This window comes from Carettochelys insculpta, chromosome 2 (genome assembly GCF_033958435.1).
Source record: "Carettochelys insculpta isolate YL-2023 chromosome 2, ASM3395843v1, whole genome shotgun sequence".
NCBI classification, from domain to species: domain Eukaryota; kingdom Metazoa; phylum Chordata; order Testudines; family Carettochelyidae; genus Carettochelys; species Carettochelys insculpta.
In genome coordinates this window covers 57,744,804-57,886,263 of record NC_134138.1, presented here as the reverse complement: position 1 = coordinate 57,886,263, position 141,460 = coordinate 57,744,804, and the positions used below count along the sequence as shown (strand labels likewise).

At 44.3% G+C, this 141,460-nt stretch overlaps 2 protein-coding genes across 6 annotated transcripts; one reads left to right on the top strand and one right to left on the bottom strand.

Moving 5' to 3' along the window:
- Positions 1-43,811: 43,811 nt before the first annotated feature.
- On the top strand, positions 43,812-110,524 carry ZBTB10 (zinc finger and BTB domain containing 10). 5 transcript variants are annotated; one of them, XR_012644402.1, is made up of 6 exons: positions 43,817-45,101; positions 54,875-55,772; positions 91,414-91,551; positions 95,148-95,323; positions 96,554-98,512; positions 110,014-110,524. XR_012644402.1 is itself a non-coding variant. In XM_074987048.1 (5 exons), exons 1-5 carry the CDS (start codon positions 44,112-44,114, stop codon positions 96,857-96,859), a joined length of 2,442 nt encoding a protein of 813 aa, XP_074843149.1. In that variant the 5' UTR covers positions 43,812-44,111; the 3' UTR covers positions 96,860-100,192. The 5 variants fall into 5 exon arrangements, 3 of the variants coding, with proteins under 3 accessions (XP_074843149.1, XP_074843147.1, XP_074843150.1); XR_012644401.1 differs by lacking the exon at positions 110,014-110,524 and adding an exon at positions 100,248-100,508; XM_074987048.1 differs by lacking the exon at positions 110,014-110,524 and having other exon boundaries at positions 43,812-45,101; positions 91,414-91,485; positions 96,554-100,192.
- A 3,697-nt stretch (positions 110,525-114,221) lies between these two features.
- LOC142008254 (uncharacterized) lies at positions 114,222-140,179 on the bottom strand. Its single transcript, XM_074985443.1, has 8 exons — positions 139,886-140,179; positions 138,160-138,274; positions 136,659-136,843; positions 128,855-129,009; positions 127,536-127,698; positions 124,004-124,162; positions 121,190-121,357; positions 114,222-114,852 (listed from the first exon to the last, which is right to left on the bottom strand). The coding sequence occupies exons 1-8, from the start codon at positions 140,177-140,179 to the stop codon at positions 114,685-114,687; spliced, it is 1,407 nt and encodes a 468-aa protein (XP_074841544.1). The 3' UTR covers positions 114,222-114,684.
- Between the last annotated feature and the right edge of the window lie 1,281 nt (positions 140,180-141,460).

The following is a 141,460-nucleotide window of genomic DNA, read 5'->3' as shown; positions in this document are numbered from 1 at the left end:
CACTATTTCAGTCGGGAAAGAGTCAAAGGCTCTGAGTCACACAGACTTGTATTTCAGAGTGTTCTATGGAATTCTGAGCACTCATGTCAGGAGGAAAGCACGAAAACGAAATCAGAAAGCTAGGGGTGCAACTGGATTGAAGAATGACAAGGAGAAATAGCCAGTCAGTCTGCAAAGTTCAACATGCACAGTGGACAACTGAATGAGACACTGAAAATCGTGCATAGGTTCTTCCTTTTCTCTCTTTCACAGAAAAAATGTTTAATTAAAAACTGACCTTGAAGGCTTCTTAAATGATGGTGTGTCTAGCTAATAAAATGTAGACACTGCACAACTTTATTCAGCTCTGGCCAAGAAGTTATTTGGCTAATCTACATATAAATCTTTAAACATAATACTCTGTAATGTAATGCATTTTTAAATTTCTGCTGTGAGCGGCTATTTTCTTTGCTGAATGGGTGAATATGGAACAGCTGTGTGTGCAAATACTGAAGAACAGAACACTGGCAAAGTCGTAGATTTAGTGCTGTAGCATTTCAGCTGTATCCTTATATTGTATGGTATCATTTTCTTTCTCCTTTGACCAGTACAACAGGCCTGTTTTCTTGTACTTACTTGTGGCCTCGTCTTACAGCATATCATGGGGAAAGGTGGATCTTTTTGGTCAGTGGGTTGTTCTGATTAAAAGTTGATTAGTGCTCCATTTCCACATCTACTCTCATCTGAGTATTCCTATAGTGCTTCTGAAAATTGTATCTGAGGTCTATGTCCCCAACAATATTTAGGTACCTAATTTCCATTTGGAACAATGGGATTTAAGCACCTAAATACTTCTGTGGATCATGGTCTGAATGCCTAGTGTCTATGGTTTTCAATGGTAAATTTTTTCAGATGTTTGTTGGATTTGCCGTATTCAGGGCAGCTTTGTCTATGTTTAATAAATTATAGCTCTCTTTAGAACGTTCTACATTATGGAAACTCGTTCACTTGATGCAGTGAATTTCTACATGATATTTATGTTCTCTTGGGAACTTGGATTTTACCTTTTAGAACTCAGCACTCTGGGCCTGACTCCGGCAAAGCACGTCCTTAACGTTAATGCCATGTGTGGGTTTTAGTGCTTGGAGGTTCAGGGCCAGAGTGGTCTGCACCTTGCAGAATCAAATCCAAGGAAAGAGGCGCTGGGTAAGAATAGCCCATTTTCACTTTGTCTGTAGTTCCTAATTGAAATAGGAATTCTAAGTCTATAGGCCTTTGAATTAAGTGAAAGAGGACTGTTCCATTCTATGACAAATCCTGTAGGGCTGGGGTGGAAGGGTTAGTCAGTGGTATAGTGTTTGAAGTCACCGAGTCTAGGAAGAAAGCGCTTGAACACAGGGAACCGCTTTCCCATTTGTTCCATCTCACACTACCAGCTAGAACTGACCAAAACAAGTTGGGCGAACCCCCCCCCCAGTGATCTAACTCAGTTACTATGACAACAATCAGATCCATCGCTACAACAATCCAGTACATAACAGTCAGAACAAGCAATCTTTTGAGTTATCCTAAATGAGGAACTGAAGTTTGCCAAACATGTGCCCACACTCTCTCCCCCATCAGGATGTTGCCCCTTCCCACCTTCAAAAGCACCAATCTCCTGAAATCTGCAGGAGACTAGAGATCTCAGTGCACAGACCTACCCCATGTCACTCTGGCTGTGCGGTGTGTGTCGCTGGTGCTCTGCTTCCAGAACTTGCTGGCCTTCTGCTACTCCTGAGAATCCCATGAGCTGCACTGGCTGCCTATTAGATACTGGAAGGAATGCAAAGAGTTGATTCTCACCTATTTTAAACACACAGGAAAATCTAAATTAAACAAACGAACAAACATTATTTAGATTGCCATGTGAAGCATGCAAAAGTTAGAAAATGTCCGATTTACGGTTGCTCGTGCAACTTTAATTCTGCCCACTTGTGTGGTCATCCTGTGCTCTGAATGAGGCATTGGACCGGTGGAAAAATAGCATGTGATCACGTACTTAAAAATGATCTCATAATGCACGTGCCCAAGGAGCCTGAATTAAGGCAGCTAGTTGTGGCTCTGGAATTTCTTATGTTTTGAGGGCTTGACTGCAATAAAAATCGCACTATTTAAATGTATATTTTTGTAGAGATAATTTGCTAGTTATTGTTTTAGGGAAAAGCTAAAACCATCCCCTTCTTGGTTAAAGGTAAGGACACAGTACTTCACATGTGAAGCTCAGTCTGGATTCTAGTGGTGAGGTATAGCTGTGGCCATAACCAAATAGGAATAAGGGGATTTCACAGCGTGCAGGGTCCTTTCAAAGAGAACACCGTGTAGACGAGCTGAGTGCGATCGAAAGGGGCACTTTCAAAGTGCCGTGGTCACTACTATGCTAATGAGGCACTGCGTATTCAATGCAGCACCTCATTAGCATATCTCAAAGTGTCTCATTACCATCTCCCTTTCGCCGGGGGGGTGCTAGCGTAGACATAATCTTAGAGTTACTGATGATAATGCTGATACTATGCTCACAAGCACTTATTCCTTGAATCAAAATTTATTAACCTGTTCATAAGGGAGTTGTTCATTCCAAGAGCTGTAAATCCCAAGCATGCTGTGGGTTTCATTCTGCTGTCAAATATGCTGGGGGTGAGTCAGGATCAGCTCCACTGAAGTCAAAGGACTTAGAGCAAGTGTAAAACTACTCTGAGGGTATGTCTACACTACGAAATAAAGTCCAAATTAACAAAATTGAATATGTAACGCTGGATTTTATAAAGTCACAGCTGAGCATCTGCACCTGCCCACAAAGTCGACTTAGTGCATCCCCACTAATCGCCAAAGTTCGACTGTTGCAGCAGTGCATTATGGGAACCTATCCCACAATTTCAAGAGCCTCATTGCATTATGCATTGTTTTGTTGCTGCATTATGGGAAAAAAATCCCTGTAAGTGGTCATGGGAGTGCAATGTCATCTTCCCACATTGCTTTGCCAATCAAAACCCACAGCTACTTTTCAGAAGTCTCTTTCCCCAATGAGATATTGTTGAGTCATCTACATCACAGAACTTTTAACCTAATGTGTCCCCATAGCACCCACTGTCATCTTCCCAGACTGCATTGCTCTCATTCCCCTCCCTTGGAATCCAAACAGCCAATTTTCAGAAGGAAATTAGGAAAAGTGAGGAATCCAAGCGGGCTTCGGTGTCCAGTGATTATCATCACTCAGAAGAACAAGAGAAGAATGACAGAGTGCCTCACTATCAGTAGTTAGGCTCTATTCCCCTGTTGAAAATCATGTGAACAGGCACCCAAATGACATGCAGCACTGTAGGGAGGGAGGGCCAGAGAGGTTAGGTGTGCAGTAAAGTAACTGCCTGCGTGCGAGAGGGAAGGAAGAGAGAGAGAGCGCACAAGCTCCATCCACAGGGCTGCAAGCCAGGGAGCTGCCAGTCGTATGTATTTGGGTGTCTGGTTTCCAGGTGTCTGTGCCAGGCTAACAGGAACCTCACTGGTCCCCTCTGGTGAAAGAACACCTGTGAATTTGCTGCATTCAGTATGGCTGTGCACCTGTGTTCCCCCCTCAAGGAATATTTCACCTGCGAATAGCAATGGTGCCTGTCCCTGTTCTGTGCTGGGCTAACGGGAACCTCACTGGTCCCCTGGGGAAGGAACAATGTGTTGTGATGTGTTGAATAGCCGCAGCACTCAAGCAAGTCAGCCCCCAAGGTCAGGTTGGCAAAGGTGCTCAGGCTACAGTTATCTATGAGCATTTCATGAGACCTGTAAGTGTGCTTGCATTCAGTGGGGCTGGGCACTTGCTTTCCCCACTCAGGAATTATTCTGCCTGCAGATAACAAGGATGCCTTTCCCTGTTCTGACTGTGCCATGCTAACAGGTACCTTAGTTCTCCCTTGCTGAAAGAGCACATGTCATGGGGCAAGGCAGCAGGGCAGGGAGCTGTTTTCCCTGTGTGAAAATGCAGCAAACAGGACACTGCAAAGACGGTGCGGCTCCCCTGAGCCACGTGCTTTGGGAAGTGGGGGTGGGGGTTGCAGCCCACAATACAGCAATGGCCAGGGCTGGCTCCCCAGTCCCGTGGAGCCAGGCTGCTGTTAGCATGGTGCAGGCACTGGGATGTAGGGGGGCCAGCCCACAATGCAGCCATGGCCAGGTGCAGGTCTGTGGAGACGGGGGAGATCCGGAGGACTGTGAGGCTCCATTTAGCATGGAGAAGACGCCAGGCTCAAGGGTGGCCAGCCCACAATTCTGCATTGGCCAGGGCTCCGCACTGAGAGCCAGCTAGCCCCCAAATATCTTTGCTGCAGGAGGAGACTGCCCCCAGCAATGGCCAGCCCCCAAATCTTTCCCGCCTTTGAACCCTTCACCACGCACAAGTCACGACATGCTGCTGTCTGGAAGCATCGACCACATACTGCAGCAGGCACCTGTTTTTATTGAGTGGAGGGCTAGCCAGGTGGGGTGGTCGTGGCAGGGGGGATAGACCCCGGACTGCATGACACCAGTAAGGGAGCGGGGTGGCCCCCCTACACATGTAACCCGCAGAAAAGAAATTTCTCGGGCTCCCATCTGAGCATGACACCCATAGCCAGCCGCCACGTGCTGTGTTGGAGCAGGGGCCTAGCCTGCAAGATAAAATGAGTCCCTGGCTCTACTGATGGCTCCATGCTGGAGTTCTGCAAAATAGCTACGTGAGAGCGCCCCACTGATCATAAACAAATGAATTCTAAAGGCCGGGCTTCCCGTTTCCTACTCCTGCTCACCTGGACCGATGACATGAAATGACGCCTTGAGGGGCATTCTGGGACAGTTTCTGGGGCTAAAATCGATTTTAACCCAAGACTGCAGAGTTGGGCCACTGGAGCATGTTCCTGAGAGAGGCAGTGTCGTAGGCACATTAGAATGGAAGATGGAAATTTTCTGTTAATCCCTAACACCACTGTAATCCACTGTGACAAAAATATCTCTGCTTCAAGTGTCTTCACTTCCTCAACAACCACCCCCACACCTGACAATTATTAATCTGATCTTGTTTTCCAGGTCACTAGTTTGTTTTTGAGCTCCTTATATTCTTGGCTAGAATACCAGTGAAATCATCACTCATTACCCTGTTCTTCATTTTTCTCTTCTCAGTCTCTGGCTGTTTGACAACATAAAGCTTTAAGGTTCTTATCCAGATGAGGCTGAATTGTATCAATTCTCTTGTCCATGCAGTATCTGCTCCTCAGAACATTTATTTGTTGAATAGCATGAAATTTGTCAAAAGAGCTGTTGGGTGATTGTGGTTGACTTTGGAGCACTCTCTGTGGGGTCTTTCCCCTCCACATAGCCCTTCTGTGTTGATTCAAAATACAGTTTTGCTGCACATTTATGTCTCCAATGAGTGGAGGAGAGTATGACCTTCAGATTCTGATCCTGTGCCCAATGAAGTTAATTATCAGGCCCTCAGTGTCTAAAGAACCACAGTGTACCAGAGCTACATTAACTTTGCTTCAGGACATCGGAGCGTATCAGTTAAAAACTGAGTGAGTATCATGTACTGTGTATTTCATGCCAACCTCACTCAAGACCACGAGCACAGCACTTAGACCCAGAACAGCTTAGTACTTATACTAAAAATATATTCCAAATATAGAAGAAATATTTCTACTGGAATTCGACCCTATTGTAAGAAGACATTTTCATTATCTGGCACCTTTATTGGCTTCCAATCAGATTCGGAGTCCAATTAAAAATGTCCCTGTGTTGGAGGATAGCCATGGAATGATCAATAATTTAAGTATCGGAGGGGTAGCCGTGTTAGTCTGGATCTGTAACAGCAACAAAGGGTCCTGTGGCACCTTATAGACTAACAGAAAAGTTTTGAGCATGAGCTTTTGTGAGCACAGACTCACTTCATCAGATGCTGGTCTTGGAAATCTGATTTCCAAGACCAGCATCTGATGAAGTGAGTCTGTGCTCACGAAAGCTCATGCTCAAAACTTTTCTGTTAGTCTATAAGGTGCCACAGGACCCTTCGTTGCTGTTACAATAATTTGTTGAAATCATTAGTATTAATATGGAAAATCAAACACAAATTTAAGCATAAATTCCTTTATTAAATCCAAAGGCCAAAGGGTGCCTTACACAGTTATTCTAAACATGTCTAATAAGCAATCCTGTAGCACCTTAAAGACTAACATTTTCATTTATTAGGTAGCAACCTTTCGTGGGTTAGACCCACTTCATTAGATCTGAACCCAAAAATAAGCAATCATTGCATCCAATATGACAGCAAAGTGTTCATAAACTCAAGGTGGATTGATTTTTTTAAAAAATCAAGGAAAAATAAAATTTCTCACTGATACTACTTCATATACTTCTTAAACAATGGTGCAAATCTGATCACTAAAACATGTTAATTTACAACAGTACAGCATTTCACAACATTTGAGAGAGTATACGCTGTGGTTTTTATAGATCATTTGATTTTTATTAATTTAGGAAATGGTACATAATAATCAAACCCTGGTATTTGGCATAATGAACAGCTCAAATAGGAGCGGCAGACCCCACAGAGAATGGGTAGATGATACAGTAGATTGGTGAGGAGCTAGTCTACAGAAACTAAGCCACGCTGTACTGAACAGGGAAAGATGGAAGGAAATAGGGAGGGAGGCACTGAACGCCAATGGGCGCTGAGCCCATCGTTGTTGATGATGATAATGAAATAATAGTCATTACCTGTGTCAAGCTGAAGACGCAACAGTGGTACATTAGGAATAGTAAGAACCAGATCAAAGACAAACATAACACCACTTTTATTAAACTAAATCTTTAATGTTACGTAATGGTTCGCATTTGCAATTGCAGCAGTGTCCTGAGTTGCCAGCTGTCCTTAAACTTTAAAAAAATTCAAATGTTATTATCTCCAACAACCAAGTCCTCAGAACATTAAAGCTGCGTCTACACGTGCACGCTACTTCGAAGTAGCGGCACCAACTTCGATGTTAGGCGGCGAGACGTCGAAGTCGCTAACCTCATGAGGAGATAGGAATAGCGCCCTACTTCGACGTTCAACGTCGAAGTAGGGACCGTGTAGACGATCCGTGTCCCTCAACGTCGAAATTGCTGGGTCCTCCATGGCGGCCATCAGCTGAGGGGTTGAGAGATGCTCTCTCTCCAGCCCCTGCGGGGCTCTATGGTCACCGTGGGCAGCAGCCCTTAGCCCAGGGCTTCTGGCTGCTTCTGCGGCAGCTGGGGATCTATGCTGCAGGCACAGGGTCTGCAACCAGTTGTCGGCTCTGTGTATCTTGTGTTGTTTAGTGCAACTGTGTCTGGGAGGGGCCCTTTAAGGGAGCGGCTTGCTGTTGAGTCCGCCCTGTGACCCTGTCTGCAGCTGTGCCTGGCATCCTTATTTCGATGTGTGCTACTTTGACGTGTAGACGTTCCCTCGCTGCGCCTATTTCGATGTTGGGCTGAGGAACGTCGAAGTTGAACATCGACGTTGCCGGCCCTGGAGGACGTGTAGACGTTATTCATCGAAATAGACTATTTCGATGTCGCAACATCGAAATAAGCTATTTCGATGTTGGCTGCACGTGTAGACGTAGCCTAAATGTGCAGCGTCCTTGGAACTTCCGCAACAAGTTCTCTTATGATGTGTCACTCTTGCAACTAGGCCCTGCATCTTCTTTTGCACTGCTTACATTTGACACATTTTCCTTTTTTACCCAAGCAACAAATTTCTTCAAAGTATTCCCAGAGAGGGTCTCTGTTATGCCCAGAACGAAAGCACAGTTTCTTCTGCGGCAAAAGTGTGATGGAATTTAGGAAGCTGTGTGTTGAATAAGATCTTCCTTTTTTCTTTCTAATCCACTCTACTGTTTCTTTCTATGCTGCCTCTGTCCTTTCCTATATAGTGGCTACATCTACACTAGAGAGTTTTGTCCACAAAACCCGTGGAGCATCTACGCACAAAATGCATTTTTTTCGACAGACCTTGCTGACAAAAGAGCCATGCAGATGCTCTAGGAGGCCCATTTGTCACCAGACCGGGTCAAAAGATGGATCCACTTTGATGTGTAGATGTGATCTGTTGACAGAAGCATCCGCACTAAAAATGCGTTCTGTTGACGGAATGCTTTTGTCGACAGATTCTGTTGACAAAAAATCAAGTGTAGATGCCCCGGGAGTGCCCTTTTGTTGACAGAACAGGCCACCATCATGCCAGCCAGCTGGGCTGGGGAAGGGGGGAAGTGCTCTGTCCACAGCAATCACAGCTCTATGCTCTCCACCTCTGGTTGCCCTTAAAGCTGCAGGGAACCCCAGAAGCCCCATGGCAGGAAGCTGAGTGCATACTAGCAGCAGTGTGCTAAGTGGCTGTTCAAAACACCTCAGATCCACCAATGCAGACCCATGGCCGAAAGGCAGGCACCCCGAGGCCTCCCAGGGCCATCAAGAAAACAGCTGAGGGGACCTCCCAGGACCCACTCCAGGGCAGCAAACACCAAGCCTCATCATGGACCAGCCCAGAGCCGCAGGACCTGGTGAGCCTGTGAGCCATCCTTCTGGACCCCACTGCTAACAGGCCTGCCTTGCCACAGCTCTGGCCAACAGAGCACACCCCGCCCGCACCCTGGAGCAGGTGCAGGCAGAGGTCAGGGAGCTCAGGCAGGGGTACATGCAGGCCCAGGACACACAGCACAGCACAGGTCAGGGGCAGGGATGGCCACCTGCCCCTACTATACAGATCTGCACCAGCTCCTGGGCGGCAAAGACATTACCTCCAGCACAGCAGCCATTGTCACAGAGGAGGAGGCCCCTCCCACTGCCACCGGAGCTAGAGCAAGAGTACCCAGGGACCCCGCCTGGGGCACAGCTGGAGCCTGACATGGACCTTGCGTCCAGCCAGAGGACGCTTGCCATTGCCCTGGACTCAGGCTCCTCCAGCTAGATGACATCTAGGGCATCTCTGGACCTCTTTGAGGGACCCTCTGGTGAGTACACAAGGGGTTACACACCTTGGGGCATGGGGGGGGCACAGACGGGGCATGCCATGAACCTCGCCAGGCGAGCTTGGGCAGGACCCCATGGTATGGTCCCAGCATGTGCAACTATGTGCAAGTCAGTGTGTGCCACCCGGACCCAGCAGGCAGCCCCTGAGCACGGGCGCCAGCTCTCTGCCAGGCCCTCAGGGGGGCCACACAAGCCCCAGGGCCCAGAAAGTAGGGCCACCTGCCCTTACCACAGCTCGGAATGGGCCAGCCACACAGGCGATAGCCTGACCTCAGATACGCCACCAAGAAGTGTGGCTCTCGGCTTGCAGGCATGCCTGCAGGCCACAGGCAGCACCCACCCCAGGGACAGAGCCGCAAGCTGCACCTGTGTGTGGGGGGGGTCCTGGGGAGGGCCAAGCTGCACCCACCACCCATGAGGGGACCCGTCTGTGGTTGACTCCCGCATTAGGCAGGGGACGCAGCAATCAGCCTGGTCACTGAGGCACCACGGGGTCCCTGTGCAGCAGGGCCAGCCAGGCAGGGCACACATAGCTGTGCTCGCAGGACATCCCCCTCCCTCAGCCCAGGGGTCAGGGCTGCTGCTTATGGTGGGTGGGAGGCAGGGCCTTAGGGGCCATGTGGTGGGCATGACTCACTATCTCACCTCCTTCTGCCTTACAGCTGCACTGTCGGAGGGCCAGGCCAGCCCCACCTTATGGCTGAGGCCAGCCACCCTCATCCAGGGACCACAGCTGGCCAGCCCGGAAGTGGAGCCAGAGCGGTCCAGCACCGCACCACTGCCAAGGCAGGCCCACAGCCAGAGGAGGCAGTGATGCTCTGTGGGCCTACGCGGCTGCCCTGAGGAGGCAGACAGACCTCCTGGAGCAGCAGCTGTGGGAGAACGGGGAGTGGCAGGCATGGGAAAGGGAGTGGCAGATGTGGGCCTGGAACCAACTGATGTCCCACCTGGATGCCATCATCAGTGCCCAATGGGACCAGTTAACCCAGCTACCCACACCTGCTGCCCCTGCTCTCCATGGCACCTCCCACTCTCCCCTGCTGCTGTCACTCCCCCTGTCCCTGCCCCACACCCAATGTCCTACTCCCACTGGACATCCCACCAGCTGTCCCACAAGTGGCACAGTGGCTGCTGGTCCCCCTGCCCTGCCAGCCCACCCTATCATCAGGCTTCCTCTGTTCCCCCCTGTCAAACCTGACCACAACAAACCCCTCCCACTCCCTTACATCCCCATGCTCCCAACCCTGACAGGGACCACAAAACCATGGCAGAAGGGGATCCTGCAGCCACTTCCATTCGGTGTCCCACTCCCCTGCAGGGTTGTGGCCCCCCAACCCTCCCTAGACTGAGCCCCCCCACCCTCTGTCCCAAACCACCCCTCCAAGTTCATATGCCCCCCACCCCCTGTCCCAAGCCCTCCCAAGGTATATAATTATGCATAATTGATGTAGTTATCTGCACAACTTTTATTTTGCACAAGTTTTTCTATTTTAAAATAAAGAGTTTATTTTTTCACCTCTTGTTATTGGGGAGGGGTCAGGAAGGAGTGAATGGGCAAAGTGAGGAGTTGTGGTGGGGACAGGGTAGGGCTGTGGGCCCAAGGCGCCTGCCAGGGGTACCTTGTGCAGTGTCACTGGGTGGGGTCACAGGCGAAGTGAAAAACCCTAAGGGAAAGGTAAGGCCTCCCGGAGCTGCAGCCCATCTCTGTGGGCTTGGCAGATTGGAGCCACACGTGGCTTTTTTAGCCATGACCAGTGTCCACCACTCACCCTGAGAGGAAGGTGTCCCCTTTCCCCTCCACAATGTGCTCCCCCATGTCCAGCTGGATCAGGAGACACCTGAACCCTGCCTTCAGATAGCTTAAGGCACACTCCGTCTGGTTCCATCCCTGCTTGATGTGGGTGTTGAAGAGATCCTGGGTGAGGACCAGGTGGCTGGTGTACTGCTTCATGAGCCAGGGCATAAGGGGGTAGATGGCAATGCAGAGTGGCATCCACATGTCCCTGTCTGTCAGCTCCCAGCAGGTGCACAGGTGCCCACTTCCATCCTCTGGCACAGTCCAGAGTTGCAGAACAGTCATGTGTTGTGCACCTGCCCTGATCATCCAACGTAAATGTCGAGGGACTGTCCCCAGTGGTCGAACATGTCCTGCAGCATGATGGAGTAGTACCCCTTGCAGGTTATGTACTGGGCTGTGCTGTGGTCCAGGGCACAGATGGGGATGTGGGTCCTGTCAATTGTTCTGAAGCAGTTGGGGAACCCCAGGGCCGTGAAGGACTGTGACGTGGGTGACCCTCCAGAGAAGGAGTGTGCTGGTGGCTGTCACCACCTGCAAGGAGAGAAGACCAAACACACACGTAAGGAAGTGAGGGAGGGTGTCCCTGGGCCCAGTGGGCTCCCATGCCCCTGCCTGCCCCCTTTTCCCCTCCCGGGCTCTCTAGGTGCCTTCCCACATAAGGCCACATACCCCCACACCCTGCCAGCAGGTCTGTGTGAGAGTGGAATGGCATGGTTCCTTGGGGAAGGGGATTCCCCCCTCCCCAACCCCACACCTTGCACCCCGACCCCGCTCCCTGAGAGTCCCGCTCTGGCGGAACTCTTTCTCCCCCTCACCCCCCGTAGGGCCTGCAGCATGAGAGTATCATACCTGCACGAGGACAGCCCTGATAGCGGACTTCCCCATGCCAGACTTGCTCCTGATGGAGTGGTAGCTGTCGGGGGGCTGGTGGATGGGCTTCCACAGGGCAATGGTGACCCACTTCTCCAGGGAGATGGCAGGCCACAGCCAGGTGTCCTCTCTCTGGAGGGTAGAGGCAAGCCAGGCGCAGAGCTCCAAGAAGGTGCCTTTCCTCATGCAGAAATTCTGGAGCCACTGCTGGTCATCCCACTGCCCCATGACAAGCTGGCCCCACCAGTCAGCACTGGTGGTGTACTGCCAGACCCACCTGCTCATCTGATGGGGTGGGCACAGGTGGGGGTCTGAGGCACTGAGGCCATTCTCCTTGATCCTGGTGGCAGGCGTCTCCCTCTAGAGGAGGTGGAGGATGGCTGTGATCACGGTGCTCAGCAGCTTGAGCAATTCGGAGTGAGTCTGGTGGCTGCTCTGGCACAAGCCTGGTGGCTGCTCTGGCACCATGGCTAACTGGAAAGGTCAAACTCTCACAGGAAGCATGTGAGCCATGCAGTAGCTGTGCTGTCCTTCAATGAGGTAGGCAAGCCTCAGTATGGGCAGGGAACTTGGGTGGGGTGTGTTCCTTTAAGGGCATGCCTGGTTGGGGCTCCTGGAAGGGCTTAGTGTCCATAAGACCCTGTCTGAGAAGGTCCCAGCATCTGTTCTGTCAAGAGAGCAGGCAGGCTGCGTGGCCACTCTCTGTTGACAGAGTGGATCGCTTTTTTAATCCGCTTTTGTGTGTGGGCATGACCTGTTGCCAGAGGTTTTGTCAGAAGATCTCTTCCGACAGCAACTTCTGTTGGCAGATCAACGTAGTGTAGACATAGCCCTTGTGTCTGTCTTTGCACTGCTGAGAAGCGGAAATTGAAAGCCCAGAATTTTCAAGAAGCAAGAGTGGGTATTTAGGTAGGACAGACTAGAGCTATTAATTCATTTTGATGAGGCTGCCAGGGTAGGTGTAGCATGTCTGTAATGAGATTTAATCAGAACTGTTATTTTTAAAAGACAATTTTAGCATTTTATTGCTGTTTTAAAATAAAATAAAAAATCTGATTTAAGTTAAAAAAAATCTGATGTTTTTGATATTTTAATTTTTTTTTTATTTTTATCCACCCTGTCATAAACATGTTACCAGTATACTTACAAAGGTGAGTCCTAGGGATGACCATCACATTTTAGCATCTTCCAGCATGATTAGGCAGGGTCTGACAGAGAATTCTTCAAATTTATAACCCTTTACACTCTTAAATCACAAAGTACTATCATTACTCACATCAACTAAAAGCGACTTGTGTCAATTTAGCCTTATTTGAAGCCCTCATATTTCTTCCCAGTGCTTTTCCTCTCTTCCTTCTTACTTATCAATAGTTTTTGCCCCTGAGTTCTCATAGGCCCTACATTTTGAGATAATACCAGTGTGTAGGTTGAGAAGGGCCAGGCTGACCCATTTTAAGATAGATTTCTTTTGTCTTATTTTACCATCTTATCTTATCTACCATCCGCGGCAGTCATCCCTATTGGTCAGAGGACTTTTTAGAAGCTTCTCCTTATCAAATTAGTTATTCTTTGTACCAGATGTCCTCCCTACTTTGTTTCTTCTGACCTTAAATCTTTTTATGTTCAAAGCCTTCATTCTAGTTGCTAGTCAGGGCTTATTTTTTTATTAACACAACACATTTATAGTTCCTTAACCAAACTTAGGATAGCTTTAATACTTTTAATTTTATATTTCTCCTATGGACAGGGTGCAAATGTGTAGGTTTTTAAATAAGCTTTTCTTTATTTTGAATGCCCTGAATCAGCTTTTGACCCCTGGTCTTGTATGACTTTTGGGAGCTATAGAGAGCCTATAAAAGGTCTGCAGCAGCCTTGGAAAAATAGAAAGGAGTAACCATGGCACTGCACATCCCCCCTTTGCATGCCTCCATAGAGGGGCCATGCGATGGAGGGGAGGCAGTGGATCATGGGCAAGAAAGAAGTGTCCATATTGAATGGGTATTTGGGCTTGCAGTGCAGCCTAGAAACAGCTATGTGGAAGCTGCCATAATTTGATCACTATTTCATTTGCCTCCTCCCCTGCCCCAGCAATTCAGAATCTGGGCTTAAAGGCACATTGGCCTCTTCATCCCTGAGCTCTGCCCTCTGTCTTATATCTCTCAGGATGTTAATTTGCCAAGTCCTGAACTCCAGCCTATCTCAGGGGCCAGACCTTGTTCCTAGATGTACATGTGGTCTCCCATTAAAGTAAACAGAAGCCAACCCCTCCTTCCCCTCTCCAGGGTACTTAGTTACAGGAAGTAAATGAAGAGCTCGCATCTTTGAGTCTGAAGAATTAAATAGAAATTGTGATTATACCTGCCTAAGAAAATATCAACCAATGCTGATTATTATAATTCTACTGCTCATTCTGATACAGATCTGTAAGGAATGTCAGAAGCCATTGGCCATCAGATAACTGACTTTCTTGCAGCATTTTTCAGAGGTTGGTGGGCTTGGCATTCCTCACTGGAGATCTCACAGGGCAGCGCTGTGGAGCGGGGGACTTGCCATCTTTCTATAAGATGCTCCCATGCTGGATCCCTGCTCTGTAAAGTTCATTTTGTCTCACACATCCATACATGTGTTAGGCCACTAGGGCTACGTCTACACGTGCACCCAACTTCGAAATAGCTTATTTCGATGTTGCGACATCGAAATAGTCTATTTCGATGAATAACGTCTACACGTCCTCCAGGGCTGGCAACGTCGATGTTCAACTTCGACGTTGCTCAGCCCAACATCGAAATAGGCACAGCGAGGGAACGTCTACACGGCAAAGTAGCACACATCGAAATAAGGGAGCCAGGCACAGCTGCAGACAGGGTCACGGGGCGGACTCAACAGCAAGTCGCTCCCTTAAAGGGCCCCTCCCAGACACACTTTCATTAAACAGTGCAAGATACACAGAGCCAACAACTAGTTGCAGACCCTGTATATGCAGCACGGACCCCCAGCTGCAGCAGCAGCAGCCAGAAGCCCTGGGCTAAGGGCTGCTGCCCACGGTGACCACAGAGCCCCGCAAGGGCTGGAGAGAGAGTATCTCTCAACCCCCCAGCTGATGGCCGCCATGGAGGACCCCGCTATTTCGATGTTGCGGGACGCGGATCGTCTACACGTCCCTACTTCGATGTTGAACGTCGAAGTAGGGCGCTATTCCCATCCGCTCATGGGGTTAGCGACTTCGACGTCTCGCCGCCTAACGTCGATTTCAACTTCGAAATAGCGCCCAACACGTGTAGACGTGACGGGCGCTATTTCGAAGTTACTGCCGCTACTTCGAAGTAGCGTGCACGTGTAGACGCAGCCTAGGAGAGCCTGGGAAATGTTCCAGGTTCAATTGTCACCACATGAAGACTCCGATACTGCTAACTTCTACATTATCTTTTCATCAAACTCAAAAATCTATAGAGTTTCCCTTCTTATTTGGTGCTTGGCTTAGACAGGAGCCTGGATGGGAGCAAACTGCAATACCAGGCCTAACAAAACAGAAGTGATACTTGTCTGAATAGGAAAATATACAGGGAAATGGATGGGTTAGTCTCTGAGCCAGTGATGACGTTGTAGGTACCTATCTTTGCCAGAAGACTTGTGGGCTTCATGTCATTTTAAATCCGGCATTGCCCCTGAATTCTTGGATAGCAGTCATAGGATATATTGCCTTTAATAAACACTGACCCGAAGACTGTAACCCCTCCTGTTTCATACAGCCATTGTAATGGTCATCCATGCCATTGTCACCTACGTAATGACAACTGTAATGCACTCTGCATAGGGGAGCTATGCTTGAAGTTTCAGCTGGTGTGGGCGGCAGCTACCTACTTCATGAACATAGAGCAGGATGCGGTGACTACAGAACGTGTGCTTGAATCTCTGTGCTGGCACTTGGTTTCCTACTAAGAATCACAGAATGCCAGGACTGGAAAGGACTTTCAGAGGTCATCAAGCCCAGCCCCCTGCCCTCATGGCAGGACCAAGTACTGCCTCTAGACCATCTCTGATAGATACTTATCTAACCTGTTCTTAAATCTCTCTAGCGATGGAGATTCCACAACCTCCCTAGGCAATTTATTCCACTGTTTGACCACCCTGACAGTTAAGAACTTTTTCCTAATGTCCAACCTAAACCTCCCTTGCTGCAGTTTAAGCTCATTGCTTCTTGTTCTATCCTCAGACGCCAAGAAGAACAAGTTTTCTCCCTCCTCCCTATGACACCCTTTTAGATACCTGAAAACCGCTATCATGTCCCTCCTCAATTTTCTTTTTTCCAAACTAAACAATCCCAGTTATTTCAGCCTTTCTTCATAGGTCATGTTCTCTAGACCTTTGACCATTCTTGTTGCTCTTTTCTGGACTCTTTCCAATTACTCCACATCTTTCTTGAAATGCAGTACCCAGAACTGGGCACAATACTCCAACTGAGGCCTAACCACCACTGAGTAGAGAGGAAGAATGATTCCTCGTGTCTTGGTTACAACACACCTGTTAATACATCCCAGAATCATGTTTGCCTTTTTTGCAACAGCATTAGACTGTTGACTCATATTTAACTTGTGGTCCACTATAACGCCTAAGATTGAAAGAGGACAACTCAACACAGAGGCCATGTCAGGAACTACAATGTGGATGGTCAGTTCAGTGGTTAGAGCTGGAGGTGGTCAGACCTAAGGGGGTTTAGCCAGAATTTATAGTCAGGGTTCAGAGCCAAGAGCCCCACCAAGGGTCAAAACCTAAGGTTGTGTTAAAGTTAGTAGGAATCAGAGGAAAGGGTCAGGCCAAACTCCATAGCCAAAACTAGACAACAGGGCAGGGCCTAGCCTCTCTCTGTAGCTATGTGGGAATCTGCCTTGTCACAAAGGTAACTTCCTATTATTCTCTTCAGGCTTAAATAATTGGTCTGGGCCTACCCAAAATTATAGGAGGAACTGCTAGTCATCTCTGTCATGGATGGCACTTTTCATTGTGATTAATCTCCCAGAGATGCTTGGTGCATAGCCCAGGGCTCTGCCAGAGCTGGCTGATGGCAGTGTGGGAGCACCATGTGCCTGCAGACTTCAATTTCAGTCTGACAAATCCTCATGGGAAGGAATGGGATGTGAGATACCATCTCTTAGATTCCAACTCACTGAAGCAGCTAAGAAGCTATTGCCCTCAATGAATTTACAGCTGGAATGATTTTGGCCTGCTCTCTGTAGTAGGTAGCATCCTCCCCAGCTTTCTCTGGAATTCTAAGGCCCATAGTATTATACCTGAAAATAATGGGCCTGAGTCTCCTTCCATCTACACATGAGTAAATCAGGGATAACTTCACTGAGTAGCCTGGTATAAGAAGAGTATCAAATCCAACGGACTTTTAATATGATGTCTGCATTAAACCTTTCCAATCTCTGTTTAATGAATGTCAGAAAAAAAATCTGTATTTCTGCCCTTGTTATTTACAGCAATGCTAGGAGCTATGCCTCCTGCACCTCCCAACATTGTCTCATCGTCATAATCAACAACCATGAGCTCAGCACCCGTTGGTGTCCAATGCCTCTCCCACTATTTTCTTCCATCTTTCCCTGTCCAGTGCAGAGTGGCTTAGTTTCTGCTGTCTGGTTTTGGCTATTTCTGATTTTCAAATTCCCTGTTGTATTTATCTTCATTCGTTCAGTCATGAAAATCCAGTTAGCTTCCGTAACTTTAGTTTTGCCCTTGTGAATAGAGATTTAGTCTAAATATGTATTAGTTTCCTGACACATTGCTTTGCCTATGTCAACAGATATTCTCTCCTTAGCTCTGATGTAAAAGCAGGGTCCTCCATTCTATTCACTGAAGAAGTAGGTAGCTAAGGCAGGTGTTTCTTCTGCTTTTATGACCAAGTTTTAAATCTCTTTCTGGCTCAAGTTATGCCAAAAGCCTCAAATTAGTTAGATTAATCTGTTTTAACTGGTTCCTATCAAGCCAGTCTCTCTCAGACCAGTAAAATAATACAGTATGTTCTGATAATTAACTATTCCAATGAAATACAGCTGTAACATAACTGTTAGCCAACAAGAAAGAGATCAAGAGAATAGGCCTTTCCATTGCTCTTGGCGACATGGCTCTTCTGAGTGAATATTAATCTTAAAATTAGACTGGGAGGAGATTAAATTTAAAAAAACAGAAATAAAGAAAAAGGTGCAGCTGCCTCCACGCTCTCCCTCCGCACCACTGCATAATTGTTAACCTGCTCATCTTACCTCTTCCTGTGGTTTCATTGGCCACAGGAATTTGTAACGTCCCACTCAACAGTGATTTCACCTGCCTGTGTGCACTTTGTTTTTGCTGAGAATGTAGACTGTAAGCTCTGTGAGACAGGGAACTGGACATATAAGGTGTCTTTACTATGCCGTGTACGCCTATCCAGCTTTATAAATAATAATGCAGAGCTAACTTTTTTAGGTAACAGACTTGGGGTAGGGGGTGGGGTCCAGATTCCTAGATCCTGTGAGCCCCCACCAGACTTCAATGAAGTTATGCCAATGCAACGGAGCTACGTCAGCTTACATCAGCGAGGGGTCTGCCCCTGAGTACTTTTGCTTTCTACGTTGCCATTAGTTTTTGGTTTCTCTTCACCCTGTTTCTCTCCTTTCATGATCCCCCCTGCTTGGTAAGGGAGGACAGATTTCAGGCCAGATTATGAAAGACTGTGCATAGAGTATATTTTATACCACTGAGCACCAACTAATCTCCTAGCTGAGAAATATGCAAGCACCCCAGGATAGGGCAGATGATGTTTCTGCTGTACCATCTCCTGGGGCCCTACTGAGGGGAAAAAACCATTTTAACTTCCATCAGAACTCCATGGCAGGGTCTACACTTACTCCCAACTTTGAAGGGGGCATGTTAATTGGGGGATGGGAGATTACTAATGTGACAGGGTAAGGCCGCTGGAGTGAGTGCAAGAGGGAAAAGTAGGGCTGTGCTGAACTGGCAAACAAACAGAGTGGGAGCAGCTGGGGAGAAGGCTGCGCTAGGTCAGTTGGAGCCAGCTGGTCCCACTTAAGACTGCTTCAAAAAAACCTTTTGCCCAGTGGGAAGGGTGGTTGATTGAGGAGAACACAGGAGGTGAGTGAAGAGAAGCAAGGTCAGTTTTCCAGGAACAGCAGAGCAGGGGAGGGGAGGGGTTCTCAGCAGCAAGGAGCTAGGGCCCCTATCCAGGTGGTCCTGAGGCTCAGCATGAGGCTGGAAAGGACTGATTGCATGGGGGAGCTGATCCAGGAGCGAGAATGTGCTGCTGCTGCTGCTGCTGCCTGAAGGAGGCATGTGGGGTGGGGATTGTCTGGGGAAGTGGCCCAGGAAGAAGAGCTGTGGTGTCTAGGAGAGAGGGAGCCCTTCCCCACTGGTAGCAGCCACACAGGGTCCCTGGGCTGGAACCCAGAATGAGTGGGTAGGGCCTGGGTTCCCCCAGACCTCCATCCCCAACGTCTCAAGAAGGGCAATGGTATCCTGGCCATCGGGCCAGTGGGCCGAACAGAGACCCAGAGCCCAGGAACCAGGTTAGCCATAGCACACTAATGAAGTGCTGGGCGTAAAGGCACTTTGAAGTAGTGGAGGCAATTCAAAGTGCCTGTGGCTACCTGCACGCCGGCACTTTGAAGTTACGATGGGGGAAAATTCGCCTAGTGTAGTGCAGCGCTTCATTAGTAATCTCCCGTTGCCCTGATTAACACGCCCCTTTGAAGCTGGGGGCAAGTGTAGACAAGCCCCACATGAGCAGGCCTGATGCTCCCAGGGGAAGGAAGAGGGGAGAGTGATCTTCAAGAGTTCTTAAATTATGGACAGAAAGGCCACAATACGCGCAGCTTCATCTTTTATATAAATCACACCAAAGTCCTGACAATAGCCACATTGAACTTTTCAAGCTCTTAAAATAGAAGATTTTCCAAGGATATAACTAGCCTCTGGACTCCCTGAAGGCTTTTTTTTAAAGAGTGACATCCACAGTCCCCAAAACGTCCATCTCCCCACACCCTGTGCCAATAACAGGACCCTAGAACTAGGTCTGCTTCTGAGCTTTGCCACCAGGAGCTGATGGGAGGAAACAATCAGCACACTTCCCATTTACAATAGCACTTATAATCCTCCCAGCCACCCCGCCTCCCGCGACGTTAGCTTTGCTATCATGAGTGGCAACATGCATATTGCTATGTCAGCAGAAGAGCTTCTCCAGGTGACACTGTCCCTCATTATGGGTGGTTTACTTATGTCAACAGCAGAGCGCTCTCCCATCAGCACAGAACAACTACAAGAGAGACCTTATGGCATGGCAGTTGCATTGGTACAGCTGTGCCACTGTAAGGTCTGTAGGAGAGACATAGCTTATACCACTCAGAAAGAGATTAGAAAAATAAGACTGGAATTGAAAAATCAGACCCCTATTTGACACAAGAAGCCAGTGGCAGTATGAAAGGTGCAAAATATTTAGAAGAATACAGAAACACGAAAAGAAGTAGGTTGAACAGAGAGAACCATATCCAGCCAGAACAGCTACTTCGATGAAATGTTAGGGGTCAAAGCTAGACTGAAGGGAATACCAAGGAGGAAATGATGTGAAAGGAAAACTGAAAGGTGCAAATGAACAGCAAGCTCCAAAATAGGAGAGAAAAGGAAATGAGATTAGGCAACAGTTGTTCATGCCCAGGGAGTCAATGGGTGGGGTCTTTTTCAGAATGTGAGAAACCAGAGCTTGACTAAACCAATGAGGAAGGTAAGAGACACCAGCAAAGGAATGAATGCAAGGTTGCTGATGAAGGGGGCAATTGCCAGGGCCCAGCAATTCAAAAGGGTCTGGGACTCCAGGCCCTGTAAATCCCCACTGTAGCCCCGCACAGCACTGTCTGGGTGGCACTGAGAGTCGGCTGGAGGAGGCACTCTGCAATGTGGGTGGGGCTGGTTGTCCTTAGCCCTGCCCCTTCTGTCTGAGGCCCCAACCTTTCTATGGGCCCACCAATCCTGAAGGAATGCACGTGTAATGAGACACGTTTTAGAAAGTGCAAGCACATGAAAGGAGGAAGAAAAGTAAATGTGTTTGTTATTGTGTGGGGGTGGAAAACTGACAAAGGACTGAAGGACTTATTCATCCCTACAAATGAAATCAGCTTGACACACAGACCCAGAAGGTAGCTGGGGAACCCTATGGGGTGGTGAGGCTGGAAATAGCTGGACCACAAGAATCCCTTCCTGATGTGTCCATGTGCCAAGGTCTGCCAGGACGACAGTATGGCATACAGGCGCTTATCCCCACTGCACCTGTTTGGACTTTCCTCCTGCCAGAAACTTTCTGGTCGGGAGAATTCCATGTGGAGCTGCAACTGATTAATATCTACCTTACTCAAACTCTGCAGCCCTGATGAATTAGGTACGAAGCAAGCAGAGTGAAAGCAAAGAACGGAGCAGCTGGAAGAGGCCATAGGAAGACAGGAGGTGAGAAAGTAAGGGTATGTCTACGCTTCGGAATAAAGTCAAATTTATTGAAGTCAACTTTTTAAAGCTAGATTTTATAAAGTCAAAGTTGAGTGTCTGAACCAGCTCACAAAGTTGACTTAGTGTGTCTCTGTTAGATTGCCTAAGATCGACTGTGGCAGCAGTGCATTGTGGGCACCTATCCCACAGTGCCTGCAGCCTGTGGCGGGGCTGCTAGCCCCACACTACTTCTGAGGACTTTCCCACTGCCCTCAGGCCCCAGTGGCCTAGTCCTTATCTGTTCAGTTGTGCCCAGCCACCTCATCAGGCCTCAACAGCCTAGTCAGTGTTCTCAGACCTCCCACTTCCTTGGTGGTCATAGGGGAGCTCAGGCCTTCCCTCTCCACCAAGCTCCAGCCCGGGGCCCTGTTGGTGGTGGGTGTGTCTACCCAGCCACCAGCTCACGGTGATTCCCACCACTACACGCTGAGCTAGCAGAACACCCCCCAGCTTCCCACCCCATTTCTGATGAGGTGCCCCATCCCGGCTCTGGCTCCTCCTCAGGCTGCTACAGCTGCTGCTCCCCAGGTGGCTGATGCCACAGTTGTAGCTGTCACTGCTGCTGCTCCCCGGGTGGTAGTGGCTGCAGCTGCTGCTACACCTTGCATGGCTGCTGCTCCCAAGCTCTATCAGGACCTCCGTCTCCCCTCATGGCCAGCCCCGACTGACTGGCCTCCCTGGCCTTTGGAGCATACCCAGCATGGCTGGGGGCGGGGGGTAGGGGGCCTTCTCCATCCAGCAAACCTGGCTCCCAGCCCCCTAGCTAGTGCAAGGTTGGTACACCCCATCACACAGCCCTATTGTATTTTGGGATTCTGTGCCAGTGTCATGTTGGGGGGGGAAACGTTCCCACAAGTGGTTCTTTGTTTCTGATGTCATCTTTCCAGACTGCATTTCCCTTGCTTCCTGCTAAAGAAAATGGCCAAGGGAATTTTCATGCCACCTCTACATTGACTGCCACACGCCATTATAAAGGATAACATGGATCCAAAAACATTTTGGTGTTTGGTGCAGCATTTTGTGATGACTTCCCACACTGAGCTGCAGTATCTTCGCTACAGTCCTGGCTCATAAAATGAGACTTCCCATGACAAACTCTGAACATAGTCATGCTTAATAAACTATTACTTAAAATAGTCTAAATGGGCATGCAAAGTTCAATTTGTTAGTGGATTTATATGATAGCTTTCTTCAAACAAATTTCTTATTACTTTACAATTAAAGCTGAACAAAATTTGCAATTTCCATCCCAAAAGAAATTCTGAATGTTCAACATTTGATTTCATACGAGACTGGGATGAAGAGTTGAAAGTTGAACATTTTTCACGGAATGAAAATTCCAGAAAGTATTATTTGGAAATGTTGGAATGTTTTTGTATCAATATTTTTGATCAACAGGAAATATTTTGACATTCCCGAACTGAAATACTGCATTTTGGTTTGTTGTACTTAATCAAAAGGCTTCATTTCAAATCATATCATTTCAACGTTAAACTGCATTTTCCCATTAGGGCATGTGGTCCCTGGAGTTGTAATCTGACTAGAAAGGCTGGCCAGAGAGAACAAAAGGAGAAAGAAGTGCTCAAATGACAACATGCATAATGTCCCGAGACATATGACTCCCATGGTGCATGACATAGTTCAATCAATGGCAAATCGGTAAGTTGCTTTATGGTAGATGTAGTCCTCCAGAGCAGTGTTTCTCAACCTTTTTTTATAAAGTACTTATTTTTTTAAAAATTAATAAATTAAAAATTATAAGTACTCCCAGATGGCTCTTGCATACCCACTGGCTGGGAAACGTGGTCCTAACATAATTTGAAGTATTGAAACAAGTGCCATTGAACCTTCAAGATTACTGTACCCTTTTTAGGAGTCAGATTCGTTTTACATACCACCAAGTTAAACCTCACTTAAAAACGACTTACTTGCAAAAATATCACAGAAGACTACAGCTAAAACCCTGGTGACTTTCTACCACCTTATTATCAAATAAATGAATTGGAATAGAAATATTGTACTTACATTTCAGCATAAGGCATATGAAGAGGTACAAACAGGACATTGAATGAATTTTTAGATTGTACTGACTTTACTGATGTTTTTATGTAGCCTGTTGTAAAACTAGGCAAAGATCTAGATGAGTTGATGTACCCCCTGGAAGACCGCAGTGTAGCCCCTTGGTATGCGTACCCCTGGTTGAAAAACACTGCTCCAGAGAACCTACTGGAGAAAAAACCTGAGAACCAGAACTGTTAATCCCATAAATACATGCACTCTTTTATATCTTGGAATGGTATACCTTGCACACACACCACCCTGTGTTTCCAGCTGTACCTAAAGAAACAATCTAGCTCTGATTAGCTAAGCCACATAAAACTTCTTTGGGTTGGGCACAGTCCGTAGTCCCACTTCATAGACAGGTAAATGGAAATACAGAAAGGTTTGCTCAGAATCCTACAGTAAGTCAGTAACAGCAAGAATTTAACAACAGTAAGAGTGAAGCTGACTTTACACTGTTTCATTTAGTCTGAAGTATTCTATTTGACAAAAGAGGTTTCCACACAGGAAGACAATTTACACTGTATGAAAAGTTTACTTTGCTGTAACTAACTTTAAGTAAGGGAAGGCGCAGAGGTGCAGGGATAATGCGCTAAAATGCATTATCCCTGGACCTCTGCACCCCCCTCAGAAGAGACAGAAATATTTCATGCTGCAGTGGGATCAAGGAGAATGAGAATGGATGTCAGGGGCACCATCACAGATTTTGGTGGAGGGCTCAACCTATGCATGCTGCAACGCAGGGGGGAGGCACAGTGAAGGCATGGGGGAGGGGCAAAGTGAGGCCAGCAGCTTCAACAGTGTTACTAAGCATCCTCAGTACAAGCCATGCAGCAGATCAGAGTTGGGGAGGAAGACCAACCCTCCCCTGCACACACATCACCTCTTTCTGGGGCTATTAAGGCCCTGAGAAACCCTGTTTTTTGGCAGTTAACTTAGGCTGCATCTACACTACGAGCTAAAATCAAATTTATTAAAATTGATTTATTAACTCTAGGTTTTATCCATTCGATTTTGAGCATCCTCACATTTCCACATGCTCCCCACAAAACTGACTTATTGCTGCCACACACAAGTAACTGAAATCAACTCCTGCAGCAGTGTATTGTGGGAACCTATCGCACAGTTCCCTGAGCCCTGTAGTACTCTGGCTATTTTCACTCGTGCGGCATGGGAAAAAATTGCCTTGCAAATGGATGTGGGTATCTGATGAGATCTTCCCATTACAACCACTGCAAAACCCTTGCACCCAATCCATAATCTAGAAATGTACATCTAAGTACCTCCAGGTGTTACAGGCTGTGCTTCTACATGGCGTTTTGGAGTCTGGAAGAACGGTCTTCTGGACTCCAAATCACGTGACATTATGCTAATGAGGCACGGGGAATTTACATCTGCACCTCATTAGCATTTTTTGCTCCCTGTATTAGCATGCCACTTCCGAAGTGGCCTGTGTAGAAACGGCCATGCTGTCAGGACTCTATGCTCTATCTCAGCTGTCAGAGGTGAGTGGGGTCTAGTGGGTTACAGTAGGGAACAGATATATTTCAGTTCTATATAAGAACATCAGAATGCCCAAACTGGGTCAGATCAATGGTCCATCTCACTCAGCATCCTGTCTTCCAATAGTGGCCAATGCCAGGTGCTTTGGAAGGAATGAAAAGAAGAGGCAAACATCAAGTGATCCATTCCCAGCTTCTGGCAAACAGAGCATAGGGACACCATCCTGGCCAGTCCTGGCTAGCAGCCATTGCTGGACCTATCCTTCTTCAACTTATTTTGTTCTTATTAGAACCCCGTTATAGTTTGGACCTTTCCACAGCTCCCCTTGGCAAAGAGTTCCACAGGCTGACCATGAAGAAATCCTTTCTTTTCTTTGCTCTAAAACTGCAACCTCTAAAAGTAAATGGGTGTCCTTCTTGTGTTATGTTAATGAAGGGGTAAATAATGCTTGCTTATTCAATTTTTCCACACCATTCATAATTTTATAGACCTCTAGCGTATCCCCCCATCCTTTAGTCTTTTCTTTTCTAAGAAGAAATGTCCCAGTCTTTCTAATCTCGCCTCATATGAAAACTGTTCCTTATCCCTAATAATTTCTGTTGCCCTCCTTTGTATCTTTTTCAAATCCAATATATCTTTTTTTTAAAAGGGATAAGCAGATCTGCATACCGTAGTCAAGATATGGGCACACCATAACTTTATATAGAGGCAATATGATATTTTCTGTCTTAGTATCTATCCTTTCACAATGATTCCCAATATCTGTTAACTTTAAAGACTGCCACTGAAAATTGAACAGATGTTTTCAGGGAATTATCCAAAATAATTCCAAAATCTCTTTCTTGAATGTTAACAAATAATTTAGCTCTCATCATTGTATGTAGAGTTGGGATTATATTTCTCATGTGCATTACTTTGCACTTATTAATATCGAATTCCATCTGCCCTTGTGCTGCCTAATCACCCACTTTTGTGAGTTCCCTTTGTATCTCTTTGCAGTCAACTTTGGACTAAAGTATTTTGTGTAATTTTGTATCATCTGCAAATTTTGCCACTTCACTTTTTACCCCGTTAGTTCTATCGTTTGTTTCCTGTCTTCTAAGTGAAGTGCTTGGCAATCTTTTCATAATCTTCTCAGGCAGGCGTGTGCAAACTTTTTACGTCAGATCCCACTTTTTGTCCCTGAAATTAGCAGGGTCCCCAACCTGTCTAGCGTACGACAAACTAATGGAAATTTCAGTTATGTTCAGGTGAAAAAAAAAAAAAAAAACCTTTCGGCACATGTAAGAAAATAAGTACACAGAATAACCTCCCTAATTGGTATTTAAACATGAATATACATGCATAAAACAGTAACATATTTCAACATTTTAATGAGATGGATGAGACTGACACCCAGCAGCTGACTGTGCTGTGCCCCGCCTTATGAAATTTCACGCTCCTCCAAGAGGGCGTGCCCCATATTTGTGCACCACATTCTAAGGATCCTTCAATTGCTTGAATGAGAAGTCCTTTGTTATCTTACTCACCCTGCCTCTCTCGGTTTACAAACAAATTCCGTGCCCCACAGGCACAGCTAAGAGCAGCACATGCTCTGTTGCAGTTAAAGCACATGCCCTAGCCCTAGACACACCTCTTAAGCTGACCAGAAGTATTAAAGGGGGAATCACTCCAGCTCCTTGGAAGTGGAGCAGTTAGCCATGCCAGGGCCTGCCTTTGCCAGGCTCCCTCAGGACACACTTGCCTGGAGGGGCCCAGCCAAGCCCCCCCCATAACTGTTCACCCCACACACACCTGACTGGGATTGTGGACCATTCCCAGGCAGCTCAGTTCTGGGGAGACTGACTGGGGCCAAGTGGTGGAAAGCCACAATTGCCTGGACTCTGAGATGCACTAGGAGTCTGCCCCATGGAGACGGTTAAGTGCAGTGCAGTGCAGAGGACAGCTCCATAGCTCTTTCTCTCCCTGCTCCATGGCCAGGCCAGATGCAGGAGCCTGAGCCGTGGGACAGCTGGTTCTCTGGTCTGTGCCGTGGTGCAGGAAGCCAGGGTGTTCCTTCTTCTTCTGCTGGTGCAGGAATTACAGCTGCTCCTCAGTTTCCAGTCCCCTTTGCTCACACAGCCCACTGAGCTGCAGAGGTGGAGGATGCAGCTCCATGGCTGCTAGAGTCCTCAGGGACCAAAGGTCTCCCATATTTGTGATCAGGTCATCATTTTTTCAGCCAATCTCAATTGTCAGGCAAACAAAATTCACGGTTTGAGCATGTGCTGCTGACTGAATTGACGTACTCATTTTTGCGAGTTCTGAGAAGACTGCACTAACAATGTTCTCAAATTTCATTTTTATTTACAAGCAGGAGACTGCTGTACATATAAACTTGAACATATTTTGTTCCTATTTTATTTAATTTCTCTCTCAGCTGTTTGCTTTCAGATGAAACCAATGATGTATTGCCCTAAGGCTACCATTGTTGGCATCCTAGTGGCAGTGAGTTTCATCTGCAACTGAAACATGTAAATACTGTAAATAAAACCTGTGCAGCTGTGTCAACTCCTTTATCAATCTCCTGTCTTGTTCACTAGTTCCTCCTGGAAACTTACAAATATATTTGGTGCCTGGCCCATAAAAAGTTAATTCAGCCCTGAATTTCACAAAATGGTGCTGTTCTGAAACAAAAATAAAGGTGAACATGGGGCAGATAAAAGTATTGTACCACATTTACACAACCAAATCTTACTGTGCTCACAACAACATTATGTTGTGATCAAATTTCTGACAGGTGGAAGTAGCAGCAATTGCTCTGAGGAACCTGAATTAATGCTGGTGTGAAGCATTGCAAGGCTTACAGCCATGTGAAGTTGGATCATTATTCTTGAAATATCACAAAAGCATGTGTGTTCTTTTAGTGATGATCTACACAAACAGTTTAAGCTGTTGCAAAAGGATTCTTCAGTAAGCGACAGTCAGGCTATATGTCAAACATGTGGACCACATTTTTCAATTGCTCATGGTGGCTGTAATGACATTACTCAACATCTTCAAACAAAAAACCACAAGGGCACTGAATGGTGCAACTCCAAGCGTTTCAAGGTTTTTGATTAAGCAAAACAGACGTTGATCGAACACATGCAAATGAGAGACTGTGTGCTTACCGTTCTGTGCACCCTGGACACAGTTTCAGATCTAATGACTGTATCTCGCATTTGATTAAAAAACTTTATCAACCCAAGTTTTCATCTCATGTACAAAATATGAAGCAATAATTTGCAGTGTACTATCTCCATTATCGACAGAAGAAGTAGATTGTGAATGCTAGTGGGAAAGGGGTAGGGTTAGAAGTTGAAATAAAAAAAGAACAAGTTAAAAATCACTTAGAAAAATTAGATGTCTGCAAGTCACCAGGTCCTGATGAAATGCATCCTAGAATACTCCAGGAGCTGATAGAGGAGATATCTGAGCCTTTATCTATCATCTTTGGAAAATCATGGGAGAGAGGAGAGATTCCAAAAGATTGGAAAAGGGCAAATATAGTGCCCATCTATAAAAAGGGGAATAAGAATAACCCAGGAAACTACAGGCCAGTCAGCTTAATTTCTGTGCCAGGAAAGATAATGGAGCAGGTAATTAAAGAAATCATCTGCAAGCACTTGGAAGGTGGTAAGGTGACAGGGAACAGCCAGCATGGATTTGTAAAGAACAAATCATGTCAAACCAATCTGATAGCTTTCTTTGATAGGATAATGAGCCTTGTGGATAGGAGAGAAGCGGTAGATGTGGTATACTTAGACTTTAGTAAAGCATTTGATATGGTCTCACATGATATTGTTATAAAAAAAACTAGGCAAATACAATTTAGATGAGGCTACTATAAGGTGGGGGCATAACTGGCTGGATAACCGTACTCAGAGAGTAGTTCTTAATGGTTCTCAATCCTCCTGGAAAAGTATAACAAGTGTGGTTCTGCAGGGGTCTGTTTTAGGACTGGTTCTGTTCAATATCTTCATCAACGATTTAGATATAAGCATAGAAAGTATGCTTATTATGTTTGCAGATGATACCAAGCTGGGAGGGGTTGCAACTGCTTTGGAGGATAGGGTCATAATTCAAAATGATCTGGATAAATTGGAGAAATGGTCTGAGGTAAACAGGATGAAGTTTAATAAGGACAAATGCAAAGTGTTCCACTTGGGAAGGAACAATCAGTTTCACACATACAGAATGGGGAGAGACTGTCTAGGAATGACTACAGCAGAAAGGGATCAAGAGGTTATAGTGGACCACAAGCTAAATATGACTCAACAGTGTGATGCCGTTGCAAAAAAAGCAAACATGATTCTGGGATGCATTAACGTGTGTTGTGAACAAGACATGAGAAGTCATTCTTCTGCTCTACTCTGTGCTGGTTAGGCCTCAGCTGGAGTATTGTGTCCAGTTCTGGGCACCACAGTTCAAGAAAGATGTGGAGAAGTTAGAAAGGGTCCAGAAACGAGCGACAAGAATGATTAAAGGTCTAGAGAATGTGACCTATGAAGAAAGGCTGAAAGAATTGGGCTTGTTTAGTTTGGAAAAGAGAAGACTGACAGGCGACATGATAGCGGTTTTCAGGTATCTGAAGGGGTGTCATAAAGAGGAAGGAGAAAACTTGTTCTTCTTGGCCTCTGAGGATAGAACAAGAGGCCATGGACTTAAACTGCAGCAAGGGAGGTTTAGGTTGGACATTAGGAAAAAGTTCCTAACTGTCAGAGTGGTCAAACAGTAGAATAAATTGCCAAGGGAGGTTGTGCAATCTCCATCGCTGGAGATATTTAAGAACAGGTTAGATAGATGTCTATCAGGGATGGTTTAGACAGTACTTGATCATGCCATTGGGGTAGGGGGCTGGACTCGATGGCCTCTTGAGGTCCCTTCCAGTCCTAGTATTCTATGATTCTATGTAGAGAAATGCTCATTTATCACACTTTGTGGCTGCATCAAACAAAAACGACCAAAAGCTATTCTCTGTTCCAATTAATGGAATACACACAAAAATTGAATTTTCTTCTCCAGCACGTCAAACTTCTGATATACAGTACAAATTTCTATAGCAATTGACTGAGAAACATTATCTTAGTAAAAGGCTTGTTGGCCTTTGTGCAGATAACATCAATACAAATTTTGGTGTTGGAAAAAAAACAATGTATAGTGAAAAATGCATGATAAATTAGGGAGGGGGGTTTGCTATCAGCTGAGGTGCTCACATTGTTCATAATCTCCTGCAAACAGCAGCTGACTGTCTTCCAGTTGAGTTGGAGTTCTTTACCATTGAAGTTTATAAATACTTTCACAAGACTTCTGCTGATCTGTCAACCTTAAGTATTCAAGATAGCTAGAGCATGGTAACACACAATTCCATTATCTTGGACCAGCATTAGACAGAATTTTGGGTTTTTTGATGGGCTCAAAGCATATTTTCTCTCTCAAGGCAAATGCCCAACACTGTTCAAGGAAGTCATCAGTGTCTCTAGTACAAAACTGTGGCTTGCCTTTACAAGTCAGCTACCAGCCACCTATCAGACGACAGTGGAGGTGATTGAGAAAAATGACTTAGTGACAGAAGTTGCATTGTATATTCATGCTCTTCAAAATAATTTAGTAGAGAGGCTCAGAGAAAGATTTGCCACATTGTACACAAAGACTGTGCTGCATCTTTGATTGAGAGTGGGGAAATTAAGACTTTTTATTCAACATCTCTGACATACTTGGCGCACTGGATATATGAGAATCATCTTTTAGATGAATGGATAAATTCAAAACCAATAATATCCTGTCACGTCTGACTGGAACACTCAGAAAACCCCCAGTTCTGAAAGGCTGCAGAATGTTTTTTCAAGAGATGGACAATAAAGCAGTAGAATACTCAGGTGTAGCAAAAGAGCGGTAGCCATGTTAGTGTGCATCCTAACAAAACAAAAAAGCTGTCATGTAGCACTTTAAAGGCTAACAAAATAATTCATTAGGTGATAAGCTTTCGTGGGGCAGACCCATTTTTTCAGATGACAAAAGCTCATCGCTTAATAAATTAGTCTGTTAGTCTTTAAAGTGCTATGTGACTGCTTTTTTGTTTTCTTAGGTCTAGCAAAGGCAGTTGAGTTTGTTTAGTGTTTGTCAGGTACCACAGCCCCTGTTGAATATCTTTTCAGTAATTAATGCAATTTGGTTACCTGAAGAAATCACGTCTCATTATTTCCATTTTACTATTTTGTTTGTGCAAGTGAATTTTTTGACCTAGACTGTGCTATGTTTTATGAGAAGCTGCCGGAAAACAGTGGGATACTTCGAAAAATTGCTTTGTATGACAAATACAGTCTACAGTGAGCATCATACTCTGGATGACAGGAAGATGAGGACAAGGACAAGCAAGGGCCCTTCTAAAGAGAAATAACCACTTAATTATAAGTATTTTTAATTTTACCTATTTTTACTTACAATAATGCAGTATATGTATTTAATGGGTGCTCAGTCAACTGAATGTTATTTTGAATGCTCATACTGCATAGTTCTGATGGATTGTCATTAAACTTGCTTAAATCCAAGCAATTTTATCAAATTTTGCTGCCCTTTCCCAAAACATCCATGTCTGTCATTATATCAAGCTGTGGAAAGGATTAGTCTTATTATTCTTTGGGATATAACCCAAACTTAAGTAACTCATTTTACAAAAAAAAAAAATTGTGCTTCTGGGTATGTTGAATGGGGAACCTATAGGTTCGACTAGCATCTTGTTGCCACTGTGGAGACCAGTTGTTTTCTTCTTTCAGCCCTGAAGATGTTGGGTTGGGTTTTCAAGGCTGTCTTTGTAAGAAAAACAGCTAATGATGTACTACTGCAAAATACAAGAGCTGAGATTCTTATTTACATTTCTACTTTCCTCAAACTGAACAGGAGAAGCTTTGTGGTGCTCAACAGCTACTTTCTTCCAGTATCCTGCTACTGCCACCAAACTACAACTATAAGGCTATGTCTACACTAGCCAAAAACTTTGAAATGGCCATGCAAATGGCCATTTTGAAGTTTACTAATGAAGCGCTGAAATACATATTCAGCACTTCATTAGCATGCGGGTGGCTGCGGCACTTCGAAATTGACACAGCTCGCCGCCGCGCAGCTCATCCAGATGGGGCTCCTTTTCGAAAGGACCCCGCCTACTTCGAAGTCTCCTTATTCCCATCTGCTCATAGGAATAAGGGGACTTCAAAGTAGGCGGGGTCCTTTCGAAAAGGAGCCCTGTCTGGACGAGCCGCGCAGCGGCGAGCTGCGTCAATTTCGAAGTGCCGCGGCCGCCCGCATGCTAATGAGGCGCTGAATATGTATTTCAGCACTTCATTAGTAAACTTTGAAATGGCTATTAGCATGGCCATTTCAAAGTTTTTGGCTAGTGTAGACATAGCCTAAGGCTATCACGTCATTACGAAAAATAGGTCTGTTCACCTGGACCAGCTATGTCCAAGTTACACTACAACTGCCCTGTCTACATTAGGGTTTTACAAAGTGCCAGCTATCTTGTAAAAAATACAGTACATCCATTTTCCATGAGTAAACATGACCTAAGAACTGCCACTCTGATCGTTCTCAGCTGCCCTCAACTATTAGATTGTCATATTAGAAGAAAGGTGGTTTTTGTGGTCAAGCAATAAAGGACTTATTAGGTCAAGACCAGTTGTGGGCAACCTGCAGCCTGTGGTCTGCCTGTGGTCAACTGGGGCTCCACCTGTGGCCCATGGACCCCCTGGTTGCCCCCCTTACCCATGCGCCTCTCATTCATGGCTGCTCCAGATCAGGAAGGGAAGGGGAGAAGCGGGGATGGAGCTTCAATGTGTCTCTCCAAAAGTGCTGGGAGGCAGGGGAAGCAGCAGGTAAGTGCATGGCTTTGGTGCCCCAGCACACAAGAGGTGCATGGGAGAGGGAGGGCTATGGGGTCACAGGTGGAACCCCAGTGGGCTGCTGTGACCCACTGAGGTGAATGAGGGCCACTAATGATTCATCCTAGCTTGTTGCTGGCCAAGACCAACAAGCTGAAAGGTACCCAAGAACAAATTGCAACACTGTTAAATTCTCAGCGCTGTTAAATGAGACGGAACTCTTCAAGTCTTATTGATACTTTTTCTGCAACTTCTTGAACTGGAAGGGCTAAGATCAGTGACGACATCAGTGATAGTGCAAGTGAAATAGCATTTGTCTAGATTGTGTTCTGCTATTCCAGTTTTAGGCTGGTATAAGTCAACTGATTTCAATATAATTACACCAGCATAAAAAGGAAGGAATGTAGTGATGAAACAGGCCAACTAAATCTGCATAAGTGAATATAAAGTGGTGTAACCTACATTCTGATGAGAGGAAGTTCAAGGTTGTAGCAGGAAAAGGAAACAAGAGAAGATTTTAGACATTTAGAGGAACTACATACCCTCAAGACGGTGTTGCTTTGCCTGACAGCTGTGTTTGAACTCAGCTATGGAGAGGAAAGACATCTATTGGGTAGAAGAATTTGCCATGCTCCCCTAATAAAATGATTGTTTTTATTTATTTATTTCAATTTTGGTACCCCTCCCTCAAGTATCTTATTAAAAAGGACAAAATCAAGGTCTAAGATCTTTTTTGCAGAAATGTTAAATGTAGTAATGCCAAGACACACACACATACTTCACTAATTAAAAAGTTAGTCAACCGTGACTTCAGGACTCTCCTCAGGACTTTCAGAGAACAGACTCAGAAAAGTCTTTTCTAACTGTACTTCTCCAAACATTAGGGACACCATTGCATCTGAAGGCTGGTACATAAGAATGGCCATACTGAGTCAGAACCAAGATCCATCTACACCAATATCCAGAAGATCCAGAAGGGATGAAAGTGAATGGGAAGATTCACCGATGTGCTCGGCATCAGCATCCTTTGCAGGGGTCGAAGCTCTGGGCCCCCAAAGGGACAGGACCTCTGGTGGAAAGGGTGTGACTGAGGACAGACACCTTCAGCCAGCCCTTCATGGCCTCCGCTACCACAGCAGCCAGGAGCCCCAGTGCTACAGCAATGGTAGCCAGGAGACTTGAGGCTCTGGAAACAATTTGAAGAACCGAGTGTTCCCAGCTGCTGCTGTGCTGACCAGGACCCCCAGGTCCTTTTATAGCACCAGCTCCCAAGGCAGTTGCCTCATTTGCTCCCCTCCCTTGGTGGCCTAGCTGGTAGGATCTGACAGTACTGCTGGACCCTATTGACAGGACCACCAATAAGGGGACAGCAAAAGGGGCAGTGCCATTAAAGTGGTTCTTTAAAGTTCTTATCGGGATGCAATATTGGTCTGCACAAATCCACTTTTACCTCTGGTATCCAGTCTCCTAAACAGTGGCCAATTCCAGGTGCCCCAGAAGGAAGGAACATAACAGGTATTCATCAAGTGATCAATCCCATCACCCATTGCCAGCCCCGACAAACTGTTGCTAGGGAGACCATCCCCATCCATCCTGGTTACTATCCACTGGTGGACCTATTCTCCTTGAACTTATCTAGTTCTTCTTGAACCCTGTTAAAATCTTGGCCTTCACAGCATCCTATGGCAGTGAGTTCCACAGGTTGACTGTGCATTCTGTGAAGACATACTTCCTTTTGTTCTAAACTTGCTATTAATTTAATTTGCAGATCCCCAGTTTTTGTGCTATGGGAAGGAGTAAATAGCTTTTTCTTATTTACTTTCTCCACACCAGTCATGATTTTATAGACCTCAGTCATTTCCCCCATGGTCATCTGTTTTCCAAGTTGAAAAATTCCACTGTTATTAATCTTATATTGCAGCTGTTCCATAACTCGAATAATTTTATTGTCCTTTTTTGAATCTTTTCCAATTCCAATATATCTTTTTTGAGATGAGGTGACCGATCATACCTGAACACAGTATTCAAGATGTGGGCATACGATAAATTTACAAAGAGGGAACATGATATTTTCTATCTTATCATCTATCCTGTTCTTAATGATGCCCAGCATTCTGTTAGTTTTTTGTTTGCATCGTGGGCTTGTGTGTCCCATGATCTCACTCTCTGCTCTGGAATCCCATGGGCCCTTGGCCACAGTCAGTTCTGTGGCCTTAATTTCAAGGCAGCAAGGCCTAGTGGCCCTGCAGTCATGGCAATGAGGCCTGGTAGCCCAAATCAGCTTCCCTCCTCCCTGCTGTCAGGGCACTGAGACCTGGCAGCCAGAATCAGTTTCAACTGCTTTTATGGTCAGGGCAGCAAGGCCTAGCAGCAAGTCAGCATCAATTGCCTCTGCAGTCAGGGCATCGAGACCTAGTGGCCAAAATCAAGACAGATCACCCTTGTTGTCATGGTAGTAAGGTATAATGGCCACTGTTGGTTGCAGTGGCATCCATTTCCCCATTTGGGTCCACTCTAGAGCCTTGCTGGCAGAGGGGGAGGCCACCTACTGTTTCAGAATCCAACCACAACGTGCTGAGTCAACTGGGTGGGAAGTACCACTGCTTCTCCTCCTCTGGGCCCCTTCCTAACCTGGGTCCTGGGGTTGGTGTTTGCAGCTTGCTGGGGTTACTGGGTTCGTCCATGAAGTGGACCCTCTGGGCTTCTCTAAGTTCTGGTGGCCAGTTGGTCCTTCTCACTCTGATACCTGCTGTTCTGCAGCAGGAGCCTCCACCTGAGATCCTCCCTCTTCAGCCATTCTCCCTGACTGAGCTGGGTTACTCACTTTTATAGCTGCCCTCCAAGTACAGCATGCCCAGCTGGACCTCTGGCATATGCCTTTCTCAGCCCACAGCATGGGGTTAATCCTCAGTAGCAGTGTGGGGCTGCTATGCCCATCACTGTTTGCCACTGTACATTAAGTAGATGTTTTCAGAGAACCATCCACAATGACTCCCAGATATTTTTCTTGACTGGTCACAGCTAATTTAGACCCCTTAATTTCATATGTGTAGTTGGTATTATGCTTTCCAAGATGCATTACTTTGCATTTATCAACATTAAATTTCATGTAAATTTCATCTGCCATTTTGTTGCCTCATCACCAAGCTTTGTGAGATCCTTTTGAAACTCTTTGAAGTCTACTGTGGACTCATCTTGAACAATTTTGCATTATCTGCAAATTGTGCTACCTCGGATTACCCTTTTCTCCAGAACATTTATGAATCTGTTGAATAGGATTGGAGAATCACTACTAGGTAACTCTCTCCATTCTGAACACTGACTACCTTTTGTTTCCTATCTTTTGAGAGTTATCAACTCATGAGAGGACCTTCTCTCTTATCCCATGACAACTTACTTTGCATAAGAGCATTTGGTGAGGGACCATGCCAAAGGCTTTCTGGATATCTAAGGACACTATATCCCCTGCATCCCTCTTCTCCAGTATTGAATTTTCTTTTTTTAGTTAATGAAATGAAAGCTAAGTCTTTGATCTGGTTATCTTTTCCACTGGGGTACACACAGTTGAGGCTATTCTACACCTGATAGCCCCTATGGGAAGTGTGGCTCTAGTTGGAGCACATGAACAAATTCAGCAAAGACAGTCATTGTGCCTGGGAGACCCAAGCTGGAATTTATGGACCAAATTTGAGTAGCCATCAGTCTGTTTTAGCCAGACTATCTGAGTAAATTTAGTCTATTTATTTAGCTATTTCACTCAGCTGGTCAGCATTTTTCCTGAGGTCAGCCCACTTCACAGCCAACAGTTTCCAAGGTCACAAACATTTTCTACTGAATAGGATCATGGGTTGTTTATTAATTCATGTGAGTATAGTACTACTCTCATGAAGCAAGCGTGGAGCCCTTTAATTTGTGCCTGCGGGCATTCCGTGCTGAGGACCTGGAGAGTTCCATGGCAGTTGGGAAACTGCAGTTGGGGAGAGGAAGTCTAGCAGGGCATGTCTACACTGCAAGTCACCCAGTGACACGGCTCCAGGTATGTCAATATCCCACTGCAGTGTAAACATTTACTACAGTGATGGAAGGAGGCTTTGAGAGCCCTTGAAAGGTTATTGAGAAAATGCTTTCAGTTACTTACCGGCATTCATAATGGGGGTTAGGCCAACTTAACTACATTGCACAGGGCATGAAATTCTTCAAATCATCTAAATTTGCCTAAGTGATAGGTGCAGACCAACCTGGTCCAAGGAACCTGGCTTTGTTGTGGCCCATCTTCCAGCATGCCTTATTTAGGGATTAGGAGGTGGAAAGAAAGTCAAGGGTATGGAGAGATTAGGAGAGGGAGAACTACAGCAGGGAGAAAAAAAGCTATTGAACAAAGTTAATGTAACAGGGAAACAGAATTTGGTTCCCTGCTCGGAGTGGTGGGAAGGGAAGTGAAAGGAACCACTGGAAAAAAGACAGCTTCAGACACAGGAGCCGCAAAGAGCAATATTGTTAGCTCTGGCTACATGAGATATGGGTGGGTGGGATGAGAGAGAGTGGACTTGTTTCCAAACACCACTGATGGATTTTGACAACTGTTTTGAATACAGTTTACCTGTTTGTATGTCAACAACCCAACCAGCTTCCAAACTGAGGCAGGAAAGAGCCATATTTGAAATGTGCTATCCAACACCATAGGTCTTTTGTACCACAAGGATAAGTCCAACTATAGCTGGCAGGGAAGGGGGAATGTGTTGAGAGGCATCACCTGCACAGACTTCTAAGAATAAAAAAGAAAGGAAAAAAGACCTGCCACTGCCACAAGTAGAGCACACAAGGTAGCAGTGACCACAACTATGAGGAGGATATCCTTGTACTACCTATCATATGGGTGAGTACTGACTTCGCTCCTTACTGGCCAGGTGGTATTGGTCTCTCTGGTAACAGACTGCACCCAACAATCAAGGGACTTTGTTAAATCCATTTTGATTTTCTGAGTGATAGTAAAATATATTTTAAAATACAATTATTTTAAGAAATCTTGATGCTTTTTCAAAACAGATATAGCTATAATTAAAACTGTGTTATTGGATTCAGTAGTGACAATAATTGCCCAGAGCAACAGAGATATTTAAGGTTCTAATGTACATTGAAATCAGCAGAGAGGAAGAGCCCAAATACCTCTGTGGATTGGGGCTAGTGTGTTTCTGTTTAGTAACCCACATCCTGTACATTAGAGAGAAATCCTGGCCCTATTGAAGTCAGTAACAAAACTCTAATCAGTGGAATCAGGATTTCACACATCAGTGACCATTTTGCTTTGTGTTTCTCTCGAGCCTCATTTAAGAAAGATATTTCAAACAGTGCTATAGTCAGGACCACATTTAAACTAACAGATTATTTCATGGACTAGCTTCCCTCTAGTCCATTCTTGTGTGGATTTGTTGAGAGCTGCTCAATAATTCTTTCCCAGTAAATTGTGGGTGTACAGCAGTGCAGCGACAAGATCCTCTGTGAGACCCAATGGACTTCATGACTCTATGACCTTAGAACCTATCTTTTTTTTTGACATACCACAGAATTGAGCATTGCTGTTGCAGAATTCATTATTTTGCAGTACTCAGCCAGCCAGCATTTTTTCCGTCTCCCTGGTCTGATGAGACCTGCCTGCAGTTTTCCCACAACCAGAAGCCCAGATTAATTGATTAAAGTGCGTGTTCTCGCTAGTATTCTGTTTTATAGAACCAGGCCAAAGACGAATCAGGAAGCTGGAGTTCAGTTTGCAGGTTCAAGGGGAGCTGGATTTTAACCATAGGCAGCTAGGTTTCCTAATGTAGAAGTAGCATCTGAGGCCTGAAGTGCTGAGAAGATGAACTTCTGAAACTTGAATCCTCCTCCCTTTTCTGGTATGTACAAGATGCAGTAAGGAGACTCTGAGCTGTATCACCCAAATAATGTTTAACTATTGAAGCCCAATTAGCTTTGCTGTCTAGAGGACACACAGAAAAAAAACATCAGAAATAATCTTTGCTGTAAATAATCACTGACAAATTTTACATTAATTAGTATTTTCAACTATGAACCATATTTATCTGTTGTCTGACATGGGAAAGATGAAACTGAAGAGTATTTAATAGAGGCAGTTAATGGAGAAGTAATATATTAACATTATCACAGAATTCCAGAGTTCTGCAAAATTTAGGGATTCTTTCAGAAGAATTTGTTCCCGTTATGCCGTGAAGCATACCGTGTCTTTTTGATAGCTCCTCCATCTTGGCCCAGTTCCCTGGGGATTCTGCAAATTGTTTTGACATTGTAACTTAAGTTCAAACCATTTATTGAATTGTGTTGGAAATTTACCTACATGTTACTAATAGAAGATTTACTTGGTGTTACACTGGTCTTTCGGGACAGGGATCTGGGGGTGTGGGGATGCAGAAGTAAGGGAAGAGGCTTGGAGAGGTAGGTGGCTCAGGCAGGAGGCTGGGGTCACTGCAGATGCAGGAGTCATGGTTGGAGGTGAGGAAGTGCTCAGGGTAGTGGACTAGTGGTATGGGTGTGCAGGAGTCAGAGGTGTGTGGATGGCTCAAGGCAGAGGCTTCTTCACAGGGCCAGCCCAACATACTGGGGGCCACATAGCCCATCTGCTGACTTCTCCTGAGGGGTGGCGTGGGCTGTGCTGCTGTCCAGCAGCCACTGCCTGGGGCTGGAGCTATTGCTGCATTCCAGAGGTCATTCTGAGGTATAACGGTGTCCATGCTTTCTGCCCCATGTGGTCATTCTTGAGTTTAACTTTCTCTACTATCACACCCCTCCCTTTGATGGTCCCTGCTCTGATAGTTTAGGAGGAGTTCTTGAACAAATGGATTAATGAACAGAGAGACACACAAAGTTTCCAAAATATATAGTAGATTAATGCGACACAGGATCAAGAATTTCCATTTCATGAGAAATTCCACAATCTCAAAATTTCTGTTTTGAATCAGAATGAAATACCGGATTATGACATTTCCTGCAAAATTTATTTTTGAATTATTTTTATTTTGCATTGATTAAAATGTTTCATTTCCATACTGACTTTTTATTGCACATTACAATATATTAACTAACATAAAATAAAATTGGAATTAGAATTTATTTCAAAGTTAAAAACTGAGAATTCCATTCTGAAAATGCCATAATAGGGTATTTTCTCAGTATCAAAATGATTCCTGATTTTTTTCAAAACATAATTTTATCAAAATTGACTTGTGCCCGTGGAGTTTTGAATTCAGTTCAACAGTATTTCTGACAGAAGAAAGCATTCTCTTGACGAATTTTCAACCAGCTTCAGTTAGTATACATGGAAGTTATTGTCTTCCTCTCTAAAATATTTTTTCTTTAGGAAGATGTTCTTCTGAACTCAGTTGTTATACTACTTCTCAGGAGAGTGGTAAATTGGTTTTCTACTCATATATGTGAATCCTTTCAGAGTTGGGAAGGGGATTTTTAATTTCAATTACTGATTTTTCTTATGATCTCACCTTGGCATAGAAATATTATTTAGGCATCTATTACTTTTAGAATTTGAGCAGTGCTCTGCTTCCCATTCATTACCTAATTAAAATTCAAAACTCGTTTATTTCGGTTTGCCTATGTTGGGACCTCTCCTGTAGTTTTCAGACTAATGCTACCTTTTTTTAACCCTATAAATTTTTATCATTTGTGAACTGATCCATTTTGTTAGCTGAGAGGTCTGATTTGAGGGCCACTGAATTGTTTTTATACCAGATTCTTTGGTGCTGTTTGGTTTTCCATAATTTAGCCAAGCTGATTCTTTTGAACTGAAGTTTAATTGTTTTGCCTCTCAAATTTTAATTGATTGCCTATTTAAGTATTTTACCTTTTAGTATAAAATGTTTAAAACTAAAATGGCTTGTGATAGTGCCCTATCAAAAGAGACTTAAGGCAAAACTTGTATTCTCTAACACTGTGCCATATGCTGCAGAATTTTGAGTTGAAACAGATCTGTGTTTTAGAAAGTGTTGGAGGGAGGGGGATGAGAACTTCTGGCAACAAAGGAGGAGACAGTTGGGATTTCTGGAACCTGGAAAGATCTGGGAGTCAGTTTGGGACAAGCATATCAGTTGGATGTTTCTTCTAAAATGAAATAGTGTGGCATGTATATAGCATCACAGGTCTTGATACAGATCTGTATCAATATACCTATGTTGCTCACGGATGTGAAAAATCTGTACTTCTTCCACCCCCTCACAGATGCCATATCAGCAGGGGTGCTGCTACTGCCTGTTGGGGAGTTGGATTAACAGTGCCAATAGGAGAGCTCCTCTTTAAAGTGCAGCAGCTGCACTGATGCAGAATATTAAGGGCACATCTACGTCAAAAACACTACAGGAATACAGCTGCACCAATGCAGCTGAGTCACTGTAGCATTCTGGAGTGAGCTCCTTCATCACCATAGTTAATCTACCTCCCCTATAGGCAACAGTTATGTAAGCAGGAGAGGCTCTCCACATGAGAGTGGTATGTTGGTATAGCTAAATCACATGGGGGGGAACAGTTCAGTGGGTTGAGTATGGCCGGGGGGATGTTTAGGGATCTGGGGCAAATTAAAAACAAAAATCCACCAGGGATGATGGTTGGTCCTGCTGTGAGTGCAGAGGACTCGACTCAATGACCTGTCAAGGTCCCTTCCAGCTCTGTAAGAGAGATAGGTATAGCTCCATGTTAGGGGTGCGTATTTTTCACACCCAAGTGATGCAGTGATATCAATTTAGGTCTCTAGTGTAGACCAGGCCTAACTGCAGACTTGCCCAGGACTAAGCAAAGTTAACACCCCATTGATATTAATGGAGCAATTCAGTATCAAGGACTTTTCACGGTATCAGCACACTGTTGCTTTTTGTTTCCAAGGATCCCCCAGAAATACAAGTCCAGAAATGACTTTTCCCTCTGAAAATTTTCTAATACATTGCTAGAAATGGCATATGCTACAAATTTGGTGACTGTGGTGGTGCAGAGCAGACAGGGCAAACTTCGGGGGGCCATTAGGGACCTGAGGCATATAAAAAAGAGAAGGAGGGAGGAAAAGAGGTGGAGGGTACTTGACCCTGCCACGAGAGCAGGACAAGGGGCACCCAGTGGACATAAACATGCGGACAAGGGGCACCCAGTGGACATAATATACCTAGATTTCCAGAAAGCCTTTGACACGGTCCCACACCAAAGGCTTTTATGTAAATTAGGTGGTCATGGGATAGGAGGAAAGATCCTTTCATGGATCGGGAATTGGTTAAAAGACAGAAAACAAAGCGTGGGAATAAATGGTAAATTTTCACAATGGAGGAGGGTAACTAGTGGTGTTCCCCAGGGGTCAGTCCTGGGACCGATCCTGTTCAACTTGTTCATCAATGATCTAGAAAATGGTGTAAGCAGTGAGGTGGCAAAGTTTGCAGATGACACCAAGTTGTTCAGGACAGTCAAAACCAAAAGGGATTGTGAAGAACTACAAAAAGATCTCAGCAAACTGAGTGATTGGGCAGCAAAATGGCAAATGAAATTTAATGTGGGTAAGTGTAAGGTAATGCATGTTGGAAAAAATAACCCAAATTACACGTACTACATGACGGGGTCAAATTTAGCTACGACAGATCAGGAAAGGGATCTTGGAGTTATAGTGGATAGTTCTCTGAAGACATCCACGCAGTGTGCAGCGGCAGTTAATAAGGCAAATAGGATGTTAGGAATTATTAAAAAAGGGATCGATAATAAGACAAAAGATATCATACTTCCCCTATATAAAACTATGGTACGCCCACATCTTGAGTACTGCATGCAGATGTGGTCTCCTCACCTCAAAAAAGATATATTGGCATTAGAAAAGGTTCAGAAAAGGGTGACTAAGATGATTAGGGGCTTGGAACGGGTCCCATATGGGGAGAGGCTAGAGAGACTGGGACTTTTCAGTTTGGAAAAGAGGCGATTGAGGGGCGATATGATAGAGGTATATAAAATCATGAATGGTGTGGAGAAAGTGAATATAGAAAAATGATTTACCTTTTCCCATAATACAAGAACTAGGGGACACCAAATGAAATTGATGGGTAGTAGGTTCAAAACTAATAAAAGGAAATTTTTCTTCACACAGCGCACAGTCAACCTGTGGAACTCCTTGCCCGAGGAGGCTGTGAAGGCCAGGACTCTATTAGGGTTTAAAAAAGAGCTTGATAAATTTTTGCAGGTTAGGTCCATAAATGGCTATTAGCCAGGGATAAAGTATGGTGCCCTAGCCTTCAGAACAAGGGCAGGAGATGGATGGCAGGAGATAAATCACTTGATCATTGTCTTCTGTTCTCCTTCTCTGGGGCACCTGGCATTGGCCACCGTCGGCAGATGGGATGCTGGGCTGGATGGGCCTTTGGTCTGACCCAATATGGCCATTCTTATGTTCTTATGACTAGATTCAATAACCACCCGAGGTCACTTCCAGTTCTATGAGATATTTGTTTGTCCAAGAACACAGCCCTTAAAGGAATGAAGAACCACTAGCCCCAAGCTGGACGAGTTAGAACACAAACGCCGCAGGGAGGCTAGGAAAACTACAAGGCCCTCATTAGGCCCGATACAACCCGTGCGCTCAGGCTTGTTAATGATTACTGCTGCCGAAGCGCGGGCTGAGCTCCCTGACGCTGCATCTCCCACTCCCCGTGGACTGTGGGACGCCAGGTAATCGCTGTCGTCGGAGCGGCTGGCTGCGCACGTATACACAGCCAGGGCAACCAGGCCTGCTCGGCGCAGCACGTGCGCGGCCCGTTTCCCAGGCGCAGCGAGCTCGGCACTCTTGGAGCAGCGCATTTCGCAGCGCTTGCCAGCGTCTGGCACACTGTGCCGCGCAGGCGGGCGGAGTGCCGCCACCCTGGCCCACGGGACGAAGGCAGGCCCTGCAGGCACCCTTTCCGCGGCACAACATGGGGCTCGATGCGCGCCGGCCCCCTGAGGTGGGCGGCCGCTCCCGGCCAGAGAGAGCAGCCTGAGGGCAGGAGAGCCCCCGCGGGGAGGGGCGGGGCGGGGTGCAGTGAGCGCTGCCTAGAACCTGACACTCACCAGCTGTTCGGCCTCCCGCTCGCTTTCCCTCTGCTCCCTCCCCCGCCCGTGGCTGCGCGGTGCATTGTGGGAGCAGTCCGTTGTTCATTTGCCATTCGACCTGGGCCGGGGCCTGTCGGGACGGAAGCGCTGCCGAGCCGGATCCATTGTAGGAGCCTGCGGCGCTACAGGCCAGAGCCGGGGCTGGACTCGCCCCTTTGTCTCTCTTTGTTCCCTGGGCAGGCGGCTCCCGCTTCCCCGTCAGCGGGCAGAGCGAGCGGGCGGGCGGGGAGCGGCGGCGCGAGGCGGCGCGCGAAGCGGGGGGCGCGAGGCGGGCGGGCGGGAGGGGGGCGCGCGCGCGCGCCATGTTCGCGGAGATGAACCGCAGGACTCTGGCTTTCCGGGCCGGCGGCCTGGTCACCGCGGCGGCCGCGGCGGCGGGCGGGGGAGCTGCGGGAGGAGGCTCCTCGAACAATCCCAGCGAGGGTAACTCGGCCGAGGCCTGGGCACGGCAAGACGCCGAGCAGCTGAACGGGCGGGGGGCGGACGAGGAAGTGGAGCTGGAGGGGCTGGACGCCGAGGAGCTGGAGGCCGCCGCCGCCGCGGGGAAGGAGTTGCTGCTGTTGCCACCGCCCCAGGACGCGGTTTCCCCTGCGGCCGCCAGCGGCCCTATTTTCGCCGAGAGGAATCGCAGGACTCTGGCCTTTCGGGGGGGCGGTGGAGGCCTCCTCTCGGGCCCCTCCGCCGCTAACAATGGCTGCGAGGCCCCTGCCTGGCCGCGGAGGCACTTCAATGGGCGGGGGGCGGACGAGGAGCTGGAGCTGGAGGGCGCCGAGGGCCTGGAGCCCGAGGGCCTGCTGGAGGCCAAGGAGCTGGTCCAGGATGGGGGCTCCCTGAGCGATAGCAGTGACGACGAAGAGGACGGCGAGGGGGGCAGCCTTGGCGACGGCAGCGGCGCCGAGGGCGGCAGCTGTAGCAGCAGCAGGCGGTCCGGAGGCGACGGGGGGGACGAGGCGGAGGGCAGCAGCGTGGGCGCGGGGGAGGGCGAAAGCATCAAGCATTTCCCGTTAGCGGCCAGGCCCAAGTCCCTGCTGCAGAAGCTACACGTCTCCTTCCAGGGCTCCTGGCTCAAGGAGTTCCCATGGCTGCACTATTGCCAAGAGACTGGCCTCATGTCCTGCGCCTGGTGCACCGCGGCCGCCTCCGCCCCCACCGACATTAGCATGGCTGGCGGAGGCGGTGCGGCGGGGCACGACGAGCTCTGCAAGGGCACTCGCAACTACAAACGAGCCCTGCTTCTAAGGCACCACCTCTCCGCTGAGCACCGCCTCAACGAACCGGTCACGGCAGAGCAGGTACGGCGCCGTAGGAAATGGTGCGGGGGGCAGGGTTGTGTTGGGAGGGGTGGTGTCAGCTCCCTGGCGGAGATTGTAACCCTTTCACATATCTGCATGCCCACGTGTGGAGTTTAAATGGCTTCCTCTCTCTCCCTCCCTCTGCCCGGGAGAGATTTGGGGTGCATTCGGTTTCAGTTCCCAAACGGCTCCAGTAAGCAGACAACCCTGCCTTCTGTTTTCAGGCTGAATATCTAATAGTTCTGTCCTGGCCGGGGTGCTGGAATTGTTTTTATCGTGGGAGCGCTGAGCACCACCGAATTGAACTGTAAACCTTGTATAGAATGGAATTTGCATCAAGCCAAGGGGGTGCAGCAGTACTCTTAGTCCAGCACCCGTTGTATGGGCCCATTAGTCGGGGGTAAATGTTAGTTTCCATAGCCCCAGGTTAATTGTGATTTTTAACTGGTTAATATAAGTGCTCAGGGATGGGCAATTGCTATTTTCATTTGTTCATTTTGTGAAAATAAATGTGCGGTGTTTTTGGGGGGACGAGGTGCAGACACAAGTGTCACTGCACTGATATAAAAACCTCACTTCTTTCTCTGGGGGCAAATTTTACACATGTCCCAAAAACAGCTATGTGCATAACCAATTCATGTTAATAGCAAGAGTGTGCATAGGGTATACATATGCTTTCCTATGTAATTGTTTTTTTCCCCAATGTAGGTTTCATTTGTTTTGAATAAAGTCTGCAGTTGCATTGACATAAACGTGGTTTACTGAAGGCTGGCTTAGTGTGCCACCTGAATCATAAGGGGTTGAAACTAGTGAGCTGAGTGAATCCCCTACACTCCTGAAAGAATAACCTGTGATACTTACTGGCAAGGCCAACATCAACATTAGTCTCTTAAGATATCTGTCAAGTGTCTAAGGGGTTTATGAAATGTCAACAAACACGTGCTGGACATAAAAGCTGTATTTTTATTGAACCTAGTCTTGAATGGAATTGTCTACAATGAGTACTTATTTCCCATGCCACTATCTTTGCCAGTATCTTGTATGGTGACTGAACTACCCATATAATGGGGTAAATTGATGATCAAATGTAAGTTCTGCTAAGAATTATAGTTTTTTATTATGTAAACATATCTGGTAAAATGGGAAGTCTTCAGCTGTATTGTTTTTCTGACTTTGATCTTGATCAGCTCTCTCAAACCGAAGTCAGAGTTAATTGTGGCCTAGAGAAGGATGAGACACTTTAGGGTATACCTTAACCTGTTGAATCACAAGCTTCTCTGAGGGAATACTTTTCTCCTTGAGCTAGAGCTCAACTGGCTTGATTAGCGTTGAGCTGGTGACTCAGGCTCTTTTGTAAGTCTGTGTTTTAAGTTTGGGTGGGCCCTCAGGGTTTAAAGACAGGTATGACAAGCCAATCTGGATTACCCTGCAGTTTTCAGTTGGCTAGGATACGCAAATTTTGCTTATGTGCAACTTCCCATGCCCTGCTGCTGTATTGCAGTCCACTTCAGAAGTGGGTAAAGTGACTTAAGTTATTTGAGCATTTTTGGATTATACACTATAAATTTCACCCTTAGCTGAAGTGTGTTTGCTTTTCCTAGACAGATAATCTCAAACTTGATGCTTTGAGACTGCAAACCTGGGTTGTCATGTAATTCTCAATCCTGTTTTGTCCATTGTTTTGCAATTTGTGGATTCTCTCCATTATTTTGTCCTAATGTGTTCAGATTAGTTATTAGTTTGATAGTTTTTTTGTTTTTTTTTTTTAGTCATTTTACAACCACTTCTGTCCCCTGTTTATTTCAGAATCATTTTTGAATAAGTGTCTTTCAAGCCTCGTGTAATTTGTGGAAGTTGTATCTGTGTTTAATTCTTAATATGTCACTGGATATTTCTCCTCTTTATTAGGATTTTTAAATTTTTGATACAAAAGAAAATGCTTCTGCTCTCAACTTTACCCAGGTGCATAGGAAACCTATTTTAAGTATTTCTTACCGCTTTCCTTCAGATTTGAACTTTTTTTTATTCTGTAGAAAGACCTTTATGCACTAAGGACAGATTTTCAACTGGTTTTAGGCTATTGTGAGTTTCACTGACATTATTTCAAGCTGTTATCCCAGCCAAAGAACTACACTCTGGGCTGAGGCTTTTCATAATACAAATCAACATTAACTGTTTCTTATGTAAATTTTCAGTCACTGCTTGTCCACAAACTTAAAATGTTTAAGTAGGAGGGATAAAGTAATTCTTCAGTATTCCAAATAGAAGTGTGTGAAAGATCAATTTGCTGTATAAGTACAAGGACAAAGATAAAAGTAGATTAGTAATACATTTGACATCTTCCAAGTTCCTACTTGCTCACTCTAGTATACTCTTGTATTAGGCTGTAACATAAGATATCTCCTTTTTTCCCTCTCTTGTACTATTGAGTAAAGTGAGAACCTCTGTGGGGTAGACACACTTTTGAACTTTCAAATAGAAGGTGGTAATCTCTGTATTCTTGAACCATTGTTTAGCCATTCTTTTTTACGCTTGCAATTTTTATTTACCAGAATGCTCAAAACAATTAAACATGGTTTTACTGGGTAGCTGAAATCACGTGTGCAATTAATCCCAGACCTGATTAACAATGTTTTTCTCTATGTTCCCTTTCCTGTTATCACATTCCTATAGTTTGCATTCCTCTTTTGCTAAATTTAATCTGATAAAATAAAACAAGCTGTTAAGCCTTCCCCGATTTCTAAATATTTAGAACATTGGAATATTAAGTAGATATTTTCTCCTTAGCCTGTTTTTCCTAAGTTAAGGAGAGGGGGTGGTGTGTTGAGTTAGTTAAAATGTTTGAAGAGTTCATTAATGTGCTCTAGAGAGGGTACCACATGTACTCTTGACAAGATTCGACTGCAGGGCATGTTTGACAGCTGCTAATAACAAACATATGGCAAAATGCCACTGAAGTGAAAAAAAGGAAATTGTGGGTATTAGATGCTAAAGCAGTGGAAACTCTATAGATCTATTGGGCAACACTTACAAAAATGAGAGCAGTGATTTTTTTTTTTTTTAGAGCTGTATCTTTCATTTATAATGCCAAAAATACACCAGAACTAGTTGCAGCTGCTATAATTTCAAGGGTGCTGTGATTATGCCTTTTACTGAAGCACCAATTTTGACTGTTTTCCCTAGTAAACCAGTTTTAAATAGATTATAGGTTGAAAATGTGATTTGTCTTATTGATTACAGCAGGATTTCCCAAACTGGGTTCCATGGAACACTGATGTTCTCTGCAGTGTGAGTAGGTGCTCCATGAAAGAAAATTGATGCTAGTGTTTTTCTTAACACACACTTGCATATTTGGCATTAAAAACACTAAGATATTGGAATAGTACTTAGATTGTAGGTATATTCATATTTATAATGCATTCATAATAGTATAACTTAAGTGACTTGTGCCAAAGCAAGCATCCGATTGGGATTGTTTCAGCACAAGTTGTGTTCAGAGAAATCGCATGATGCTTTACCTTATATGACTCTCTGCTGCATCGTTCCTATATTAAGCAGATTTGTGAGCAAGAGATGCAAAAACTCTCTTCCCACTAAAAACAGTCATGTTACTTATTTTTATTTTTCAGCAGTTTTTGTAAAAATTTTATTAAAACACACATTTTAAAAATATTTTCCATACGCAGTTTGTTTTGCGTTTTTCATAAATGTTGTAAACTTGAAGGATAGTCCTTTATTGAACTATATCATCCATTCTATTTTTGTACAAAAGGATGCTAACCATCCTTTCAGCTGTTTATATTGATGTTTTATATTGGGTTTGTACTTAATTTTTAATTTTTATGCTTAATTATGGGGTTGCTAATTGTCCTATCAGGACATTAGTCATTCATTCAAATGACTCTTGTTTTTGTTCTTTGTAAAATAAGACATCTAAAAAAGAGAACTTTTTTAAAAACTCACTTTTCAGCATTACATGTGGCAATTTTTCAATGTGAAACCCTCCACCAGCATGTATGTGTTCCATCAATGTGTTCCATGGCCAAATTAGCTTGGGAAATGCTGGAGTACAGAATGGGGTAGAGCTGGGTGGAAAGATCTACATCAACTCCATTGAAATCACTAAGGAAAGCCTTGAGTTAAATGGATTTTTAATCAGCTTTTCCTTTTTTACTGGAACTTTCTACAAAAGATAGCATTCTTATATCAGCAAGAAAAATGTAGATTTACAACTAAATAGTCTTTCCACTAGATTTGGTGTGTCTTTTTGCTACTTAGAAAAGTAGGATATGCAGTAAACCCCCCAAAATGCACAACTTTGAGTTGCACTTAACTTGCGTTAATGCAAGTTCAGCACAACTGGAAGCCACTCTGTGGCTGTCTGCCCACCTAGCGTGGCTTCCTCCATCTGGGAGAAGCTGTGCTGCTGCAGCTGTGTGCTCAGCGTGGCTTCTCCTGGCTGGGGGATGCTGAGGGAGAGGCTGTGCCTGGCTCCCAGAGTGGTGGGGATGCAGGAAACTGATTAGGGGTATGCTGGTGAGTTTCCTGGCTCCCTACCTCACTGTGGGAGCCAGGCAACTGACCAGCCTTTGTACTGGTCAGTTTCCCAGCTCCCACAAACAGACAGGAGCTGGGAGCCAGGTTGCTGCCTGGTCCCTGGCTCCCTCCATTTGCTGGATCCAGGAAACTGGCCAGGGCTGGTGCCCTCATTGGTTTCCTGGCTCTCATGCGTTACATGGGAAATTTGACACATGTCGGGGGTTTACTGTAAATGAGTGTGTTTAAGCAATTAGGTAGCACAACATATAAATTTTATTATGCCTTCCACTATGTTAAAAATAGCAAATAATTAGTTTTTCATTCAGTCATTGTCAAGCTACATTAGGAGACACACTGAAATCAGAGTTTCATCTATGCTATGTCCGGGATCAGTGCTTGGAGATCAGTGCACTGGCAGTCAATTTAGCAGGTCTAGTGACACTTGCGAAACTGACTGCAGATTTGTTCTCGAATCAGACCCTGTTCTCTGCCTTTTTCCCCCAAAAAGATGATCTAGACCCTGTTATAAGTTGACTGGGTGCATAAACTCCAGCTATGTTGTTCAGGAAGCTGGAGTTGCAGACCTTAAAGTTGACTTACTGAAGCAGTGGATATACAGTCAGTTAAGTACACAAAGGGTGTATAAAATCTATTCACGGAAATAAGGCCCCATGTGTCCGATTTGTGCTGTGTTCATAAAGAACAAAAGTTAGAATTAGGGACAGTTATAGAAAAATCAGTCTTTTTAAATGTACTTTGATATGATCTTATGGAGTTTTAAATTTTTTTAAACATTTGTGTAAAAATTTTAAGTTTAGCCCCAACCATTTTGTATTAAAATGAGATCAATTGAATAGGGTGTTTTAAATACAAAATAAATTATACATTTTTCTTCAAAAATCTGTGATTTAATCACTGTTTAGCCACCATGGGATAATCTGGTTGTTTTTAAAATTTGGAATCTTGTAGTTGGACTGTGGGCTGCTCCTTTTGCTGTTGTCAGTAAATGCTTGTGGTAAGGATACTAGTTCTCTTCTCTCCCCTACCCACTCTTTACCCTCCGTAATTTTAAAAGGTCTTTCCAAGTAACATCACAAAATACATTTTTGGTTCTGAAAGCTGAACAGTTGATTTTTAGCATTACTTTTCCACATGAGTTGTAACTGCTTTGAATAGCATGTGGTCTTGAATAGAAGGTGGTCTTTCATTCATAGATGTCTCAGTATCCCTGTTTTTAAGGATTACCTCTCCACTTTTATTCCTTGATTTTAAAATAAACAGTCACTACTTCAAAGAGGTCATCTTCCATAGCGTTTGCCTCCATGGTGCCCAACTTGATTCTGTTCTGCACAATTGCAATATAAATAGTGTTGCATGGTCTATGATTGATGGTTTCTGTCAACTGTTTAGGCGATGCTTTAATTCTCAGCATTGTCAGGTTTTTCTGGCTAGGAAACTAACTGCTATCTCACTGAGTTCAATACAGGGGTAACTGTTACATTGGTCAGACCTAGATAATTGTCACTTCTGACATTAAAATTATAGTTGGCAATGATAGCATGTTTTTTGCTTCACACTTTGATTACTATTCGAGCCTGTGGCCTCCTACATTATTTATTCAGAGTCCAGCTGGTTCTGAAACATTTGTGACCCTTTCCTAAACAATGAATAGACAGAGTTGCATTGCCCATGTCCTGAAAGATGATTTCTGATTTGCTGATACCTTTTTAATATTCTTCATAGCAATATCCAATCTAAATTATGGCCTGAGTATCTTATACTGCCAACTCTGCCCTTTCCAGTTTTCTCTCCAATTCCTCCTTGTTCAGAGGGTATGTCTTTGCTGCTATATCATCTCTTGACTTTGTCTCATTTTTTAAATTCAGATCGGAACTCTGTCTGCTACTGATTGCCACTGTCTGCATGAACATAGTGTAACAATACTGCCTGATGCCTCTTTGTTCTTTCCCTACAGTAATGTTTACAAGCCACTTTGAGAAAGTTTGATAAGTACAAAGCATGTAGTAATTCCCTTTTAACACCTATTACCTATTTAAAACTTCTGTAATGGCAAATCCTTAGGGAACACTTTTTCAAGTTGCTTTCTGATTCAATAATTCAAATTTTTGTGGTATTTTAACACTTGAGGTAAGCACTTGTTTCAGTGAACTAAAAGTGAAGGCTGCCCCTGTGGAACAATGGATTTATAGGATTGGAAGGGACCTGGAGAGGTCATCTAGTCCAATCCTTTGCACTGGCAGGGCTAAATCTTGTATACATAATTTCTGATGGGTGTTTTTGACCTGATTTTAAAAATTTCTATAGATAGATTCCACAACCTCCCTAGGCAGTTTATTCTGGTGCTTGATCACCCTGACAGTAGAGAAGTTTGTCCGAATAACCAAATCAAACTGCCCTTGGTAAAGTTTAAGCCCGTCACTGCTTGCCCTGTCCTCAGAGTTAGAGAATAATTTTCTTCTTCCCCTCCTTGTAACCTATTATATATTTGAATACTTTGTTACTGCATCCTCCCCTTTCTTCTCTGAGACTAAACCCATTAATTAATTTCACTTATTGCTTTTCTCCAATTTGTCCACATACTTTCTGAAATGTACAGTAAAACCCCGAGTTATGTGGGGGTTGTGTTCCTCGCAACCCATATGTAACTCACATTTCATATTAGTTGGGGCAGGGGGACCCTTCCTCCTCCGAGCCCCTGGGAGCCTGAAGCCAGGTGCAGCAGCACCTGGTCACTTTCTAGGGTTCCGCTCAGCTGCAGGGAGCCAGGTGTAGCATTCCCTGGTCAGTTTCCTGGCTTTCCACTGCTTGCAGCCGCAGGGAAACTGACCAGGAGTTGGCCTGGCTCCCCCTGGCTGAGGGGCTTCCACTGCCTCCCTCCTCCTCCTTCTCCAAGGCTCAGCAGTGCATGGCTCCCTATTCCCGAGGGACTAGAAAGAGGAGGGAGGCTGGTGGAGGGTGGGAGTGCGAAAGCTCCTCAGCCCCAAGGAGCCAGAAGTCAGGCACTGCTGTGTCTGGCACCTGGGGCTCAGTGGCTTCCCCACCCACGAGGGGCTTCCCTTCCCGGCAGTGGTGTGTCCCTGACTTCCCCCAGCTGGAGGAAGACAGGGAGAAGCCATCCCCCATGCTCCAGCTGCCTGCTTCCCCATCTGGGATTTCGACATTCACGTTAATATGTATAAAGTGTGGGTTTATTATATAGAAAACTGGCCTTAAAAGGAGTAGTGTGTTCAAATTAGCATGGATTAGAGCAGGATAATTTCTGCTTGTCTTGCTTACCACACTCCTGCTCGTGGAACCCAGAATGATGAGTGGGGTAGGGTATGTGTGGTCCTTTTGTCTTGGTATCAGTGTACGCTGTTGACTTGTGTTTAGCTTGTCATCTCTTCTATCCCCCAGATCCCTTTCAATAGTACTCCTCCTTAGGCAGATAATTCCCATTCTGTCTGTGTGCAACTGATCCTTCATAAAACTGTAGTACTTCTCATTTGTCCATATTGAATTTCATCCTGTCTGCTTCAACCCCTTAAATTGGCACAGAATTTTTTTAATGTTAATCCTATTCTTCAGAGCACTTGCAACCCCCTCCTAGTTGCATATTGTGTGCAGACTTTGTACTGTGCCATCATCTAAATAAATCCTTCAAATATCAAGAACTGATATCTGCAGAACCTCACCTGTTACGCACTTCAAGCTTGACTGAGAACCAGTGACTCTCTAGAACAGTTTTCCAACCAGTTATGCACCTGCTTTATCTTAGTTGTATTTCCCTAGGTGTTGTGTGTGGGTGTCCTTTTTTTTTTTTTTTTAAAAGGAGGTACTCATGTCAGGCATCAGATGAAGTCAGGATATGCCACAAATATTGCCCAAAGCCCAAATGCTTGAGTCTCAGGGTGGGGGGTGTAACATGAGCCAAATTGCTGTGGGCTGAAGCCCTCTGGCTTCAGATTTGATACCAGGAGGTGGTGCTTGAGCTTCAGCCTTGGACCCCAGGAAGTGTACAAAAGCCCTAGTGTAAAACCAACTCGCAACCCACTTTGGGGTCCTGAATCACAGTTTCAGAATTGCCTTTCTATTCTAATAGTCCAATCGTGTATTGTTCCACCCAAGTCTCAGTGAGGTCAGCTGTGTCATAGTATAAAGTGTTTGTTTATCTTTAAAGATTAATATTTATAAAAGCAGCAACTACTATACACTTTCATTAGAATATAGTGTTTTACTAAAGGTGACTTGCAAAGGAGGCAAGATGGCATTTATATTCATTGTGCTTCTTTTTCTTGTGTGTACAGGACTGAGAGGACTATTTTGGGAATTTCTTATTCTCTATCTCCTCATTTTTATTTGAAGTCTCTGTGGAAGACCACAGAACTGATGTGCACTTCCCATTTAAGCCCTGTGCAAAAAGATTTCTCCCCAAGCCCCAAAGTAGTCAGGGCCAGGTGGTGGGGGAGCTCCTCCTGCCCAGCCCCAAGTTGCCTCAGCTTGTAGAGAGGGGCCTCTTCCAGCTCTCCCCAGCATGCAGTCACCTAGGTAAGCTCAAGCCCCAGCTCCCTGCCCCACCTTGATCTCCCCAGCTCTGAGCCCCTCTTCTGCTCTCCAGACCCCTCAGCAGCCCCACCTTAGAGTCTGCACTTAGCTGGACTTCTCATTCTTGAACCCCAACCCTCTGTCCAGTCCTGAGCCCTTTCCCACACTCTAAATCCCTTCACCTTTTTCTTGCTATGTGAATTTAATGTACACCAATATGAAGGAGATGTTGCACATCACCTGCACATTGGTGGACATAAAATTCATTCTGCTTCCAGGGTAGAAAAAATCAGAGGGAACAGAGTGAGTTTTCATAGCTTGTACCTGAACAGATTTGTGGTTAAGAAATCTATATTAAAAATTTAATGTCTAGTTCTGGCATTTGAGTTAGTAAACATGAATGCTTTAAACCTGTCAACATAAGCTACTGAAGGAAAGATATTCAACTTCTGTGGTACGTAGGCCTCATCTAGCCCATTTTTCCCAGGAGTTTTGGGTAAATAATTAGTAAAACTAGAATGAGTTTCTAATGTATAAGGAAACTTTTTGGAAATTTTGTATTTCATGTTGCCATCATGATTTATACAAAAGTACTTTAAAAACATTTTCCTCTATTACATGTTTAACTCATGTTTATTTTCATGTCATATTGACAGCATTGGGAGAACTAACTTTTTCTGTAATTACAGGAGTCAGAAATACCATCAGAACTGACTAATGAAGCATACTGTGATTACAACAGTAGGCCAAATGAAAACTCGTATTGCTACCAGCTGCTGCAGGAACTAAATGAACAGAGGAAGAAAGGCATTCTTTGTGATGTCAATATTGTGGTGAGTGGGAGGGTTTTCAGAGCTCACAAGAACATCCTGGTTGCAGGCAGCCGTTTCTTTAAGACTTTATACTGCTTTACAAACAAAGAAAGCCGTAACCAAACCACTGTTACCTATTTAGATGTCGTTGCTGTTCAAGGTTTTTCTGTCATATTGGACTTCTTATATTCTGGTAACCTTGTTCTTACGAGCCAAAATGCCATTGAAGTGATGTCAGTGGCCAGCTATCTTCAGATGACAGAGGTTGTCCAGTCCTGCCGCAATTTCATTAAAGATGCCTTAAATATAAGCATTAAATCAGAAGCTCCAGAGGCAGTAGTAGTGGATTACAACAGAAGATCTGTTAGTCGGGATGGCTTGCCTTCGTCAAGGGATCAGAAAGTTGCCAGTTTCTGGGCAACACGGAATCTTACTAACTTGGCAAGTAGTATAAAAACTGAAAATGATGGCTATTCTATTGATGAAGGCCAAATTGAAAATTATCAAATGAATGACTGTAGTTGGGTTCAGGACAGTTCACCTGAAATGGCTGAAAATGAATCTCAAGGTGAAGGTAAAGTGTTTGTGTGGAATGATGTGGCCTCACAGGGACAATCAGTTCAAGAACCAGGAAAAGCAAGAAGGAAAAACCAAACTACAAAGAGATTTATATATAATATACCACCTAATAATGAAGAGAACTTAGAAGATTGCTCAATGATGCAGCCATCAGTCCCATATTCAGAAGATTTGCAGTTCATTAAGGAAGAACCAGGTACATTTTTATTTCATAATATATTTGATTGTCCAAGTGTTAAACTGTTGTATCTGTTCTAGTTAACTTCACTGCTATAAAGTGTATTGAATAAGATCCTGCAGTAAACAATCAGAAGACAATTAATTGCAGATATTGCAAGATATTAGTCTTACAAACATGCTTACTCTGTTTCATTGACGTTGAGAAGGTGGAATGTCTTTCGTGTACTGATGTATGCTGTCAACGTGTAGATAAACTATTAAAATTGTTCCTATTAGGAAGATGGGCGTTCACCAACAAAGCTAGTAGTAAACCATCAAACCAAACAATGTAGCATCAACTTGTGAGAACTCATTTAAAAAAAACAACCTTACATGTATGTTATCTGGGTTAGTACACTTCAGCTATCTGTACCATGTGTAACTTAATCCATACTTTATTTTAAAATCAGCAGTTGCCTTTTAACTTGAAACTAACAGTTTAATTCCTTGGTCAGAAGCCCTCCTGTGAGAGACGGCTGTGGTCTGCTGGTGATTCTTTTGAATAATTATCCCTTTGTTCGATGCAAACAGAAATTGTATTTTGATTTCACGCCAGTGGTGGTGAGCCTGTGGCTGGCCCTTGAAGAGATGTCTCTCTTACTATGAATTGAAAGTGTATACCTTGAGCCACACTTGCAAATGAGGGTTTGTGTGATGCTGTGTGCGCTTTGTCCCGTTGCTATGGGCTGGTGTTTGGATGGGATCGCCTCCAGCTGCATCCCATGTTCATCAGGAGTTGATGTGATGTGAGCCAGGAGTGCTCTAAACAGCTGCTTAATAGCTCCCTAGCTGGTTGTCTGCCTTACTACATGGGGGGTGGGGGGAGTTGTTTTGTCTACTTCCTTTATTGAACTGGGTGCATGATGGTGAACAGGATAGGAACTTGACTGACCTTGCCTACATTTAAGGGATTGATTTGCAGAAAGAGGGTATCTGCTTTCCCACGCAACCAGCTAGGGCAGCCTAAGCAAAGGGGGTTAAAAACTGAAAGAATGGGTGAGTTTTACAGCCTTCTAATTCTGTCCAGCCCATGGCAGCTCTGTATTTTTCAGCTAGTAATGATCCCTAAGCAACCATATGCCAGCTGGGGATAGCTGGAACACAGTACACAAACTACTCTCCTTATTCCAACCTGCCTTCTGATTAGGGGGCTACAATAGGGTGTGTAGTAGGCAATTACGTTTGGTCTGCTGTTATGGGGTAACCACAGCAGGGTATCTGAGGGTAACTTCTATTCACATTGTATTGCCTGAATGAGGGAGAACAGCAGCATTGTTTGATGATAATGTACTTCTGGAATTCCCTGATATTTTAGTGATACTCAGATCCTGCTGAATCTGCTCTTGCAGTGTCACCATCATGTAAACTGTGCTTACTGACTTGACTCAAAATGAAAATGGAGTCTTGTGTCAAAGTTCCTAGCTAGTAACTAGTAGTTCACTAGAAATGATTTTCAAGGAAGAGCAATAAAACCTATGCTGTTGAAGGAAGTAAAAGTGGCTTCTATTTAAAGTAACTTCCTGGCATGAGTTGTTGGTGTCTCCCATAACATTTTTATGTATAAATACAATTTTTTTGGCTTACCTGTTGTGCAGTGAGCAGGCTTGTTTGTTGTTTGAGCTGCCCATCAGGATAGCTGTTCCCTCTCAATGCTCCTTGCCACCTGAATAGTTAGAGATTTCAAATTATGCAAGTGAGGTATCATGCAGTAGGAAAATCTTGAATTTGGTCTGCCAGTGTGCTATTCTCCTTCTGCCCTTCTGAGTCCTTCCTTAAGCCTTTTCTAGTCTTAGCTGTGCTGACCAAAATAGCTTTGTCATCTGAAAAGATTTGTCTTGCTGTTCACCCTGTCTTTTGGTAATCAGTAAATATTTTAAACAATATCTGTCTTAGGATGCCTCAAGGTTGAAAATTGCAGGTAATCTCCTGACACGTTTGAAACAACTCATGTACTTATCCCACTTGTGTTTTTGTCCCAGCCAGTTTCCGTTTAATCACTTTACACGTTACCTGAATGTGTGTAACTTCCTGTAATAGCCTTTTATGAGGAATTTTATCATATACTAGTTTTTAGGAAAGCCCAAAAACTTCAACTGTTTTTCTTTTATCCACTGTTGACCAAGCTCAAATGATGATTTAATCTGGAGCAGACAAACCTGTAGGACAGGCGTGACCATTAAAAGCAGCTGTTAACAAGATTTGTACTTGATTGTGAGATGAAAATGTTTCCTGATCTTCACTCACTTTTCAAAATGGAAGGTGTTTTTTGTTTAGTCCGTGGCTACTGCTTGATAAGAGCTAACAGTGAGTTAAGCAGCCACTAAACTGTCCCTTCTGGGCAGTTTTCCTGGTGGCCATGTTGGCAGTGGAAGGACAGAGTCCCAGCAGTTGCCCCTTTACTTGCTTCGCTGTTCAGGCCTGTGGAAGCCTGGGGAAGTGCCCACAGAGACATTTAGGGAAGCTCAGAGGAGGAAGGGATGTGGCACTGAGAATCATCAGTCTGCCCTAAGCCATCTTAAAACAGCCATGAGAATATAATGGCCATTCTGTGTCAGACCAAATCATAGAACACAAGGACTGGAAGGGACCTCAAGAGGCCATTGAGTCCAGCCCCCTGCCCCAATGGCAGGACCAAGTACTATCTAAACCATCCCTGATAGACATCTATCTAACCTCTTCTTAAATATCTCCAGCGATGGAGATTCCACAACCTCCCTTGGCAGTTTATTCCACTGTTTGACTGCCCTGACAGTTAGGAACTTTTTTCCTAATGTCCAACCTAAGCCTCCCTTGCTGCAGTTTAAGCTTGTTGCCTCTTGTTCTATCCTCAGAGGCCAAGAAGAACAAGTTCTCTCCTTCCTCCTTATGACTCCCTTTTTAGATACCTGAAAACCGCTATCATGTTGCCCCTCAGTCTTCTCTTTTCCAAACTAAACAAGCCCAATTCTTTCAACCTTTTTTCATAGGTCGCATTCTCTAGACCTTTAATCATTCTTGTTGCTCTTTTCTGGACCCTCTCTAGTTGCTCCATCTTTTTTGAGCTGCAGTGCCCAGAACTGGACACAATACTCCAGCTGAGGCCTAACCAGCGCAGAGTAGAGTAGAAGAATGACTTCTTGTGTCTTGTTCACGACACACCTGTTAATGCATCCCAGAATCATGTTTGCTTTTTTTGCAACATCACACTGTTGACTCATATTTAGCTTGTGATCCACTATAACCCCTAGATCCCTTTCTGCTGTAGTTGTTCCTAGACAGTCTCTCTCCCCATTCTGTATGTGTGAAACTGATTGTTCCTTCCCAAAGGTCCATCTAGCCTGGTATCCTGTCTTCTGACTGGCCAATGTCAGATGCCCCAGAGGAAGTGAACTGAACAGGTAGTAAAGCGATCCTTCCCCTGTTGCCCATTTCCAATCTTTTGACAAATGGAGGCTAAGGACACTATTCCCACCCCTCCTGGTTAATAAGTGTTGCTGGATCTATCTTCCATGAATTTATCTAGTTCTTAAAGTCCTGGTCTTCATGTCCTCTGGAAAGGACTTCCACAGTTGACTGTGGCTGAACTTTGACAATAATGCACCAAGTACACGTAATGAGAGCTGATGTTTCAAAGTGTGCTAAACTCATATGCACACTCAACCCTGACATCTCAACCCCAGTTGTGAAAATTGGTATGACTCATTGATGTGCAAAGTGGGATTCATTGGTGCAAACTTTGGAATCATTTGGTGCAAGCCCAGAGAGATCATTCTTGGGGGGGCGGGGGGGGGAAGAGCTGGTGAGCAGACTTGAACTGTTCTAAGTCATGTGCACTTCAGACTTAAACTGACACTCATCTGTACCAAACAAAGATTATCTGCTCGGATAGTGTCCTGTAACTGGGTTCTAGATTGGGAAAGCAATATTTAGAAAGTTGGATTTGACCTTACTCAATAAGCAGGTGCGTAGAGAGTGTGCATCAGAAAAGATACGTGCATGTGAACAACACACGTTACTGCTCACATTTTTCCTGGGGAGAATTAGCAAACATGTTAATCATGCTGCTTAGTGTACTACTGTGCTGATGAGCTTTTGTAAAATAGAGAGGCTCACTAAACTTTTTCCAGGCAGCACTGGGCATGATAGAATTGAGGCTGTGATTGGAGCAAACTAATGCATGCACAGGCTGAGACTGGAACAGACGGTTAAAAACAGCACAGACCTCTCAGATCTGCTGTTGTAGGCTGTTTTCATCTCCATGGGGTATTCTCATTTAACTCCAGAATATTTCATGAAGTTGAATAGGTTCATCCCACTTCTGCGAATCTCTTATGCTGCATAAGGGTATACAGGGCATATTTTCCCATAAACTAGGCCCAGTTTTGGGACAGGGACTCTGAAGCTCCTCTTCTCTCATCCTGTCAATTTTGAAAGAGTAAAAGTGCAGCAGGTGGGAGTGGAAATTTTTTATGTCTTGTGTAGGATAAAATCTGAATTTGTTTGGACTCATCAGTGAGCTAGCTAGACACAGCCTACACTTGGGGGGGGGCATGTTTTTTCTTTTCTTTTTTTTTTTTTTTTTTTTAAGACAAACCATGAAGGATGTGTGGTTCCTTTCCTTATCCTAGGGAGTCACTCTCATTTAATACCCTTAGTTAACCTTAACTGAGCCTTGTGATGCTTGGCAATGTGCATCACTGGATTGAGGGAACTTCCCAGGTAATAGAGAGGTATGGAGGTTAAATGATACCAAATGCCAGTGTAACTTGAGTTGTGGTGGGCACTTAAAATGTACTTGGGTAAGTTATTCCTGTAACGTCCCATGTAAATTATAATTTTTTCTAGACCAGCAGGTGGGAAATCTTGGGTGAGTGAGGTTTGTCTCAGATATTTTCCTAACGCGTCTCTCTCTCTCTCACTGGTATGATTCGGTACCGCTTTTTGCTAAGCAGCAGGATAATTTATGTTCTCGTGGTGCTAATCTTAGGGAGAATGAAGTTCAAAAGAGCTGACACTACTTAGAGGCACAACAGCAAAAACTTTCCTTCATCTTGATGTGAAGAAAAGATAGGAAGACTGGGACATGGCCAGTGTAACTGTGTCAGATGCTCTTCAATGACAGATGTGGAAACCTACAGAAAAGAAATATGGTCAGTTTGCTATGGATGAGTTCAGAAGAATAGCACAAGCATGTAAGAATAAAAACAAAAAAAGGCTAAAGCACAAAACAAGCTGTGCCTATCGATAGTAGTGACCTAAAAGGCAGAAAGTGTGTAAATACACTAGAACAATGAAGGGAACTGATAGCCTACAGGCTGTACGTGGCTCATCAAGGTAAGCTGCTGATGGGCTGCCAGACAGGTTGTTTACTTGGCTTTGGCAGTTATAGCTACCTGTAGCTTCCATTGGCTGGGAACAGCAAACTTCAAGTGGCCATACCTGCAGAAGCAAGGTAAACAGCCTGTCTGGCAGCCCGCCACCAGCTTACTCTGTCAAGCTATGTCCAGCCTGGGGCTGCAAGTAACCCAGCAGTAGGAGCAACAGAGATATTAGGGAAAGTATAAGTCTTTTATTTAGTGATCAAGGAGAGCTAATGATGACTGGCCTCAAGAAGACTGAGGTGTCTAATGGCTCTTTTGCTTCAGTCTTTGCCAAAACAACAAAAAAAAAAAAAAAACCCAAACTTTTAATTAGATGCTTGACCCAGTTAACATTTACATCAATGTGGTAGGAGGGAAACAAGAATAGGAAAAATAGATTAAAAAGGACTTGGATAAATGCAAATATATTGGAGTCAACATGACCTAGGGCATTTGAGTAAGTTTACAATTCAACTAGTTCCTTAGTTATATTTGAGAATTCAGAGAGGACAGGTGAAGTCCTTGAGGACTGGAGAGACGCAAATGTACTATCTTCCTGTGAAAAAGGGGAATAAACAGGAGATGGAGTAAAAAAACAGGTCACCTGCACTTCTGGTATCTGTCTAGATATCACTCAAATTATTGAACACTTAGGCTGGAAGCATCTGTCAACAGGAGTGCCTGTTGGAAGAGAGATTCCAACAAAACTTCTGACAGATCACATCCACACACAAGTGGATTGATTTTTTCGATCCATCCTGTTAACAAAGGGCTGCCGGAATGTCTACACAGTGCTCTTGTCTACAAAGCCTGAGTTTTGTGCACAAAACTCTAGTGTAGATGAAGCCTTAGAATATAATCTGTTGATGACAGTATGCATTTCTTAAATCACACCAAACCAGCCTAATTTCTCTTTGACAAAATTACTCATCCAATAGATGAGAAGCAATGCTGTATCTGTGGTGTTCAACCAGTTCTGAGTGGTGACTGTTATAGCCAACTAACTGCATTATTCTGAAAATATATTTATTGTTTAAAGCCAAAGAGCCACAAGGTTAGTGGCTAGTGCAGGGGTCGGCCACCCCAGGCACAAGTGCCAAAAATAACAAGCGAGCTGTCTTTCATCGGCTCGTGAGGTGGGAGCTCATTCCTGCACCTCCTCTCCTATGCAGCCAGGAGCTTGCTCAAAGTCCTGCTGCCTGCAGATTTAATGCAAGACCAGCTAATGCTAACAATCCATAGCCAAATGGTAAAACTCTGCATCTTTATTTATTGATGAAGCTGTTTTAAGTAGGACTATTAGTGACTTTTTAAAAAAAATCACTGGCACTCAGGCCATACATAGAGGTTGAAAGGTCAAATTTCGGCACTCTGTCTCAGAAAGGTTTCTGACCGGTGGGCTAGTGTGTTTGGTCACCACAGGGCTATCTTTCTGGGGGTTGAGAAGGAGGAGGGCGAGACTGGGTTTTCAATAAGGCTTTTGACTTATTTCTACATGCCATTCTCATAAGCAAACAAGGGAAATGTCATTTAATTTAATGAAATTTACTATATGTGGGAACATAAATGAGTGTCACTGATTGGCTGGCTGTCAACCTGAGAGGTTTTATCAGTGGTATCCAGTAGAGATCAGTTCCTGGTCTGGTACTAGTCAGTCTTCATTAAGACTTCAAGGGAACAGTGCACTTATGAAATTTGCAGCTGGTATCAAGCTGGGTGGGGAGGGAGGTTACCCACCCTGGAAGTAGAGATTTAGGGTTTTAAGAGACCTTGATTAAATTGAATAATTGATCTGAAATCAGCAAGATGAAATTGAGAGAATATAAATGCAAAGTATACAAGGAAAAACTGAAAAGGCAACTATAAAATGGGGATTAATTAACTGACAGTACTCTGATGCTTCAGGTGGTCATACCGCTGAAAAAAGATGTGGGGGTTAAAGTGGATCACAGATGGAGTATGAGCCACAGTATAATGTAGCTGCAAGCATCATTCTGGGGTTGTATGTAAGACATAGGTGGTGGCTTTGTCCCACTGTACTCTGCAGTAGTTAAGCCTCAAAAGGAGAATTGTTCCCAGCTCTGGGTAAGGTGGCTATCAGTGCCCTGTATTGGACAGGACAGCCCTGTATTTTGAGTGTCAGAAAGGCAGCCTGACTTTTTAAAAAAAAAAAAAAAAAAAAAGGGGGGTCGGGGGCTACTTGCCCTGTATTTGACCCCACACTGGCTGATCTTTCCCTCAGCAGCATGTGTGGGCGCAGCTGCTGGCCAGAGAGCATGCAAGGAACTTGGTGTTCTCCAGCCACAGGAAGAGGGGAGCCAGCGGGGGCCCTCCAAACCAAGTTGAGGCTTGGCAAAGCTAGGGGGAGCACTGGCAGCTGCCACCCACTTCATGGCTCCCTGAGGCTCGGCAAAGCTGAGGGGCGCACCGGTGGCTGCCTCCTGCTTCCTGGCTCCCCGCACCTTGGTGGAGCTGGGAGGAAGTGCCTCTCACACATATCTTCCTGTCCTGCATTTTGGACAGGGAGATATGGTCATCTTAGTCCTGGGTGCCACACTTTAAGGATGTAGAGAAATTGGGGAGTACAGGGGAGAGAAACAAGTCAGATTTTCTAAATCTATAAATAAAGCTTTAAGAACAGCTGAGATGTTTAGTCTTAACATATGAAGATTTGAGATCTCCTGCTCAATCGTCATTTTTCTTTCCAAGGGCTGTTACAGAGCGACAATCAATTATTTTCCATGTCTATTCAAGGGAGGCCAAGAAGGATTTGGTTTAATCGGCAGCAAGGGAGTCTTGGATTAAATATTATGGAAAACCTTCTAACAGTTAATAAGAACTGGAATGGGTTAGTAAGGGAGGTTACAGAATCCATGATATTGAAGGTTTTTAAAAATAAATTAGACAAACTGCCGTCAGGATTGGTCAAAAAGTATATATATTTGGTCCTAAGTGTAATAGATTCTGTCTGACCTGTTGAGGTCCTTTTTGATCCTATATTCCTGTGATTCTGTACAAAAAAAAATACAACTTAACATTCTTTAGAAAATGAACAAGGATAGATCTCTAATTTTTATTAATGCTTTTCTTGAGATGCATTAAGATGGAAACTGGAATTCAGTTAATTCAGACAGCATTTAAAATTTATTAATCTAAACTAATTTACATATTAGGTTAAAAAACTCTAAAATATGTTCTGCCTTTAAATCTGGTTAAACCAAGGAAGTATTTTCTGTAGTTAGTGAATTGAATAGATTTTTCTGACCACACTGTCCTACTAATTGCAAAGTCTTGACATTCTCATCCTCGTGCTACTTTTCATTCATAAGTTTGAAGAGGAAAATGAGGGAGCTTTCCTGCTTTTTCTTCATTTCCCAGTTAGTTACTTGACTTGGAGTGAACTAGTTAAACTGAAATGAAGAACAACGAGGAGTCCCGTGGCACTTTATGCACTAGTATATATTTTGGACCGTAAGCTTTTGTGGGCAAAGACCCGTTTCATCAGATGCATGAGTGAGGGTTCCAGAGGAGGGTCTAAATATTTAGACTCTTGGAAAGGAGGGAGTCCCAGTCAAAAGGAGGGCCAGAGTTGACAATGTCAGTTGAAGGATGTGGCCTATTATCAGTAGCTAATGCAAGTTCCTCCTCTCTTGATGTTCACACCTCCACATTAGCACAGTGGGCCACATCCGGCAATTCAAGATAGATAAAATTTAAGTGGAAAGCCAAGACTCTGCTGAAGACTCAAGCTGAAATGATACTAAAGCTTTTTATAGCTGGTTCTATCCTGAATAGTGACTGCAGTTCATTGATGCTTCGAGCTATCTTAGACCATTTATACTGGTGCATAGAATGCTGTTTTCAGTTAGAGGAGCTAGCAGGAAAGAGCAGTCCACTTAATGTTTTCATTCAACCATCCTGAGTCAAGGTTTATGATGATCAAAGCAATATTGCAATGCTATTGGTAGTCCTGAGATTTTTTTTAAACTCGAAGTCAAGTGCTAACTCAAGGCACATCTCAATTGTCGCCCAGTACTTTTCCTTTGTAGTGACCATTGATAGTTTTGACACTTTCTGGTAGCCTTCATGCTCCATAGCCCTAGAGCTGATAAAGTTCCTAAGGGTTTGGTGATTAAAATGTAGCATGGACAACCTCGGGCATCGTCCATTGGTGTGATTTCTATCAAAGGAGTAGATCAAAGTATCTTCTGCTTAGGAAATTCATCAGCTGTAACTTACAGAAGAGAGCCTGGTGATGAGTATTCCAATGACCAGAGGCAATATTAGCCACCCATGTGCTTTTGTCATCAATAAAATACTAACATTTTTGTCATTTAAAAATGTTGCAATTAAATCTCTCCACAGATATCCTAAACCTATATTTACTCACATAAAGAATTAGTTGTTCAAGTTTGTGGAGCCTAATTAGTAGCTCTTGCTTCTTGAAAGTTCTGGGTTTCCAGTTTCTTGGCAGATTAGTCACATGTATGAAGAAAGGCATAGGCTGGATAGATTTGGTGTTCGTTGCTTGTGTGGTGGAGCTGGACCAAGCGAGGCAGAGGATTTGTTAACATGCTGTCTTAAAGACAGACAATAAATAAAAAAAGACAGACAGAATATAAGGCAATAGTGGCGTGTACAGGAAAGAAAAAAGGAAGACATTACAGTCTTCTGTATTCATCCTACACTTTCACCACTGAAAAACTATCAGGATTTCTCACATCCGGAAGCCATGTCTGGAAGCGTTTTAAAGAAATGAAAACGTGTTAAACGTAAGCAATACAAGGAGATGTTGCAGGACCTAGTTGCAAGAAAGAAACATCATAAGGAAACTGCTTATTGGAAGAAAATGATGCAGGTGAAGATGTGGACATGTCAGGGGGTGGGAAATTTGATCATTCATTTTGCAATGTGACATTCTTCAGATCTCTGCTTTCTTAGTATAAATGTTTAAAAAAATCACAACTACATTCCTACTTTGTTTGCTTTATATGATATTGCTGGGGCCAGCGGGAAAGGTTTATCTTGACTAATCCTTATAGCTTGTTTAATTAGGTTTAGAATATGTCCTCTAAGTGCGTGATCTAAAGTTGCCAGTGGCTGGCATTTTCTTATTTTGGAACATCATGGCCACAGAGCATGGGGCATAAGCTGGCTGGCTCATGCTGCTGTTGGGGTGAGGATATGGGGGCACATTGAACCTCACTGTCCTGATGCAGGCAAGCAAGGCCAGATCTGGACTGCAGGCTCTGCCTGGGAAGGTGCTTGGGGGAGAGAGGCTCCTGAGCTGCAGAGGAACACTGCATGCAGGTATGACCCCCCTCCACCCTTGTTGCTCTCGTTGGCTTGAATCTGTCAGTAGGCGAGCCAGGGGCTGGTGCTGGCAGAGCAGTTGAAGTAATGTGCATCATCTCATGCCCTCAAAGCTGTGCTAGATAGGTACCCATGTCCACCATCCCCTGCCCCCTCCCTTTCACATCCTGTGGCCCACCAGCTCTTCTCCCTCCTTTCCAGACCCTGCATCCCAAAACTCTTCCTGCACCTTACCTCCTGCTCAGATCCCACATCCCTTCCCCAGCAGCCGCCTCCTATGCACTTGAAACCCTCATTTTTGGCTTCACCCCAGAGCCAGAGGGGTCCCACGACATCTGCTAGCCTCAGTACCCCTAGGCTCTAGAACAGAAGTGAAGGTAGTACGGTGAATGTCTTTCATTTTTGCTTCTCAATTGGGAGCCATATCTGTGAGGTTTATTTTATTCTTACTTGCATGTAGCCTCCAACTGATTTTTTTCTCTCTGTGGGCCAATGGCTCGCAACCTAAAAAATATTCTGCACTGCTGAAATACAAGTATCTGCTTCAAAGTATGATTTGGATAAATGAATATAGAGGATGTTTGGTATGCTGAAGTCTATATCCACAGTCGTCAGAGCAATTGGTGGAGTGCCTTTCAAATTTTGACAGCACCAGCAATACAAGAGACATTGACAAAAGACCTACCAGAAAGTTAAACTGCAGGCAGTAAAAAAGTAAATGAATCAAGCACTCATTCCATATCATTCTCTTGCAAACATCCTCAACCTATCAATAACACCAATCATAATACATTTCAGGGCTAGAGCAAAATAATTTAGTCCACTTTTACTAATGATTCGAACAAAGTCACTTCTTTTACATGCTGGAAATCATTATCTAGGCACCTTGAAACTGTGTTCCTTCAGTCACTAAGGCTCCATCTACACTAAGAAATGAAGTCTAATTTATTAAAATCAACTTTGTAATACTGGATTTTATAAAGCTGAAGTGTCAGATCCTGCCCACAATGTTGATTTAGTATGTTCCCACTACATTTTCAAAGTTCAACTGTTGCAGCAGTGCATTGTGGACATCTATCACACAGTTCCTTCAGCCCCATGGCATTCTGGGTTTTTGCAGGTGCATTATAGGGGAAAAAAATGCCCCACAAGTGGTGGTGGGTGTAAGATGTCATCTTCCTAGGCTGCATTGCCCTCATTCCCTTCCAGTTGAAAACAGTTTTCAGAAGTTTCTTTTAGCAATTAGAGAAATCATCTGCATTATGGAAACAGGCAGGTTTTTTACGGAGAATCATCTTTATGGAAGGAGGCAGCTTTTACAAAAGTTTTGTCAAGAGACTTCAAATTAACATTACATACAAGTGTAGAGAGAGGCTGAAGCTGAGTTTGAATTAGAGATTTCTGAGCCATTACCCTCCAGAAATGAATAGCCATTTTCAAAAGTCTCTTCCCCCTGTGAAAATATACTAAACGGGATCCACACGAGTAGGGAAAGACACATTATCCTCAAGGAAAGTAGGGAATCCTCAAGGCCCAGGGTGTCTAATGGTTAGCATTACTCAGAAGAAGAAGAAAGGGAAAGGCTGAGTGCATTGGTTTCTATTAGTTTAGTGTCTTTTACCCCAGTGAAAATACACCAGACGGGATCCCTGCAGCTAGCAAGATTTCATGTTGTTCTCAAGTAAAGAATATACATCACTACTTTTTCACTGTATCTGGCTGAAGGAGGCAGGTTTGAAGTAGGGAAAGAGAGATGAGTCTTCACCGGGTAGAAGTGAAGAATGCTACAGGGAGACCATTGTACTGACATCTCCCATTTGAGGCCATTGTAAGTATTAGCTCCAGACTCATTATGAATCCCCAAGACTAAATAGAGAAGGAGAGCATCCCAAATGGTGTTGGTGGCTAGTAGCTGCTGTAAGGTGCCATTACTCCATCAGAAGTAGTACTGGCTTGAGAAGGCATTAGAAAAGTTGAGGAAAGAATGAAGGGATTCTCTTGCCTTTTCTAGTAAAGAAGTCCTTGTCCCAGCAACTGCCTGTACATGAGAAGGAAGTGGGAGAGAGCCCACAAGCTCCATACCATCATAGGAAATCATCCTCCAAGCCATGGGATTGGGAAGGGAGAGCACTGGTGCCTGTGGGGGAATGGGGTAGCCTGATCAAAAAAAAAAAAATTTGTAGCAGGGGCCTAGCCCCCAGGCTCATGGTGCCCTGGGGTGGGCAGCCCTGTAGAATGTGAAGTGGGGAAAATGTTTCTTCTTCGAGTAGTGTCCCCATGAGAGCTCCACTGTGGGAGTTAGTGCATCCTTGTGCCAGCACTTGGACAGTTTTTTCTAGGTGTGGTTTCCCATGCATATGCCATAGTGCCTCCTTGTGCGATGTCGTATGTGCTGCGTGTGCCCTTCAATTCCTTCTCTGCTGTCCTTGGCTGTAGTTGGAGCTTTGATCTCTCTGGAAGATGAGGTAGAGAAAGTTGAGCATTTTATACCCTAAGTTACTTACTGTGTTAAACATTCTAGTAACAAAAAAGCCCAGAGTTTTATAGTATAGGCTCTGCATCATCACCATGCTGGGCTGCCTGGGCTTTAAGTGACGTGCAATGTGCAGGTAAGCCATGCTGGCCTCCAACCGCCATGTTTCCTGCATCAAGTGCTTGGGTGAGGGCCACCAAACCCAGTCTTGCACCAATTGCTCCAGCCTCACAGCTGGGGCCAGGAGGGACCAAGCCAATAGGCTCAAGACTTACCTCTAGGAAAAATTCCTCCTGCTAAGGAACCGGTATGGACTCTCTCTTTCTACTTTGGCGGACACTCCATCCACAAATGTGGACCCTATTTTCCCATGTTCTTGGCCTCCAGCACAGTCTTCGTGGGCCACACTAGTTGGAAAGACTTCAGCGATGTCCCAGGCACTGTCAAAGCTGGCACTGTTGAAGAGGCCACACTTGGAGCCCAGCCGCCAACCCTCAGGGCCGCTGGCTTTAGCCACTTCTACCTCTGGATGGAAGATGTCCTCATAAACTGAGATCCTGTCCTTTTGGTGCCAGACCCAGAGTGCGAGTGGCACCATTCCAGGCTTCTGCTGTGTTTACATGAGGCAGCTGACCTGGCACCATGCAAGTCCATGACTGAGCCACCATCTCATTCTCAAGCAGCATTTCCCAGCTTGCTACACTTTGTCCCTGGTGCCACCTATGTCCACATGTTCATCTTAACATTCAGGATTCTCTCATGGCTCAAGGGGGCAAACCACCCAGCTCAGGAAGGGGCAGTTCCAACTGCAGGACTTTTTTTTTTTTTTGTCTCCTCCCTCACCCCCGGCCCCGCTCCAATTACAGCCCTATAGCCCCATGCACTCCAACTGGGAAGATGTGCCACCTGCCATGGCCTACTGGTAGCTGCCCCCACAGTGGTTTGCACACTACTAACCATACCCTCATGAGCACCTCAGTGGTCACCTTGGCAGACATGGTTGCCCCTTTCCCATGCTCTACTAGCACTGTCTACAGTGTCCAGGAACCATCCCATGTTGACACAGCCCATCATGTTGGTGATGTATCCAGCATCAGAATATTCTGGGGCTGAGGATTCCCTGTCAGAAGGTGAGGATAGACCCTCACTGCACCACTCCTCACCAGATGATGCAGTGTTTTTGGTGTCCCCTTCCCTGCAGGCATTCCAGGAGCTGTTTAGGCAGGAGGCCCAAGAAAAGGACTTGGTCTTATTGCAGATGGCATCCACCAACAACAAATTTAGCTGTGGGTGGGTAAACAAGAACTCTGTGTCCTGAGAGACCAAAAAGTATTGTTTGGCAGCCTTCCTGTTAGTGGGAAGAATGAATGATGGCAGCTGCCATATGACATTGGTAGGGTCCAGAATGGTCTTATCCATGGGCATAGCAATCCTGGACAAAGAGGGAGGCTGCAGGGTGTGGAGAAGTTGGTATTGTTTAACCAGCACCTCCTGCAAGTCCTTTCGTTCCACTCCTCAGGACAAGACAAGAAGTGGAATGGCATGGGGTGCAGAATTTTATTCTTCTTGCACGTCGCTCCTGAGGGCAGGGAATTACACAGCCATACTAGGTAACTGCAACCATCTGAATTACTCCAAACTGCAGGAGTTGGTTCCAAACTGTAGCCCTGCAGCAGCACCCAGCCCTCATGAGCATCATCCATGAGGGGCACATCATCTCCCGCATGGCACTTTAGTCTATGGTGGATGTCGTGGACACAACTTGTGTCACAGTTTTTGCCATGGCCATGAGGCATACATCATGGCTCCAGCCCTTTGGGGTCCACAAAGACCTGCAGCAAGAAGTGGAGGACCTCCCCTTTTGACAAGCAGCATATGGTTTCTGAAAAAAACTATCAAGGTCCTTCACTCTTTGAAGGATTCTTACACCATGCTGCATACACTGAGGATGTACACCCCCCCAAGTCCCATTCAAGTGGCCCCAGTACTCTCCCTATCAGAGACCACGGGAGCAGCTTCAGCAGCAACCTCAAGTTTCAAACCTCGCCAGCAGCATGGGTCCCAGCGGTGAAGATTCCACTGGCAACAGCCCACGGTGTCCCACCCTCAGCAACCTATGCAGTAGTTTTGAGGGTGTGGTTGGGAGCCTGAGATCTTCCTATTCCAGCTCTCGCACAGTATGGAGGCTATCCATTCCACCACTGCCTCCACCCCTTTTTCTACCACTGAGCTGTCATTACCTCAGACAAGTGAGTCCTAGAGCTGGTAGCCCAGGGTTATGCTCTCCTGTTCACCTTTTTCTCTCCTACCTGCCACCTCTACCCTGTCCCTCTTCAGGCACCCCTCTCACAAGCATCTCCTTGAGCAAGAGATTCAGTGCCTCCTCTGTCTGGGCACTGTTGAGCCAATACCCATGTAGTTTTTGGAGCGGGGGGTTTTACTCAATATACTTCCTAACCCAGAAGGAAAAAATCAAGGGTGGAGGCCCGTTCTCCACCTCAGGAGGCGCAACAAATATGTTCTCTAAATGGGCGGTTCAGAATGGTGATGCTTGCAGTTGTTGTTCCAGCTCTGGACAGAAACAATTTGGTTCCCAGCTCTTGACCTACAAGATGTCTATTCTCACATCATAAACCATCCAGTGCACAGACATTTCCTCCAATCGTGGTGGGGTCCCACCATTATCTTACCAGGTTCTCCCATTTGGGCTTTCCACCACACCCAGGGTGCTCTCCAAGACTCTGGGAATTGTGGCTGCCCATCTGCTCTGGCACAGGCTTATCTTTCCCATCTGGACGATTGTCTCGTAAATGGGCCATCATTCCCGGAGGCCCTTCGCTTGGTGCAGTCACCACGGACCATCTGATAGGCTTTGGTTTCCGCATAAACTACCAGAGGTCCTCACTTGAATTCACGCAGTCCCTAGAGTTCATCGGGACATCACACAAACACTACCACTGCTCTGCTGCTTCAAAGATTCCAGACGCTGAGTGATCTTGCTCTGGTGGTGCGACTGGCACACCATCACGGAGTGTGTATGCCTCAGGCTGCTGGGGCACAGGGCCATTACCATGTAGGTGGTTAAACTGGCCAGACTTCACATGCGATATCTTCAGTAATGGCTGGCCACATGGTATGCCCTAGCCAGGGACCCACTGTTTAAAACTGTGGCCATTCCACTGCACGTTCTTGCCTACCTCCATTGGTGGATGTGTCTGGACAAAGTTCTTAACCGGGGTGCTGTTCCACTAGCCACACCAGTCTATTGTCCTTACTACAGAGGCCTCCCTTATGGGATGGAGGTCTCATTTGGGTTCTTGTGCGGTCCAGGGCAAATGATCCTTCACTGACGTAGTGCTCTGCATAAACCTCCTGGAACTCAATGCAGTCTGCTACACTTGCCAGCATTTCCAGTGGCATCTTGCTTGCAGGCCGCTTGGCATACTTGTGGATAATGCCACCTGCATGTAGTATCAATCATCAGGGTGGCATTTGGTCCCCATCTCTAAGCACAGAGACTATAAAACTGTGGACTTGGTGCTTCAAGCGTCATATCACTCTGGTGGGTACGTGTCTCCTTGAGGTACTGAATGTGGTGATGGACACCCTCAGCTGTTCATTCAGCAATCACCATGATTGGGAAATCCACACGGTGGCTCTGTCACATGGTCCAGCTCTAGGGCCAGCTATACATAGACCTGTTTGTGACCTGAGTCGTCAAAGTGTCACCAATATTGATCCAGAACAGATCTGGGGAGACAGTACCTCAGGGACGCCTTCTCCATCAAGTAGGATGCACCCCTTTACACATTTTCTCCCCTTTCATTGGTTCACAAGCTTTTGGTGAAGGTCGGAGGTTGGGCTTGTCTCGTCTTGATAGCCCCGACGTGGCTGAGAGAGACTTGGTATTCCTACCTGTACCAGATACCAGTGGTGGCTCTGCATGCTTTTCCCCCTTGCAGCAACCTTCATCCCAGTCTGTTGAGGCTGGTCCTCCATGCATTATTCTTTCTTCGTTTCATAATGCCAGAATCACATGCTATGAGAGGGTAAAGAGGGTTCTTGTTAACAGCATACGAGAGTCCACATGCAAGTCCTAACTCTACAAGTGGACACGGTTCTCTCAATGGCTGGGTGCTAGCCATCCTATGCTCCCCTCACTCCATGCTCCTTCCTGTCCTTGACTATCTGCTGCACCTGTGTGAGTCAGGTCTAGCCCTCAGTACTGTTCAGGTGCATGCCATGGTGTTGGTGGTGGTCCACCAAGTGGAGGATGGGACTTCCTTTCTCTCCCATCCCATGACCAAACTTTTTCTGCTGGGTCTACAAAGCACCTTCCTTTCAGTACATCCTCCAGTCCCTATTTGGGAGTTTAACCATGTACTCAAATGCCTCATGAAACTGCTCTTTGAACTGATGGCAATGTGTTCCTGGCTCCATTTGTTGAAGTTTTTAGTTGCTGTCACATTGGCAAGGAGAGTTGGAGAGCTTGCGCACTCATTGCTGAACCTCCTTATACTGCATACCAAGGCCAGGGTCGTTGTTCTCCCTCCTAAGTTTCTTTCTAAGGTTCTCTCTCCATTTCACATCATTGAACCCATCCACTTAACCTGTGTTCTTTCCAAAACTGCACTCAAGTCTCCAAAGCTCTTCCTCTACTTCATGGAGCAATCCAAGGTCTGCCCGTTTCATTTCAACAGCTGTACTAGTGGATCTCACCTCCGTTTGCAGCTGTTTTGCACTTCACTAGAGGGGGAGCACCTGAGTGCTGTCACCGCACATTGTACCTGGGCTGTGTCCCCCCACTACCACCTGTTTCAAAACCATCCCCCCTTTCCCCCCTTATGGACATAAGCAAGGCAGCAGTGCAGTCTTCCAGCAACCTGTTTTGCACAGCACTGCACTTTCTCATCCTCCATTGCTGCTTCTGTTCAAGTGGAATTAGCGGGTCTGTCAGCTGTGATGGTTACTGGGCTTCAAACCCACCTCCAAAATGTGACTACTGCTTTATAGTTGCACAGAGTGGAGCACCCATGGGGACACTAATTGAAGAATAGAAAGGTACTCGCCTTGTGCAGTAGTTGATGGTTCTTCAAGACATGTATCTCCATGGGTACTCCGCTTCCCTTCCCAATTCCTGTGCTTTGGAGTATCCTGCTCTATTTGCTGTGGTAGAGAAGTAATGGAAGGGCCCATGCCGCATGCATGCGCCTCATAGCAAGGAGGCTTTACTGCGTGTGCATGGCATGGGAAACCATGGCAATAGAATGAGCCCCAGCATGAGGATACCTTGAACCCAAAGTGGAGTACCTGTGGAGGGACACATCTAGAATCGTCATTACCGTACAAGGTGTGTAACTTCCTCTTTTTGCAGGGAAGAAGCTTTCACTCTACCCGGGGCTGGATGCGCTGCTGTCTGCAATCAGCTGCCATGTGATGTGATGGAGCAGAGGCTAGCCTGCCAGCTGCATGGCATTTTGGGGTTAGGGGGCTGCCCCATACAGACGTGAAGCACAGAAAACAAGTGGAGCAACTTCTTGAAATGGTTCAGTCAGCTGGGTGCTCTCAGAAGACCTTAAACAAGTTTCTCGGGTTATCCTGCTAAAATCTGTGCAACGAAGAAGCCGTCACCTCACACAGGACAGACGTGCCACACTCTGCAGGCAAAGGCAGCTCAGGCTCGCAGCCATGTGGGTCTATGGAGGAGCTTGATTTTTTTTCACCAGGCACTGCGGAGTGTCCCTGGTGGTGTTATGCAGCACAGATTGATCAACCCACACAGAAATGAGAGCCTGGCTCATGGTTCTGTGCTGGACCTCTTTTTGCAATCCTGAGAAATGACGGTTAGATGCAATTGCCATGCTGGCTATAACGAAAATTGCTGGGCTTCCTGTGTCCTACTTACTGCACACCTGGAGAGCTGTGGAGGTGAAAGTGGACAGAACAGATACATTCAGGGCATTGTGGGATACCTATGGAAGCCGATTAAAATGGAGTTAAAGTAATGCTGTTTCCACACTCACATTAATTCAACCTTGTAAATTTGAACTTGGCATTACACCTCATCAGAGGGGCGAGGCGAGAAAGTTGACCTTAGCGCCCTTTAAAAGCGACATAATGGTATTTGCAGTGAAGACAACTTGACTTTACACTGTGGCGAAGTGCTTTAAAATCTACTTCATGCTGTAGGGTAGACCTAGCCTGAGACAGCTTTTCACAGCAGTAGCTTCCTCTGTGGGCATCGAGTGTATCTTTATGGTTTGGTATTGTTCACTCAAAACTAAAATTGACTGGGGGTTGAAAAATCAGGAAGATTATTTTTTCTCTTTCAGTCTGAGTGAAAAATAACTGGGAGTGGAGAAGATGAGAAGTAGCTCTAGAAGTTTTAAGGACCTGGTGCATTAGTGTTGTGATGACTTGTCTATTGAGAAAATTTTAAAGTTTAAAATGAGCTGGCAACTCAGGAGACTGATGCAATTGCAAATGTGAAATATTTACGTAACAATTGAAGATTTAGCTTAATAAAATAGGTGATGTTGTTTGTGTGAGTTATTAACATTTCTAATGTGCTGCTGCTATATCTACAGCTTCACACAATGAGTGTTGTGTACTATTTCTAAATTCTAATGTCTAAATTGTGGTTTTTCTCCTGGTGATTTAAAATTACATTTATTTAAATCAATGCACCCTGACATTGTTGGCCAAAAGGATATATCTTTCTGTCACATACATATATTTATGGTCAAATACTGATTGGCTAGAGGAGGCCACTTGTCTGGCTTTTGTAATGAACCAAGGTTAAGTCAACAAGGTAACGTGAAATTCTTCTTCGAGTGTCCCCGTGGGTGCTCCACATTAGGTGTCGGGCTCGCCCGGCGCCGCAGATTGGATCTTCCAAGCAGTTTCTGCTGGACCGCGCATGCGCCAGTGCGCACCGCTCCCCTGCGTGCTCCTGGCCACGTGTGCGATCCGGTCCCCGCCAGTTCTTCTTAACCGCCGTCGGCTGCAGACGGAATCCGACTAGGCTACAGCCAAGTCAGCATATCCAATGGTTTTTAGCTGTTTTCTTTAAAGTTAAGTTAGCCAGTTATTTTCAAAAAAAAAGAAACAACAAGTGGGACGGAATTCAGTCCAGTCCTAGTAACAAGCGGAGTACCGGAGGCCAGGAGCCTAGGGCCATTAGCCCTTCTGCCGCGGCAGGCTATCCGAGAGGGGGAAAACAGCACAGAGAAGGTGCTAAGTACCCCATTAACGACTAAAAGATTCACCAACAATGTCCTCTTCAGGATTCAAGAAATGTGAGTCTTGCTGAGAGGCAGTGCCAGCGTCTGATGGGCACAGTCACTGTATAAGGCGCCTTGGGGCGTCCCATATCATGCAGAAATGCTCCTTCTGTGCAAAATTAACAGCCAGAGCAAGGAAGGACAGGGAGATGTAGCTTAAAATGCTGCTATTCGACAAGGCCCTCCAGCCAGACGTGCCGGAGCAGCCGCAGCAGGAGGGATCCTCCAGGGCCCAAAAAAGGAAAGCTGCCTCCCTCACCCCATCAGCGCAAAAACGGAGGAAAGTCTCCCCCAACCCGATCCCTCCTGGCAGCAACAGCGAGCGGGACGGGAGGAGCGCACAGCCCCCAGGCGCAGCAACAGCTGATCGGTGGCGGCACGGGGAGCCACGTGGAGGCGGCTCAGCCTCTGATGACCAAACAGGCGCCCCCCACCGCAGGTAGGGCGGTGGCTAAACAAGCGCTGGTACCGGTGGCACCACAGGCGGTGGCACCGACCCCTGGGGAACTGGCGGTGCAGAGCGCTTAGGCACACAGCCTGCAGGCACCGGAGGACACCGCCCGCGCGGCACCACCCAAGAGCGTGCTGAGCGCGGCGCGGACGGGGCCGAGATCCCCTGCACATCAGGGGGCGGAGCCACCCCCTCAAGGGAGGGGGAAGGCTGCACAGAAAACAAGGCACCGCAGCTCCTCTCCAGACAGGGCTGCAGAGTTGCTTTCTCTCAGCCCTCCGCTCATGCTGTGGACTCCAACTAGAAGGCAGGGGTCCCCCCTAGCCTACCAGGAGCCCCCATCTCCATTTTTACAACCAGCCTCGCCCTGGCTGGGACCACCCTCACCCTTTTTGGTGTTTGAGCCGCTGGAGTACTATCACAAATCGCTCTCTCCAGTGTCCCATGTCTCTCGACGATGTCGCTCCCCCAGACGCAGGGGGTACGCACCAAGGGAGTGGTCCAGGTCACCTTCCCAAGAACAGTGCCCATGCTGCCATGGTGGTCCCTATCACGCGGGGCATAGACACCACCGGCATTCTACCAGGGAAAGATCCCCACAGATGGTCCCGTATCGCTGAGGGCAATCGTGAACGGGGACGGAGACTCAAGTATCTCAGGGGGAACTGGTTATGGAACCCCGAGATTTTTCCCTCGCAAGCTTCCTGCGAGCAGATGTACCATCACCAACAGGAACCGGAAGGGTCCAGAGAGGCATATCCTAGTGGTTCCTCGCTCTCCTCCCCGGAGGAGGCTACGGCCCCGGGGGACGTCCGTCCTCCAGATGATCTCAAACAGTTTCAAGAGCTGTTAAAGGGGTGGCCTTCACGCAAGGCATCCAGACAGCAGAGGTGCAAGAGAAACACAATAAGCTCCTCAAAAATCTGAGACCTCCGGTCTCCTCCAAAATAGCAATACCGCTTGACAAAGCAATCTTGGAGTCCGCCACTACGATATGGCAGACCCCTGCGACTTTTCCGCCTGTCCACAAGAGAGCGGATAAGAAATACTTCGTGCCGGCGAAGGGCATGGAGTTCCTGTTCAGCCACCCACAACCAACTTCCTTGGTGGTAGAGTCGTCGCAACAAAGATCAAAGACATCTCAATTCAAGACAGGGGGAACAGACAAAGATGCCAAGAAGCTAGAGCTGTTCGGCAGAAAGGTCTAGTCCTCCTCCACGCTACTGTTGCGAATGGCAAATTACGCAGCGCATCTAGCGAACCACAATTTTGACAGCTACACTAGGTTAACCTCCCTCATGGACTCGCTTCCAGAGGACAAGAAACCGGTGCTCAAGGCCATCGTGCAAGAAGGCTACGCGGCCTCGAGGACGGGAGTTCAGATCGCCCTGGAGGTTGCGGACACAGCAGCACATTCCACAGCTACGGCAGTGGTGATGTGAAGGGAGTCCTGGCTCCAGACTTCGGGTATACCGAGGGATCTGCAGGCAAAGATGGTCGATCTTCCCTTCGACACGCAGAAGCTGTTTGCTGAATCAACTGACCCGGTCCTTCATTCCAGTAAAGATTCAAGAGCCACACTTAGGACCCTGGGGATTTACACCCCTCCATACAGAGAGAAAAAGTACTACCCTCAACAAAGACAGTACCAGTACCAGCAACAGCGTCCCCAGTACCACAGGGGTTACGAGCAAGGGCGACATGAACAGCACCAGCAGTACAGAACTCCCAGGCGACGTTCCCAACAGAGCCGTGCGTCCTCGGGGCAGGGCCAAAGGCCACAAGTTTGACACACAGATCCAGGGCTGCGCCATCACTACCATCGCACAAGGTCATCCAAAGCTGTTATTCCACCATCGCCTCCGACCATTCTACGACCAGTGGCAAAGGATCACCACAGACAAATGGGTGCTGGAGATCATAGCCACGGGGTACTCCCCTTTCCAGTCACTCCCACTGCCACGACCTCCACCCAGGCCCCACCTCCAGGAGGCCTCCTACGTAGCGAGGCTCAAGCAGGAGGTAGACCATCTCATGCTCATAGGGGCAGTGGAAAGAGTGCCAGAGCAACTGCAAGGGAAAGGGTTCTACTCGAGGTACTTCTTCATGGAGAAAAAGACAGGAGGCTGGAGGCCCATCTTCGATCTTCGCGGCCTCAACCGGTACCTGCGCAAGCAACGCTTTCGGGTGATCATAATCGCCTCCATCCTTACGGCACTGGACGATGCAGATTGGTTCGCAGCCCTCGACTTACAAGACACGTATTTTCACATAGCTATCCATCCGGCTCACCGACGATTCCTCCGGTTCATGGTAGGCAAAGAACATTTTCAATACGAGGTCCTACCGTTTGGCCTCTCCTTGGCCCCCAGAGTCTTCACCAAGACCTTGGCAGTGGTGTCAGCCTACCTGCACAGACAGGGGGTATTTATATTCCAGTATCTGGACGACTGCCTACTCAAAGGGGCCTCGGAGGAGGAGGTACTACGCATGATACGCGTCGCAGCAGGCATGTTCTCTTTGCTCGGCCTGGTTATCAATCTGGCAAAATCAAAGATAGACCCCACACAGGACATAGAGTTCATAGGGGCACACACAGATTCTATTACAGCGAGAGTGTATCTACCAGAGACACGCTTTCGGGCCATCGGCTCCCTCGTGCAAGTCATCACCTTCAGCCCTACGGTGCCGGTTCTGACGTGCTTACAGCTGCTGGGCCCCATGGCAGCAGCGATGTTCGTAGTACAGAATGCCAGGTTACACATGCGCAGCATGCAGCACTGGCTGGCGAGCGTATACAAACTGGCAGCACACACCGTTCACAGGGTGGCGTCGCCCACGACAGAGGTGCACAAATCCCTGCAATGGTGGGTAAACCCCAAGAACATGCTAACAGAGGTACCCTTCCACCAACCACAAATATCGGTTTTTCTGACTACAGATGCCTCCTACATAGGGTGGGGAGCACACATGGGCGAAGAGGTGACGCAAGGACTGTGGTCCTCCACGGAACAGTCACTGCACATAAATATACTGGAGCTCAGAGCAGTGTTCAACACCTGCAGACACTTTCGAGACCATATACAAGGCAAAGTAATCGGGATCAGTACAGACAATACCTCCACCATGTTTTATATAAATCGGCAAGGAGGAGCTCGGTCCCGTGCCTTATGTGCGGAAGCAGTCCGGTTGTGGAACTGGTGCATCACCAACAATATAACGTTGAAAGCCTCGTACTTACCAGGAGCTCACAATGTGAAGGCAGACCAGCTGAGCAGGCGTTTTGCACTCACGCACGAGTGGCAGATCCATCCTGATCTGCTACGACCTATTTTCCACGCATGGGGCTTTCCCCAGATAGACCTGTTTGCCACTCAACACAACAAGAAGTGCCCACGATTCTGCTCCAGGGCAGGACTGGGACGGGGGTCCCTGGGGGACGCATTCCCAATCTCCTGGAGGGGCCCCCTGCTTTATGCTTTTCCTCCCACAGTGCTGATCCACAAAGTCTTGCAGAAAGCCAGGAGGGAAGGAGCCCGAATGATCCTGATAGTCCCAACATGGGATGGACAGCAATGGTTCCCCCTACTCCTGCGCATGTCGGACCGTCCACCAATGCCTCTTCCAGTGGCGCCGGATCTGCTCACGCAAGCCCAGGGGTCCATAGTGCATCCGCACCCCCAAGGCCTGCGACTACAAGCGTGGTTAATCCATGGCTCAGCTCCCTAGAGAGCACATGTATGGAGGAAGTGCAACAAGTCCTAGAAAGTAGCAGGAGGAGTTCCACCAGGAAGACCTACAAGCAGAAATGGACTTGCTTCACAGCATGGTGTTCTGCCAAACAGCTAGCCCCCCTTTCGGTGCCTATACCTGTAATATTAGAGTATTTACTTGACCTCAAGAGAGGAGGACTCTCACTATCCTTGTTAAAGGTCCACCTTGCCGCCATTTCGGCGTTCAGACATGAAGAGGGAGGGCACACGGTGTTCGCCCATCCCATGGTTACCCAGTTCCTCAAAGGGTTGGTAAACCTATACCCCCCTCGGAAACCGCTTCCACCTTCGTGGAACTTTGGACCTGGTGCTTAATGTGCTAACGGGACCACCGTTCGAGCCTTTAGCCACGGTTTCCCTCCGCCTCCTTATGATAAAGACGACCTTCCTTCTTGCAATCACGTCAGCTTGCAGGGTGAGCGAGCTTGCGGCAGTTATGGCAATGCCACCCTGCACAGTATCTTCCAAGGAGGCGGTAACCATACGGCTGCATCCAGCCTTTGTTCCTAAAGTTTCTTCTGAGTTTTTCATGTTAACAAACCTATTTTTTTTACCCTCGTTTTATCCAAAGCCTCATAACTCTAACAAAGAGGCATGCCTACACCTCCTGGACGTGAGGAGGGCGCTAGCCTTCTATATAGACAGGACCAAGTCCTTCCGGAAAACCGATAGACTCCTAGTCTCTCTCGCTCTCAAATCGAAAGGAGAAGGTCTCTCTTCGCAGAGAATCTCGAAGCACTTCGTATCCTGCATAAAAATGTGCTACGAACTCAAAAAGACTCCTTTACTGGCCACGCCCAGGGCTCATTCCATTAGGGCGGTGGCGGCATCAACAGCCTTTTTCAAGGGCGTTGCGCTAAAAGACATTTGCACAGCGGTGACCTGGTCATGCTATGACACCTTCGCCAAGCACTACGCCCTTCACAGGGTATTCCAAGAGGGTACCCAGCTCTCGACAGCGGTCCTCTCGGGGACAAGCTGTACATGATCCGATTACCCACCTCCTATCTTGGGTTACTGCTGGGTAGTCACCTAATGTGGAGCACCCACAGGGACACTCTAAGAAGAAAGAAAGGTTACTCACCGTAGTAACGGTGGTTCTTCGAGATGTGTCCCTGTGGGTGCTCCACATTAGGTGTCGGGCTCGCCCAGCGCCGCAGATCGGATCTTCCAAGCAATTTCTGCTGGACCGCACATGCGCCGGTGCGCGCCGCTCCCCTGTGCGCTCCTGGCCACGTGCACGATCCAGTCCCCACCAATTCCTTGACCAACCGCCTCGGATGCTCCTGCAAAACACTAAACAGAGATCCGAAGCAGGGAGGATGGGCGGCTAGTGGAGCACGCACGGGGACACATCTCGAAGAACCACCGTTACTACAGTGAGTAACCTTTCTATACTGAGCCTACTAGGCATTGGGCATAGGTATTAGTTTGTTGGTAAATGTAGAGACAGCAGCTTCACTCTGGACACGATACTGAAGAATACAGTTGACTGCACTGTTGACCAGACCTTAATAGGAGCTCAGTAAAAGCATAGTGATCTGCAGTGTTATGGGAGAGAGCATTTTTTCACTCAAAGGAGAACGAAAATGGAAGCCATCTTTGTTTTCTGCGGTTTGTTGTCCAAAGAGATTAAATAGTACTTAAAAATCCAGAATATAGGTGTATATAGCCTTTCTTATCGCACAGGGGTGAAGGGGTGCACACTGCCTAAATACAAATAGTAAAAGATTTAGTCTTTGGAATGTTTCAGAAGGACTAGTGAGTCTAGTGTCTGCTTTGGGGGACCCATCTGTTACAGGGATATCAAGAGTATTGTCCATTGAAAGGCTTTGCACTGCTCACATATGGAATCTTGGCTTCATAGAAATTCTCTCTGGAAGCAACTCAAATGGCTCTTTAGAGCCCTTCTTCAGAAAGTTCTTCACTTCCCAGGTTTATAGGCTTAAAAGAAATCCTTTCTGTCAAAAGCTGATCTGAAGCCTAGAGTTGTGGAAGCCTTATGGCTTAAAATATTGCTAAGGTATTTGATTGTTGCCTGGAAATTCTGCATCTTTCTGAATGCATTAAAGTGCTTCAGGTTATCTCCAAGATGATCCTGATTCAAGTGGATGTCAAAGTTGCAGTTTTACAAATACAAACTGTGCTGGCAAGTCTTGAGACTAGACAGTATTCGACAGGTTCTGTGCCTTCATCTCAACCATGGGCTCAGTGCCCATTGGTGTCTGATGCTTCTTTCACTATTTCCTTCAATCTTTGCCTTAGTTTCTGTAGACTAGCTGTGCATCAATCTACTATATCATCTACCATTCTCTGTGGGGTCAGCCTCTTCTGTTGAGCCATCTATTATGCCAAATACCAGGGTCTTGATTTTTTGCTTGTTGTGCATTATGCGGATATGCCCGAATAGCTGTAGCTTCCATTGTATGAACACTATAATTCCTCAATGGTGACTTTCTGCATCCATCCTATTTTTAGGATTTTTCTATAACAATTCCTCTTGAATGCCAAAATCCTTCTCTTCAGATGTTTCATTATCACCCATCAGCACAACGAGTTGCTGAATACACATTTTCAAAATGCTTGGCTTCATTCCTAAGCTAATAGCTTTGCTTCTCCAGCTCTTATCCATCACCTTCAAACTTTGCTTTCGCAATTCTAGTTGCTATTTCAGTCTTAAAATCTAGCTCATATGTCATGTTGCTCCTCAGATATGTGAACTCCCCTGCCTTCTCTAGTTCAATTCCATCTACGCTAATCTTCCTTTCTATTTCCTTATCTCCAAATACTATTGTCTTAATTTTATCAATGTTTTATAATCGGCCTATACTGCTTCCCATCCTCATTTAGCACCTGCACTGTTCTCGCTAGCGTCTCTTAATCTTCTTCTAGCTGTATCCTCAGCGAAACTCAAGTTGCTAATTCTCATCCTGTGCACCAATGTCCCTTCTGCCTCTTCCTTGATGTTGTCTATTGCTCTCTCTAGATGCGTGATGAAGATACTTGGTGATATCAGATCTCCTTGTCTCATACCTCTACTCATTCTAAACCAACTTCCCAGCTCTCCGCACATTCTCACCCCTGCCTCTGCATTGTCACCTTATCAGTCTGTTATCCACTCCAACACAGCCCAACTCCCTATGTCATCTATCTTGTCAGATACCTTCTGAAAATTGACAAAGCCCTTGTAGATGTTTTTGTTTTGTGCTTTCTCTGTTATCATAGTGCTCATATCTGCTGTATTTCTATCTTTCCTGAATCCTGCTTGCGCCTCTGTTCTTCTATCTGCAATCTCTCTCCATCAGTATCAGCAGCACCTTCCCTAGATGACTTCTTAGGGCAGTCGTTCTGTAGTTCTTGCACCCCAACATGCTTCCTTTCTTGTGTATTGTCACTAGCATGGATCTTGTCCATTCCTTAGGTACCTTTCCTTCCCATCTTTCCACGCTATATTACATAGTTGGTGTATTTTCTGAATCATACTTTGTTCATATTTGATTCTCTCCTGTGATTTTTTTATCATGTCCAGGGCTCTTGTTCTTTAGTTTCACTATTTCTAATTCCTCTTTCAGAATATCAGTCTTGTTCTTGATTCTCAGTATTGATATCTTTCAGTTCTTTGGTCTCAGACATTGGGTCCAACTGCTTTGTACAGATCAGTGCAATATTTTGTGCATCGCTGCCCAACCTTCTTGTTCATGAGTATCTCGTTGTTCTCATCTCTGATAGCCATCTGCTTTGGCTGCCATTTCCTATTAACATTCCTGATCATCTTATACATCTCCTTGGTCTTACGCTTCCTGTAATGCCTCCCCTAATCTCCTTCTCTAACCATTTCGCCTTATCCATTCTGGCCGCTTTCCTTATCTTGTTGCATTTCACTCGTGTTGCTGTTCTACCTCCTGCAACATCCCTTCTGATCTGCAATATTTGCCTCTCTTGGACCATCTTCAGTGTGTCCTGCATAATCCACTAATTTTATCTTCTGTAAGAATCTGCTCAGTTTCCTCTCCTATTTCCATGGCTATCCCTTAAATTATTTTCTAGTTCTTTCTCTGTGCCTGCATTCCTGGTTTCTCTTCGAGTGCTGCTTTATACATATTCCCTATTTCTTCCTCCCCATGGCTCTTACTTTCTAGAATGGTCTTACACTTTGTCCTGAGTTTCATCTTGATGTTTGCAATCACTGAACTGTAGTCTGAGTCCATAACCACCTCCTTGGAAAGTTTGGCACTGCTGTATTGAGGTTACTCATCTTTTCCTTATCAAAATCATACCTATCGTATTCTTGAACTTTCTGATGTTGGATTGCCATAGCCACTTCCTACAGTCGTTTTGTTGAAATCTCGTGTTGCAGATCATTATCTTGTGCTCTGTAGTAAACTCTAGTAGTTGCTCGCTTTTAGTTTCTCTCCATATCCAAATCTTCCCATAACTCTCTCCCAACCTTCGCTATCTATTCCAACCTTTGTTCCAATATCCTCCAATGATCAACACATCTTTCTCCAGTATCTTCTCCAGTGTCTGTCAAGCCTTTATAGGCAGCACAGATGAAGAGATGAAGCTATTCTGAAGTGGGTACGTGCACCTGAATGGCAGGTGCTGAATGGTTTTGCGTTGAATCTCGCTACCTTCATTTTCACACTTACTGTTTTGTTTAAAAATACTCCTCTAGCCCTTTTGTTAAGAAGGAATCTGACTCCTGCTTCTTTTTGTTCCCTGACCAAATGACTTCACCAGCTGCGCATCTCTCCTGATGCCGTCCAGGTATATCGTATCAGTGTCTCTCCATCTCCTTCTGAAGCAGCTCCAGCTTTCCAGTTGCCCACAGGGTTTGGACGTTTCATGTTCCGATTGATACTGTATATGTTAGTTGTAATTTTCTTTCGGTAGCTAACTTATCGATCCAACCCCAGTCACTCTGTTGGTGTTGCGGCCCTTGTTTATCTGGGTGATGTCCAAGCCGGCGTCATTAATCGGCTCATCATAGTGACATTAGATTTCATTCACTTTTTTTTTTTTTTTACAATCAGCTCATCGACACTCACCTAACCAACTCTCCTCCTTTATCCAGGCTTGGGACTGGCATGGAACCCCTAGAGGCTTCATGGCAGAGTTAGATTCTGTTTACTGGACAGTTTCATACCAGTCCCAAACCTGGATAAAGGAGGAGGGTTGGTTAGGTGAGTGGTGAGCTGATCGTAAAACAACAATACTAATGAAATCTGATGCTAGGACAACTATCCTGGCTGGTAAAACTTTGATTGCTGACCTGAAGCCAGTTTTAAGTCAATGATCCCTTATTTGGGTTAGTGAATCTTTTTTTAAATCAATGAGGGCATAGTAAAAATTGTTCATAACCTGGATTTGATGTATACTGGACAACAGGAATAATCTTGCCAGCTCAGTCTTTGTTTCAAGTAGAGATGAGTTTATGTTCATTCCTTTGCTAACTTACCTCTGGTACAAAAAGTCTTGACCAATCTCCTGAGACAAACTTCATAATCAGAACTAATGTTTCACTACAAACCATGTGGCCTCTATTTTCTTTCTCCCACCACCCATCCAGATTTGTCTCTGATAATGCCATTTTATCTGCCACTCCAGCACACAAGTAGGATATTTTCAGCTCTGTGCTTCAAACCCTTCCTGTTTTCAGTAGCTTGCCCTTTGTTCGTTTGCAGAACTTCAAGCTGATTCTATCATTCATCTAGGAATTTTTCTTAACTATACAGCATGCTCTTTTAGCTTTCCTGGTGTCCTTCTCCCCCTTGTAGGTCTAAACTGTAACGAGTAGCAGCTAAGTAAGTTGCCTGTTTGTTTTAGATGGAAACCATCACGAGTCACATGAACTATACATACTGTTGCCCATCACCTCTCTCTCTGTTGCTAGCTTATTTTTTATTGATTTTCAACATGACTGTAAAATCTTGGGACAGTTATTCTCCAACTACATTGAAGTGGGGAACCAGATCAAGACCACAGCTTTCCTGGATCCTGCCCCAAAGGTTTGGAGCTCCCATGTCCAGCAGCCAATCTGTAATGGAGTGTGAGCTGTGGAGCGTCAAGCCTCAGGTTCTGAGGCCTCATCTGGCCCACAGACTCTGCCTGGAGGCTTAGGAACAGAAGGTGTCTCCATATAGCACCACTGTGATCACTTCTGTTCTGCTGGAGAGGGAGAGGGAAGTGGGGAGCAGCAGTGTTGCCTGGAGGCTTTTTTCCTGCCACTCTGGCTGGAATTCCAGCCAATCAGCCATGGAGGGCAGTGCCTGGGAGCAGTGGGAGGGGGCACAGGTAAGCTGCATCCCTGTCACCCCAGACCCAGTGCCCCTCCTGCAGCCAGACTTCTTCCCAGCCCCACCCTGATCTTGTCCCCTCCCTGCTCCTCTGCACCTGTTCTCCCATCCAGATTCCCCATTTCCCAGCCTGCTCCTGCACCCCTCCTAACCAGACCCAACAGCCCAAGCTCCCTTCCTGGCAGCCCTTTACCACGCTGAACCCCTCATTTTGACCCTACTCCAGAACCTAGAGGGTCCCACGGTGTACTAGACTGTGGGGCTGACGTGCAAGGGGCATGAGGTGGTTGTCTTTTTTTTTTTTCTCTCTAGTCAGGGATCACCTCTGTGAGGATGTTTCTCTAGCTCTCTCTAGAAAATGGAGACTGCTCAGTCAGATTTCAAATTGCCCTATTTGCTACATTCTTTTGTAATTGAATCATGGTATTAATCATTTTAAACCTTTAGTCTGTTCTCTGAGTGGCTGTTGTGTGGTATTTTCTACACCTATTGTTTATATTACATCAAGAGACTAGGTGTAGCTCAGTGATTTGAGTATTGGCCTTGTAAAGCAAGGGATGTAAATTGAATCCCTGAGGCGGCCATTTAGGGGCTTGGGGCAAATAGATTTAAAAAAAAAAAAACACACACACAACTCTGAGATGGTGCTCAGTCCTGCTGAGGGGGCAGGGGACTGTACTCGATGACCTCTCAACATCCTTTCCAGTTCTGAGGTATGTATATATAATCTTGCAGTTATGGGCCTTTTGGTTAGAGTTGCTGAAATCACCACAAAGTTTTTGTGGGGGAGGGGTCTTAATCTTTCTCTTTTTTTCGGTGGCACGGGCTTTCTTTACGCTTGAAGACCAAGAGGAATTAAACAATGGATAAGATGATCACTTTGACTACCTGTTCCATTTCCTTGTTGGTGGTCATGTTTTTTATTTAGAGGCCTTGCAAGTTTTTGCCAAGGGTGGGATACAATAGATGACCATTCATCCATGCTGCTCATCTCAAAGGGAGGATTTTGTGTATGTACATGAACTTGATTTATTGAAAAGGAATAGAAAGTTAGATATCCTCTGTGAATCCCATGTTATACTAAATGAGCTATTGTATGGTGCTTGTACTGGAATCAACAATATCCTCAAGCTGAGAGGAGTTCTTACTACTGCTACTTGTGTGCAGGAGCATGGACAGAAGAATGATCTGGTATGTTCTCAAATGTCAAAACCCTTTTCTGACAGTAAGTTATTCTCATTCTTGCTCCACCTGACTCCCAGGAATCCTTCTCCTTCTCCACCAAGGCATGAGAGCTAAAATACTGACATTTCTTCCCTCTCAGGTCCTGTATTCTCTTCCCCCCCCCCGCCCCAAAAAAAAAATTGCATGAGCAAAGCAGGGAATAACTTCTTGTTCTGTCACTGAGCTCCGAGGTTTTGTGGTCGCTGAGATTGAGCTGCAGAGGTCAGTTGTGTTAATGATCCAAATGGACTGAAGCTGTTACCTAGCTCAGTGACACAATTCTTTTCAGATACTTTTTAGCTTCATTTAGGCTTTCTTTTGGGCAGTCTTCCTATGCATGTTGTAGTCACCACTGTCAAACATAATCTATAATGCTGTCTAAGCAGCAGAGGAAAATTGCGTATAATCTGATATCGAGACTTCCATTCTATAATGATAGTGAAAAAGTAATATCTGTGGGATAATTTTTGCTCATAACCTGCCCAGCAGAAATTAAGTGTATTGTCACACCTTTACTGCTCTAGCACTTTCAAAGGCATGGTGTAACTTTTGCACCCCCTACCTTCAAATGGCTTTCTTAGCTGGAATTTACAGAAGGGTGGATATAGTTACTAACGTCCTGCTTAGTGCTACATCAGCAATTCCCAGCCTATTCCAGATGGGGACCCGTTTTGACAATTCAGGAAGACTTGGTGACCCACGGCAATTGAAAAATTGGGGTGGAAGGCAGTGCCATAACTAGCTAATTTGGCACCTGAGGCAAGAATAAAAAATCGTGCCCTGTCATGTTTATATATTCATAATAGTTACTTTGTAGGAAAGGTGAAATATATTAATAGCACTACATTTATTATAGTTAATCAGAATTGGGACTTCAAAGTAGCCGGGGTCCTTTCGAAAAGGAGCCCCATCTGGATGAGCCGTGTCAATTTCGAAGTGCCGCAGCTGCTCACATGCTTAATGAGGCACTGAATATGTATTTCAGTGCTTCATTAGTGAACTTCAAAATGGCCATTTGCATGGCCATTTCGAAGTTTTTGGCTAGTGTAGACGTAGCCTTTGTTTCATTTTTTCAACTGAGTCCCACATCATCTTCACTGCTTACACTTGATAGGTTTTCCTTTTTTTACCCAAGAAATTAATTTCTTTAAAATATTCCCTTCTCTCTTAGGGAAGACAGTTTTTCTGTGCCAAAAATTTGGGGGACTATGGTAGACCCTCAAATTTCATATAAGAGGAGGGAGACAGGAACCAGGCAGCAGCCTAGTTTCCTGTTCCCCTGGGCTTTCAGGAGCTGGGAAACTGACTGGCCATGTGCTAGTAGGTTTCTTGGGCCCCACAAGTGGGGGGAGAGCTGGGAACCAAGCAGCAGCCTAGTTCTTGTCTCCCTGCTGCTGGTGGGAGCTAGGAGACTGACCAGCCCTGGTAGGTTGGTCAGTTTCTTGTCTCTTTCAAGTCCAGGGGAGACAGGAACCAGGCTGCCACTTGTTCCCTGGCTCCCACAGTGGTGAGGAGTGGAGAACCACTCTTCGAGCCAGGTGCTGCTTCTCCCTGGCATCCCTCAGCAGCAACAGGTGTCTGCCTGCCTGGCTTCCCCCAGCTGGGGGAGCCTGACAGGCAGACAGCTGCAGAGCAGTTTTGAGTTGTTGTGTTTAACTCATGTTAGTGTGAGTTAAGCGCCACTCAAAAGTCACGCATTTTGAGGTTTTACTGTATAGGAAGGTGTGTGTGCTAAATAATGTCTTTTTCTTTTTAGACCACTCCACTGTAGTTACTGTGTGTGTATATATTGACAGTTCAGTTTTTGGAAACTGAAAATAGAATTGTCCTTATTGAGGTTCAACAGGAATGCTCTTTATAGTGCTTTTTTAAAGGGCTATACAACTTTAAGTGTAGTTTTACCCATTATTAATAACTATCTTGAGCTTCTACACTTCTGGGTCTCCTGTTGTGTGAGTGGGTGGATTTAAAAGTACACACAGAATACTCACAAACCAACAAAAATGCAGTGGCGTGGGGGGCCGTGTATTTTCTCTAATTAAGATGACGGTAGACTGAAAATTAAATAAGTGGTGTGCTAAGTAGACAGTGCTCCTTTAAATTTGCCTTTCGTTTAAAAAAAGTCAATTTTTTTTTTTTTACAAGCATAAAATTTTAGAGTGGATGGCAGAGCTGATTAGTTTTGTACTGCTTTGTAAGTATGTTAGTTGTGAAAATGATATAATAGAGACAGCACAACTCTCCCCTCCCCCACCCAGCAGTGTTCCCTCATTTTTTTTCCATTCATGGGCGGAATACATTGTGTCTTCACCAAGGTGTGTGGGATTGTGCACCAACAGAAATGTGCTGTCACTTGTGGGTGGCTGTGGGGAGTCTACTAATCCAGCTGGATGGCACCTGAATGTCTCCTGAGCAGCTGCTCTTGGGCTTAGCTTACAGCAAACCCAGGCCCCTTCCTCCTTATCCCCCATGCATGCATGTAAGCATGTTGCAAATATAGGCCCCACGGTAGACTTACAGAAATGTTACCAGCCTATACCATGTCTGAATTTCATAAGTTTTGCCAGCAGGGCTCAATTGGCTGGAAATGAGGAAACGAGTCTTCAAGTGCGTTGGCAAAACTGCTCATGTAGACACTACTGTGGCGACAGTGTTTTTAGTAGCAGAACTAATGAGGGAGAAAGTGTGGCTCTATCAGTGGCTAGAGGTTTACACTAAGGATTGGCAGGTGTATGTAAACCAGAAAAAATAAAAGGAGGGAAAATGGCGAAATGAGTCTTGTGTATAGTAAAGTTTGACCTTTTTAAGGGATTTTGTTGCATGTAAAAATACTTTTCCATGTCTCTCAAAATGAAGATGATAAAGTAATCTATGGCTGTAATCTAAAAATACCGCATTGTGGTGAAATCAGTTTGAAAACCACTTGTTAATCAATTCATAAAAAGTTCTACTTGAATTGTAAGACTGTAGGAAAAAAACGTGAGTAGCACACAAGCCATGGAAAAGTGTAGAAAAGTAATAATGGACCACAGTTGTGGCAACTGCTGGCAGAATTACAGTGGCTGCTCTTGGGATGTAATATCCAATTATTAGTTAAAAGTGGAGATGGGGAAGAACTGCTCCAGTCAACCTGTGTTGGAGAGGGCTCCCCCGCCACCTTGCCATGGACAGGGGCTGCTCTGGCCAAGATGGAGCATCCCTGTTTGAAGTGGGCTCTCTGGGACGAGAGCAGCCCCCTGCCTATGGTGGGGCGGGGAGGGAAAGGAGTGCTGTTCCAGCCCCCACCAATTAACTGGTAAACCTCATCTGTTAAGGGTGAGGTTTATCCGTTGCCCATTAACATCCCTGGATGCCTCACTTCTTTCAATTTCTGACGCATCTCAAGCTAAGAACAGCCTTAGCCATAGTTTCTTGAAAAGTTTGTTTTAAGATGTAATGTAAATCAAGTTAACATTACTTTTAACAGGTACATCAAATGACTTCAAGTATGGATTGTTGCCGGGTACTTCAAATGACTTCAAGTATGGATTGTTGCCAGGTACTTCAAACGAGTTCAAATATGGACTGTTGCCAGAATCCTGGCCAAAAGAAGCTTGGGAAAATGGCAAGTACCCCGCCCCCTGTCCCTTTTTGGGGTCTAGTTTGTATTTTACTGTTAAATGATCTTAGATTTGAGACCAGAAGGGACCACTACATAGCACAGACCAGCAGATTTCCTTAAATTTATTCTTGTTAAATGAAAAATTAAAAACTCTTCAGTAATCACTAGCAAGTAGATACCTGTAATAATCTTCGTGACAAATGTCACAGTAGTTTTTATCATATCAAAGTAGATTTGAGAATATACAAAGAAGCACTGTCATGTAACAATCATATTAATAACAATCTGGACTGTACTGAGAGGAGGGGTTGATACACTGGAGGTTAAGGTCCCAGGAGATATAGACAGAATTGGGCCAAAAGAAAGTGGAAGTTCGACGCAGACAAGTGCAGAGGACTGCATTTAGGATAGAGGAATCCCAGGCACTGTTCCAGGCTAGGAACTGATTGACTAAGCTGTATTTCCCCAGAGAAAGAACTGGGGATTACAGTGGATGGGTCAACAGTGTGTACTTGTAGCCAAGAAGTGCATCAGTTGGAGCATTGCTAGCAGATTTAGGGAAGTGACTACTTCCACTTCATCTGGCATTGTTGAGGCCACATCTGGAGTATTGCATTCAATTCTGCTTCTCTATCTACACAGTGCAGAAAGGATGTGGACCCACTGGAGAGACGTCCAGCAGAGGGCGACAAAAATGATGGGAGGCTGGAGTGCATGACTTACAAAGAGAGGCTGAGGGATTTAGGTTCATTTAACGTGTAGAAGAGAAGCATGATAGATGAAGGCTGTTACCAAATCCTCCAACTGAAGGCTGGTTCCAGGGCATCTGTTCAGTGATGACAGATAATAGAACAAGGGTTAATGGTCCCAAGTTGTGGTGTGGGAGGTTTAGGTTTGATATTAGGAAAAACTACTTCAGTTGAAGGGTGTTAAAGCTCTGGAATGGGTTATTTAGGGAGGTGTTAGAATCAGTCTCCTTCCCTAGTGGTCTTTAAGTCCCGTCTTGAGAGAGCCCTGGCTGGGATGGTTGAGTTGGGATTGTCCCTATTTTCAGCAGAGGGTTGGACTCTGACTTTGAGGTCTCTTCTGACCCTGTGATTCTACAAATAATTAAAAAAAAAAAAAAATACACCCCTTCTCAGTAAAGTATCTGTTTGAAGTGGGTATTAAAATCTAGTCCTTATGTCCCTTGTCACAATTCAGGAGCATAACCCTTCCTTCATAAAGCACTGACACTAGAAACGGAGGTGATTAGTCTCCAAGGTTACTTGCCATGCCAGGAGCAGAGCTGGGAATAGAATCTAGATCTTTTTACGGCCCAGTCCTGTGTTGTATCTACTAGGAGAAGCTTCGTCAACATACTGTTTCAAGCAGTGTCTTAGTGTTAAGTTTTGTATGTACCTCTCCCCACTTCCCCCAAATGCTTTCAAGCATATGTAAGAATTTTTTAAAATCACCTTTTGTTGGGGTATTTTATGGCACTTGAAGAGTGGCTGTATTTGTATTTATTCATTGGTCTTTAAAGATACAGTAAGCTCTCCTTTTAACAGACTAATGCAGGGAAGGTTGTCTGTTACTCATTTTGGTTAAACGCAAGGGTTTACTGCCCCCCCCCCCCCAAAAAAAAAAAAAGCACTGCCACTTAGCAGACCTGCTGCCGCAGGAGGAGTCACTGGACCCCACTGCTGCATGTGGCTGGAGGCAACCCCAGTATTGCTGGAGCTGCCATTCACTCTTACCAGAGGTGGAGTGTGTATGTGAGTGCTGTCTGTCCATGTACGTGCTCCACCTGTGGTGGGAGAAGCCCATGATGATTCCAGCAGAGGTGGCAGCAGTTCCTCCTGGCAGTAGTAAGGCCCTCCTTTTTTTGCATGGGGAGAGGGAGATTTAGGCTTTTACAGACCCTGTTGGGCTTCAGGAGCAATGGGGGAGACATCTGTTGTTCCCGAAGCCTGCTAAATCAGGGTCAGTCAAATCAAGGATTTATTGTATAAAATTTGTATGCAGGTGTGGTTTTTTGTCTGTTTTGTGTGTGTGTGTTTGGTTTTTTTTTTTGGGGGGGGGGAGGAGTAGGGGTATCAAGGTATAGCCGAAGTCCAGATTCTGGAGCAATATTTTTCACACAGCAATAACAGTAATGGTGAGTAAATTAAAAAGGTTTGGGGTTTGTGGAGGGACTTTTTTGTTTTTTGGTTTTGTTTTGGTTTTGTTTTGTTTTTTTTGTCCATTCAAAATCATCTGGCAGTCCAGATTTGATCTGCAGTCTACCTACTGACTAACTTTACCTGAGTGATTAAGAGTACAGTTTCAGTACTGGGGTAAGATTTCTTAAAGGTGACCACAACCCTTGAATTACATGGGGGTTGCATTCCTCAAATTTTCACAAGTCAAGGGGAGCTCGGAAACTGACCAGCCCAAGTGGCAGCCTGGTTCACAGCTCCCCTGAGCTGGTTAGTTTCCTGGGTCCCACAAGCAACGAGGGGAGAGAGGAGAGGAACCAGCTTCAGCTTTATCTGGGGCTGCTAATGAGGACTGGGCTGGCACCCAGTTGCTTCCCAGCCTCGGGGCTGCAAGTCTCCTTGCCACCTGGTTGGGGGACCCTGTGGCTGGCTCTGGTCTCCTCCAACATCCCACCCCACCCGTGGCACTGCCCCCTACCCCTTCTTTTCACATAAATGCGAGGTGCACACAGTCAAAATGCGCCTATTTCGGGGGATGTAATGGGTCTGTTAGATGGGGAAAATGTGTATGCTCAGGTAGTGACAGCCAATTTTTGAAGATTACCAACACTTAAAACCCGTAGTACAAATGAATTAAGTCTTTGCTTTCTCCTTCCTGACATTGACTCTACCATGTGTCCTGTACGTAGACTCGTGTCTTTAGGATTTTAGAAGTGCTGGTGGCATTTAGGCCCATATTCACCTATCTTGTGTGTTTGTATCTTCCCTGAGTGAACATATGAATAGTCAGCCCCCATAATGGTTCCTGAGTTGTGCTCTCTCCAACTGTGGAGGCATAGGACCCTTTCTGTTTGTCATACAGTACTGTGGCATCTAACATATCTTGGAATGTGGGTTTGAGCATAGCTGTTAAGTTCTACCATCATGGGCCCAAGAATATAGTTGGCTTTTAACTCCCTCAGATACTCCAGTTCTTTACAGCTGTATGAGAGCTCTGAAGTAAAGGTGATGGGAGAGTAAATAATTTGTGGGGGCACTTACATGAAATGAATAAGGAAGTAACTTTATCAATGTCACTATCAAAATACCTTCCATACTCTGAACTATTTATACAAACCAATAAAAATAGTATCTTTTGTGTTTCAAAGACTTGGGCTTTCTTTTTTGGTTATGGAATTTTTTTGTATAACAATGAGACTTCATGGAGAGTCCATATTTTATTAAGTAGGCACCTACAGTTGAACTCTGCTAGCAGGGCCTATCTGTGTCTGGGCATGGGGGCAATACTTTTCTGACCTGGGTAATTTGACATCTTTATGGTGCAGAAGTCTTTTGTTGTTTCAGTTGTATTAGAATGTATCAGACAATAGTCCATGCTTCATTTTCTTCTGTTACTAAACATTGAGCCTTTTTTTTTAGGTGATTCATCTGCTCTGATCATGAACAAACTGAAGTGTCCACACTGTAATTATGTAGCCAAATACAGAAGAACACTAAAGAGACACTTGCTCATTCATACAGGGGTGAGATCTTTTAGCTGTGACATCTGTGGGAAGCTGTTTACTCGAAGAGAGCATGTGAAAAGACATTCCTTGGTAAGTACCACTCAAGATGTAAACTGCAACCAGCCACTGCTTCTATTAGTAAGCAAATGTCATTTGAGGAATGGGTTTTGTTGCCATAAGTATGGGTTAGTATTCTAGGCAATCTACTTTTTTTTTTTTTTTTTTTTTTTAAAAAAAACAAAGAAAAAAAAACTAGTATTTCTGGTAGCTGTATGGATTCTATGCATGGGTTGAAACTTATCTTTATGAATTTTTCTTTCATGTCTTGATTGCTGTAGACGAGTCCTCTGTAGACAAGTGAAATTAGGAAACGTTTTCAATGTAATCCTGAGAATTTAAACAGTTTTTGTAACCTATTGTGGGGGTAATTATATTCCACTGTAAGATTAGCTTCTTTCTGTTTACATTATGCTACATGGAAAGGCATTTAAACTAAAAACGCCATTCTTATAAATGTCATACAGCTGGTATAGTTATAGCAGTGTAACTGTTAACATATTCCCATATAATCAATGCCTAAGTGTTTTACGAGGAAATGCTTCCCTTCCAACTAATGTCCATCTGGTTTTAAATTGTGACTTGTTGGAAAAACTATTTTCATATAATTACCATTATATAAGGAATGGTTACAAAACACATTAAATCAATAATCTCTCCATAAAGAAGTGGGAAGCTTTCCTAGGGGACGAAGGGACTTAAGCAATGTTTCCTCTAATTTTTTTTTCATCCATGTCTTGGTACATGTAAAATTTTATTCTGTGCATTGGCGGATGTGTGCCACCAGTAGAAACACAGGCTGCCAGCTGTGGACAGCTCAGTTATCAGTTGGGCAGCATTGAAATCTCTTCTCCGTGGCCACCAAAGTGCATAGCTTACAGGAAATCCTGAACCTATGCCACTAGAGTATTTAAACTAATTTGACTTCTGTTTGTAGTATTTAAAATTGCAGTGACCTTCTAAAAGAGGAGTCTGTGTAACTCTGTATCACCATGAAACTGACAAGAATCATTCCAGTCTTATCCCAGCTAGTTGCCTTAATCTATAAGTAGACAACAGCTAAGGCAGAGAAAACTTTGCCTCTACTTCAGAAGTCCTTTTTTTCCTCATCTATCAGCCTTTGGCTGGCAAAAGGTTTGATCAAAAACTCTCTTGAGAATCTGAGTGCATGAACTGGACATCACAAGTCATGCAAATTCAGAAAGCTTTTTTCAAATGTTGCAAATGAGGTTTTTTATAAATAACATTTCTACTTCTGTTCAGGTGCATAAAAAGGATAAAAAATACAAGTGTATGGTGTGTAAGAAGATCTTCATGCTAGCAGCTAGTGTTGGAATAAGGCATGGATCTCGCCGCTATGGAGTTTGTGTAGACTGTGCAGACAAATCTCAACCAGGAGGGCAAGAGGGAGTAGACCAGGTTCAGGACGTGGACTTCCCTAGGGATGAAGAATATGAGGAAAATGAAGTTGGCGAAGCTGATGAAGAGTTGGTTGATGATGTGGAAGAACAGAATGACCAGTCTCGATGGGATGAATCTGGGGAAGTCTGTGTGCCTTTAGATGATTGAAGGCATACTTCTTAAGGATGCTTCAGTTGGATGCTGTGGATTAACAATTTGAGTTCTTTGACTGAAGGCTTGCTAAATATGGTACAGGCTGGATGGTAGTTGTGTTGCTGTGAAAACTGTAGGGTCAAAGCCTTATAGCAAAAAAGGATTATTAAATTTTTTTATGATATTTGCACAGGACTGTAAAGCATACAGCCATTCGGTTGAATTATACAGAGTCCTCACATCTAGTCAGTTATCAAAAGAAAATGTATTTTTTATTATTTATAGGATATAGCTACTTGGGTCCTGTTCAAACATGGTAACTGTACTTATTATGTTACACATTCATGTATCCTTCAACATGAATGAAGAAAATTACAATCTTGTTATGGAAATACATGACGGCTTCCCCAAATCAATCATAGTTTCAACAAACTGATGAGTCTAATTTGGGCTAGTGGCTTTTATTTCCAAGAATAGGGCTTTGCCATACCACTCTTGCCTCCCCCTTACCTTTAATGGTCTAAACTCCTCAGTAATCTAAATATGCAGTATAGGAAATACCAACATACTAATGAAATTGACTTATTGGTTGGTTTTAAGCCTGCCTGTGGTCTAGGTGACAAGCACTGGAGAAGATAATATTGGTATTAATTTACTGACTCTTTTTTGACAATTTTGGAGTTTGCAAGAAACCTCTTTCACCAAATGCAAAATAATCACACAAGGAAAAATTAATACTGGGAGGATTGTGATTGGAGTTGGAGTAGCCTTTTTTCTGTGTCACTTAGCAAATTTTACTACATTAAACACTGTCTGGCATTGCTGCCTGTATCTTTATGTTGGCATTATTCCTGTTGACCATCTTTTTTTCCTCCAGTGTATACCTCAGTCCAACACACAGCTTAAAGAATCCCCAAAATGGCGAAAAAGTGTCACAGAAATATTATATGACATCTGACTTTTTGTTTGTTAATTTACAATAAATGTCTGCTTTTGGCTAGTTTTGTTATGCAGTATGAATTAGACACTAGGCTGTTGTGCTCATTGTTACTCATTAAAATGAACACATGATCTGATTTTTTTAATTCTTTTTTGTATTTTCTGGGTTGTTTCTAGCGTTTAATGTTAAATTATGTTTAACTTGACTTAATTAGCTATAATGTTTTTAAACACAAAACAAAACCAAAAGCAAAATATTCATTTACATTCACCCTTTAGAATGCTCCACTCCCAACTCTCTCTACTTCGGTTTTTGAGGAGGCATTGAAACTTGAATTTTTGTAGCCATGGACTTCTTTTCTAAACTTGTGATACTGTACCAATGATTTCAGGCCTCTTTGTGAGGGAAGGGAGGATATTGCACCTTTAGGTTAAACTCCTTCACTTCATTTAGCCTAACTAGTTAGGTGATCATTGGACACTGCATTTGATGTAATATGTCACAGTGAATAAATATTCACAGCATTTATCATAACATATAGCTAGGCCAGTGTGACTGTACTGTATTAAAAATTGAGGGTCCCCATATTTTCAGCTTTTGTTTTAATTTTAAAATGAGTCTATTTTCCTATTTTATATCAGGTAACTAAATTATGCTAGTTGTGTGGAAAACTTTGAACTATGCTTTGACGGACAGAATCTTAATGGTGCTCCATCTGATCAAAGTTGGTATGTATTTAAAGAGACAAGCTTTACTGTTGTCCTTTTATTTCAGTAGAACAGTGATTTAATGTTAGACATTGCTTTGGCTGGATGAAACTGAGAAGTTGAACTACAGTTATGGGTATTACAATGCATCTTTTTTTAATCATTCAGTTTTGTTGGTAGTTTCCACAGCACTCTAAACCCTGACAGATGACTAATTTTGTTTATTTTTAACTAAAGAATACATCTTCTCATTTGTTCTAGACAGAAATGTGTAATTCTGGTGGGGTCCAAAGTAGAATTAGCTGGGCAAAGATCATATGACAAAGTATTTTAAACGTTAAAGTTATGTTCTGCTTTGTGAATATGTAAGTATAGCATAAAGATTCTTCCATCCCATTTATCCCCTTTAAAACCATAGTTTACAATTGGTAAGATCTGTCTATATATATATATATATATATATATATATATATATATATATATAATATATACATATATATATATGAAATTCACCTAAACCTGCTTTATTAGAATACAGCTCACTTACTGCTTAGAAACTGGACCTGGCTTTACATTCTTAATGTATTTACTTTTTTCTCAAGATATGAACTATTCTCTTGAAACTGAATCTTCTTTTACTACTTAAATCATTTATGTATATCTGGTTAAATTATGACCAAATTTGTTGTTAGATTGCATACAGTAAATTGAAATATACACTTGGTACACTACAGATTTGTTGTGCTTTTGTTCTGGTTATATTTTGAAAAGCAGGGTTTAATATAGATTGAGTGTAATTTATAAATATTCAAACATTCTTATCATTGATTGGTCTTAGACTCTTCTGTTGTATTGTGGCAATTTTTTTAACTGTCAGCAATTGTTTTCTTAATGTAACGTGTCATCAGTCATCCTGGTGTGAAATAGGTAAGTACAGGAGATGTGCTTGCTCTCACAGCTGTGAAGTGAAGGAGCTCGTTTTAGAATACAGTTTGAAGTCTGGATTATCTGAGCTGATTGTCGCTCAATATTTTTCATTTTAAATAAACCAATAAAGTAACTGGAGGCTGTGATTTTAGTAGAATGGTGAATTGAGAAGGGGGACACAGGTGGCGTTTTTAGCCACAATGATATATCATAAAGGGGGGGAGGAATAATCCAAAACCCACAAACCCTTCTTTGTGTAGGCTTCCTCTAGTGCAGAAAGGCTTTTGGTTTTTTTGGTTTTTTTTCTTTTCCCCAAAGCTACGATGCTTTTTGGAAACTGATGTACTGCACTTTTTAACACTTTCTTTCATGAGCCAGGGTGATACTCGTAGGATATGGTCATAAGGTTTTTTCCCTCACACATGAAATTCAGTTAATCTGTTATAGGTGTTTATCTGTCATTTGTTTTCCCAAGTGAACTTAGTATTTGAGCTCTGGAGAGTGTTCCACATGATCCTCAGAAGATACAGCACAGGCAGCAGGAGTTAAAGCTACAAGTTAGAGAAGAAAAAGTGTTCTGTTCTGTGCTTGATACTCAGAACCTTTTGGGTTTTTTTTGTTTTGTTTTCTATTTTGAGGGGAATGAGTATCGTAAGTCCTGAACATCAGTCTCCAATAAACTTTGGGTCTCCCAATAGCTGGCATAGCTCTGTTCATCTGGAGGAAAGGTTGATTAGTTATTTGACATTGGCTTTAAGTTGGTAAGATTTTTTTAGTAGAATGCTCCTTAATAAAATAGAGCTAAGGTTTTTTTCTGCTTGTCTTTCAGATTCTTAATTCTGTTTAGTCAGAGTTGAGGAGAGCACTTCATACCACAGAGGCCTTTACTTAATATGCCGCCAAAGAAGCTGGTGTTGAGTCTCTTCTCTAAGACTCTTTCTCAACAATTAGGCTCAAGGGAAAGTTAGTTAGAAGAATTTCCTCCGAAAGGATGAAGGAATACTTGGCAGTTCTAAAAATGTATCATCTAAGGTTCTTAAAAACTCCTTGCAGATGTAAATAAAAGTTTCTGTACCTGTGCTTAGATGCTTGATAACAATATGTGACCAACTTGCTTAACCTGTAATCGGAAGTCTTCCATTTAGAGATGAATGACGGGTGTTGCTCCTATGACTAGTAGAGTTTCCATCACTTCCTCAGTACTCAACTAGAGACCTGACTGCATCCTTGGAAGAGTTCATACATTGGTCAGATCTGCAAAGTAGACACTGCTTCATATATTCATGCTGCTACAGTAAAAGTTAGATGGACAGGCAAATGTTACCTTTTAAGAAGTGAAATTTATGTGCAGGGATTTCATAGCAATGAGATCTATCTTTAGCGTCTGATGTTTTGGTCAGTTCCATTCTGATGAGGAGTGATAGGAGGAAAATGTACTGGATCATCACTTTTTCATCGGTCTCTAATTGGCTAGTCTGGGGCCTGGTCTACACTAGAGTTAGGTTGACATAAATCACTTCACATCAATCTATTTGAGCATGATCAGTGCTTAGATTTTGTTAGCACCCTCTTAAAAGGCAATAAACCCACAGCCAGGGTCAATACACTGAAGTCAATGAGTGTATACACTTCATGACATGTCAGCCCTCTTCCAGAGTGCCACATTTCCTGTGATTGTGACTGCTTTGATCTCAATTGTAAAGTACACTGCACAGACACAATCCACCTTCCCCTTTGTGTTTCTGAAGGCTGTCTTTTTATGTGCCGCTTCTTCCAGAAGCAGCATGGTACTGAGCCGTCCGGAAGACACTAGTGAGGTGTGGATGTATGTTTCCCCCATATCACTAGCATATGGATGCGTGATTTGGAGTCTGGAAGAAGCTCTTCAGACTCCAAAATACACGTGCAGACACGTGGCCTGCGGGGACTGTCCGAAAGGAAACACTTCTTCTAGAAGCCCCTTCTGAGGAAGAAGGGGCTTGCAGAAGTTCCCCAGAAGCCACATGTCTGCACGTGTATTTTGGAATTCAGAAGAGCTTCTTCTGGACTTTGAATCATGTGCCCATATGCTAATGAGGCATGGGAAACTTACATCCAGTCCTCCTTTCCATCTTCCAGACAGCTCATTACCATGCCACTTCTGGAAGAAGTGGCACATGAAGACACAGCCCAAGTGCCTATTCCTCCACCTTTGCTAGCATATCTAGCAGCTTACCATTACTGTGGGCAAGCGCTCAGCAACCATGCAAGCACCATGCATTCCTGCCTGTAGAAGACGGGGGGGGCATTGGATCTTCCTGTGTGTGTGTGTGGGACAAAGAGGCTGTGCAAGCACAGTTGTGGACCCAACATAGAAACATAGATGCCCACAAGCAGATTGTGCAGGGGAAGCATGCAAATGGGTATGGTGGCATCCACAGCAGTACTGTCTGTCAGCAAAGGAGTGTAGCTGGGTGCACCAAAAGGTGAAGACAACAGATCTAGTGCTGCCCTGTAGATCTTTTTGCAACTTACTTTGTGCCATATGTGATGGAGACTCCACCACTGCACCACAGAAAACTGACAAGCAGAAGACATACTGCACCTGTGAATGGGGCAAGAGGGATGTAGCAGGGAATTCCAGGCTTCCAGTCCCACCAGACAAGTGCAGATGATCCCTGGGAAGGGAACTTAAGTAAGCGTGTGTGCTTTTTTTTTTTCCCCCGTCTTTAAAGATGATGCCCATCCCATCCCCAAATCAACAAGGCAGGGGTGTAAACTTTTCATGCTTTAATCATGAGAAGAGGTAGAGGTATTACAAGAGGTAGATTTGGCATCTGCTCTACATTTCTCTTTTGAGTTGGAGGGAGGGGGCATGTGGAGCACTTGATACATAGGGATGTCTCATCTTTCTGAGATGCTGTGTAGTTTTTAAGGCCCCAGAGAACTTCTGCACTAAAATATTTAAAATTCTGCACTCTATTTTAAAACTGCATATTTGTCAAAATAACAGTAATGTAATTTATTTCAAAATACTTTTCTGACATGTATCTGACAGAGTGGGTAATTCATTTAAACTATGGTACAGAAACATATTTCTTGCACCCCTCAAGCAGAGCAAAGGCTTGGAGAGGGAGCTGGGATGAGGGAGAGGGATGTAATTGCTGGGAAGGAATACGGGAGTGAACTGGATGATGATTGTTTGGTATGGGTGGGAAAAATATGGAACAGAGGTCCAGGGGTGGGTGAGGGGGAGCAGGCAAAGGAAACACAAAAATGGTCATAGTAGGTCAGACCAAAGGTGCATCTAGCCCAATATTCTGTCTTCCTGACAGTGGCCGATACCAGGTACCTCAGAGGGAATGAAGAAAGCAGATAATCAAGTGATCACCTGTAGCCAGGTCTCAGGTTCTGGCAGAGGCTACCACCACCAAAGCTGCCCATCCTGGCAGAGGGAGGGAGGGAGGGATTAGGGAACTTCCCCCATGCAGATCCTGCCTGATCCCTAGCCTCTTCCGATAAGTCAAGCCTGTTTGCTTTTATGCCCATGTGTCCTTGAACTCCCACTCAGCTTCCGTATGCCTCACCACCACCTACATCTGCAGGACACATGAATTCAGTGGCCCAGAATTCCCCCAGACTTAAATCCTCTCTCAATGGCTGTTTCTAGGGATAACTGCTTTATTTCTTACTCCATAGCAGTTTTCCCTATATTTTTTTCCCTCCATGGGTAGAATAAGTTTAATGTTCACCAAGGCATATGGGATTGTGCAGCATGCATTTCTATTGGGGGTGCACACTATGGATGGCTGTGGGCACTTTGATCAGCTGGGGGGCACCCGAATTTCTCCTGAGCATTGACCCAAGGGGTCTGCATACAGGCAACACTGCTCCACAGTAGGACACTTGTGTCATTTTATGGGGAGTTCAGCTAGCACCATTGCAATAGACAGGCTAGTGACATAGAGATTTGGACCGGTTTGGGTTGCTGGTAGCAGCAATGTTCTCTACCTTTTATGATCTTCAGGGAGGAGAGACCAGCTAAATTTATCCTGCCTGTGGAAAAGTGTCATCGTTCAATGCCATTACCCTATGGCCACTACGAGGAAGAAACGTAGGGTAGTGGTGTTTGGAGACTCCCTTCTGAGAGGGGTGGAGGAACCCACCTGTTGCGCTGACATGTCATCCCAGGAAATGTGCTTCCTGCCAAGAGCCTGTATCCAAGACTTTACAGAGGTGTTGTCGAGGATTATTCATCCTTCTGGCTGGTACCTTATGCCACTCATCCATGTCGGCACACATGATACTGCAAGGTGTAACCTTGAGCAGCTCAAGTGTACTCCCAGAGCTGTGTAGTCTTGGGTGAAGGAGTTGGGGGTGCAGGTGGTGTTCTCAATCCTTCCAGTCAAAGGTAGGGTCCCAGGCAGAGAGAGATGCATCCTGGAGGTGAATGCCTGGTTGTGAGGATGGTGTCACCGCAAGCGCTTTGACTTTCTCAATCAAGGGATGCTATTCTTTGAAGGGCTGCTAAGCAAGGGTGGAAGTTCTCTTTCCAGAAATGTTTGGATAGAGACTGGTTAGAATCACCATGTTAAAAGGCTGCTAAGCAAGGGTGGAAGTCCTCTTTCCAGAAATGTTTGGATAGAGACTGGTTAGAATCACCATGTTAAAATCAAAATGCTAGGACTGGAAGGGACCCTTAGAGGTCTAGTCCAGCCCCCTGCCCTCATAGCAGGACCCAATATTGTCTAGTTAACTTAGTGAGGAGGGCTTTAAACTAGGTTCAAAGGGGACAGGTGAAAAAGGCCCTCAGCTAAGTACAAAACCTGGAGACCTGGGAGTTGGATTGGAAATGGGAGGAATCATGCTCTATACTAGTAGAGGAAAAGAGGGGCTAGGCAGAAATGTAAAGCAAATCAATATATTTGATGCCTATATACATGTGCAAGAAATACAGCTAATGATCGGGAAGCACTTGAAATCCTAGTAAACGCAACTGTGACAATTGGCATTGCAGAGACTTGATGGGGTAATACACATGATTGGAATATTGGTACAGAAGGGTACAACTTAAGGATAGGCAGGGTAAACAGTGGATGTTGTGTTGCCTTATGTATTAAAACTGTGCATGCCTGGACTGAGGAGGAGATGGATGCAAGAGACAAAGATGTTGAGTCTCTGGATTAGGTTAAAAGGGAATAAAAAAACAAGGTAATGTCCTGTTAGGGGTCTACTACAGACCACCTAGCCAGTTAGAAGAGGTGGATGAGCCTTTTTCTAAACAACTAACACGATCATCCAAAACACAGGATTTGGTGGTGACTGGGGGACTTCGGCTATCCCAACATATGTTAAAAAACTGACCAAGGCACAGCCTGTCCAGAAAGTTCTTGGACTGCACGGATGACAATTTTTTTATTTCAGAAGATGGAAAAAGCAAGTGGGGCTGGGGGGGGGAGCAGTTCTGGATTTGATTTTAACAAATAGGGAGCAACTCATTGAGAAATTGAAAATGGAAGGTAGCTTGGGAGAAAGTAACCATGAAATCGTGGAGTTTGATACTAAGAAATAGTGAAAGGGAGAGGCAAACTAGAGACAATGGATTTCAAGAAAGCAAATTTGGGTAAACTCAGAGCTGCTAGGTAAGGTCCCATGGGAAGCAAGACAGAGAAAAACTGAAGAGAGTTGGCAGTTTTTCCGAAGGGACATTATTAAGGGCCCCAAAAGCAAGCTATACTGCTGCATGGGAAAAATAGAAACTGTGAAAAAAGACTGCCTTAGCTTAGCCAGATCTTGTGGGATATCAAAATCAAAAAGGAGTCTCAAAAAATGGAAATTTAGGAGAAATTATGAAAGATGAATATAAGCAAACAATACAGGTATGCAGGGGCAAGATTAGAAAGAAACAAAGGGCAACAATAAGTTATTCTATAAATACATTAGAAGCAAGAGGAGGACCAAGGACAGGGTAGGGTCACTGCTCAGTGAGGAGGGAGAAACAATATCCAGAAACTTGGAAACGTCAGAGGTGCTTAGTGACTTCTTTGTTTCAGTCTTCACTGAGACGTCTGAAGAAGGAATGCCTAACATAGTGAATACTAGTGGGAAAGGGGTAGGTTTAGAAGATAAAATAAAAAAGAACAAGTTAAAAAGCACTTAGGAAAGTTAGATGTCTTCAAGTCACCAGGGCCTGATGAAATGCATCCCAGAATACTCAAAGTAGTTGATGGAGGAGGTATCTGAGCCATTATCATCTTTGGAATATCGTGGGAGATGGGAGAGATACCAGAAGACTGGAAAAAGGCAAATATAGTGCTCATCTACAGAAGGGTAATAAGAACAATGCAGGAAACTACAGACCAGTCAGTTTAACTTCTGTTCTAGGAAAGGTAATGGAACAAGTAAGAAAGAAAATCATCTGGAAACACTTGGAAGTTGGTAAGCTGATAGGGAACAGCCAGCATGGATTTGCAAAGAATAAATCATGTCAAACCAATCTGATAGCTTTCTTTGATAGGATAACGAGTCTTGTGGGTAAGGGAGAAGCGGATGTGGTATACCTAGATTGTAGTAAGGCATTTGATACGGTCTCGCATTATATTCTTATCAATAAACAAGGCAAATACAGCTTAGAGGGGGCTACTATAAGGTGGTGCAAAAACTGGCTTATCTTATTAAGTTTGCGGATGATACCAAGCTAGGAGGGGTTGCAATTGCTTTAGAGGACAGGGTCAAAATTCAAAATGATCTGGACAAATAGGAGAAATGGTCTGAGGTAAACAGGATGAAGTTTAATAAAGACAAATGCAAAGTGCTCCACTTAAGAAGGAACAATCCATTTTACACTGGCTACGTCTACACTAGCCAAAAACTTCAAAATAGTCATGCAAATGGCCATTTTGAAGTTTACTAATGAAGTGCTGAAATACATATTCAGTGCCTCGTTAGCATGCGGGCAGCCACGGCATTTTGAAATTGATGCAGCTCGCTGCTGTGCGGCTCATCCAGACGGGGCTCCTTTTTGAAAGGACCCTGGCTACTTCGAAGTCCCCTTATTCCTATGAGTCAATTTTGAAGTGCCGCAGCCACCCACATGCTAATGAGGCACTGAATAAGTATTTCAGCGCTTCATTAGTAAACTTCGAAGTTTTTGGCTAGTGTAGACATGGCCACAGAGAATGGGAAGGAAGGAGTATGGTAGAAAGGGATTTAGGGGTTATTGTGGACCACAAGTTAAATGAGTCAGTGTGATGCTGTTGCAAAAAAAGCAAAGCTGATTTTGGGATGCATTAACGGGTGTGTTGTGAGCAAGATGCGAGAAGTCATTCTTCTGCTCTACTCTGCACTGGTTAGGCCTCAGTTGGAGTATTGTGTCCAGAAAGATGTGGAGAAATTGGAAAGGGTCCAAAAAAGAGCAACAAGAATGATCAAAGGTCTAGAGAACATGACCTATGGAAAAAAGGCTGAAAGAATTGGGCTTGTTTAGTTTGGAAAAAAGAAGATTAAGGCAGGGACATGATAGCGGTTTTCAAGTATCTAAAAGGGTGTTGTAAGGAGGAGGGAGAAAACTTGTTCTTCTTGACCTGTGAGGCTAAAACAGGAAGCAATGGGCTGAAACTACAGCAAGGGAGGTTTAGGCTGGACATTAGGAAAAAGTTCCTGTTGGGGTGGTCAAACACTGGAATAAATTGCCTAGGAAAGTTGTGGAATCTCCATCTCAGGAGATATTTAAGAACAGGTTAGATACATGTCTATCAGGGATGGTCTAGACAGTACTTGGTCCTGCCATGAGGGCAGGGGGCTGGACTTGATGACCTCTCAGGGTCCCTTTCGGTCCTAGCATTTTGATTCTAACATGGTGAATGCTAGTGTGAGGGGAGTAGGTTTAGAGGACAAAATAAAAAGTTAAAAATTACTTAGAAAAAGTAGATGTCTACAAGTCACCAGGGCTTGGTGAAATGTATCCTAGAATAGTTGAAGAGCTGATAGAGGAGGTATTGGAACCTTTAGCTATCATCTTTGGGAAAACTCCTGGAAGTCTGGAGAGATTCCAAAAGCCTGGAAAAGGGCAAATAGAGCCCTATAAAAGGGGAAAAAAACAACCCAGGAAACTACAGACCTATCAGTTTAACTTATGTGGTGAGAAAGGTAATGGAGCAAAGGCATTCATGTGCAAATGTCTACAGGAAAATAAGGTGATAGCCAGCATGGATTTGTAAAGAATAAATTATGACAGACCAATCCAATCCATTAACTTTTTTTGACAGGATAGCATGTCTTGTGGATAAGGAAGAAATGGCGGAAGTGGTATACCTAGATCTTAGTGAGGTATTTGACCTGGTGTTGCATGATCTCCTTACCAGTAAACTGAGCAAATAAAACTTAGATGGCGCCACTATAAGGCGGATGGACAACCGTTTTCAGTAGTTATTAATGGTTCGCAGTCATGCTGGAAGGGCATAACAAGTGGGGTTCCGCAGGGATCTGTTTTGGGGCCGGTTCTAGTCAATATCTTCAACTATTTAGATACTGACATAGAAAGTACATTTAGTAAGTTTGAAGGCGATACCAAGCTGGGAGGGGTTGCAACTGCTTTCAAGGATAGTCATAATTCAAAATGATCTGGACAAATTGGAGCAATGGACTGAGGTAAACAGGATCAAGTTTAATGACAAATGGAAAGTATTCCACTTAGGAAGGAATAATCGGCTTCCTACATACAAAAATGAGTAACAGCTGTCTAGGAAGGAGTACTGAAGAGAGATTGAGGGGTCATAGTGGACCACAAACTAAATATGGGTCAACAGTGTGATGCTGTTGCAAAACAAGCAAACAATTCTGGGAGGCATTAAAAGTCGTATCGTGAGCAAAACATGAGAGGCTATTCTTCCGCTCTACTCTGCACTGATTAGACCTCAATTGGAGTAGTGTCCCGTTCTAGGCACCACATTTCAAGAAAGATGTGGCAGAGTTGGAGACGGTCCAGAGAAGAACAAGAAGAATGATTAAAAGTCTAGAATCTGTGAGTTATGTGGAAAGACTGAAAACTGGGCTTGTTTAGTTTAGGAAAGAAAAGACTTAAAGGGGATGTGATAGCAGTTTCCAAGTGCCTTAAAGAGGGTTACAAGGAAAAAGGAGACAAATTGTTGTTCTTGGCCTCCGAGGATAGGGCAAGGAGCAATGGACTTAAAACTGCAGCAACAGAGGTTTAGGTTGGGCATTAGGAAAAACTTCCTAATTGTCGGAGTAGTTAAATACTGGAATAAATTACCTAGGGAGGTTGTGGAATCTCCATCACTGGATATTTTTAAGAGCAGATTGGATAGATACCTGTCAAGGATGGTATAGAAGGTGCTTGGTCCTGCTGAGAGGGCAGGAAACTGGACTCGACCTCTCAAGATCCCTTCCACTTCTTGTGTTCTGTGGTTCTGTATTTTCCCTGTGGTGCTATATTTACACCCCAAAAGTTGTCCTATCCTTGCCACTAGTGGGTCACATTCACTGTGGTTGGAACTGGAGGGGAGCGCTGAGCTGAGGGGCACCGAAGCTGAAATGTCAATTAAAAATGCTTATGGGAATAAGGGGAGTCTTGAAATGTACCTTGCATTTTCCATTGGGACTATAAATCCAGTGGCAGATAGGTCTGCTTTTATTAACAGCATCTGGCATGGCTGTTTTCTATGGTCCCCCCCACCTTGTGGTACCACCTTGAGCAGGGGGTGGCAACCTGTGGCTTGGGAGCTGCATGCAGCTGTGAGCACTTCTCCTGCTGACTCCTCTTGTGCTTCTGGAGGCTACTGCTGTTGCTTAAACAAAACCTGCTGCTAAAACAGGCTTTAGGTTTTTTGTTTAAGCGGTAGCAACAGCCTCCAGAGCCGCAAGTGAGGGCAGTGACGGCAGCTGCCTGTGTGCTGCCTATGGGGGGAGGAGAACTGAGGGGCGGGCCAGCTGAGCCTGGTGTGCCAGAGCTGTGCTGGGTAAGAGGAGGAGGCCAGGCAGCTTCTGGCCAACGGAGGGAGAGGGCTTTGCCTCCCAGTCACGTGAGAGCTGCTGTCCAATACCTAGGGCTGCTCAAACCCCCTACCATGCTCAAACCAGCACAAGCAGGGTTGCACTGTGCAGCTTGCCACAGTTGTGTTGAGCCCAGGGTGCACACCTGGCACAGGGACTCCCTCCTACCTTGGGACACTGCAGGGTGTTTGCCTGCATTCTGGGCTTTCAGTTTCTCCCAGTTGAAATCAGTCACTTCCCTTCAAACAGCCCTTTAAAATAAACACCCAGGTGGTAGCGGGGAGCAGCAGAAGGCAGTCATCTCAGGCAGGTAAATCCTGGGAATGGTGGAGGTGGTTTAGGGGTGATGGGGGTTAAGCCTGGGGATGGGGGTAAAGCTTGGGGATAGGAGGGTGGATGTGGGGGCTGAAGCATGTGAGGCCTGGAGGTGGGGTAACAACTTTCCTAACTGGTACAAATTGTGTGCACTGTTCTTAAAATAAGGGTGATAAACAGTTATTTATTAAGAACTGTCTTGTATTCACGTGAATTTGCAGCTCTTGACCTATTGATGTTTTGTAACTGAATTTGGAAGAAATCGTTCCTAACAACTATTTTGGTTGCAGACCCCTGCCTTGAGGATGAAAGAGCACTAAGCATGGCATGTTTTGTGAGATCCTATGTGCCATTTCTGTACTGCATTGTGACAAAAGGTTTGGAGAGCTAATATGGCCAACAGCGTGGATAAGGAAAGAAGACAAGAAAAAAATTCCGCAAGAGGGAAATGCACCATCTTCCTAGGCAGTAAACCGTGATGCTGCAAACCTTGGTTGCGTCAAAACCACCGAACTCTTCGCAATCCTTGTAGAGCTTCACGGTTGCAGCTTACAATCCTCTTTCCACCCACTTCTCCCAGCCCCCCAGTGTTCCTAGCAGTATCATGGGCTGCGTTCTTCCCTTGAGCACTCCAGGCTGGAGTACGGGAAGGAAAATCACTTTCCTGTACAAATGGCTTGTGCTCACCACAGTTGGTGCATGTGTAGCTGCAACAAACTTTTTTATGCACCCAAGTGGACATAAATGTTTACTTCCCTTCCAGTTTTAAAGTTTCATCCTCTTAATTTATTAAACATGAATAATATTGCCTATGGTTATTTTGCATATTGTTTCTCTGCACGGTTTTTACCAGTCCCAGTTCTGGTTTCTGGAGAATCCAAATACCTTTAATTGATTCATAACAAATACGACAGAATGCATGGATAAGGTAAGGCTAGGGAAAAGATCCAGTGATCCAATTCTTTCATAAGCAAGGAAAAGTAGCCCTTTCCATTGATGTATCCCATGGCAAGATGAATTGGTTTCAAAAATAGGATGCATGCTTATCTATTGCCTCTTGGCAATTCAGGAACCCCTTTACTGCAAATTGATCTACTATTCATGCACCAGTCACAGACCTGCATCGCAGGAGACAGGAGCATGTAGGGCTACTAAACATGACAATTGCCCCTTGTAGATTTTTCAGCTCCAAAATGATTTCCTGCTGTTGAGAAGCAATTTGGTGTTGTGAGCTTCCGCAGTCGTCCACACTCTTATTCTGCTGTCCCTAGACAGGAGGACTGGGGTAACCTGGGTATGCTGAATGTAACTTCTTGTGCCCAAAAGTTCTGCAGCCACTACTTGTCCCAAATCTGTATGTGTTACAATGCAAACCCACCCATCAGTGCTCTGCAAGCTGCAGCTCCTTTGAGAAGGCCTCCAACAACCTTTTAATTTTGTTTGCTATGTCCCTTGGCAGGCTGTCCTTGAAGAAATGTTAATGTTCTCTATGGTTTGCAGTACTTCTTGTAGGTCTGCAAATGGAAAAGGAACACGTGCTCTGTATTTGCAAAGTTCATATGAATAGTGCAGAGCTTTGCAGGTTCCATGCTTCTGTCAGATGGTGGAGATGGAAAAATATTGAATGGATTTGTGGGCATTTTGAAAAAATACAAGAAAATAATGGGACATGGAAGGCTTTATGGCATGGAGACAGTTGTATGTTGGGGACTTGGTGCCCAGCTCCCAGAGATCCCTGGGTGAGTCATTTTATTCAGCGTGTTACAAGAACATCTCAAAAAGAACTGCACCAGACAATGGCATCTCCATTGACAAGTGCTGTTGCTGAGTGTGTGCAGCACCAGTGCAAGCACCCTGGTGTGTACATTCCCAAGTGATACAGATTTTTGACCACCGTATGCCAATATGATTTGCATTGATTATGGTCGCAGTGTCCACTATGTTCACCACTTGCCTCATCTGCTGTATTCACCATGTGGCTCTTGGAGCCTTTAAATGTGGCTCCTCCTAGAGTTGCGTGCAAGTGCTGCCTGCCCGCATGCACCCCGTACCTGGTGGGAGAAGCACATGGTGGCTCCAGTGATGTCGGAGTCAGACACTCCTCCTCCTCCAGCACCTCTGGTGAGACTCCAGCATTACTTTAGAATGGAGGGGCTGGGGGTGCCTGATGCTGGGGGGCGGGGCATTTATTTAGAGGGGGGACTATGGGAGCCTGAGTGGGGGTGGGCATGTGGTGAATACAGTAAGATGACAACCACAAGTGCGGTGATCTTTCAGTTGCACCACTGGATTATGCATAGTTTGCAGCATAGACATGAACTGTCTATTACTCCTGACAGTGACTTAGTACTAAAGGCATCCTGTCATTTTAAGAAACCTTTTAAACAAAAACAAAAAAAAACCTGCTGCAGGTGTGTTAAGCTTATGGTTCTGTCCTACCTTATTTGTTAGTAAGGGGCTCTTTCTCTTTGGTCAGCATGTTCCTTTGTAACAAAGGAAATAGGAATTTGACAGCAGTCTGGGGTCCTGATAAGTCCAAGGTAGGGAAAAAAACTTCACTCCTACATGGAAGGAGGTATTGCTGGAGACACCAGTAGTGCTTTTAGGTAAGGCCCAGCAGAAGATACTAAACAACTTAATTTTATATGTGGGAAAGCAGTATAACAAACCAATATCAAGCAAGAAGTTTCATGGAAGTTGAGAACAAAATGTAGTCATCAATAACTGACTTGATTTTTAGGTATGTTGGTTTTTTAATTTATAGCAGTTTGAAACCAATATTTGCTCGGCCTTAGTTGGAAGTTTAATGAAAGCCCATATGTAACATTTTTACTGTAATGAATTTGACTTGGATCTATCAAAACTGAAGCATTAATCACTTGCGCACTTATTAGAAAAATATAAAACGTAAAGCTTCATAACATTAGTATATACCTTCGTTTCTTTTTTGCTGTTAGAATGTGGTTGCTGTCCAGAGAGGCTCTTCCTCCTCCTGCCCCCCGCGCCCCAAAAAAGTTTGTAAGATCACCTGCGAGAGACATCAACTTGCATGTAACCTTCAGTCCCAAGTAGTTTTATTTTTTTTAAAAAGTAATCACTTACTGGGGTTTTTAGGATACCACTTAGTAGGAATTTACTGTGTTACAAGTGAAGTGGGAAGTACACTTTTAAAAAGTGTAAATGCTAAGTACTAAATGCAGACTTCTACGTTAAGGGCAACGCTGATGTAGGAATTTAGATGCCCAGGTCATCTAATAGTCTTTTTTGAGAGCTTTTTACCTTGCTTTAGACATGTGAGCTAAGTGCCAAACAGTATTCATGCTTTTAAATGCGGTTGCTGCTAATTGTGTGCATCTCTGTAGTATGTAGGAGCACCAGCAATGTAACAGGACCCCATTTTGGTAGATGCTATATAAACAGACTCACCCTGCTCCAGAGAGCTTAGTCTTTAAGATTGCCAGCTAATGCCAAACAAATATTGGCTCGATATAAAATATAAGTGCCAACAGACACAAATTTGGAGTCCAAGGAAATATTGAGACAGAGGTTGGCCTGGTACACAATGGTCTCAACACACCAGTTGCTTAATGAATGTTGAAGTGTTTTTGTAAGTATTGAAATGGAGTTTAGTGAGGAATTTGAAGGGTAGTAAGTGAATTTTGCAGATGTTTGTAGCTCCTCCGAAATGTGTGCGGTAGTATGGGGGAGAAAACAATTTGTTTGAGAATTTAACAAGTGTGTAGAAGAGGTTGGCAACATGGACTTGGCTGAAGCAGGAGCTGACATCTTGAAAGTTACTGAGGTGATGGGTAGAGAGGGGACATGCTCTGAAGGGCCATGAAAGTGAGGTGCTTGCATTAGAGAAAGGAAGCCCAGAGGAGAGCTGCACATAGGTGATGGCAGTCAAAGAGAAGGGCGAGGAAATATTTATCTTTGCAGCAGCTCTGTAAGTGGACATATACCAAGCAAGATTGTAGGTGTTGAGGTCAGAGATGGTACAATCTTATCTGCCATTTGGCCAAATTAACATTGCTGTAGAAACCTTTAACTTTCTTGATTTGCCCAGCCTTTTCAAAAGTACAAATCTATCATTGTATATAGCTGAGTCCAATGTTTTAGATAGAAGCAGTTTTCAAATTAGGTTGTTTCTTATCATGAGAACTTTTCTACTAATTTGAAAAGGGGGTAAAAGGTTTTTATTCAAAACTTTCAAGATAGTCATTTTTGTTTTGAGACATCTTATTTTGAACCTAAAATTAATGTTTAAGGGCTGAGAATGAACTTGAAATTTCTTCCTTTAATTTCAGAATTGATATAGATGAGACAATACTAAACGAGTTCAACAAAGAATTTTTTCTGTTGATTGTGAATGCCAAATCTCACTAACTTTTCTGAGGCTTACAGGAAGGTTGCTAAAGTTGCCTTTAGAAATGATGTATAGCCCTATAAATATTGCAGCATTTGTTTTTTGATAGAGGTTATTAATGCTTGTGTGGCATTTAAACAATTACTTGGTAAACCTCTCTTTCTTATAATTACAAATGAAATGGAAAAATCTGTTGCTGTTAGTATTAACTTCAAGAAGCATGTTTGTGCATGATTGAACCTGCCACCTTGGTTAGGGCAGGGGTGATGATTGTATGAGACTACCCTTGAAATTAACAAGCACCAGGACTTTAAGGGGCTAAACAGATTGTGGTTTTAGTTGAAAGCCATCTTCACATGGGGCTGTTCATGCTCACTCAACCCAGTGTTCCTAGCCTGTTTCCCCAGGTTCCAAATGATTCTGTTAAGACTTGGTTTCATTTGTCCTGTAGAAACATGAAACACTCTTCTTGTGCTTTATATAGGTGCCTCAATATTTTCTGAAATTCCCATTGTAAAAAAAGAAACTAGTATGGATTTCATTTTTAACATTATTGGGTTAGCTCCCTTTCAGTAACTTTTCTCATAAGTAGAATTCATTTTGCAGGTGACTTGTATGCCATTAGAATATTGGATAACTCTTTCCATCTTTCTCTGTGCAGGGTATTTTCTGTTTCCACTTGAGATTTCAGACTATTGAGGTCATAGGACATAGTATGAAGATGTTCATGCATGTGGTGGATCTCATCTTCTTTCTCAGAAATCTAGACAATTGAAAGGAAAATGACAATAGCTTTCAATTCTGTATAATACAACTTAAAGCCTAAGAAGAAACCTTATGTTAAAAATTTATTCTAGAGTGAAACTTGAGTTTTCAAGAGTACATAAACTGAACTGGTGCAAATGTTACAGATTCCTAAAGTTAGATCAGCTACACCCCAACACTTCACTCAGTTTGACACAAGTGGGGTTATGCTTTGCAGCAGCCTGAAAGAAAAGATATCTGTAACAGGACCCTTATTTTTATATTAGCCTTTTGCTTTACATCTTTATATAGAGGGTATAGCAGTTCTGTAAACCTGTGCTGTTCAACTAGTTCTGAAACTATAGTGGCTACTGCTATAGTGATCTAGCCACATTATTCAGAAAATATATTTCTTGTTCAAGCCACCAAGTCACACTCAACCAGTCCAATAGCCACATATGGCTAGTGGCTGGAGTGTTGGACAGCTAGTCTCTAAACCATTCTAGATGAGATTTCTCTCACTTCTTGCAAGGGCAGTAAAGGAATTATGCTTACAACTCCATAACAAAAGATACCACCTTGCCCAGATTTTTCCTAGAATTTGCTCATATTGAATGAGGTAGACAGGCAAGGAATGAATAAAAATATAACAAGAGCCTTGCTTATCAGTAGGCCTAAGTCAATACTTAGAAAAACTTTGAAATTGCCATGCTAATGGCCAAATTGAAGAATACTAATGAGGCGTTGACAAGAATATTCAGTGCCTCTTTAGCATTCTGCCAACTGCAGCACTTTGAAAATGCCATGTTTTGCTCGTGCATGGCTCGTCTACACAGGGGTCCTTTTTGAAAGAACCCTGCAAATGTTGAAATCCCCTTATTCCTATCAGATGAGAAGGAATAAGGGGATTTTGTCATTTGCAGGGTCCTTTTGAAAATGACCCCCATGTAGGCGAGCCACGTGCGAGCAAAATGTGGCATTTTTGAAGTGCCATGACCGGTGGCATGCTAAAGAGGCGCTGAATATTCATTTCAGTACCTCATTAGTATTCTTTGATTTGGCCATTAGTATGGCCATTTCAAAGTTTTTCTAAGTGTAGACATGGCCTAGGTGTCTGAACCATAAGTCCCCTTAAGGCAGACTTTCCTCCTTGGATTTCTTGTACTTTCCTTAGCATCCCAAAATTGGAGAGAGAATACTGGTCTTATCTGGTAATGGCAATTACTGTTAGCGCTAGTGGTACATGTTGTGATTGACAACTGAGCAATCATAAGCGCTAATGTTTTATTTATAAATCTGATTTTTTTTTAAATCCCTTGGTTCACACTAAAACTGGTGGGCTGTGGGTTTTTTCCAGTGCTGGTGAACTTGGATCTCCCATCCATGTGGGATACGTTCAAGGTGGACCTCATTGGACCCACCACATTGACTTTGAGTTGCTACTGCCCTATCACCTACAGGACCTGCAGCACCACCTGTTCTGGTGACTTGTGCACTACTTCTGGGGCCGTTGGCATCTGAACTTGCAGCTCTGTTACTGGCAGCAATATTGGCACTAACATGCTCACCCTGGCAACACCTGCAGCATGCTGCTTGCCTTCTCTAGTGGCTTCAGCACTGGGGGATGTCTTCACTGCCATTGGCACTGTGGAAAAAAACCCACAGCAACAAGCCACTCTCCAGGGCAGTTTCAAACCTCCCTGACCAGCCAAGGTGGATATTTTAGGGGACCCTGAGAGACAGGAGGATCCTATTCCCTCTGTGGCATCATCCTTGTTACCAGACAAGGTGGTGGCAGGTACCTCCCTGTGCCATCGGTTGAGTGTCTCTAATGCCCAACGAGACCTGCTCAGGCATGTGGCCCAAAGCGTCAAACTCCCAGCTGATGAGGTGGTTCAAGACTTTCCTGAGAGTCCTGCAAGGGTGGCCCTGACTGTCTATCCACATGCACCCCTACGATGCTCTGGCAAACCCCAGCCTCAATTGTACCTATGGTGAAAAGAGTTGAACAGTGCTACTTCGTGTCCCAGAGGGGCTGTGAGCACCTGTTCACCCACCAGCAACCAGGGTCTACAGTGGTTGATGGAGAGACCCATTGGGGGCATCAGGTAACTGGGACATCCCTCTCTCCCCCAGAATAAAGGAGGCAAAGATGCTGGATAGTGCTGGATGTAAAGTATACTCAAATCGGGAGTCTGTAGCTGCAGGTCTTCACCCAGATAAGGCTCTTCAGCTGTTATGCCTTCAACTCCTGGACCCTCTCTCCCAGTTGCAGGAACTCCTCCCTTCTGATGCCAGGTAGGAGTTTGCTGTGTTCCTGCAGGAAGGCTCCACAGGTACCAGGACAGCCTTTATAAGCTGCATTGGACTCAGTTGCTTGGACCATGGCCACAGCTATTGCTATGCATGGTAGCTCCTGGGTACAGGTGTCCAGACTACCAGTGGAGGTGCAACACATGATCCAAGGCCTCCCCTATGATGGTATGCACTTGTTTGCTGAGAAGACCAACTCAGACCAGAGCCACCATCAGGTCCTTGGGCATCCATATGCGAAACCCTCAGCAGCAGCAGTTTAGACCTCCGCTGCCTTTGCACTTCTCTGCATCACTCAGGCAAGGCCATGGCTGCCATAGGAGTGGATGGAATAGTAGAAGGGGCCCTCCTCATTTCTCAGATGTTCAGGAGCAGGATCACCTGAGCGTTCATCAGGCCCAATGCTTCACTTTTGAGAGTCTGTGCTTGAGCATGCCAGCAGTTCCCATCCCGGATCCTTCCCTGCCCTTTGTGAACCATCTATCCCACTTTTACCAGGGCTGGGTCCAAATCATCTCAGACCACTGGGTCTAGAACATGGTGGGAGTGGGATGTTCTATCCAATTCCTCCTGCTCTTCCTCTCCCGCCTGACATCCTTTTCAGGGATCCTTCTAATGAGCTACTCTTTATCCAGGAGGTGCAATCACTCCTTGCTCTGCAGAGGATAGAGATGGTGCCTTAGGAGTTTGAGGGGATGGGGGTTTTACTCCCATTATTTCCTTATCCGTCAAAACCAAGCTGGTGGGTGTGGGGGGGTCTGTGCCCCTTTCTAGACTTTAAATGAATTCATAAGGAAGCTTAAGTTCTGTATGCAATCCCTGGCTTCTGTCTTTCCCTCCATGGATCCAGGGAACCAGTATGCTTCCCTCAACCTCAAGGATGTGTACCTTCACTTTTTCATCACTCCAGCCCACAGAGGATTTCTTTGCTTTGTAGTGGCAGGCCAGCATTTCTAGTTCACAGTGCTTTCCTTTGGCCTGATCACAACTGATGAGCTGGGTCCAAGTCTTCCCCTATTTGGATGACTGGCTCCTATCTAGAGGTGAGGGCCACATTTTCCTGACTGGGCCTTATTCCAAATGTGCCCAAGTCCACACACTCTCCCATTCAAAGAACAGAGTTTGCTGGGGCCTTCTCAGGTCTACCCAGGTGACAGCCTCCTTACCCAAGTCCCACTTCCAGCTCATGGCAAGTACCACCAGTCTTTGTCAAAGCCAGACCACTACAACATGCAATGAATGAGGCTCCTGGGACACATGGCCTCTGGCACCCATGTCCTATAACTTACCTGAGTATACCTCTGCAAGCATTGTTGGCACTGGTACACAGGCCCTCCCAGAACTACTGTAAACCCTCCAAATGTGCAATTTTGAGTTGCACTTAACTCACACAACTCAAAATCCCGCTCTCTTCTGGCTCAATGCCCCACCCCCAGCACTGGTTCAAACCTCTCATGTGGCTCCGGCTCAGCTCCACCAACCCTCCGCCCATGGCCTTAACCCTTTCCAAATGCCCCCCCTCCCCACACACACACACACACACCAGGACTTACCTTTCAGAAAGAGCTCCAAGTGCTGCTGCTGCTGCTGCTTCCCCGGCTGCAGAATGTGTGTTCAGATGGGGAAAAAAGCACATACATGCATGCACACGTCCCCCGCAACATATGCAAAATTTGAGTGATGGAAGGGTGTATGGGAACACAACCCTCTCATCACTTGAGGGACTACTGTATCTGGATCACCTGTTCACCCTGCCTCTGGTGACCCTGGAGTTCCTCATTTGGTGGCTACAGCCTCAGGTGGTGTATGTGGGAGTCCCATATCAAGCCACAACTGGTGATCATTCTGTTCACGCACACACCAGACACAGTTTGGGAAGCACCTGATCAGCCTTTGGACACAGAGCCGATTGGTGGCAGTTCTGTCATTGCACATGAACATCTGGGAGCTCAGAGCAGTTTGTGTGACTTGCCAGGGGTTTCTGCCCCATCTGCAGAACAAGTGCATCCTGAGCTGATGGACAACATTGCAGTGATGTTCTGTATGAATCACCCGGATGTTTCTCACTCCTCTCTGATGTCGGGAAGTGCTCAGCTTGTGGGACTTCTGAATTCATCACGACATACAGCTTCAAGCCTCATATTTTCCTGGTGTGCAGATCTTCACAAATCACTTCGGCCAGTTGCTCAGGTCTCATGAGTGGTCTCTCAGGGTAGAGATGGGCATTGCCATCTGCCGCAGGTGGGGTCATTCCCAGATAGATCTGTTTGCTACCAGCCACAACAGGAAGGAGAGTTGGGTTCTGCTTGTTCCCGGGCCACAGCTGTGGCTCCATGTCCAATGCTTTCCATCTCTTGTGGATGGACCAGCTCCTGTATGTGTGTTCCCCCATTTTCACTAATCCACTGGGTCCTCCTAAGGATTTACCAGGACAAGGCAGCAGTAATACTCTGTGCATGCAAGATCCAGGCAGCACTGGCTCACCACACTGCTCTCTCTTTTGGTAGACAGGCCCGTGACTCTCACCCTAATCCTGGACCTCAGAACACAGGACCGTGGCCAGCTGCAGCATCTGAACCTGGTAGTGCTACACCTCACAGTGCGGAAGCTCTGTGGCTAAACTGCCTCAAGATGCTGTGTTCAGACTCGGTCCGTGAAGTGTTAATGGGCAACGGTAAGCCCCTCCTCTGGGGGTATCTAGCTCAGAAAACAGAAGAGGTGCTCCCTTAGCGCCCCCGCCCCCAGTAAGTGCATACCTCAGCTGCAGATTGCTGTTCTGCTGCTTCAGGACTCTCTCTCTTTCGCCTGAATAAACCAGGACCTGGCTGTGCTTCAATTAAAGTCCACCTGGCTGCAATTTTGCACTAGTGCTCAGGTAGGGAGAAAGACTACCCACAGGTGCAGCACCCAGTAACTAACAAAATGGGATCTGAATCTGGTTCTTTCCCAATTGATGGACTCCTCACGTGAACTTTTGGCTACCAGCTTTCTACCCTACTTCTAGTAGGAAGTAGCCTTCCTGGTGGTTATCACCTCTGCCAGATGGGTATCGGAGTTGCGGGTGTTTACTTCTGAGTCCACGTATACTGTCTTTTATAAAGATAAAGTGCAGCTGTGCTCACACCCTTCATTCCTTAGGAAGGTTGTCATCTTTCCATGTCAATCGACATTTTTCTCTCCATTCCCCCCGCCCCCTCAAGTCCCATGTCACTGACAGGGTGCTGCACTCTAGGATATAAACCGTGCATGGGCCTTCTATATGGGGCATACCATGCCATTTTGCAAATCACTGCATCTTTTGTTGCATAGCAGAGTGCACAAAAGGACTTCTGATTCATCACCGGCATTTCTGGTATAGATCCCTATTCAGGACTTCTGCAGGGCAGCAATGTGATCATCCATGCACACCTTTACAGCACATTTATGCCATCGTTCAGCAAGCATGTGATGATGTGTTCAGGAGGGCAGTCCTGCAATTAGCGACACATTGATGTCTCTCCTTCCTCCATACAAACTGCTGGTATGTCACATATTGTAATACACGTGAACAATCGCTCAGAGGGAGAAATGGGTTACATACTTTTCGTAACTGTTCTTTGAGATGTGTTGCTTCTGTGAAGTCCAGCCTCTTCCACCTCCCCTCTGTCGAACTGGTGTGAAAGAACTGAGTGGGAGCTAGGTTGGCAGAGGTCTACATATGCTACCATGGAAATGGCAGTCCAAGGGCTCCACAGCTGCCCTGATGGGTACCGCTAGGGAAAAACATCTTCCAACAGCGATGCACATGGCACACGCACACGTATGGACATGAACAATGCATCTCGAAGAAGAATTACGAAAGGTGGGTAACCATTTTTGGGAGTTCTGCCACTTTATATTGATGTAAGGCTAGAAGAGAATTTTGGCTGTCTATAACTAGATGAAGCTTTAAATGACCACTTCATATTTTTCGTTAGTATTGTCATTATGAAGGAAGGTGACTGACTTGTAAGGTGAAATTTCTACCACCTTTTTTTCTTTTAAAAAGAAGTGAATTTATGTACCTGTTTATGTAACTGAGAAATACATTCTACCAGATGAGATTTTTCTGTTCGCAGGTTTGAATTTTCCAGTTGTGCTCTTGACCATCTTCTTTCTAAATCTGTTAGCTGGTTCTGAAGTGACTGTCCATTTAGATCTACAGATTTCCTTACTTGCTGGAGATGTAGTACCTATTGATACAATGAATGGACATTTGCATTTTTAAGTTTCCAGAGGATGGCTGAAGCATTAAACAAACTGTCATTTCCTGTGGCATCAGGTTGCTCAGTAATCTGCTAGAGATGGCTGTCTGCCTCTACCTTTGTGCAGAAAAAGGGTATCTTAATGTTCTGTATTCAGAATAATAGAATAGCCAGTTATAATTCAAAACTATAAAATATATGTGGCAGAAAGTCAGCCAGTAAATATGCAAAAACAATTTCTAGGTCTCCCCAGGCAGTTTTGTCTGTTTTGGTGTGTAAATGCCATTGAGTACTATTAATTGTTCTTCACAAGCTTAAGAACATTGTCTGTGCTCAACAAATAAGCTTCCTTGATTAGAGGATGAGAAACGAAAGTACTATCTTGTACTGCTCAGTCACCATTGCATTACTTGGGGGGGAGGGTTAATTCAGATTTATAAATTAAGCAATTTAAAGGTGCTGGATAGACAACAGAATTGTCAGAAGTTAGACATAATGCAATCCTTGGTTAAGAACTTACCCACAAAAAGTCACACAACTATCTGAATTATTATGGGTGTTACAGTGTTTGTGCTGTTTGTGAATGTTTCCCTCTTCCGCTGGGAAGAACTTACACTTTTTACTTTACTTGTAATTCAGATGGCTTTGAGAGTGACAGCCTTGGAATTGTACACAAGCATCTTAACTAATTCATACACAACTAAGGGGTCTGCAACCAAAATAGCAAGAAGTCATTTTTTCAAATTCAGTTACAAAATCAATATTTCAAGAGCCACATTGCATGTGAATAGGAGACAGTCCTTAATAAATAACATCAAACCATACTTTTTATCACCCCTATTTTAACAGCAGCACGCACACTGATTTGTACCAGTTAGAAACTTGTTACTGCCACCTTCTGGCTTTACCTGCCTCAGTCCCCAAATTCACCCCCTATCCCCAGGCTTACCCCTCTCAGCCTCAAACCAGCCCTCCTTGCATCCGCCAGGTTAACCTGTCTCGGCCAGCAAGCTCCTCCAGATCCACGTGTTGCCACTTCTCCTTGCATTCACCACCTCCCTCCACCTCTTCAGCAGGGCTGCATGGCACCAGCAGAGGCAAATTCAACTGCCCCCCCCCCCAGCCCCAGTTCTCCTGCTTGCTTCCCCTACCTGCAGCGTGTGCAGCTCCCTGCCCTTCCATGCTGAAATAATGGATCTAAATTTAATTGGTATAACGGCCAGCAAGTGGGATGTTGCTGTTAAACCAATTAAATGTAATTCCATTATTTCAGCTGTGGCAGGGCAGGGAGCCACAAGAGGAGCCAGTGGTAGCAGTGCCTGAAGTCTCAAATGACTCCTTAGAGAGCCACAGGTTGCTGATCTTCACACTAGCATGAGTGCAAGTGCCCAAGTTCTGATTTCTATCCAAATGTTGTAACTGTAGACAACTGCCTGCAGGTTTGTGTGGCATGGTTACGAAAACCAGCCCCACAATATTCAGACTGAGCCAGTAATGGTAAAACTTATACTGAGTAAAAATGTGATTATGCTAATCTGAAGCTAGTCAAATAAGTGAGTACTTGTAGAGGTTGAACCTCTCTAGGCTGGCACCCTCAGGACCTGACCGGGGCCAAAAGAAAATTTGCCGGACCACTGCAGGTCAGTATTGTCTAGCAGCATCACCAACGCTTCCATTGCTTAATGGGCTACTAGATATTTAGGGGTAAATTAGAGCTAAATAATAGCACAAAACTGTGAGAGCCAAGACAGGTGGCTGGAAATCAACTTTATGGAACCCTGGGCAACTTGGCCACACCCATAAGCTTACTCAAATCATGCCAGATTACAGATGGTGCCAGACGAGAGAAGTTCAACCTGTACATGTTTCTGAGTATTTGACTGGCTGTTAACTTAAGGACTTCACTGATATTCATGAAAATGTTTGTCTTCGTTCCTCATTTGTGTCAAGACTGTTGCAGCAATTCAGAGCTCATAAGATAATTGGACTTGCCTTTCAGCAGACAAGGTGCATGTCAGCAAATTATTCAGTCAATACTTTTGAGTACCAAGTTAATTCACAAGTAAGAATTGTTAGTGAATTATTTGCAAACTGAAAAAATACTCCCTTTACGAAATGTGCTGTAGTGGTTTTTTGTAGTATGTGTTCATATGTTTTTGAAGAATAGCTGCACTATTTTCCTATGCTATTATGGTAAATGAAATTTTGTAATTTTTTAAACTTGAACAATTTCGTACCAAAAGATTCCAACTTATTTGCAGAATGTGCATATAGATTATCTACTTTGCAAGGCTACGGGACTGACTCAGCACTAGTAAACTGTTGGAATTTGAACTGTTGTGCTTGGGAGTCTAAATATTTCAAACGTGAGGTCTATCCAACTCCAGCAACCATTCTAACATTACACAAGAGCTATGTGAATGCAATGCAATCCTAAACCAGCAACCTGTTACCAATTGTATAGGTCAGGTTTTGATTTTTTTTTTTTTAAGATCCTTTTTGAGCTTGGAATTTTTGTTGAAAATACTAATCTGAAATCTTACAAGGGAAAAAATTCTCTAACTTCAGCTCTTTAAATGTGTTCAGATGGCATGGGACAGTAAAGTCAAAAAATTCAGACCAAACATGCAATACCTGTTCTTGTGCAGTAAGAGCCTTCTGTCTTTCATCTTGCAATAATCTCTTCAGATAACTGAGTTCTATCTCAAGTTGTCTTTCTTTCTCCTTTTCACAGGCTAGCTCAGAAATCCTCTTTGTATGGCAGGTGCTCTCCTCCTCTCTCAGCTGCCTCTCCTGTAGCAAATCATGCATGAAAGTTTTAGTCCTAGTTTAACTTGGATGACTTTTATAGAAGTTAGAACTTAGCCTACATCTACACTTATTGTGGAAATTCAACTGCTCAGGTTCAGCCCTCTGGGGTACTGTTCCACACGTGCAAAACTGCACATTCTGGGGTCAATGTTGACCGTAGAACGCCTCGCGAGCCACAAGGATTAAGGATGGTCGACAGGAGGAGTGCTCCCATTGACCTTCTGCCGTGAAGACAGCCACCAAGTCAACGGCTGAAAAGTCTAATTTAGGTATGCAACTGGTGTACCTAAAATTTGCCGTTGACTTTCCTTGTGAGTATAGATGTAGCCATAGGACAGGTCTACACTGTCTGCAGAAGATTGAATGCTTAGGGCCTATCTTCCAGGGTGCCATTTTGTGCATGCGTGAAACTGCACATTCAACCCCAGAACTCCATGCGAGCCACAAGGATTAAGGAATATCGACATTCTGCAGTCAGAACGGGGACCAAAGTCGATGTCTGCAAAATCGATTCTAGGTACACAATTGGTATATCTAAAATTGTGTAGCAGCCGTTGAGATTCCCACTAAGTGTAGACGTAGCCTTACTCTTACAAAACACACTTTTACAGATGTGCTTGCAGATACTTAATGAAAACATTCTTGCATGTACACCAATGAAGGACACTGCTGGAGAGCATGGCCTTTTTATATTTAAGGTGGTAAGAGTAACATAACATTTGTTAATGTTAATCCCACTTTAAGGCACAGCTGAATCTTGAACAGGGCCAAATGTAAGCCTGATATAAGTAACTGGCCTCATTCTTAACTGGTGTGTCTGGGAAGGTGAATGGAAGATTAACTGGTAAATGGGGATTTGATTATCAGTATTCTGGATGCGGGATGTCTGATCTAGCTAAAATAAGATGGAATACCTAATGAGTGGAACAATGGACAAAGTAAATCTGCAATGTAAAGATCAGCCTTACCATGAACAAAGCATGTAGGGATTGGTTCCTACAAAGTAACCAAGCCAATCACAGAATGCAATACAATGTATAGTAAATGTAATGCAATGTGTAAGTGTATAGAAAGGAAGAGGTAGATAGTACACTCTATATAAACAAGCTCAGCATAGCTTTGCTGTACACCATATTACCACAGCTGAATGAGGAAATACAGAGTCAAACAGATTTTGGGAAGCCACGTGGAAAGGTCTCAAAGGGAATCTCAACGTAGTGGTACTGTAACTCAGATTCATTCATCAGGAGCAGGTAATGTGTAGCTGGTTATATTCATAGGTGGCTTTATTATCAAAGATTGCAACCCACTAGTGTACCAGTGGTGTCGGAAGGGTTTAAATTTGAGCTATCCAGGACAATGAAGACTTAGTTCAGGTCTAAAGGAGCTTCCTATGGCCTTGGTAGGGAAGTGATATTGGGAGACTGGAACAGGATGCAAAAGGACTGCCAGCAAACAGTATTAGAAAAAAAATGCTGGGGGAAAAAAACAAAAACACATATTAACTAAAGAGAAAGCTAAGAGAATAGAGGGAGTACTGTGACTAGTACTGTGGTAGAACACAGAAAAGGTTGCAGTGCCACTGAAACGTAAAATAATATCCACAGGTGGCAACAGATAACTGTAATTGTAACTGATAAATGAGTGCAAGACTCTCAATGATCAGATGAGAGCTGTGAAGCAAAATCTGCTGAGAAACCTAGGAGTGAGTGAACTAAAGAAAGAGAATGAGAAGCTAAATGATGCACTTATGCAGATGTTAACTTTATAGAGCTGAAGGGGGTTAAGCAGGTTGGTGTAATAAGTATGAAATTAAATAAGGCAAAATGGTTGTTTAAGAATCTCAGTCATAGCAGTAAAACTCAGTGCAGTCTTGCTTAGTGGTAAATTATGCAACAGGAGTTACCATCACTTTTGTTCTTCTCCTGTTTTTTTGGCAGTCCAGGGATGGTCCAATATTCATGGTGGTTCAAGTGGTCACAACTACTGTGATCTTGTGGCTGTGTTGCTTGTTGATAAATTTGAGAAAGAGCAGAGAGATTGCAATAGGATATGAATGAAACATACATCCCTAAAAACCAAGAAGCTAAAAGGGGCAGAAATGTAGTTCTGGCTTGACATAAGTAACTGGCCTAATTTTTTTAGTTGGCATGTTTTGGGAAGGTGAATGGAAGGTTACATAGTAAATAGGAACCTAAGTATTGAGCATACTGGAGTCAGGATGTCTGTGCTAGCCACTCTGCTGCTTGAGACAATGGACAAGATAAACCCTGGAATGTGAAGATCAGCTTATACAGGAACAGCATGTGGGCAGAGAATGGTGTACATGGATTGGTTCCTACAAAGTAAGCAAACCAATCCCAAAGCATGATACAATTTAATGTGTAAAGGTACATAAAGCAAGAGGTGTTCCGAGAAACTCCAGATGTGTGGTATACCAATACCAGGGCTCAGCAACTTTTTGGCGGAGTGCTGAAATTTTGGCCTTTTGAGGTCTATGTATGGTCTGAGTGCCAGTGAGTTTTAAAGTCCCTGATAGTCCTACTTACAACAGCTTCATTAATAACTTCAGATGCAGAGCTTTACCATTTGGTAGCGGTTGGAGGCATTAGCTGATCTTTTGTTAATCCACAGGCAGCATGGGAGAGGAGGGGAGGGGCCGGGCTCACATACCACTCTTGGCACCCATGCTGTGGGGGTTGCTGACCCTGCAATATACTCGTCCGCTGTTCTTGAGTCAGATCAACTCTTCTCTAGCTTTGCTCTATGCCTCATAAAAATAACCAAGTAAAGAAATCTGGAGACAAAAATGCGTTTGGGAAAATGTAGTGGAAGGAGAACTTGGAAGGTATCTCAATATGCCAGTCCCAAATTAAGCTACTGTGCTCAACTTTTAGTATTAACGAGTGTAGTAAAGCATAACATAAGGTGTAGTTAAACAAAACAAAGCAGCAGAAATGTAGACTAACAAAATGATTCGGTGATGAGCTTTCATGGGATAGACCCACTTGCTACAGAATAGCAGCTCCAGAGAGCAGTGTTAGATTTACTGGTTCCAGTGGAATATATATCTTGTGGCTATTAAGTTTTTTTATTTAAAAAAAAAAAACTTGTACCTACTCAAGTTAGTCACTTGCTGCTACTTGCTGTTGAATGGCCTTATTCTTTTTAGTGTGTGTGTGTTATATCCCTCAGGCAGCATGTGACAAGGATGCATCATGAATTTGGTCCACTGGCTGAATCGTTGGCTTTCCTGGATTCAGCTGGGTACCGAAGGGGAGGGCAATGTGAACAATGATTGATACCTCCAAGGCTTGATTTTTTTAAAACAAACCTTCTAAAAAACAAAACTTACTCTATCCAGCTGTCTGGTGGCTTCCAGAACTTGAGACTGTAAGAGACCATTTTCTTTTGTCAGAGATCCACGATCTTCTGCCATTTTGTTGCGCAAATATTTATCCTCGTCAGCAGAAAGTTCTTTTTCTTTGAGCTGCTGCTTTAGTTTTTCCGCTTCCTCACTAAACACAGATTCAATTTTAGCACCAAATCCAATATTGCTGATGTTTTGTAAGAAGCAATATTACCGTTATAGTTTTACTGACGTTGAAGTCTGATTTAAACTGTAGTTGTTTTCTGTGGGGAAAGGTATGCAGTTCATCGTCTATTTCTGGGCTGGCAGGACTGCAATTTTTTGTAAGATTAAATTGTGCCTCTTGGGTTGGTTTGATACTTCGGTAATATTTGGAGAAAGACCAGCTTGTTTCTCTAAGCTGTTTGTACCATTTCCTGCACAGATCTGCCTCTGGTGCTGCTGTTCTCAGACATACTGTTCGATTGAGCTTGAATTGCTCACAAGATTAGGTAGAAGAACCTTTTATTTTCTCAATTTGAATCACTCATCATGTTCAAGAAATACCATGCGAGAGAGGCTATTTAGCCATTAAATAAAATAATGTACCATCTGAAATTTTGTGCTGTCCTGACTCCCGCTAGCCAAAACATTTTGGTGCTGTACAACATTCTTAATCTGATTCACTCCCTCAAAAATTCCAACACAAGGACATGGTAGAGATGAGTGAGCCTTCTGCCATTCCACCCTCTCCCCATATAAGCCCTCAATATTCCCAAGATTGAGGACAATATAAAGGGCATGTATTCTGTGGAACTGGCCACTGTAGAGTCTGGCATTACATCAACCCATAAATCCAGCATCTCCTTTTACATGGTGAAAGCCTAGCTCTTCCGGGACTAGGCCAGGGAGACACATGGGTAGCCTCCAGTCATGCCCCGTAGAGACCCCTTACGTGCCCACGTTGTCCAAACCATCACTGTAACTTTCAGCTCACGAGTATCAATGCAAAGAATAGGCACAAATTAATTTTCCTCACACTAAGAAAGTCAGTGTGGAGAAGCTTAAATTGTTCTGGCTCATGTTATACCTGGGTAAACAGAAGAAAATTTTCTTATCAATAAAAGCCTTCCCTGAACTCCAAATTCATTTTTAAAATGTCTCTAAATAAATATCTAGCTCTCCCTGTGTGCTGATATGCCTTTTTTTGCAGACACCAAGCATCCTGTTGCCTCTGGAAAGTACATATGCTAAGCACCTCCAAACCATGCTTTCCCCTCTCCTCACCAGCTGCTGAAAAAAAAGTAAATTGCAGATGTTCTTACCCAAGTTCTTTGGCAATACGCTCCTGCATGGCCTGGGAACAAGCAAGGTATTTCTCTTCCAGCTGATGGAGCAAGGCTTGGACTCTTACACATTCTGACCTATTTTCCACAAGCTTTGCTTCCATATCCTGGTGTTGCTGAATCTGTTGGTGGAGCTGATCAAACCGAAGTGGAGATTTAGACATGAAGAGCATGGCAAACTTCCTTTTCCATTTTTTAAAATTTTTTTCCTTTTTATTTAAAACCTAAAGTTGGAAGCACAAAATCTATTTCTGGGAAGCAAAGGTGGTGCTCTGAATAGTTCTGTTAATTCCAGTTGCATGCTTTCTTCAGGTTCTTATCTGGGGATGGCCTACAGGTCTTGTGAGCCATCCATTCAATCATGAAATACAAGAGGGTCACAAAGCACTTACATACTAACCTGAGGATCATGGTATGGTAAACAAAGGTAGAGGGCCACTAATCTAGAGTTCTCTAAACAATTGTCATTTCTACCATGGAGATAATACTTCATTGAGATACTGTGAAACCCATGTTCAGCAACGTCCTTTGCATGCTTCTCCTGGGCATCTCAAAAAGTCCAAAACCATTATTGCCTATGTGAGAAATGCTATAGAATGAGTGCCAAATGCCCCACAGTAGCAAGGCCTTTGGTCAGAAAGGGCGCAACCTCATGGTGGTTCTAGTGTGAATTATTGTTCGTTGGTATGTGCTGCCCAAGAATTCTCACCTATCGTAGTACAGTCTGAGCAGCTTGGAGAATCATGATGCCCCCCTCATCATGTTAGTATTGGGATACCGCACAGATTAGGTTTCCCATTTTTCCCTTCCTCCTGTTCTACAGAACACTCCACTGCAGATTTTAAGAGGCTTGAGGGAGCTGGTGAACTAATCCCAGTGTCTGTCAGTGGGAGTTAGGTACCTTACTCTCTTGCTCCCTTTGAAAGTCCCAGGGTCCTTATAAAGGACATAAGTAGTTTTTGACACATTTTCTACTGATCATCCCATTTCTTTACAACTGAACTCTTGCTTGCACAACAGAGGGGGAGGTGGGGGGAAAATAAGCTACCTAATGAATTTCAGGTAGAAGGATGCAATGTTTTTCATGTAGTTGAATTTTTGCAAAGAAGTATTTAGTGTTCCCGAATTATTCATAAAATCAAGTGTGATTTAACGGCAAAAATGGAAAATATTAAAACATTTCACTTTCCAATTTAGCCATTTAAAAACAAAACAGGATAAAAAATGGCCAAATTGGGCAGGAAGTGGGATTTACTTAGAATTGATCTGAAATGCTTGGTTGAATCAAAGTCAAACATTTTCAGTTCAACACAGTTTTAATCGCTTGCAGTTCAAGTAGATGCAGCCATACATTCCGCTTAGATGTGCACATGCCCAACATCGTGGAGCTGGAGAAAATTGTCTAGCACTGTATCTGTACAGGGCTGGCAGGTTCTCAGAGGCTAGGGACACCATCCCACCTCATCCTTCCAGAGAAGCAGCATCTTCATATCTTAAATATCTAGCTTTTTTATTTAGGTAGGACTAAACCATTTTGTGTTTTTTGCCTGACTTGTTTGTGCTATATGTGGAGCATATGGAGGATGATATGGTTGTTTCACAATCTCTAAAAGGATAAAATCCTGCTTCGAGATGGAACAGGAAACAGCCCCCACCGCATGCCCCCCATTGTGGGGGCAAGATCATTCAATAGCTTTGATAAATCTGTTTAATGAAAGGTGTGTGTCTGTATGCATGGGGTTTTCTGGTGTAAGTTTTATATAGGTAGATACTTTTGGACTTCAGTAATGCTATATGTATTTAAAATTTAATTTGGTGAAAGATCTCATTGTAATGTTTCTTTTCCTGTTTTGATTTAGTTGCTGTGATTGTGGCTGAGAAAGGATTGTATGTTCCTAAACCCACTGCTTCCTGTATACGAATAGTATTCAGACAAGAACTAGACCCATCTGTATGTGTGGGGGTGGATTGTTACATTTTGTGTTTTCTCGGCCGGTGAGAAGCCATAAAAAAAAGTTTAGATTCCTCCCACACTTGAATATAGATCAGTATAGGCATTGTCTTGGATTATCTGGCCCTCTGACTACTATCCCTTGCTTCTCATCCATGTGGGCACTAATGACACTGCGAGGTGTGATGCTGAGCAGGTCAAGAGTGACTTCAGGGCTCTGGGGGCACAGGTCAGGGAGTTTGGGGTGCAGGTGGTATTCTCTTCAATCCTGCCTGTCAGAGGTAGGGGCCCAGGCAAAGACAGGTGTATCCTAGAGGTGAATACTTGGTTGCGTAGATGGTGTCTCCAGGAAGGCTTTGGTTTCTTTGACCATGGGATCCTTTTCCGGGAAGGACTGCTAGGCAGAGATGGCGTTCACCTTTCGAGGAGGGGGAAGACCATATTCAGACACAGGATGGCTAACCTAGTGAGGAGGGCTTTAAACTAGGTTCGACGGGGGCAGGGGGAACAAAGCCTGCCGGTAAGTGGAGAGCATGGATACCTGGGAGATGAATCTGAAATGGGAGGAAGTATGGGCTACACTGGGAGAGTAAAAAGAGGGCCAGGGCAAAACTGGGAGGCAAGACCAAATCAATGTCTGAGATACCTATACACAAATGCAAGAAGTATGGGAAATAAGCAAGAAGAATTGGAAGTACTAATAAATGAATACAACTATGATATCGTTGGCATCACAGAAACTTGGTGGGATAATACTCATGGTTGGAATGTTGGTATTGAAGGGTACAGCCTGCTTAGGAAGGACAGACAGGGAAAGAAGGGAGGAGGTGTTGCCTTGTGTATTAAAAATGTACACACTTGGACAGAGGTGGAGATGGATGGGTTGAAAGTCTCTGGGTTAGACTCAGAGGAGTGAAAAACAAGGATGAGGTCCTACTAGGAGTCTACTACAGGCCCCCTAGCCAGGTGGAAGAGGTAGATGAGGCTTTCTTTGAACAGCTAACAAAATCATCCAGGGCCCAGAATTTGGTGGTGATGGGGGACTTCAACTATCCAGGTGTATGTTGGGAAACTAATACAGCAGGGGACACACTGTCCAATAAATTCTTGGATTGCATTGCAGACAACTTTTTATTCCAAAAGGTTGAAAAAGCTACCCAGGGGAAGCTGTTCTAGATTTAATTGTAACAAATAGGGAGGAAATTATTGAGAATTTGAAAGTGGAAGGATGCTTGGGTGAAAGTGATCATGAAATCATAGAGTTCACAATTCTAAGGAAGGGTAGAAGGGAAAACAGTACAATAGAGAGAATGGATTTCAGGAAGGCAGATTTTGGTAAACTCAGACAGCTGGTAGGTAAGGTCCCATGGGAAGCTAAACTGAGGGGAAAAACGGCTGAGGAGAGTTGGCAGTTTTTCAAAGGGACATTATTAAGGGCCCAAAAGCAAGCTATCCCACTGCGTAGGAAAGATAGACAACATGGCAAAAGACTGCCTTGGCTTAACCAGGAGATCTTGCATGATCTCAAAATAAAAAAGGAATCGTATAAGAAATGGAAACGAGGACAAATTACAAAGGACGAATATAGGCAAACAGCATGAGCATGCAGGAGCAAGATTAGAAAGGCTAAGGCACAAAATGAGCTCAAACTAGCTACAAGCATAAGGGGAAGCAAGAAGGCTTTTTACAAATACATTGGTAACAAGAGGAAGACCAAGGAGAGGGTAGGGCCATTGGTCAGTGAGGAGGGAGAAACAGTAACACGGAATTTGGAAATGGCAGAGATGTTTAATGATTTCTTTGTTTCGGTCTTCACTGAGAAATCTGAAGGAATGCCTGACATAGAGAATGCTAGTGAAAAAGGGGTAGGTTTAGAAGTTGAAACAAGAAAAGAACAAATTAAAATTTACTTAGAAAAATTAGATGTCTGCAAATCACCAGGGCCTGATGAAATGCGTCCTAGAATCCTCAAGGAGCTGATAGAGGAGGTATCTGAGCCTTTTTCAATCATTTTTGGAAAATTGTGGGAGACAGGAGAGATTCCAGAAGACTGGAAAAGGGCAAATATAGTACCCATTTATAATAAGGGGAACAAGAATAACCCAGGAAACTACAGGCCAGTCAGCTTAACTTCTGTGCCAGCAAAGATAATGGAGCAGGTAATTAAAGAAATCATCTGCAAGCATTTGGAAGGTGGTAAGGTGATAGGGAACAGCCAGCATGGTTTTGTTAAAAACAGATCATGTCAAACCAATCTAATAGCTTTCTTTGATGGAATAACGAGCCTTGTGGATAAGGGAGAAGCAGTGGATGTGGTATACCTAGACTTCAGTAAAGCATTTGATGCGGTCTCACATAATATATTTATCAATAAACTACGCAAATACAACTTAGATGGGGCTACTATAAGGTGGGTGAACAACTGGCTGGATAACCGTACCCAGAGAGGAGTAGTTAATGGTTTTCAGTCCTGCTGGAAAAGTATAGCTAGTGGGGTTCCACAGGGGTCTGTTTTAGGACCAGTTCTGTTCAATATCTTCATTACCGATTTAGACATTGACATAGAAAGTACACTTATTAAGTTTGCAGATGATACCAAGCTGGAAGGGGTTGCAACTTCTTTGGAGGATAAGGTCATAATTCAAAAGGATCTGGATAAACTGGAGAAATGGGCTGAGGCAAACAGGATGAAGTTTAATAAGGACAAATGCAAAGTGCTCCACTTAGGAAGGAACAATAAGTGTCACACATACAGAATGGGAAAGGGCTGCCTAGGAATGAGTACAGCAGAAAGGGATCTAGGGGTTATAGTGGACCACAAGCTAAATATGAGTCAACAGTGTGATGCTGTTGCAAAAAAAGCAAACATGATTCTAGGATGGATTAACAGGTGTGTCGTGAACAAGACACGAGAAGTCATTCTCCCGCTCTACTCTGCGCTGGTTAGGCCTCAGCTGGAGTATTGTGTCCAGTTCTGGGCACCGCAGTTCAGGAAGGATGTGGAGAAATTGGAGAGGGTCCAGAGGAGAGCAACGAGAATGATCAAAGGCCTAGAGAACATGACCTATGAAGAAAGGCTGAAAGAATTGGGCTTGTTTAGTTTGGAAAAGAGAAGATTGAGCACGGGGGGGGGACATGATAACAGTTTTCAGGTATCAAAAAGGGTGTCATAAGGCAGAGGGAGAGAACTTGTTCCTCCTTGCCTCTGAGGATAGAACAAGAGGCAATGGACTTAAATTGCAGCAGGGGAGGTTCAGGTTGGACATAAGGAAAAAATTCCTAACTGTCAGGGTGATCAAACTGGAATGAATTGCCAAGGGAGGTGGTAGAATCTCCATCACTGGAGATATTTAAGAAGAGGTTAGATAGATGGCTTTCAGGGATGGTCAAGAAAGTGCTTGGTCCTGCCATGAGGGCACGGGGCTGGACTCGATGGCCTCTTGAGATCCCTTCCAGTCCTAGTCTTCTATGATTCTATGAATATTCTCCTGAATTTGAACTGATGCTGATCAGAAGTTCTTGAGGTAATAATATAATTTAACAATTTTTTTCTCTCAACTCTTGTCTAAATGAAACACTTATTCAAGAGAGAACCAAGTTAATGGTAATATGGGGAGCTGTGCCACAATGGATTTTCTTAAACGATATTACTTAAAAAATGTACTGGTGCATATACTCATGTAACTCCTTAGCTACAGCACTTTGTGTCACGTCCTATGAAGTGAAATGGATTGTGCTATTTCAAAGTGCTGGCAGCAATCCATAAGTGAATTGTGGTGAAGTGAAGGCAACAGCCCTGAAGTGCTTTCAATTAACTGATAAGCAATAGTTGAAAAAGTGCAGGACAAGAAGTTTGCAATACAAAAATTTCCAAATCTTTTCCATAACAGTTGGAATACTCTTTTTGCAAAAACTTGTTTTCCTGTTTCCTCTGCACCCCCCAAGTTATCTCTATCCCCTATGGCTGATGATGTCAGCAGCTAGAAGATCACTTTCCTGATTTATTATACACTGAAGTCCAAATTGGATTCTGTTCTGGACTGTCTATTACACACCTGCAATTCAGCAGGCAAAGACCAGAGGTCTTTGTAATCTGGCCGACAGTGATGACCAGCACCAATGGCTGGAAGCTAAAGCTCAAATTCAGCCTACAAACAAGGCACAGTCTTTCACAGTGAGTGAGGGTAATCAATCATTGGAACAACGTGCTAAGGGACGTGGCAGATTCTCCATCACATGAAGACAAATCAAGACTGGATATCTTTCTGAAAGGTCTGGTGAAGCTCAAACAGAAAATATGATGTACAAAACCCTTGGTGAAATTCTATGGCTGTCTTAAGTAAACCAGACTAGAATCTGACTTGAAAAATCTTTGAATTTGAGTGTTGATATAATGTACATTGTTATAAATTTCTTATGACTTGAAGTGTGAATAATTAAAAAAAAAAATAAACTGACCCCATTTCAAAGAGTTGAGAAAAATGCCTTTCAGGGAATTTTCAATAAACATTGTTTTGTTTTTCCAGCCCCTGTTGGAACTTTTAGGCTGTGTTCACTACAAAAATAACTTTGAAATTGAGCGTCTACATATACCTTCCTTCGAAGTTAAACTTTGAAGTAGGGCACTACTCCATTCCCAGACGTGGAGTAAGGACTTTGAAGTTGGGCTCCCTACTTAACTTCGAAGTAAGGGAAAATGCGTGTAGGCTCTCGGCTGGCTACTTTCAAGTAGTGCCTAACTTCAAAGTTAGTTCCTAGTGTACACACACCCTTATATTGTATAGTGTGGAGTAGAAGTAGGGACTCATTTTCTACAGCTGTGCAATCTGGTTCAAAATTACTTTAAAAAATCCAAAACCTTATATTTTCCACAACACGAACAATCATAGAGGTCTGCAAACAGGAAGCCTAAAATGATAGCTTTAAACTGCGTGCTGCCTTACTTGTATTAATGTGGTGGTGCTATTTAAGCCTCTCAATACCCATTTAAAACTCCCCTATGAATTGGCCCTAACTTTGTCTAGACTACCTTGATTATTTAAGTGACTAATCCATTTAGAATGTGGCTCTTTATCTAGCTATCATCTTTATGTGGCTAAGCTTTCCTCCATTTGGTTTGTGTTACTACTTCTGATGTTCTAGTATTGAGTCACTTGCTCTCACGTTACACTTTGTATTCAAAGATTCCTGAACAGTTGCTAGATAAGAGACCATCTTTCTCTCCAGATTCTTCACACTAATTTTTAAAACTCTTGAATAAAGTCCAGTCTCTCTGACCTGAACCCTGATTAACCAAAAGCAAACTTTTTCTCTGAACTTTGTTGAATCAGGGTCCATATGCTAAAATTAGTCGTGTGATTAAAGGGCTTTGCTGAATTATGGCCATAGAGCCACGCTGGCTAATATATTTAGTTTGCACATCCAGGATTATGCTAAACTGTTGACCAGCTCAGCAGGATTTAGTGCACAGAGATTTAGCTACTGAAGTGACTTTATCTGGAGAACTGTCCAGCAGGCTCTGAAGTCCAGCAGAGTGGATAACCATGAGAAACACAACTCCTGAACGTCAAAATTTTGGGTGCTCCTTGACATTTTCAAGGGTGCACTAAGACTCTGCTAGATGGGGAAAATATTCTGATCATTCTGTGCGGATGTCTTCCAAAGGAAATGATGAAAGTCTGCTCTGCTACAAGTACTTTCAAACTAGATCAGACAGGGAGACTGTCCTGCAGGAGTGATGATTTAACAGACATTCCCTATTTCTAATGTCTAAGCATCTGAACGTCTGATGTGTAAATGTAATCAAGAACAGAAGTACTTAAAATTACTTACTTGGTTTTCCAAGTGATGGAGATCACGCTCTTTTTCTTTCACAGAATTCATGGCCCTCTGTAGTTCTTGCTGGACTCCTAGTAGCTCTGCTTCTTTGTGTGAAATGTCCTGAATGGCCATCTCAGTAAGTTTCTTCAGCTTTGTAACATCCTCCATTAACAAGAGCTTTTCTCTAATATTTGCATCTGTGTGAAATCAGCAGTCTTTCAAACACTAGTTCCATAAACTGAAATCAGTGCCCTTTCCATCTTCATCCTGAGTTCTGAAACCGTGGCATAGTTTGTTCAAGGGACTAGTGTTCAAAAAACAAATGATTCCCTAACAATGTGATTGAGAATCTGGCTTAGACTATAAATTCTCAGCCTTTTCCTTCTGAGGCCCTCCGAACATACTATAAAAATTCCACAGCCCAGAAGTGTCGCAATTTGTTTTTCTGGGTGTAAAAGTGAAGGGCAGCATTAAGGTTAGCAAGCAGAGCGCTTGCCCGAGGCCTCATGCCACAGGGGGCTCTCCAAGGCTTTGAATTCCACCCCAGCTGACTGGACTAGCAGCTCTGGGCTTCAGCTCCACAAACTGGGGCTTTAGCTTTCTGCCCTGAGCCCCAGTAGTCTTAACACTGGCTCTGCTTGGTGGCTCCGAGAGGATCCTGGACCCTGATGGAGAACAACTATTTTTAGATTGTTAAATAAAATTTAACTACAAATACCATTGGTTTTAAATAGTCCCTATTAAGATTGTAATGAATTATTTCTCTTTATGCATAAAATGAACTCTCAAACTACCACTCTCCTTATTCAAATTCCTCCTAAAATTCTCTTTGCTACCACCTAAAAGAAGAACGCTAACTTCTTCAGACCGGTGAAGAACTTACACTGAACTGGTCAGATGGGCATTTGCCAAAACAAAATAACCCTGAGATTGTATTCCACTCCCCAAGGGGCTTGTCAGCACTAAGAACGTGTCCCCATTGCAGCAACTTGTGTCAGCAACGGGTGGATTTCAGCTGGTCTTCAACACAGCTTAACTGTGAGTATTGTGCCGTTAAATCATCAGTTACTAAATAAGAGTAATTAGCATGATCAAAAGGAAATAGTTACTGCTTTTAACTGTGGTCTCTGAAAATGGAGCTAATCGTGGGTTAATTGTTTGCCTCTGTGGTTACACCATGTTCCAGACCAGTTCAGCTGCACCTGTTACCAGCAACAGATCGCTCTCCTAGAATAGTCAAGGCAATAGTGTTTGTTACACCCACTAGCTATCATGTATTTGGTTACACGTCTTGCCTTTTTTTCCCTTCTGTCCAGCATCTAACACAACTCTGGCTTCTGTGGAAGCTTTTTCATATAACAGACTATTTTCAAGTATTCCAAAGTAACACCACCTCTCCTCCCACCAGTATTTCCACTTTACCCTACTTTTATATTTTTAACCTGTTCACTCTCATATACATAATTTGTTCAGGCTTGGATAAGCACAGCACATGGGAATCATCATTTACTACCTGATAGAGTTTGCAGACGTTTCTGCAGGGCTTGATTTTCTGCCTTGAAAAACTTGGTGCTGTTCTCTTTCTTTCCAAGTTCCAGCTGAGCAGTATTTATTTCTGACTGTAACTCCTACAAATAGGAATAACTGAGAATAAGAATTAACTACTAGTGTTTGAGAGTAACATGAATTGACTAATCTTGAGGGTGCCGAAAGAGTTCTACACTTAACACTAGGAAAAATAGACTGGTTATAAATGGAGAAATGAAGCAAGGAAAAAGAACACAGCCTGGGGAAAAAATAGAAAAATGTTAAATAATTAAAACTGAAAACAAAGACTCCACTCTCATTGGATCCGTTCTTTATGCTCTCACCCCCCTCCAGAGTGGGATTCTCAAATACAAAATATACCAGCCACCTGTGAGCTGGCAGGGCCGCTACAGGTTGGGCAATACTCTTGCTTCCCAGGAAATGTTAAGTTAATGCTGCCCTTCAAGTAGGATTTCTTCAGTTACATGGGGACTTCACTTATAATTAAGATCTTATTCTGTGCACCTTTGTCACAGCAGGGAAGCTTGTGTATCCACTGCTGTTGGCTTTATATTGTACAGTACAAAAACAGTCCCATTTAATTGCTCACAAAGTCAACAAAACTGAAGCTAAGAAGATGCTTCAATCACTTACCAATGCCCAAAGTCAGTAGCTGGTCACAATATCAGGCAGCCTTCCTGTTTTATTATTAAGATGTAATAATGAAAACAAGTCTGTACAAATGTCAACTTGCTTTCAGGGAACTGTACAAATACACTATCTGTAGCTGTAGGAGGCCATATACCTACTAGCCTCTTGTTAAATCACTGATGTCATTTCTGCTTGTAAAATGCTTAATAAAGGAAACAAAACAGCAGAAATGTAGCACTTTAAAGATTAACAATGATTTATTTGGCAATGAGCTTTCATGGGACAGATGCACTTCATCAGATCAATCTAATTTCCAGTACAGACTGACATAAGTACAGAGGAACAAAAAAAAAATTGCAATAAAAACTGACAAACCAGATACATAGGATTGAAGGAGGGTGGGTGGGATGTTAATTGTCCTGCTTGAGATAATTACAAGCATCTTTTTGTTCTAGGACACACATTCTGAGACCTGAGAATTTGTGTCCCTAGAGCAAAAAGAATTTAAAAGCAAATTAGAGTGAGGAATTTGTGAATTGGAATTCATATTCAAATTTGACACATGAACACGTGGTCTGAACAGAGACATCAATTGCCTCACCCGTTACAAGGACTGCTTCCTTTTCTTTTGATGCTCGTAATTATCTCAGGCAGGACAATTAACGTCCACCCCTACCCTCATCACCCTCCTTCAGTCCTATGTATTTGATTTTTCAGTTTTTTATTGCAGTTTTTTTTGGTCCTCTGTACTTATGAATGTCCTAAGAAAGCTCATCATGAAATAAGTCATTTTGTAAGTCTTAAGTGCTACATTTCTGCTGTTTTGTTTTGTTGGAGTACAGACTAACACAGCTACCTCTGTTATTAATAAAGGAAAATTCACTTGTGTGCACACACAAGTCCTTCAGTAAGCATCTTCCAGAACTGGGCTAGACAGTAAAAGCAAGCTTCTGCTGTGATGTTTTCATTGCACCTTTTGTTTCCTTTTTTTCATGCTTTAACAATATATCTTGTGCTTCTCATGGTGCACAACTTCTGCAAGCAGCAGTTGCAATCATTACAGCCATATCCCTCAAAGCACTATACAGCCGGACACTTATGCTAGCAGAGTCCCAGCAGTGAGCCAGTGCTGGAATATTAGAGGCTTGTGTACATGGCCTTCTTTCCGCGATGGTCATGAGGTTACTTTGTTCAGATTTCTCCAGGAAGTTCTTTGTTATGTTGTCAGATAATACTGCTTCAGGATTGATAAGGAAAAACAGACAATAGTTACTGCTGCTTGGTTGTCGTACATTAAATGCTGTAAGCATAATTTGTGTCCCTTCTGGATTTGGTAGTAAATAGATATTGTGCATGATGGATGAATGCCTAACGGCAAATGGAGAGGAAAAGCCATTGATGAGCCAGGGCTTGTTTCAAACTGTTTACAGCACAAACCGTGTGGAACAGCAGCATACACAATGCAGACTTTAACCTAAGAATTTAAATTCGGACCACCTCTTCACATGGAAATCAGTGGAACTACATGGGGGTCACTAGGCACAGAACTTGGTTTTCTAGGTACATTCCTATTTTCCTTTATAGGGAAATAGGGGTCAAATCAAGCCCTCAATAACTACCTGTAGTAAACCCCTCATCTTTCTTTACTCTTTTGTTTAAGGGGCCAATGCCTCAGCCCTGAACCTTTTATTCCCAGGATTCCCAACCTATTGGTTGGGACCCAAACATGGGTTGCGATTAGATGTAAGAGTCACCAGCAGCTCAGAGCTGCATGTAGCTCTTAAAGAAGCCATTTGCAGCTCCTTAATGCTGCTACATCCAACAGCTATCTCATTCAATAGAGAAGGAATTATACATTACAAAGACAGCTTCTCCGTCTTTGATATTTGTAGCCCTCCCAGGCAAGCCACTTAATCGACTCTTGCAGTAAGCAATTTTCTCTCCCTCCTCTCTTCCCCCCTTTTGCCCTACGTAGCTGATGTGTCAGTTTTCATTTTTTGTTATCTTCCCCCCGCCCCCGCAGCTTCTGCGTGTGGCCTTTAAGCTGGGAGAGCAGGGGAGAGTGTTCTGAGGATCAGGGTCTTACCCGCCCCCACTACAACTGAGATCAACTATAATACACATTATTTTATTAATGTATGTCCCCTTTTCTATGAAATCACTACTATGAATACATAAACATGAGGGGGCACCATTTTATATTCTTGCCTCAGGCACAAAATTAGCTAGTTACAGCTAGTTTTTTGAATTGCCTTGAGGTCACTAAGTCTTCCTGAATTGTCACAATGGGTCACCATCTGGAAAAGGTTAGGAACTGCTGCTTTATTCTCATTAGCTTCTGTTGTAGCTGGAATCCTCATCGGGTGCCAGCACCTTGTGGAATTAAATAACAAGTGGAATACAGAAGACAGTGGGAGGCTTCTGCAAACTAAGTGGAAAGATCAATATAGCTTTCTAGCATTTTTTGCTCTCTTCTGGATACAACAGGAAAGGTATCACAGCTGGTTAAGCAGAAATCCTTGACTGGTATTTTGAATACATAGCCAGAAGCATGAAACGTTCTTTAATATTATCTTCAAGTTGAATGGTGGTTCTCCAGCATTAGCAAGTTGCTTAGGGCAGGTGTAGGCTTAAAA

What these genes read in the sequence shown, in the direction of transcription:
- ZBTB10 (XM_074987046.1), top strand. Translation starts at nt 44,112, where the DNA reads ATGTTCGCGGAGATGAACCGCAGGACTCTGGCTTTCCGGGCCGGCGGC. An exon ending in AACCGGTCACGGCAGAGCAG is followed by an intron (nt 45,102 to 54,874) that starts GTACGGCGCCGT and finishes CTGTAATTACAG; the next exon opens with GAGTCAGAAATACCATCAGA. An exon ending in AAAAGAAGCTTGGGAAAATG is followed by an intron (nt 91,552 to 95,147) that starts GCAAGTACCCCG and finishes CTTTTTTTTTAG; the next exon opens with GTGATTCATCTGCTCTGATC.
- LOC142008254 (XM_074985443.1), bottom strand. Translation starts at nt 140,179, where the DNA reads ATGCACAATATCTATTTACTACCAAATCCAGAAGGGACACAAATTATG. An exon ending in CGTATTGCCAAAGAACTTGG is followed by an intron (nt 127,699 to 128,854) that starts GTAAGAACATCT and finishes ATCTGTGTTTAG; the next exon opens with TGAGGAAGCGGAAAAACTAA. An exon ending in CTCTTACTGCACAAGAACAG is followed by an intron (nt 121,358 to 124,003) that starts GTATTGCATGTT and finishes TTGTATCAATAG; the next exon opens with GTACTACATCTCCAGCAAGT.